Source organism: Saccostrea echinata, unplaced genomic scaffold, assembly GCF_033153115.1.
Source record: "Saccostrea echinata isolate AGI-Se365-2 ecotype Australia unplaced genomic scaffold, CSIRO_AGI_Sech_v1 ptg000001l, whole genome shotgun sequence".
NCBI lineage: Eukaryota > Metazoa > Mollusca > Bivalvia > Ostreida > Ostreidae > Saccostrea > Saccostrea echinata.
Genome location: NW_026889750.1, coordinates 45,756,096 through 45,888,437, shown reverse-complemented (window position 1 = coordinate 45,888,437; position 132,342 = coordinate 45,756,096). Strand labels below are relative to the sequence as shown.

The window sequence follows — 132,342 nt, the reverse complement described above, 5'->3', positions numbered from 1 at the left end:
GGTAGTGTAGATTTAAGTTTGTTCAAATCATGACCCCCGGGGGTAGGGTGGAGCCACAATAGGGATCAAAGTTTTACATAGGAATATATAGGAAAATTCTTTAAAAATCTTCTTCTCAAGAACAACAAAGCCACAATTAGTCATTTTGGTATGGAATCATCCTCAGGTAATGTAGATTCAAGTTTGTTCAAATCCTGACCCCCGGGGGTAGGGTGGAGCCACAATGGGGGATCAAAGTCTTACATAGGAATATATAGGAAAATTCTTTAAAAGTTTTCTTCTCAAGAACAACAAAGCCACAGTTAGTCATATTGATATGGAATCATCCTTAGGTAGTGTAGATTCAAATTTGTGGAAATCAAGACCCCCGGGGGTAGGGTGGGTCTACAATGGGGGATCAAAGTTTTACATAGGAATAAATAGGAAAAATCTTTTAAAATCTTTTCAAGAACAGGAAAGCCGTGATTAGTCATTTTGATATTGAAGCATCCCCAAGTATTGTAGATTCAAGTTTGTTCAAGGCATCCTCCAGTAGTAGGGTGGGGCCATAATCGGGGATCAAAGTTTAACAAAAGAATATATATATAAGAAATATCTTAAAAAATCTTCTTTTCAAGAACAACAAAGCCATAATTAGTCATATTGATATGGAAGCATCCTTAGGTAGTGTAGATTCAAATTTGTTCAAATCTTGACCCCCCCCCCCCTCCCTTCCTACCCCCCAGGGTAGGATGGCATACATCTTTAAAATTCCGTTTCAAGAACAGCAAACATGGCAACTGGAGATAGGTTATGCCTAGAACAGTTGATCAAAACTTTACGTATGAATATATAGAAGAAGAAATCTGCTGACAAAGAACAGCAGGGCCATATTGACTCAGGTGAACGTTGTGGCCCATGGGGCTCTTGTTTTCTTAAGCGGGGGACACAAATTCTCTGAATTGGCTTGTTTACATTAATTGAAAAATGGTTTTAACCCTTTTAGAAAAGAATTTAGGATATTTTTATGCAAGCAGTTTTTAACACAAACATTATAGTTTTGTAAGATTTTACAATTAACTAATGTTTTTGGTGTTAGTCGTAAGTTCTTTTGTAAAACATGCCCTTACTCTTTAATTTAACGTGAGGAATGATTGTATAATGCTCAAAAAAGTCCTATGTTTTGATGTTATTGACGTTTAAAAAGTTTGAGATTTTCAAAAGTTCTTTGAAGGTTTTTTTAGAATCCACATTTGTTTTACACTTCTTCGTCTTCAATATGGTTAGCACAAACCATTTGAAGTCTCTCCTTCACAGCAGTTAATATTTTGGTAAGGAGTAAGATATGGGTTTGGTGTAATATTTACTGTACCTTGCAATATATCTTGTTTGTAAGGATTTTAGGGGGTTTTTGGAATCCAGTATAGATATGCAAATTAAACTAAGTTCCATTGACTGGAATTTTTAATGTATTTAAAACTAAAAAAGGGCTGATTTTGAAGAATACCATGTTTTGAAAGGGAACTGTGAGTATAGGTTGGATTACAGAATGTGGATTTGAAACTAGTTCTTCTAAAATGCAGTGTTGTAATAATGAGCCTTAAAAAACGATTTTGTTACAAGCTTTGTTAGCTGAAATCAAAACATATTTTTCATTTTAATAGTGTACTGGAGCCTCTTGACCCAACCTCTGATAAAGATCCAGAAACTGGTGAAATTGGTTATCTACTGTATGGCCCAATGATCTCTTTTTATTACGGTAATTTCATATTGTTTATATCCAATTATTTTATAATGTTTTTATCCCAGGTTTTTTCCCTTTATAAAAAAAGTATGAAAAACGTCAGTCAGCATTGTTATGTCTATAAAAAATGGTTCATATATAAATCTATACTAAAAAGATTCATTTCCAATGTTTTACTGAGCGGTCATTAAAAAACCGATGTTTGGCCGCAGAGTGAGATATTGGACTTGCCGATGAGATATTGGACGGCTTACGTCACACTGTGGGCGGGATCTGCATTCGTTGGTGTTTGACAGTGACAGAATTGACCGAGTTTTACCAGAGTGCGGGTTAAGGAAAATTACCTCATGGAAGCCAGCTAGCACAAGATACATGAACGTGAAAAAAAAAGGTATAACAAAACATTTATTGACTGCGTTCTAGGGCAAAATGCGTTTTGTCAACCCCTCGAACCAAACTATTTGCCTCAGGCAAACAGTTTGGTTCTTGGGTCAGACAAAACGCTTGTAGCCATCGAACCCAGTCAATAAACGTATATTCTATCTCTCTCTCTCTCTATATATATATATGAATTCAAAATTTACCATTATGATATAACCATTCAAAATAAATAAAAATAATGCTTTGTTTCTGAACCTTGGGGAACTCGCTTTGGGATGACTGTAAAATATACATGTACAAGAACCAGGAAAAGCGAATTGAGAACTCATTTATGAGAGAGATTGACAGGATTGGACATCCGACCGGTAAGTCGACTGTGACAGTGATCGAGCATGATTCTGGATTATCTTCAAGACATCCTTCCGAGTTTGTTGACTTCACATGGTCAGAAACTTGGTGTCGAGAAGAATACGATCATTATTGCTCACCAAAAGTAAGATTGTCAACAGCAGAAGCAGACCTGAGAGAAGAAAGCAAACACATGAAGAGTCTGAATTGTGAATAAGAAGCAGAATGAGGATGATCTTCACATTTCATTGCGAAATTTGGAGGAAAATGAGCACCATATTCACTGGAGATGTAGAAGACAGCATTACGATGAGACAAGTGAGCAAGTGAAAAAGCAGAGACATAATCCAAGTGAACAGAAAGAGCACTTACTAGTATTTTAGTCATCAAACGAGTCACGTGCTAGTGGATCATAGCTAGATTACAACTCTCATTTTGAGGCTTGGTTAGAATTAAAACAAATGGACAAACAGAAAGGCATAATGTACATGTATAGCATTTTAAGGTCATACGCAACGTACATGTACTTTACAATGTACCTTTCCCAATAACAGCATACATAATCATGAGTTTTGAACAGATCAAATGATGAAAATCTTTGTATGTTTTAAAGAACATTGACAAAAAATAGTTTTAGCTGGCATTTCCTCAAAATTTGATTCAGAAAAAGTGTTCAGCATTCTGAGGCATAAAATCGCACAAGGCCCTTCAATTATTGGAACTCTTAAATTATACAGAGAATAAGAAAATAAAGTTCAAAACAATGTTGCATATGTTCTTAAACGGGTATAAAATTGGCGTTTTGTTTGCTCAAAGGTATGCCAATAATTTGGGCGGAATTTTATTTGATGGACACAGAGTCTCATGCAAAGGTTGCATATACATGTAAGTAGCTTGATTTTGAATATCCTAAACAGAAGAGTATGTTAAAACATTGGCAAGAGTGCATCAAAATATGTCAAATCATGAATTCCCGATTGCAGAATTTTTCTTAGCAGTTGTCCAGCTTTAATACAGTGCTCTTGGTAACAACATAGTAATCTGTGTAATATCCCTTCCGTTAGGCACCTTTATGCATGGATACATAAATGGCAATTAAAAATTTAAAAAGCTACTACAAAACCACATAAATGAGCAAAACACAGTTTTACATCGATTTACCAGATTATTCAATAGTAAGCTATAGGAACAAAGCGTAAATAAACTTATAGTTAATACATACATGCTAATTACTGTAGTTATAATACTCACATTTGTTTTCACATGCAAAACTATCCTTGAGGCCAAAAAAAAAAAAAAAAAAACCTTTGTTTCCCCCAACGCGACCGACCCACCTAAATCGTGCCGACTGAAAAGTTTTTTTTACATAAGATTATTCAATTGTTTATCAACTTTGTAAAATACAATTTCATCAGAATCCGTTTTTTATCAGAACGGCGGCTTTTGCTTTACTCTCATTTGGCACCCACATGTGACCACATAGGGTTAGTTCGTGTTATAAAACAACGGCGATGTATCAATCTTACTCTCTCTCTATATATATTTAACTTATTAGAATCCTACACTCTTGAAACATTTCATGAATACTAAATATACTATGCCTAAGTAGTGTTAAGATGGTACTAGTATTTACAAATATCTAAAATTAACGTACGTAGTAAGCATGGCAAAACCTGCCTCACGAGCAGATGAGGGGCCCACATTGTGTATGCATATCAATAAATTTCACTGCATTTCATTCGTTTCGATCTAATAAACACTTCATGTATGATTCTATTTTTCACTATGTAGGACCATAGGATTTGCAAATATGTCTTTGTGTAATTATTTCACCTTGATAAATATAATTCAGATGTTTCTTCCGTCCTTTTATTTATGGGGTAAACTTCGTGACTATAAAATTAGATATACGAAACTTTAATCATTTTAGATATGGTTTGGTTGAATTAAATATTGTTTATACAGGTACACTCTTTTCAAATAGTGTTGAAATTTTTAAAATTGGCTTATGGTACGGCTTTCTGAGAAGTTCAGTGTATTTTTCTTTAGTTAGGATCTTGAAAATAGGTTGTATCTTTGATTTAAAATACCTTTTAAATTGTTGGGTCAACAACATTTGAACACCTGCCTGGTGGAGGGCTCCTAATTTAGACTTTTTCTCGGCACTTATGGCCATTGATTATAAAGCATCAGTAAGAAATTTTTTATCTTGCCAACATCTACATGTATACTGCGACACTGCATGGACCTACTTTTTTACGGTCTCATTTCTCTGTCCAGTCTCCACTTCCCACATTGGGACCTGTGACTTACAATAAGCTCCTGAATTACGTCAAGACTCAAAAAAAAAAAAAAAAAAAAAAAAAAAAACAAACACTAGAATTACTGCGCCACGTGAGGCCCTTGACATTTTGTCTGTGTAAGCACTCGAAGATGATAGTAGGTTTGGAAAAAACACTCGGATGGCCGATGGTTGAGTATTTGCGAATCTTGTCTATTTGTAAAAAATTCGATTTCAATTACGCTGTCCTGAGATATTTCACAAGTTCAAATGAATAATATTTGTGAATTGGGTGAATTAAAAAAAAATGACCACCAAACTGAATTTTTTGGGCAAAATTCAAGTACTTATAACATATTTTTCACTTATATCATCATATTGCAAATGCATTCTAGTTTAAAATTCTGAAGTAGCAATAGAATAGACAATGGGATTAAAAAGTTTCAGAATTTTTATTAGTAAAATTTCTTTTGAAAAAGAAAATATCATTACACCTTAAAAGACTTTCTAAAATACATAATCACAAGAAATTGTAGTTTTTTATGCTTCAAAATGGTAAAAGGGGTATAAATGATTAAACCTAGACCTTGAATGAGTATCTTCTCTTGTACATGTGACAAAAAATTGGCTTTTTGATTGTTATTTTACATTATTTTTTCAATTCTGGTTTGAAAAGTTTTAATATGAAAAAAATATGAAGCAATAAAATTCCCCAAAATTCACTTTTTTGTCCGTTTAAGTCAATTCTTTAAATCTAAGCCAAAAAAGAATTGTTATATACGAGTTCTCTCACAAAAAATACTAGATTTTGAAGTGACCCTATGTTACATTATTGTGTTGCACTCCTGACATCTGATATGTATTTTATTTAACATTGTTTTAAAAATTATAACACACAATAACCCATTCTTACTTTGTAAATCAATTTGTCGTGTTGATATTTTTCATCGTTTACAGCAGGTTTTTCATATTTTGAAGACCTTAAAACATGATTATTTGCAAAGTGTAATATATATAAATTTTATTTAAAATATATGTGAAATGATGAAAACTATTCCCTGAATTGACTATAAAATTTCTGTAATTTGTTGACAGACGTAGTGTTTTGAACATCAAATAGTATCAAGCATTTTTTTTCAACTTATTTTTTCGTAAAGGTAGTTAAAAAACATCGGTAATTATGAAGCAGTTTTGTTGCACTCCTGACTGCAGTAAAGTTTAAAATTAAAACCATTGAACACAAAAATTCATAAAGTGTTGGCAACATCAAGTGGTAATGAAATTGTGCAATACTTATAGTCCGATACTTCATAATTAAAACAGATGAAAGTATTTAAAATTCGCATTTTATCTGGAATTATACCCTATTTTATGCCAAAAAACTAGCTTAAATGTATATTTAGAAGATAAAATATATTTTAAAGCATATTTTCCTTTAGAGGACAAACACAGTAACCGACCAGAAAAATTCTACTCATTTTTTCTTTATTTTTATTCTTAGTGGATGATTTATAATTCTAACATATTTGTTGCACTCCTGACCAAAAGCATTGGGGCCTTTAAAGTAGAATTGTGAAGTGAAAATTACATAAGAACTTGTTCTGTTGTTTCAGTGAAGTTGAGGAGGAATTACTTGAATTTAATGACAATGTTTTAGTGTGTTTATTTTTAACGTTCATTAAAAAAGTCACAAAAAAGATAAAAACACATCTGAATTGATAAAATTGAAAAAGAAAGAATTTTAATAATAAAACTATCAATAATTTAGCATTAAATTATACAAAAAGATCATTATTAATTAATGAATACCTCTAAGCATGAATAGAAGTCTTTTTGACACACAACTTGAATCTTTAAAAAAATGTGTTGCACTCCTGACCATAGAAATATGGATCTGAAGCACAGACAGATCCTGTAATTGATAAATCTATTTGGTAAAAATGTTCTTTGTGTCTTTATTTTCCAAAATAAAAATCAGAAAATCATATAATGATAATAGTTTTTTCATGCTTGGGAGCAAAACATCAAATGTTGCACTCCTGACATTTTTGGGTATGCACCTATACTTGACTCTCATTAATGCTGCTTGTGATTTATATAATATTTTTATGTTTTAAAATGTATATCAGTTATTATTTTACACTTCCAAAATTCTTTTTTGTCTTAATTTTCTATCAGAATTTTACAATTGATGTTTTTTTGGCAACACTACATTTTTTCTGTTGCACTCCTGACATGGTATAACATTTTTTTAAACATCAGCCATGACCACAACTTGATTAAACAAAAGTTATGACAGTCCACATGTAAAGCTCAATACTTTGAATATTATCAGGAAAGTCTTTATTTTCAACATGAAGCATTGTTTTTTATTTCACAGATCTCCAAAAAATATTGAAATTTCAAAATGTCACAAAAAGGTGTTGCACTCCTGACAATTTTAGCATCATTTTTGGGCATAACTTTTTTGTTAATTGAGATATCAACGAGATATTTGGCAGGTATTTAGACACTATCTAAAGACATATGCTGAGACATAGAAATCTATTTTCATTGCCTGTATTTTTAGTGTGGGTTGACAAATATGCGTTTGGTCATTTTTTTTTAATTCACCCAATTAATTTACCATACATGTTGCTTTTAAATTTCATTTGTATGATATTCGGTTTAAAAATCGGTTTCTTTTGTTCTTTCTTATTTATAAAGATATTATTCAATTTTTAAGAATGTATTTTCAAAACTGCCGTCAGAAAAAAAAATAGGGTCGGGTTAGGGGAAACAAATATACTTTTAATGATGACCTGATGGTTGTTACCAATGCTTCATGTTAATTCGTGAAAACATTATATCAAATATGAAGAAAGCAAATAGTAATCAAACTCAAAAGTCCATAAAAAAATATAAATTAGGAGCAGAGCAAACACGGACCTCTAAAAACATCAGAGGTGGGATCGGGTGCCATGAAGAAGCAAGCATCCTCTGCCAACAGGTCACACCCGCCGTGTGCTCCTTGTCATGATCGGGAAAACGGAAAATCCATAGACAATTCAATGTGTAAATAATGGCCTAACAATTAGTATGAAAGTCGTCAGTCAGCATTCGACTTAATGATAGACTGTATTTGCTGACAAGGTCATTGTATCGACCATAGAACTTGCGGAATGATGACTTTAGTTTAAACGAGACTGTAGATATTCTTGTTTCAATTTGTTTGTCAATAGCTTGCCTCGTTTTAAAAATTGATCGTACGTAGAGCATGCTCTTGCGTATCGAATCAACTGGGAGACATAATCCCCATATGCAGGTGAAAAGGGTATAATTTGCTTCTTAAGGGAAGTTGACGATAGAAAAGCTGAAGTCATCACATTTATCATAAAGTTTTAGTGTTAGGTTACCCCATTAACGTCTATTCCTAGTAAAATATCCAAATATGAAAGAGATGTGTCAGACTCTTTGGTATCTCTCTGGGAGATAGCGAGTCGACATATGAATGAAAGTAACTATTGTTAATACATCGTCGATATATCTAAATGTCAATGTTGACGGCCACAGCAAGTGTTCTCTTCTTCTCATGTAGAAGCTTTTGAATAAATTCTGCTTCATATGAATACAAAAATAAGGGGGCGCAACTGGTACCCATGGGAATACCGACAGATTGTTGGAAGACCTGATCTCCAAAAACTATATAGATATTGTCAATCAGAAACGCAATCATCTTTTTAATATCAACTTCAGAGTACTTGTGTGGACAATCAGGATGTTTTCTATGATGTCAGAAAGACTGGACTTTAATTTATCGTGAGGAATGGTTTTATCTAATGTTGAAAAGTCGTACATTTTGATATTACTGATTTTGGTAAAATTTTGTGATTTCAAATTTTCTTGCAGTTTTTTTTTTAAAGTATCTATAACTGATTTACACCACTTCTTGAATATATTTTACAGTACTCCTGAAGTTTTGGAATCCAGTATAAGGTATATGGTAATTCAAATTCATTTTGATTGTTAGGAATATTAAAAATATTTAAAATAAATCTTATTGATAACCATATTTTTTTAATGTTAACTATATTTTCTATGCTATACGATTTGTTAATTATAGTTTAAATGGGTAATCTTACTCCCTTAGATTGTTACACTTTATTTTAATCAGATAATTTATGGTTTACATTTTGCCATTAAACATAGTTAAACACCGTAAAGTTTACAGTTGTACAGTTCAGAGCTGTTGGGGTAGTCCACAATTACACCATATTATTCTTCATATTTATTTCATTTCTTTTTAAATTTTGATTGTTAGAACTAGAACTGTCCAAAAGGGACAAATACCCCCCGCTGGGTTTTTCAGAGAAGGTACCAAATCACTAATGTTTTCTAGATGTGAGAGGTGTTCACAATTTGCTTAAACATTTAGAGTGAAAATTTAATTACTCATATTTTTTTAATGAATGAAACTAAGGTGCAGCCTTATAAAACATCAATACTAATAATTACAGTGTTTTTTATTACATTGAAAAAATAGTTGCAACTGTCATCTTTGTGAGACATATGACACTGCAAATTGATTGTTGACAAAAAAAATTATCATAATTAATTATACAGAATCAAATTGATCTTAATACCTTTATATCAAACTCATTTTAAAAATAAAAGGATGGTTCCAGTAACTATGTATTTTGACAGATATAAATTACAATTAAAAGACAACAGACATCTTTATTTCTTTCTGCCCAATTCCCAGGAGATAAAGATAAGACCTGCTTGATCAGAGATGCCCTAACAGCTTCCCACACTGAACTCATTAATTAGTCTTTAACTGGATGCATGTCCACTCATTACTCCCAAGGGACAAATGGATTTACACAATCTGCTGTGTAATGTAAAAACTGTTTTTAATACTTTGTGATTTTTTTTTTTAGTTCTAATGAGTTGTTTTAAGCTGTAGTTCACATTTTTGTACAGATGTTCTAGATTCTATGTCTCAAACCTTAGACATGAACCCGAAATGACTAAGTCAATAAAAATGAAAAAAAAAAAAAAAAACAACTGAAAAATTATCAAGTAATGTTGAAAATACCAGGTGCTCATCTTCATATAGTAAATAATAAGTGTACAAATTTTCATACAAATCTATGCAATAGTCTCTGGGAACAGATCCGGACAAAACCACATAATAAAAATGAAAAAAAAAAAACACCTGTAAAATGCAAGAAAATTATCCAATCATGATGAAAATACCAGGTGCACACCTTCATATGGCAAATAAGTGTACAAATTTTCAGACAAATGCTTGCAACAGTTTCCAAGAAATGGTCCGGACAAAATCTCGTCTTCAGACAGACGGACAAGCTGATTCCAATATACCCCCCCCCAACTTCATTTGCAAGGGGTATAAAAAAAATTAACTATGTATGTTATGAAAGAAATCTGCCAATATAATTTCAAGCTGATTACATGTATACAATAAATCCTCTGGCTAAACTGCTCTAAACTTTTTTTGCAAGAATACTCCTTAAAAACCTTTCAAAAGGTACCAAACATTAGCTGTTTTTAAGACAAACTGATAAAAAAAAAAAAAAAAACATTAAAAAGAACCACAATAACTTGTGTCCAGTTGTATTTGTCAACTGTATCAAAACGTATCTTTGTGTATTCCTGAATTTTAATTTAGGAATTTTCCCTCAGTGTACTCAGTTATTTCAAATATAACTTGTGCATGTCATTATTATTCATGTACGGTAATTGTTGTTAAGAATTAATTGTCACTAGTAAATACCAGGGCACCTTTATGATACAACTCTTTGGATATGAATCCAATCTGCATTAAAAGATCATTATACATGAATTTTATGTTAATAATGGTTATTGTTAAGCTCTATTTCACAGTAACAGCATTTCCTGTCAGATTGAAACATTCTGTTGTTTGTCAATGATAACAGAACATAACATCAACAGATTTATTGCAAATTATTTTAAAGAAAGCAGTTTAAAATTAACATCACATTAAGAAGTAATTTACAATTTAAGAACAATTATCTATTCAAATTTAAATAGGAGCATTTGGAATATTAAAAAAAAATTTACTCAATATTAAAATGTTCTAAGTAATGTTAAAAAAAAAATACAAAATTACATTATGCATAATGTTACAAACCATGTCATTATTATGCTTAATATATGATTTTCAAAATAACTGCACTGGAGCCTTACTAATACAATCAATTCTTGTTCTAGACGAGAGTTAAATACCTTGCTGGAATTCAATAAAGAAAAATATGTCCTACATGAAAAGAAATGTTATCATTCTCTTAGGTCTTGTCAATTATTGTTATAATGATAACAAATAATACCAGTATCCATCAACTTAGCTATTAGGTGATACCTATCTAAAGAGGTCCACTGCTAACACGGTCCAAAGATTGTGTAGATAAACAAAATGTTTACAGTTAGACAAGTCTATAGCAAAGTGCCAAAGAGGAAGAATTTTGTTACACCCATGTAAATGTATATTGTTATATCCAACAAGTTCATAATAACTACGGGGAAAGTAAATCACTTTGCTGTAGACATGAATTCATTATAAGCGTACTCCCTGTACCTGTGTTTTAGTATCTGAGATAGAGGCTCAACAATTTAAAAGCACTGTCATGTAACATGCGGTACAATCATTCATTTTTATATTAACAATTTCACATCAATCATAAAAAAAATTAAATTGTACAGAAAATAATTAAAATGTACAGAGAATAATTCAATTGTACAGAGAATACAAAATATAATTTGTATGGAATGCTTATGACAGGACGGATATATCGTGAAATTAATAAAAAAAATAAGACAGGAGGTCAAATCTAACAAACAAGACACATCATACACAAACTGATAAAAAGATCAGAAAATATCCTTGTTAACACCAAAGTAAATAAAAAGTTATTCAAAACCAATCAAAATATGAAAGTGTTGACCTACTTTACTAAACTCGGATGTCCTGTATCACTCACACTTCAAAATAAAATTAAAAAGAAAATCCTACAATGATAAGAACTGTGATTACCTAGCCGGCTTACTGTGTGGATGTATAGTACAAAGTTAATTGTTTATGTGACCTATTTGGATGAAAGCTAATATAAAGGGTGTTTAAGAAAGATAACATATTTGAAATGCTGAGTTTCATTGTCTCTTCATTTTTAGCCTGCCTAGAAAGTTAAGAAGAAGAAAGTTAATGTTAATATCACAGTCTGTCAACACCAACTGAGCATGAATAATTAACAATTAAATTAAAGCAAAACACACACACAAAACATTTTTATAATCAAACAATGCCTAAAAACTTTATAATGAGATTTAATCTGGGATAAAATCAAGTTCTGCCTTCACTTTACAGGATGGATAACCTTCAATTCTACATTCACCCTTCAATTTTTTTATTAGAAGTGGTACAGTCTATCAAGCAAAGAACTGAAGTTTGAAATAAACATTAATAAAACAAAAACAGGTATTGGGAAAAATAAAAACAAAACTCAATCAATTAGAAGAAAACTTTTGATGTTGAGGACACATTCACTGCGGTAAGATTTTGATTGTCAGTTCACCAGTCAGAGTTATAGGGTGGTGGATTGGACAAGGATGAAGACGGGTCATGGTGTCCAACTTTGTTTCTGAAAAACAAAATGTTACAAGAAATCAGTAATTAAAAAAAGAATCAAGACTAATACTCATCCTTATAAAAATTTAATCATACAATCATCATTAATCTGTAAATAGTTTGATATTGAGGCAAAATACTTATTTTACTAATGTGGAGTCCAGATAATATTTTCATAAATATCAAAACCAGAGAAACTTTAAAATTTGTATTTCCTTTCTATTCATAAAATAGTACTTACGATCCAAAATATGATTTAGAACCTGCCCTGTAAAAATTAAATTTAAATAATTAGTAATAAACTGATAGTGGAAATAATCATACATAGTCAACACTCAAATAATGAGCAATAATCTAGACTTACAAAATAATTAATCTCATCTAATAATAAAGTCAAGAAAAATCACTAAAGAATTTAATGTGTACATGTATCACAAATCATACTTATAGTCTGAATAACAAGACTTGGGTTCCAAAGATTTTTAAAAATTAAATTTAAAGTAGAAAATTGATCAGTTGAAAGCAATAATTAACAGCTAATAAAGGTGATAGTGTTGAATATAGAACCAAATCATAACTGAAGTTGATGACTCAAGACTTGTTCTTCCTTTTTTAAGCATGACATACATATTGATTCCAGAGACTTGCATCAATATTAAAGTACAGTTATTAGCAGCTGCAAATCATGATATCTTTGTTAAAACAAATGAAACCAGGCAAACTTGCGATAAAAAGCAAAATTATCAAACTCCTTACAGAAATCACTTTATACATACAATGCATGTAAGTTAATTACTATATATACATGTATTTTAATCATTGGTGTACCTAAATCACAATAGATACACTCTTAACAACATGGAAACTCTTAGCAGATTTTAAGCATACTTTAACCACCTGTCAGTTTACTTAAGCTTTCTTATTTATTCCAGCTATGGTATTTTGCTTTTCAAATTATTCCACTTTACACTCAACTGCTTGATGTTTACCAAAATGCTGAGTTTTGCAAAAGGTAGATAGTAAAGAGACATCATGAATAAAGTTAAGTAAAATAGATATTAGCAAACAAAAAAAGATTTACTGACCACATATTATTCTACAACCTAAAGTGAATCAGCATCATTTCATTTATCTACATAAATATTGCTGAAATCAAGAATATTTTATTCATCTTTTATACTCATTTGCCATGGATATTTTTAAAGTGGCTGAAAATTCTCATCAATGTGATCAAGACTTAGACACCTTAAGATGATAAAACAAATCCCACTTAAACGTATATGTGGTATGTGACATCTTTTACCCTAGACAAATGTAAAATGTACAATGCAATGATTCTTTTTTGCTAACAAAGGCAGTATTTGCTATTAAGTTGCATGCAATATAAAACTTTTATGTTACGCTGATTAATCACGCTGACTGATTTTGACATATCCCATTGAACTCCAATTAAAAGACATCACATAGTCCGACATCTGTTTCATATTTGGATATTTTACTAGAGAAAGACACTGATGGCAAACTAACAACATAACATTATAATAAATCTAATGACTTCAACTTTTCTATCGTCAACCATCAACTCCCATTATCTATGTAGCAATATAACATAATGTTTATCACCTGCATATGGGTTTTATGTCTCCCAGTTGATTCAGTAAGAAAGAGCATGTTCTATATATGAACAATTTGTAAAACAGGGCTGACTACTGACAAATAAGTTGATGATACAAGTAATCCTGCTCAGTGATTTAGAAGGCCATGAAAGTCAATGGGACTATGGTGCATCTAATGTTTAAATCAATATCTGATGTTTGTAAATAAATTTTTTACCTTACTGTATTCATTTTTGAATGTTATCTTTAATCCTTAGAAAGTAACACATAACTTTAAAACATCCCCCCTTCCAGCCATTCAATTTCAGCCTGCTAGTCCGCCATGTACATCAATTGCAGCTCAATTTCTACAATGCATTTGGTTTATCTATCTCTTGATCTGAGCGAAATAAATATTCTTAGGCATTTTTAAGTGCCTGTTTTTCAGGCTATTTGTAAATAGACCTGTGTATATACTTTAACAGGTAGATACTGATTAAAACAGAGTACCAGGTAAGTCAAGTATAGTTTACTTCTTGATTGAGGATATAAACTTTAAAAAAAGCTAGTATCAAAATTCTAAACTTAAAAAAAGCTAGTATCAAAATTCAAGCATTTTAATATGTTTATGTACTTGTCATCTGCTTAAGAGCCCAGTCACTTTAAGTATTAATAATGTTTTATAAGGGACCAATAAGCATTTATAAAATCAAGTTGATAAGAAAACCATATTCTGAATTCTAATTTTAAATGCCAAACACCAGATTAACACACAACTCAACATCAATTTTCACAAACTTTTTTTTACCCCTTAGGTTCTGGGTGCACTCTTTTGTGCTGCTTGTGCCCAAAAGACTTCTTTTTCTTTTTCAAGCTATCACTACAAAATTGAGGATTTTCATTCATATCTTTGATACAAGATATAAGCTGTCTCTCTTTAGTCACAAAGACACAAGTACATTCTCTATCCACTATCCTTTATAAAAGTACTTAGAACAAACATGCATTAACTTCACAACATCAAATTTGTGCATTTAATTTACTACTACACAGTACTGACCATTGGAGATTAGAGTCTTCACATATTTAAAGCCAAGGTATTTGAATGATATTTTGTTGCTAGGGGACAGTACTTCACCAAACAACAACCAATGGAAAAGGGGGAGGGGGGGGGCATTTTGCAGAGTGTTTATCAAACCTTGGTCTTCTCTGTTTGGCATGTGTCAAGAATTGCTTTAAATATTGCTGTCTTTTGAGGTATGTAGTTATGGTTCTATAAATAAGAAATGAGTGGGAGAAAAATATCAAACAATAATAAAATAACCTGTCCTCATCCTACATTCTTGATGTTGGCCAATGTAAAATTTAATTGTGCTAAATGAAATTATGTTTTTTTTTCTACCCCACATGAAATATTGAGGGAATAAATGTATCAGGATTATTAGTTTATTTAATGAATATATAAACTATGAATTTATCATAATGAACTACATTCTTCCTCATAAATATTTTTAAGTGATAACAAATTAACAACAAAAACAAACTCATCATAAAGATGTAAACTATAATAATTATTGAAATAAAATCAACAATGAATTTTTAATTTCAAAGATTAATAACCAACCCTATACATACTGGTCTACGGCTGAAAACAGAAAGTCAACTCCTAATGATAAAGATTGAAATAAGGATTTACTGAGTTTATTACATCATTGAGAATCTTGGTCTAAAATATTCTGGTTTGGTGAAGGCTTTGTACTTGTGAAGCTATGTCCTACAGAGGGGATGTAATGGGGTTATGATGATTTGCTTACATGACTAGATACCTATAATAAAGCCAGTTCTTCTAGCTTGAGTTTACGACCAATTATTTTGTTTGGTGAGAGCCAGGGGACCGTAACCATTTTAATTACCACATCCTGTAGGAGCAGCCTTAACCAGATAATTAATCAATATCATCACATATAGGTATAGCCATGTCAACATTACATGCTGTAACAGTTGTGGTCATTCCATAAATACAAAAGGACACAGAAATAACAATGTAAATCATGCATACAATTATATAAACACATTTCAATAAATATAATTTACATTATGTGTCTTAAAAATTTTTATAGAAGAGTCCTATGCTATATTTAGGAGAAATTTGACTAAAGATAAAAATCTGTACACAAAAACCTCCAAAATGCCATACCTGCTAACTTCTGGTAGCTGTAGTCCATTTCTATAACAAAAAAGCAGTAAAGCTTTAGCTAATCTAAAATACATACATAAAATACACAGTATGTGCTACTAGTGCAAGTACACTTAGTATCTACAGTAAGCACAATCAGCATGTACAATAATGTAGTTTTACTACGTAAAGTGAGTATACTCAGTATGTACTATATAATTTGCTATGTAAAGTGAGTATACTCAGTATGTACTATATAATTTGCTATGTAAAGTGAGTATACTCAGTTTGCATTATAAAGTTAAGTACACAGCTATTACTTTAATTTATAGGGTGATTACAATCAGTATGTACTTTGTAGATTGAGTACACTTGGTATGCACTACATTGTGTGTATATGAGTATACTTTGTAATATGTAGTTTAAGAACACTCAATATGTACTATTTGGTATATGAAATCTGTAGTCTGTACTATGTTGAGTGAGCATACTCAATATGCAGGTTGTGTAAGTATACCATAAGAGATTGTTTGGTAAAATCGTGGATCCGTTTTATTGAAATATGTGTGCACTAAGCTGAAAGAGCCATCTCACATATGATCATCACTCTAAGCTGAGACAAAAAGGTTCTCAGTAAGAAAATTTGAAAAAAATAAATCAGATATGAATTAATTTGCAAAATTCAATGAAATATGCTAGAACTGTTTTTTTTTTTTCACTTTCAAAGTGTAATGTGTATATTAGGACTGTTTTAAATTATGTTTATTATGAAAAAAAAGAGTACTTCTTAATTTTTCTAATAAAATGTAGACAAAATAAGGATTTAATAATACTTGTATGCACATAGAATATGGTCGTAAGGCACAACGCCATAATATCAAGGTTTCATCAGAGAATACATGAGTATTAGGCCATTCCAAGTTTTTTTTCTATGTTTAGAGTCTGCGTGTGCCTTGGTTTTTGACACCCCATGTCAGAAAAAAACAAACCAGAAGTCTCTGATGAGACTGTAGCTCTACTGGTACGTAAAGGAAAAGTAGCACTCGGATTTGAAACTTTGCAACATGCAGCAATAAATAGAATTATGTATCTTAATGTAGTCTACTTGTGTGCCAAGTTATATTGAAATCAAACCAAAACTGTAGGAGGAGTAGCGTTTTAAAGAAATTTCACAGTAATTTCTATTTTTAGTAACCATGGCAACACCGTTCATCGAAATCAAAAACTGATGCACTAAATTATGTAAATTAGTGTAGTCTACTTGTGTGCCAAGTTATATTGAAATCAGACCAAAACTGTATGAGGAGTAGCGTTTTGAAAAATTGTTTACAGACAGACGGACAGCTAGACAGATGGACGGACGACGGACACCTTACTATCGCATAAGCTCTTCTGGTCTCTGACCAGTAGAGCTAACAAAATCAGGAGTCATGAAATTGATTATTCAGGTCAAAATCTTTAAATTCTGTCAATTTCTCTAAAAATTTGTCTACAATATGTCATATTAGGTATATTTTAAGCATTTATTACCTTGATTTTGCTAAAGAATAGATCTTTATATGAAAAAAAATAGATTAATGAAATCAAATTCTTTGGATGACGCCATTTTTATGATCATAAAGTCTGTGTTTAATTTTATGGCATGTGTGTTTCATTATGAATAGGTAGGTAGGTTTTTGAAATATGGGTGGATGCTAAACAGAGAAAAAACTTGGAATGGCCTTATTTTGAAATAAAATTATTAAATAGAGAAAGTTAGGGTGAAAATTATCATATTTTAAAGTCTCTATCTATTATGTCATCATTTGGAAAATTTCAAGTTCTTTACTTGAATAGCAAAGTTCCTGAGTATTTGAAATGTGGAAGAGGTAAACATAATTAAATCTCACCAAAAACGGTAACATTTGATGAAGTTTTGGTGCAGGGGAGAGCAGTTCAGTTTCATACAGATTTAGTGATGATGCCATTACAGATTTTCAATAACAAGATAAAAAAATATCACTAGATCTCTAGTATACAAGTGAATGGAGTTTTTTTTATTATTATTATTAAAATGGAAGCTTTCGCATTGAGTCCTTGGGAGAAACAAAAGAAATGGATAAACAGCTACTGGTAGAGCAAAAGACGCTACCAATGCAGACCATCCAATTAAGATTGCCTATGTACTGGAATGTAATGATCGAGAGCACTGGCCAAACTTACACATGCAAATGTTCACAAGGTCTCATGTTTGTGCAAGATTGGTCCCTCGTCTGTTTATGGAGCAACTGAAGGGGAACTCAAGTGTGTGCATCAGTGAAATTCCCAAATTTTAGTGTGCCCTTCTAATTTTTTTTAAGCAAAGATGAAACATGACATTACTTTAGACACTTTGACATTATTTTTCATTCTAAGACGCCTTGTCCACAAATTTACCAGATAACCCTTGTATACTCTGTAGAGTGAGTACACTTAATATATACTAAAGTATGAGTATACTGTTGAGTGAGTACTCAGTGTGTACCATGTAGAGAGTACAGGCAGTATGTGCTATGTAAATATACTGTACTATGTTGAGCGAGTACAGTCATTTTGTATTGTGCAGAGTAAGTACACTTGGTTTATACTTGGTTAGTATAGTGCAAGTTTACTCAATTTATGCTATGCAAAGGAAGTAAACAAGCTACATCTACATGGATATGTATGCACTGTAATATCTTTGATAAGCAATTAAGAGGTAAATTTCTTATGATTTATCTTTTTTCTTTAAAGTAACTTTTTGATTCATCGTTTCAATACTGTAGATTCCTTATTTTTTGCGAGTACTTATTATCGCAAAATGGCTCTTTAACGTCAAATCGCGAGAACAATAATCCGCGAGTGGACAGTTGATCAAGAGATTTTACATGGATTTCAGCACAATAAAAATAAAATCGAGTAATTTTACTTCTTGAGTGGTGCTTCTCGTGAAATTACGCGATAATTAATTCCTAGAAAATATTTAGGAATCTACAGTAATGCAATTTACTAGGCATGTATTCTTCAACCACAAAGCTGCAAGTTAATTAGTCCATTTATATTTCATTTGGGTTATTCTCTTACAGTAACTAATAACCTTGCTAAATCTTGATATAAGTATCATACCTTTCTGTTCACAGAGCAGAGGAGGAATGAACTGAAGGATGGGACAATTTTCACAAGTAAATATTGAAATACAATTTAATTAAGTCTGCAAGCACTACAAATACTAACTCAACATGTCTATATACAAATTAAGTTTAAGATGTTTAACTTACTTATCAAAGTCATCCTCATAATTGCTATCTAGGTGGGTCATGCGTCGGTAATGTTTGGCCAGCTTTGTAGAGAAGATGATGCTAGGTATAAAGAAAAAGATGCACCATCCTAAGGCAAACCAGAAACCATTCTGTAAACAAAAGACAAGTGTACATTAATAAGACAAAAATAATCAGACACAAGCACCTATAAACTAATCTATTTATGAAGTATACTAAAGTGACAGTGGATTAGGTAGTACCCAAGTTTCATAGATTACACATTTAAGTCTGACATATGATACATCTGTTTCATTGGATATTTTACAAGAGTAAGACTATGACAACAAACTTTATGATAAATGTGATGAATTCAACTTTTCTGTTGTCAACTTTCCTTATTTATGTAGCAATATACCATTATCACCTGCGTATAGTGACTGTGTTTACGTCTCCAAGTTGATTTGTTACACAAGAGCATGTTTTATGTAAGAATTTTTTTTAAAACAATTAAGGCAGGCTATTGACAAAATAAGTTGATGACACAAAGATATCAACATTTCGCAAATTCTATGTTTAATACAATGACCTTGTTTGCCAACACAATCTGTTGACAAGTGGAATGTTGACTGAAGTTTTTCAAACAAATTGTAAAGCCATTATTTTCACACTGAATTTTCTATGGATTTTTTTTTTTTTTTGGATTTTCCCAATCATAACAAGGAGCAAACAGTGAGTGTGACCAGTGGACAGGGGATTTTTACTCATCCATGGCACCTGCTCCCATTTCTGATGTATTTAGAGGTCTGTGTTTGCTCTGCTCACAACTTGCTTACTAGTTTAAATGGACTCTTGAGCACGATCACAGTTTGTTATCTTCACATTTCTTTATATCAGTCTTGATCTATAACAATGGTTACGCACCATGTATTAAAACTGCCTAGTTATACCTTACAGTATGGATGTAACCTACATGTATTTAGAAGTATCAAAAATCTTAATTGTATAACTTGTGCCCCATTTTTCAGATCTTATTTGAAAGATCTTTGACTCTCAATTACAAATGCCAAACATATGGCAATAAGGTGAGTCCATGGCTACCACAGACCTAGTGTGATGACCTAACCATGAAGGAATGTGTGACAGTATTGTGTTATTCAGGCCTCACTTTTTGTATTTCTTTTAGAATTTAAATGCACTGTTAATATATTCTAAATATAAATACCATAATTTTTTAACTTACCAGAGTGTCTATGGTATATTTACACAGTGATGTCACAAACAAGGAATTGTAAAGGTTCCATATTGGTGTGCATTTTCCAATGTCATTATTCAGCTAAAAATGATACCAATACAATTGGTTTAAAACAAACACACATAATGAACATAAAGTATGCAGACATAAAATTGAGATGTGCAGACTTTGGGATATATCTTTCTACATAATTCTCCATGCATGATTTACTGAGAAGTGCATGATTTATTGGGGTGTGTATGATTACTCAAGGTGAGCAAAATTTATCAATGTTTCCATGATTTACTTGAGATGTGCATGTTTCATTGAGGTGTGCCTGATTTATCAAGGTGTGCATGATTTATTGATGGGTGCATGGTTTATCATCATGTGCATGATTCATTGAGGTGTGCCTGATTTATCAAGGTGTGTATGATTTATTGATGGGTGTTTATCATCATGTGCATGATTTATTGAGGTCTGCCTGATTTATCAAGGTGTGTATGATTTATTGATGGGTGCATGGTTTATCATCAAGTGCATGATTTATTGAGGTGTGCATGATTTATCAAGGTGTGTGTAATTAAGGCTTTCTTACTGCATCTAGGGCATCATCTACAAATGAAGTCACCACAGAGAGAATCCTGGAGGCAAAATTCTTGGCTTCCTGTACAAAATTAACAAATGATTAAAGCACAGCTTTAATGTCACAGCATGATTCTTTTTCATCAGCACTATCTATAAAACAGCTGGATTTATCAGAAGTCTTCCTTAGCACTGTATCTTTTGAAAAATTAAAACTGCCGTTTGATTTGATAAAATGAAAAACACCAGACTCATGGTGACTAGATACAAATATCTGTTAAACATGTTAAAAAGGACTTTTTTTCTTGCTAGTGCACTGTATAAATAATGCATTATGATATCATGATTCATTAAATCCATCACTCCCATTTCATGAATGTTGGTCAATATTGATATCTCAAGCTGGTTTCTTTTTTTTCTCCAGAATTTCAAATTGAGCTCAACATTTATATGTTCTTTATCATGTTTACGGAGAAAGATTATATATAAGCAATGCCTGCTACCTAATCCACTTACCGTATGATCCCTATTTAACCGCCCCGGGCGCTTAGAAAATTGCGAAAAGGGGGTGGTTATTTTGATATTCTAGTTATAATTTTTTATGTCATATTTTAACTTAAAAAAAATCTTTTGAAAAAAAATAAATTCTGAGAACCACTAAAAGATTGTCTAACTTTCCTTTAAGTTAAGATAATCCATCGAAATTATGCTATATGATTCATTTTTCCACTGAGAAATTAGAGAATACACCAGGAGAACAAATTTTGTAGGTAAATTTCACTTTCAGAAATACATAATGATTTAAGGTCGTTCTAAAAATCTTTCACTTTCAGGAATACTTTACGTACCAGCTACCCAATAACCAATTTTCATTTTCTTCAAATTATGGCAGACTTTCAATACGATTCTAGATGATTTTAATCACTGTATAGGGGGCCCTTATTTCCCAACAATTGAAAAAGACCTAGGGGGGAGCTTATAGGGGCAGGGGCGGTTAATAGGGATTATACGGTATGTTTCATACATAACAAAATACAGCCAGACCTCCTTATCTCGAACTCAATGGGACCAAGAAAAAAACCCCTGAGATATCTGATGGATTCAAAATTTCAAGGTTAATATACATAGAGGAATAGAAGTCGACATATCCTTAGTATTCGAGATATTGGTGTTGAAGATATTGAAATTCAACAGTATGTTCTACATGTAAACATTTTCTTAAGACTATCATACATTTTTTAATTAACCTGTGTGGCATTATGTCTCTATTCTTTGTTGAGTGTACTCAGATACATCAGTTTTCTGTCAAACCCAAGATCATTGTAATCTAAACCTATTCTGCAGTATGCTAACCATCAGAAGAGTTGTTTTAGGTTACAATCACAGCATGAAGCTCTACTTTTTATTTGAAACTGGACATGTGAAAAACAATGGCTAATTTTTGCATAAACCAAACACAGCTCTTTTGCACTTTACTAACAAACTAATTTCACAGGAAACATGGTTCTTGAAAACAGGTAATTTTCTTTAAAACTATAACAGTATTCAAAAATGTTACTTTTGTGTCTCAAAATATGATTTCATAATTTTCAAAAGAAAATGTTCATGAAAAATGACAGGTCTCTTTAGACTTTACACTTACATTTTTAACAACAGCAGATCCATTGGTCTGTATGAATGTTTCCGACTCGTTAAAGTTGTTGATACAATTATCAACATCTGTCTACAAATATATAAAGATATACATGTAAGTATCTACAATGATATACCCTTCCATGAACAACATCTATCTACACAGACACCTAAATAGTCATAGTCATCTGAGGAATCAATATCTGTCTATAAAATCAATAGAACAACTCAAAGTTCGACAAACATGAAAAATACATTGATTGGCGGGTAGCTGAGAGAGAGAAAGAGAGGGAGAGAGAGAGGGGGAGGCTACTTTATAAGCAAAGTAAAACAAAAGTAGTTTCAATAAATTTGAAATATCAAACACAAAATGATGTGGAACTTACCTCAGTGCCATTGACTGTTGTTTCCAAGGAGTTTAAATCAAGCTGAAGCTGGGACTAAAAAGAAAAATCAGAATATTTAGTAATGTTAGTTTACATATACAGTACTATTTCATTTAATCTCAGGGGAGGATTTCTAATTGCTTCTAATATATAATAGAGAATTACCAGGCTGGCTGTCAGATTAGCCAACTCATTGCTCTCTATAGATCTGGTTCTGGTGGCCAAACTCTGGAGTTCTAGCTGTAAAAAAAAAAAAAAAAAAAAAAAAAAAAAAAAAAAACACAAAGGACATTGAGATCCAATCTGTTCATAGATCAGATTAATTAACATAAATGTAGTTTCTACTCATAAATCTAATATGAAGTGCAAAGTATATTCATGTCAACAATGGGCTACCTTTTGGGATTTTTTTAAACATTTTCCTTCATAAATATTCTCATGTAAACCTTTGATCCCACTATTGTGCCCCCATATCACTAATAATGGTCCTGCTGTTTTGAAAAGATTTTAAAATATTTTTCCTTAAGTTTATATTTCCATGTTAATTCTGATCCTCCATATTTACTGTCAACAAAACCCTATCTACCATTGTGTACATACTTTGTTAGCTGCATCACAGGTAGCAGAAGGGCAGGATGCAGCAAATTGCTCTAACTCGTCTGCGAGGGTGGATAAGTTCTGGGACGAAGCTGATTTGCTCAACTGCAACATAAGGGTTATCAGTAATTTAAATAATCAGTTAGATATTTTTGTAAGTAACAGTTACAGAACATTCTGCATTTTCTATTGAACAGTACAGAACATGTTTTATTTTCTACTGAAAAGTACATTAATTCATTTTCATTTCTGTATTTTTTGACCCACTGAGGGTAAGTTTCTTTACCTCCTCCCTGAACTTTGTGAAGTTGACATTGATGGAATTCTTCAGTTCGTTCAGCTGACTGAGAAGACTGGGAGTCAGGATCTGTACAGTGCTTAGATCAATGTTAATCTTGTCCACCTCTGATTCTATATTTAGATTCTGCCAATCAAAGGAAGAATACACAGTGGTAGCTTTACAAGATTGTACATTTAAAACTCAATTTGAAACGAATAAAACTTTTATAAGAATTAATAAATTTATGGCACTTAGAAGTATCAAATTACATGTATAATAAAACTTGGTTACAGCAAAGTCCTAGGGCTTAAATTGCTTTATCCATAACTCGTTATATCCAAATAACGAATTTGTAAAAGTATTATATGTAACAAATCCATGCTATACATGTTTTCCTTCTTATGACTGACCTATTTGCTTATTGAAGTCTTAAATACATAATATTTTTCAATTTTAAATTGAGTTTAAATACTAGAACCTTATAAGTTAATTACCATCACAGTGCAGCAACGTAAAATACTACCAGTACTCAATACAAATAAATACATGTTTTGTAAAATTTTAATAATAAATACGAAATTTAACATCAATTTAGTATCTTTAATTATTGGAACCTTAAAAATTCTGCATAAGATATAACTTCCCTAATTTTTTTTTTTACCCCTGTGTGACAAAAAATCAATTTGCTAAATATTCCTATATTTGCTATATATCAGAGTTTATCATAACCATGAAATCTTTCAGGGATCTTTCAGGGATTTGTTAAAATTAATGACTCAGGGACCTTCAAATAAATTTGTTATGTATCCATGAATTTCCTATATCCGTGTTCGTACAAAAACGGATTTTACTGTATAATCATGATAATGAGTCTTTAAAAATACTTAGGTAATCACAGTGCAGATACATTACCAAGTGAGTTTTACTTCAACTGTTTAGATTCTGGTTACTGTGAACTGCATTCCTATGGTGTGAATTATAAGTGACTGACAACTTACATTTGTGAAGTTAGTTAGAGTGGTCACATCAAACAAATTATTCAGTTTAAGTGCTGTGTATGCTGCTCCACCAGCTTGACAATCTCTGTGGAAAAAATGAACTATCATTTTGTTATTAGCTGTACAAGCTATTATGAAATTGTGACACAAACTGTTATCATAAACAAATAACACTGAGTAAGATATTGACACAAGACACTCAGATTTAATAATGACAATCAGATAGTTGAAGAATCAGGCCAATATCCAACATCCCAACATAATGAGAAGATTTACTATTTATCTGAAAATTTTACTAATTTTTTCAGTGAGAACTCTCCGTTAAAATTTGTCTGAGGTAGACAGGAAGGGGGTGGGGGGTGGGGTGGAGGGGGGTTCAATCTTTTTTCTTCAGGTGGGGTTAAGGACTTAGTTCATTGCTTTAGGAGATGTTTGGTTTCTAATTGTTTTGATTAACTAAATAATACTATAACAACATTTCAAGAAATTTTTTAAAAACTTTTGTTTGGATAGAAATTCATCTTACACATATAATGACATAATATAATTGTCCAAAAACTTATATAAAAACCATTTTTTTCTTAAGACCTCATAAAAGGATTTAAAAATATCTGATATATAATTTTTAGGAGTTGTGGCTAGTAAATTGTTAGGACTTGTTCATCTAATATATTTGTTCACTTAGTTGCGATAATAAAATATGTTTGAAACAAATCAGAGGTTGATGGAGTTATTTTAATGAAGAAACTTAAATCTGTGGTGTTCATCATTCCACTTCTAAAAATAACCTTAACAACAAACTGAATCAGTATTAAATGGGTCATAAAATTAATATTTCGACATCGTTACATGTATTTGTTTACCGTCCATCTACTATCTGATACACTGTTATATGTATTTGTTTAAGGTCTATCTACCCTCTGATAAGAGAGATAACTCATACTGGGATGAAGTTGACATTCCTGAATTTGCTTCACAAAATTTCCTAATAGGTTCCAGCATACTTATTCACCATATGTGACAGAGCTCTGAGAATTAAACATCCAGTAATCTTTTTTAACACTAATAGACATGTAATTATACAGTTACATATAAACAATACTCACTGCAACAGGCCCTTGATTGTCAGGTTAATGGAGGCATTGTTAAATAAAACTTTACCAAGGAAATATCCATCAGATGTTCCATACTGAAACTTGTAGATTTTGTCGTCCACCAGCTGTCAATCATTAAAAATTAAGTTTTTATGAAACTGTAAATGCATAAATTTTCCCAGGGAGTAAGATTATTAAAACATAAGAAATCAATGATTACAGAGCCCACCTCAATGAATGTTATCTACAAGTAAGGCATTCTCACACCAAACAAATGTTCTGGTAATGTTCATCCCTAGATACAACATCTATACAGGTTTGGTCCAGGTAGGATCTACATATACATGTACTTGAAAATGGACCAGTATCAAAAACCTTATCTGTTCAATCACCCTTAAAATGTAGGTCAGATCCAGCTTCCAAAGCATGTCTGGTAGTGTGCACACCTAGAAACATGCTTCATCAATGCAAGTTCATCACCATTGGGTTTATAGTTACTTGGGAATGAACCAGCTCTCAAACATTAACCTGAAAAATTTAGGTCAGATCCAGAATCTGAAGCAAGCCTCTTGTGTGCATCCATAGATGCATCAACCATGCCACTTTCGTCACCAATGGGCTAAAATTTACTTGGAAATTATTTCTTCAATAAATGTAGGTCAGATTCAGCATCCAAAGCAAGTGTGGTTGTGTGCATCCCTAGGTGTATCCTCTATGTAAGTTTGGTCATTGTAAGGTTTACCATTACTTGGATTCATTAAATATTAAGAATACATTCTACTTGTAGTGTGGAATTAAACCTCATGTTACTAGCCTGCATAATTAATAACACATCTATATACATTCATGTTTACAGCATGGTAGATATACATTTTTTTGTGCAAGATTAGTTTACACAATTTACACTGTCACAAATTTTCTGCGGAAATTGTCACAATGTACTTTAAGTTCATTTAGGACATACTAAGGCACAAAAATAAAGAGCTAAATCCACGAAGGGGCTAAATCGGCCCAGTCATCAAAATAAATGAAACTTTCTCATATGAAACTTTAAGATTTGTATGTTGTAAAACAATTTATTTTTTAACAATATCTTTTCTGGATTTCCTTTTACAATCGTTTAAATTTGGTATTGTTTTCCTTATTAATACTATCACGTCATTACGTTGACGTTACATACTTTAACGTCGTGACGTAGACATTTTGTATAAGACAGTAACATATGTACGTTAATAAAATAAAAATGACCAATATAGGCTCTTCTTTAAAATTTTGCAAAATTTTACTATGAATTTTTCAAGAAGTTTTGAAAAATTTTGGTTTATTTTTTTATTAAAACTAGGGATGTCAATTTTATTCGGACAGCATAGTCGAATAGTCGGAGGCTTTAGTCGAACGATAGTCGAATATTCGTTGAAATTTAAATTAATTTTTCATGTCATTTTCACTATTTGTCTTTTATAGACTAGTTGTGCAATATTTAACCTACACTATCACCATTAAACAACGAATTTCTGATTCGTAAACATTTACGTAGTACAATAAATACTATACAACTACATTTATCCAATGCATTTGATTTCAAAATTAATATATTAACATTTACTGCACATTTTATCTAAATGCAGGATATCAAACGCTTGCATTTGTCCTTTTCTTTTCATAACGAGACTACATGTACCCGTTAATTGAAGCCATTTCTACGTGTATTTTCAGTGACCTTTGACTGGTAAACAATTAAAGCGTGCCTCTTATAAGAACAAAGAGAACTTGCGATAAATTTTAATTATGAGATTTTGTGCAAATTATCAATACAATCTTAAAAAGACTGCATGATATTAATATCAGAAAGAAACACCATTTAATTACGCTCATAACTGTCCCCCAGTTTACATGTATTTACAATTTTGTAACAGCTGTTTAATTATTCTTTATGAATAGTTGCATCACGTCAGATCTTATGGTTGAAACTTTATACCGGTAATTGAATCTACACAACCAAACAATTCTTGAACGTCCTCTCCATTTACAACAATCAGTGGTAAACAATCCTTGATAATCATATTTGTGATAGCAACATTTTTATTTCCGGCTCTGCTTTTTTTTTTGGCATTTTGCGGAGAAGTTACTTAAGAAACGTTTCAATTGAAGACTTTGTTTACTACATGTATGTTTGACGGATTCGGCATATGATACATCATATTTGATGTCCCACTGCAGAATACAAGTTCAGTTTCACATAACCTTGATAACGCACTTTTAACTGTTTTTCCATCCTGAAATCTTTTAAAGTATTCCAAAACTAGATTTTGGAGGCATATTTGACGAACATAAATCGACATACAAATAATTCCCTTTTAACAGTTAATATTTACATTTCCAATGTCTTTGTCCGAGATAAAATTTCAAATAGTAAAAATACTTTATTTCTACATAAATCTACTGGTTCATCGATAGGCGTGGTGGGAAAAAAATCAGGTGCGGGGCGGGACAAATAGAGACAGAAGCGAGGCTTGTACATGTAGCACGTGAATTTGTAGAATCAAGACCATGTAAATATAAGGAATAACTGTCAGATTTTTTTGTTTCATGACGATGATCAATCGATTGGCTTGCGTGATAATTTTAGGCATAAACGCCTTCGGCGTTTATGCAAATTATCACGCAAGCCAATCGATTGATCACATCATGAAACCAAAAAATTAGACAGTTATTCCTTAAAAACATACCATGAGTTTTACTTATGAGAACATTGATCTGTATATAAATGAAGTGGGCAAATCTAAGTTTATTACCTTGAATTTAAAATTACGTTTAGATAACACATTTTTAACGAATAACCGACTAAAGAAATTTTAGTCGATAGTCGGTATGATCGAACGATAGTCGAGTACTCGAATATTCGTTGACATCCCTAATTAAAACTATTTGTACTCCAAAGAAATGCCAAATATTTGTTATATACAACGGTTGTCTGGTATAATCGTTGATACATGTAACACGTTTTAAATGATAATAAGAGACACGTTAAGCTGAAAACAAACACAAAGTGTTAATCCATAATATTTGAGTAAAACTGAATTAATGTAGTAAAATATATACCATAGTAGCCATGGACAAGGATTTTTATCATTCATAAATGTGTTATTGTATGGTCATACGGCGTAGAAACAAAAAATATACAGTTTTTTTTTTTCAGAAAATACACGAGTACTCTTTAATAACGAAAACATGAAATTAAAATGAAAAGTTGCATAAAAATGAATACGTTTGAAGTTACCATCTACTTTATTGTCATTTTGAGAATTGCGTTGCACTTCCGAAATTTATGGCATTTCCCGGACATCAGAAATGAAATTGTAGTTCTTACATGTAATACACATAAAATAATGACGTTTGACGGCAATCCTGCGCACCACAGATTGTCAGGAAAGAAGCCACTACAGACTTTTAAACATGAGTCATGCAAAGCATCAAATCGGCCGCAAAAAAAATATTTTCCAACGAAAACACAAGATTTCCAAAGTATTTGGATTTCAAAACGGAACCTGGAGTTATAAAAAAAAAGATAAACGGAAATGGCACATATACCACTTTACTCAATGTAAATTACTTAATAGAAATAAAGTTCACTAATTATGATAAATATGTTATATTCATCAATGAGAAACTTTTCTATATACCCACAATAGATATGAAAAGAGATTTCAGATGATAAAAACGATCGAATGAATTATTGCTAACTAATCGTTTTGTTATCATATTATCATATCTTACACACTTCCATGTTGGGGAGTACCTATTATAAACCCTTTTAATAAAATCTAAAGTAATGATTATCTGGTGAGAAGTGAAAATTACATTGAAACATAACAACATCTAGGACTTTCATATTGTTCAAAACTAGTTTTAACATTTTACTCATAATTTTCATATATTTAAAATAACGTTCCGTTTCTCCATGTGCAATTTCTAACACAACTACAAATAGATATATAGGCGATAATGAGTACAGAAGATGATAAAATAATCATAATATCGTATACATATTGCATATGATATTTTTAACTTGGACGTTCTCGGGATCGTTACTATTTGTAATTAAACAAATATATACGAAAAACAGCTACTGGCAGTAGTAAATGGCTATCATTACATACAGTCGAAAAAAAAAATTATAGACCACATGTCGAACGACATATTACCATACCCCCCCCCCCCCCCCCAAATACCATGTTCAAATGCCCGATCTATGAAGTTATATTCTATATAGACATCCCTTCAAAGAAAACAAATATGATAGACAGGCAAAATTACTGGTAGCAGTTATATCCGTTAATAATAATAATAGTACATTCAGGATACATGGCCGTAGGAACCGGGGAGGGGGGGTGGCCATGCCCCCCCCCCCTAATTTTGCCGATATATAGAATACTATATAAAACAAAGCTATTATATGCTTGTGTCCCGTCAATAAAAACGTCTGATCCCCCCCCTTTTTTTTGCTTGTCAAGGAATTTTGGTAGTTGATAGTGTCCCCAACTGAAAATGTATGGCTGTGCCCCCCCCCCCCCAACTGAAATTGCTACCTACGGGCCTGGGATCTATAATATATTTATGCAATGACTGAGTCACGAAAAATCAAACGTTTTTTAAATAAATTTTTATCAAGGAGATTGAAAAAAAATGAAAACTGCTATTGAATTTATTTTTTATACTACAGTATATATACAAGGACTAATATAATTGGCATTGTTATTTATTCACTTTACTACTTTCTTATTTAAATGGCAGCAGTAATTGGTCAAACTGCCCCACGTATTTAATGGGTGAGGGTGGGAATCCCAAAAAACCCCTCCCCCAATAACCACTGTTTTTTATTCTTTTTTTGTAAATGTAATACATTGTAGTTTTTTTTTTTTTTTTTTTTTTGCTTCTTATGTTATATTAATGCTCAAATCCCCCCTTTATGAATTTACACTACTACATGTATAAACATGCTTGCTAATTTAAGCGGAGTAACTCAAAATAGAAAGAGATAGCAAGTAGCCTCGTAGCCTCCCTTTGACATTTTTTTCATGTGTTGGCTAGGTCACAGCATGCATGCGATACTGAAATTACTTAAAACCTTAAAGAGTTGTCACTGCCTTGGTAGTAAGTTATTCGTTTATACAATATAGGACATTTTTGTAATAGAGGCCTATCACAAAAATTACACGCGATCTGTAAAATCAATCTATTGTTTATTTGATTTGTCAATTCGAATTTTCTAGGTTCAGTACTTCGTAACATAATTTATGTTAAGAGGTCTCGGATCAGTAAAGGTTTTCACTAATAAATATTAATTAATCTTTTGTCTTAAAATGCCACTGGCGATATCTGAAACGCATGTTGGGTATCATGGGTATAGGTTATAATTACAATACATGTAGTTATAATAGACTCTATTGCGTAACATTAACCATTTGTATGCTGTCGATGCAGACTTCACGACATTTATGTTTTGTAAGGTGGCAAAACAATCATTATAAATACGTCTTGGTAGTTGCATCCGATGTAATTTGTTTAATATTCTACGCTATTCCGACACGGCCCGGCCACTCAGGAGAAAATAAAGATGTAGCCTACATGTTTCTCGGGTGATCTCCCTTTGATTACATAGTGACCATGGTGACAAGGAGCCGGGAGTTGGAAAACAAATTCAAAGCATAAATAAATAGGCTGTCCGAGGAAAAGAGAACACATTATTTTTTATAAACATTTCAGCATAATGATGAGTTAAATATAGATCAGCTACTTGAAGGAAAAGTCTTGGGTCAGGACTGAGGCACGTAGTACACGAAATGTCGACATTTTTGCATCTACATGCAGTCACGCTTAGCGAGAGTTTTTCGTACTTTTTTGCACCACAACACAAAATAACTTACAATAAATATAACAATCGCATTTCGAAACTTTTTAATATTTACAAAAACAATATAGAATATTTTTCTTTTCTATTAATGTAGGGTAATATCCGCTATTTTCACTGTTTGAGTCTGTGCTAAGATATTTGAATCGAACGAAAAGTATTAATTTCGATGTGGCCACACCCCTCGAACAAAATAAAAATATACTTTATTTATTCATATTTTAATCCTCTTTTCAATGGTATAAATTTTATTTTGTTCGAAGGGTGTGGCCACAGCAAAAATTTGAACCAAAGACGAAAAAAATGCTTTATTTTGATAAAAACTAGCAAAGTGCACGTGTTTAGACGTTTTCTGTACAAATATGACGTCATCAAATAAAAAAATTGGCATAAACTATTTAAGTACAGTTCTGTGTAAAAATCATGCAAAGGGTGATATATGAGGGTTCGCACAATTTGATGATTTTCCACACATAGTTTTCCTTTGCCCTATGAACTATGTATGCAAAAGGAAAAATGTTTTGATTCATGGTTACCATGGAAACATGGGTAGAGAAATTTCCCTAGCAACCAGCCAATTTTCAGCTTCGATGGACTAAAAAATCTCTTATCTTTCAGGCTCAAATTAAATGTAAATACAAAAAGAATTTCTTTTTCATTGCTGTTATTCTCAAGATAATGATCTTAACAGTTTTCAAAATCAAAAATATAGAAATAAGATTTAAAGATATATCTGTGATAGATGTGGGAATGTATGCATGTTTTTCCTTTTTTGCTGACTCAGCATTTTCCTTGATTTTGGAATTATTCAATGCCTAATTACTCCAGTGATGGACCTTATACAGACATCCTGTGCATATTACCTAAAAGCAGAGGATTTTGTCTTTTAGAATTTGAATTCAGAAGCGTATAATTTTTTAACATTCCTATCCGTTGCCTAGCAACAAAAATGGATGTTTTGATGAATAAAAAGAGAAAAAATGTAAAATGCTAAAGTCATAAATCACATAACTTGTAATCTTTGAATACTGAAAACAAAATTTACAATAAATTGAACTTTTTGAGACCTCTCTGTAAACTATGGAATGTTTTACAATTTGTAATCTCCATGGTAACAGCAATTTCCCCTTAGCAACACATCATAGAATAATAATTTTAACATGTTCACATACCTGTTGTTAAAGATTTTTTCAAAGAATGCTGTAAAATTGTGATTAGGCAAATTTTACAATGCAGTTAGTATCTTATAAAATTCTATTTTTCACTTGATTTTCCCATGGCAACGATTCTGAGCACATAGCAACCAGTGTAACCTATGTAGAGTTAAGAGTCATTATATGTAGGAATTTCAATTGTTTTGATACTCAGAATCAAGATTACAGGGCATTTTTATGCAAAATCATTAGTGGTGCAAAATATACGTAAATATATACATTTGCAATCAAGATTTTAAAATTTTAACTAAGAATGTTACCATGGTAACGGGTATAAACATTTTAGCTCACCTGAGCTGAAGGTTCGAGTAAATTTTTCTGATCGAAATTTAACCGCTGTCTGTCCCCATCGTTGTCGTTGTAAACTTTTCACAATTTCATCGTCTTCTCCAGAACTACTGAACCAATTTCAACCAAACTTGGCACAGAGTATTCTTGGATAAAGGGGATTCAAGTTTGTTCAAATGAAGGGCCACGCTCTCTTCCAAGGGGAGATAATTACAAATTAGTGAAAAATTGATGGCATCTTTTAAAAATCTTCTTCTCAAGAACCACTGGGCCAGGAAAGATGAAACTCAGGTGGAATCATCCTCAGGTAGTGTAGATTCAAATTTGTTAAAATCAGTATGGTGGGGCCACAATTGACGATCAAAGTTTTACATTGTACATAGGAATATATAGGAAAAATCTTTAAACAACTTCTTCTCAAGAACAACAAAGCCATAATTGGTCATATTTATATAGAAGCATCCTCAGTGGTGTAGATTCAAGTTTGTTCAAATCAAGACCCCCGGGGGTAGGGTGGACGATCAAAGTTTTACATAGGAATACATAGGAAAAATTTTTTAAAATCTTCTTAAAAACAACAAAGCCATAATTAGTCATATTTATATGGAAGCATCCTTAGGTGGTGTAGATTCAAGGTTGTTAAAATCATGACCCCCGAAGGTAGGGTGGGGCCACAATGGACGATCAAAGTTTTACTCAGAAATATATATAGGAAAAATCTTCTCAAGAACAGCAAAGCAATGTTTGGTTATCAACTATTAGGAAGTATCCTAAGGTAGTGTAGATTCATATTTGATAAAAATCATGACCCCCTGGTATATATAAATATCCCCGGGGATATGTAGGGTCATAATTGATGATATGCATAGGAATACATAGGACATTTTTTTTTTTTAAAAATCAAGAAGAGCAAAGCTATGATTAGTCAAATTTATATGGAAGCATCCTCAGATACTGTAGATTCAGATTTTGTTCAAATCATGACCCCCGTGGGTAGGGTGGGACCATAATGAAAGTTCAAACTTGAAGTGAAATAAGTCAAAGAAATGTGAAAGTATCTTTAGTTAGTGTAGATTCAATTTTGTTCAAATCATAGCCCCCTCCCCTTTTTAGGGGTAGGTTGGGACCACTTATGCGTTAAAGCTTTTCAATACTGAACTGATTTTTGTTTTTTTCCTAGCCACAGTGCTCAGGTGAGCAATGTGGCCCATGGGCCTCTTGTTGTTTATATCATTTCAGTTTTTTTTTCATTCAGAGCTCATTGATCTTTCTAAATTAAAAAAAATATAAATACAAGCACGGGTTTTCAAGATTTGAAAAAGAAAATATTAATGCACTTCGTTAATTATTATTTCATGAAAGAAATAAATTCATTTTTTTAAATTAAAGTATTTTATAAAATGAATGTTCTTGGCATAGTAAATTTTCTGTTTTGTATGTTTGTATGTTGTTTAACGTCCCTCTCGAGAATTTTTCACTCATATGGAGACGCCACCACTTGCCGGTGGAGAGCCGCAATTAAATTTTGTCCTATACTCGGCACTTGCGGCCATTTAGCAGTGAGGGATCTTTTTCGTGCCAGCACCTACTGCGACACGGGACCTCGGTTTATTCGGTCTCATCCGAAAGACCGGTGTCCACGTCCCACAGTGGGATTCGAACCCGCGACGTAAGGACCAACTCCTTACTTCGCGACTCTAGAGCAGACGCTCTAACCACTGCGCCTAAACTTTCTGTACATTTTTCCTATGCTTGTACCGGAAATTGAATCTGATGCGGGATTTCCGTGGGGGGGGGGGGGAATCCTACTCTAGAGCCATTTTTCCGTGGGGGAAATCCCTACTGTAGAGTCTATTGTCTAGGGGGAAATCCTACTCTTGAGCCAGTTTTCCGGGGAAGGAGGGAGGGGATTGTAGAGGGGAAATCCTACTCTACAAGACCGGTAGATAATGAGCTGATTTTTGGTATTTCTCCTGATATTGTTGACTTACAAATCAGTTTTTGAGTTTCTTTGGTCCATTTTTGCTCAGCAGAGCAGATGGCTCAAGCATCTTTTTATCGTTCAAATCATAACACTTAGGGGTAGTGTGAAGCCACAACAATGATCAAAGTTATACAAAGGAATACAGAAAAACATGCTTATAGATAAGGAGCTTATATATGAAATGACGCTTACAGCTAAGTGATCTGTGGCTTAAGAAAATATTTTGTACTGTACTTTATCAAATGAGTTGAAATGGTGCATATTCCCGAAGTTCTCCGAGTGAATATACGCAATATAAACGACGTGGATAAAGCAAATGCCACGTCACACAATTATAGATATTTTGTTATTGCTCAATTATAGATATTTTAGTTATCTCATAAGATTTTCTTTTTTCACAAAAAATTAAGATAATCCCTGTAAAATGATGTTAATTGATTTCTATCTAAATCGACGATGCGTCAATTGATGATGTCGCACTTTTAACGTTGAAATGCTGTTTTTTGTTTTTTGTAAATCTATGCAAAATATGAAATCTTGGAATGATATTTGATGCATCTTCTAAAACATGTTGAACAATATGCTGAAGATTCATTTTATACAAACTTTTAATTTTGAAGTTGAACACGTTGTAAAGACCGAGGAATCATTAAATGTAATCCTACTCTGAAATCATTCTGTGTATGGTGACAGTGCTAAGCCAGGTATTTGTAGAATCATGGTAAGTTATATAGTATAATGTAAGAAAGTATCGATGAAAGTGGCTAGACTTTCCTGAATGGTAAAATGAATCATGCAACACCATCTTCACTGATAGGCCTAATGTTTCCTGTGAGAACGTGTTGGTGGTGTGGGGAGTGGGGTTAACATTCATATTTACAGTAGTCAGTTTTAAAAAAAATTAAAATTTCGTTGAGGTAAAACGAGAGCTTTCTTGTTTTTAACAAAATGTTTGCTCATTATCATTTATGTTAAAACGCAAGAACTTTAAAAAATAAAAGTTTCAAAAATTTTATGTCTTGAAGCATGGGATTTGGTCAAAACTGGAAGTGCTTTTTATAAAGCATACGCAAGGATAAAACATAACTTTATCTTATGGGTAGTATCCTCCACAAGTATAAGATTAAACGTAATTAGTTTAATCTCACACGTGTGGTGGATACTACACTGTACCTATAAGATTAACATATAATGTATTAAAATTGGCTATCCCTGGTACTTCGGTATAAGCATGTTTTACTATATATAGAAAAGATTAAAAACAGCAAAGTCATGATTAGTCATTTTAATTCAGAAGCATCCTAAGTGCAAATTTTAAGTTTGTCCAAATCAAATGTCCCCGGGCTTAGGGTGAGGACCACGATAGAAGATCAAATGTTGAAAATCTTGTAAAGCTATAATTAGGTAAATAGATATGGAAGCATCTTTAGTTAGTTAGGCCTTTGTTTTGTCAAAAATTTTGGACCACTTTTTTATTTAAAGTTTTCAATACTGAACTGTGTTCTATTTTTTTTAAGCCCAAGTGCTTAAGTGAGTAGTGTAGCCAATGTGCCTCTTGATACAAAAGTTATAGCCATTAGACTTATTTTCTAATTGTCATAGACAAGGCTATAATTATATTTATGTAGATCATATTAAAATATGCTCAAATGAAAAATTTCTAATAATTTACTTTTTTAAATGTTTGGCTGTAGAGCTGATTTTTAGTTTGTCTTATAATATTAATGACTAACAAGTTAATTCAAGTTTACTGCTGACTGTCCCACTATATTTATTTGTCTCTTTATATTTCATTTTCTAGTTCTGCATTGATTTAACCATTTCAATAAGTTCACCTGTACAGAAGTTTCAATGTAAAAGGTGAAGATAACGAACAGTGATCGATCTCATAAAATCTATAAACATTGCAAATATGTAAAGAGGGCATAAAACACGGACCCCTGGAAATTTCAGAGGTTGGACCAGGTGCCTAGGAGGAGTAAGCATCCCCAGTTGACCGGTCACAGTCACCGTGAGCCCTATGTATTTATCAGGATCACGGAATTTTCCGTAGTCAATTCACTAAAAAAGCAAAGGCCTAACAATTGGTATGAAACAATTCATCCATATATGACCCAATGATAGATTATATTTGCTAACAAGGTCATTATAACGACCATAAAATTTACGAAATACCAACTTTAAACGAGGTTGTTGAAATCCCTTTAACATCAACTTATCAGTGAGTAGCATGCCTCGCTTTAAAAATTGGTCGTACCCAGAGCAAGCTCTTGAGTACCAAATAAACACCATAAGCAAGTGATATTGGAACTACAAAAATAAGGAAAGGTGACGAAGTGAGCTTTTCTGATCACCTGTCTTCTGTCTGTCTGTCCGTCTGCCCGTTGTTCATTTCTTATTTTTCAACTTTTTCTACTAAACCCGTCTGTCAAATTCAACCAAAGTGTCGCAAACTAGTGTATTCTAACAAAACATATATCTAAGGGAGAGGAAAATGAAATCGAAAATGATTCCCGATCATCACAACTAAGGTTAAAATGTACATTTTTTTAAAGCAACGTCTAGAGGATTGATAGATTTTTCGATGTTGGTCATATTGTACGAATTCAAGACAGGTTTTATGTTTTAAAGTAAAATTTAACGAATCAAATGGTGCATTACAGGCAGAAGTTATATATGCAAAAATATTAGCACCAGTTTCCTTGGTAACGTTCTTAGTTTTGGTTTTAAGACTTGATTGCAGAATGTATAACATTTATATATATTTTCTACCAGCAATCATTTTAATTGTCAATTTAATTGTCAATGTTCCGTAGTCTTGATTCTGTGTAACAAAACTGTTGAAGTGCTTAAGAGTATGACTCTCAAGTCTTCGTAGATTACATTGGTTGTTATTTTATAGAATCGTTGCCATGGGTTAATCAAGTAAAAAAAACTTTAATAAGATGCTAATTGCATTGTAAAATTTGCCTACTCAAAATTTTACAGCATGCTTTAAAGAATCCTTAATAAAATCTTTCTCCCCAGAAAACTTGCTCTAGAGTAAGATTTCCCTCCGGAAAAATGACTCTAGAGTACGATTTGACCACAGAAATCCCACATCAGATTCAATTTTCTGGTACAAGCATAGGAAAAATGTACGGAAAATTAACTATGCCAAAATGCGAACATTCATTTTATAAAATACTTTAAGGTCAAGATCTAGTAAATGAGTTCAGACTTTCTTCTTGGTGCTAGATTCATTATGATGTCATAATTGATTTAAACTTAATTTTCCCCGTACTTTACGGTTTCAATAGAATTGTGTAGAAAATAAAGCACTTTCATGGAATTCAATTTGAAGTCATGTCAAATGTAACCCCGATACTCTTATTCCGTTTAATATCATTTTAAAGTAGAGATCAAGAAGATATGAAAAACCGTTTTCTGAGAGACTGTAGGCAATACATTTCCTTTGTCTGAGATGGAAGAAACTCCCATATTTATACCAGACTTTCTTCATTTTTCATTGAAAATGGGCAGTTTTTAATATGTTTTTCCGGTGAGTTTACCCCCAAATTATGTCCGGATACACCGTATTTTACCAAGCTATATTCGTAAAGGATCATTAAAAGAATGTGTATCTCAAATTTGAGAAATCTTTGGGCACCTTTCATTCACTAGATCTTGACCTTAATTAAACAAAAATAAATTTATTTCATTCATAAAATAGTGATTAAAGAAGTGCATTAATGTTTTTTTTCAAAACATGAAAACCCATGCTTGTATATATTTTTTTAAATTTAGAAAGCTATGAAGGGAAATGAAGAAATAAAGCTGAAATGATATAAACAATAATGTTTATACCCGTTACCATGGTAACATTCTTAGTTAAAATTTTTAAATCTTGATTACAAATGTATATATTTATGCATATTTTGTACCACCAATGATTTTGCATAACAATGCCCTGTAATCTTGATTCTGAGTATCAAAACAATTGAAATTCCTACATATAATGACTCTTAACTCTACATAGGTTACACTGGTTGCTATGTGCTCAGAATCGTTGCCATGGGAAAATCAAGTGAAAAATAGAATTTTATAAGATACTAACTGCATTGTAAAATTTGCCTAATCACAATTTTACAGCATTCTTTGAAAAAATCCTTAACAACAGGTATGTGAACATGTTAAAATTATTATTCTATGATGTGTTGCTAAGGGGAAATTGCTGTTACCATGGAGATTACAAATTGTAAAACATTCCATAGTTTAAAGAGAGGTCTCAAAAAGTTCAATTTATTGTAAATTTTGTTTTCAGTATTCAAAGATTACAAGTTATGTGATTTATGACTTTAGCATTTTACATTTTTTCTCTTTTTATTCATCAAAACATCCATTTTTGTTGCTAGGCAACGGATAGGAATGTTAAAAAATTATATGCTTCTGAATTCAAATTCTAAAAGACAAAATCCTCTGCTTTTAGGTAATATGCACAGGATGTCTGTATGAGGTCCATCACTGGAGTAATTAGGCATTGAATAATTCCAAAATCAAGGAAAATGCTGAGTCAGCAAAAAAGGAAAAACATGCATATATTCCCACATCTATCACAGATATATCTTTAAATCTTATTTCTATATTTTTGATTTTGAAAACTGTTAAGATCATTATCTTGAGAATAACAGCAATGAAAAAGAAATTCTTTTTGTATTTACATTTAATTTGAGCCTGAAAGATAAGAGATTTTTTAGTCCATCGAAGCTGAAAATTGGCTGGTTGCTAGGGAAATTTCTCTACCCATGTTTCCATGGTAACCATGAATCAAAACATTTTTCCTTTTGCATACATAGTTCATAGGGCAAAGGAAAACTATGTGTGGAAAATCATCAAATTCTGCGAACCCTCATATATCACCTACATGCCTATTTTGCATGATTTTTACAAAGAACGCTACTTAAGTTTGATACCCAAGGATAATATATCCATTGTTAATTTTCTTCTTCCCCTCAGTTTAATTTTCCTGAAAAAATAGGCCGATTTAGCCCCTTCGTGGATTTAGCTCTTTGCTCATTTTCTACCTTTAGATTAAACAGAAATTGTGATTCCGCGGAGTTATGACCCTGCTGAAAAAATTTTCCAATCATTTTAAAAGTATATATATTTTTTGCTTTGATTTATGCTTAGCAGCACAGTAAATTTTTTATTTAACATTTCATACAGAAATTCACTGGTCAAGGGAAAACATAGGTACCTGGTAATCAGAGATTACAGAGCTCACATCAACAAATGTTGTTTTCAGTAAGGCAAATCCCACACTAAACAATAATATACTAGTGTGCATCCCCAGATGTAACATTTATGTACTCTTGGTCTGACAAGGCTTGCAGTTAATTGGGAATGGACATACCTAAAAAATTTAAACTGATCAATCATCCAGACAATGCGAGTCAAATCCAGCATCTGAAGCAAATATGAGAGTGTTCATCCTGTGATGCATCATCAATGCAAGCATGGTTCAGATAGACCTTGTAGTTTCCTGGTAATAGACCTGCTCCAAAAACATTACCCTAGTCATTCAGCTGGAAAATGTGGGTCAGATCCAGCATTCGAAGCAAGTCCTGTAGTGTGCATCCTTAGATGTATCATCTATGTAAGTTTGGTAAACATAGAGCTTATAGTTACTTGGAAGTGAGACCTGCTCCAAAAACTTTAGTATCTTGGAAATGAGATCTGCTTAAAAAAATTTAACCTGCTTCAAAAACTTTAACCTGCTCAAAAAACATTAACCTGGTCACTCCTTAGCTGAAATTGCAGTATCTGAAACCTTGACTGGTACTATGAAACACACTAGATGCATCTTTCATGCATCTCTGATTAATGTAGGGCATAGAAGTACTTAAAAAGAAAACAGCTCCAAAAACTTTAACCTAGGACGCCGACACTGATGGTATCACATAAGCTCCCCCCAACTTCATTGAGGTGAGCTAAATAATGAATATTAAAATCCTTATAGATAAATAAATATACAATGTACATTGAGAAATGTTCAAAGAATAAAACAAAGTATACCGTTTCTAGATCATTCAGAGAGGAGTCTGTGAGAGGTTGACAGACAAATCGTTCTAGCGGGCTCCCAATGATAAATGTCAGGGTTGTCAACAGCATCAACAGCCAGGAAAATATAAACACAAAGCCAACAGACCTGTAATAGAAGGTAACATTATTACTCCAACGTTCAAAGCATCCAGGAATTTATAAACACAAAGCCAACAAATCTGTAAAAGAAGTTAACATTATTACTATCCAATATTCAAAACAGCTAGAAAAACTTTAACAAAAAGCCTATAAACCTGTTACAGGGGTTAACATCATTACTTTCTGGCACTCAAAATAGCTCAGGAAAATGTAAACACAAAGCCCACAGACAAGTAAGAAGGTAAGAAAATGTGAATTCAAAGCCCAAACCTATAAGAGGGTTAACATAATTGTGTATGTAATCACATGTCTAAATGTCTGTTTACTTCTCTTTCTTTCAACACACACTCTGTGTTCTGTGCCTTTCATTCACCATCCAGTCAATTTTCTTGTTAGGTAAGATAATGTGCTAGAGACTACAACCATCTCAATCATAATTCCTCTGAAGTCATGGCATGAAAACCAGTGTTACAGACGGACAGCCTGTATGGATGGCTATGGGTAACTCTAGATGACCCCCCTTTATGGATATGGGGGGACGGGCATAAAAAATTGTTTGCATATACATTGAAAGCTCTGAAAACTAAAACTTACGCCATGAGCATATTTCCAGCAGCAGTGCCAATACATCCTCTATCTGTAGGTAGTCTGTCTGAATTCTGGCTAAATGTTCCAAAACAGAGGCCTAGGAGCTGTAACAGGACTATCAGTAACACAATAGAAGTCAGGCCTACCCCACCATACCACCTGTAAACAGAGAGGTAAGCTGTAAAAGGACTATCAATAACACAATAGAAGTCAGGCCTACCCCACCATACCACCTGTAAACAGAGAGGTAAGTTGTAACAGGACTATCAATAACACAATAGAAGTCAGGCCCACACTACCATACCACCTGTAAACAAAGAGGTAAGTTGTAATAGGACTATCAATAAGACAACAGAAGTCAGGTCTACCCCACCATACCACCTGTAAACAGAGAGGTAAGTTGTAACAGGACTATCAATAACACAAGAGAAGTCAGGCCTACCCCACCATACCACCTGTAAACAAAGAGGTAAGCTGTAACAGGACTATCAATAAGACAACAGAAATCAGGCCTACCCCACCATACCACCTGTAAACAGAGAGGTAAGTTGTAACAGGACTATCAGTAAGACAATATTAGTTATCCAGGTCCAATCAAGGGTGTACGGGGATTTACCTCAGGTTTTATTCCATACAACCTGAGGCCAAAGGCCGAAGGGTGTATTGAATACAACACGGGGTAAATCCCCGTACACCCTTGATTGGACCTGGATAATGAATTTATTTCCTATGTACCCCAAATAAATTCTTTGTAAACTGTGTTTCAAGCTATCAATAAGATTTACTACGTCTTACAATGCATCATGACATCATGTTATTTGCTTTTTATCATAGAGAAACTCTGCATTGTGATATCACATTTTTTACCCCCAGCTCAAGTTGGGTGTACGGAAATTTACATCCGACTTTGTAACCAATCAAAGCTCGTGTTACAAGCTACATAGGAAATAATAGAAATTAGGCCTACACCACCATACCACCTGTAAACAGAGAGGTGAGCTGTATCTACAAGATGATAGAAGTTTGGCCTACACCACCATATCACCTGTAAACAGAATAATGAGGTAAGCTGTAATTGGACTATGAATGAGACAACAGAAGTCGGGCCTACACCACCATACCATCTGTAAACAGAGCAATGAAGTAAAAAGTAAAACAAAATGACATACACATTTTCTCCCTATCCTGTTCCTAAAGTTTGGAAAAGGGGGTGCATTTAAAGCAAGGTACTATAGTTTCATTTTCATCTGTCAGTTTTGAATGTCATCAAAAGAATTTAAAAACTTCATATACTCAGTATTATGTACCACTGACTTCATCAATGTCATTATACACTAGAACCCTACCCCTGAGACAAACCCTGGTACAAAGACACTGAAAGGGTGTGTGCAAGGACAGTTATTCAAATGACATTGTGAATCAAAGTAATTCAAGCTTAAAGGACTTATCGCATGATTTTTCAAAAATTGTAATTTTATGAAAAATATTATCTACAACCTTGTTTATTAAAATACTGTATACAATAAACGTTGTTGAAAGCATATTTTAAGAGTTATTGGGAGTTGAAATTCAAATACAGCAATATGCATATTTCAGTCGGATTTTGGCGAAATACTGCTCTGACGTTATAGGCGACAATTCAGTGATAGAGAGATGAGAATATACACACTATTTACGGAGTTATCAACAACAATTGCAGCTTAATTACGAAAAATGCTGAAAAAATAAATTCTTGATGTGTTTTCAATTACTGTAGAAACACTAACTAGTTCTAAGGTATAAGGCTTATGAGATATTTTCGTTTTTTATTCCAAACATTTAGAATCTGTAGCTCTGATTACGGCAATATTTTGTGATCCGGAAATTATTTTTCAAGATCGCCATCCTTTAAAATACATATGAAGACTTGCATAAATTAATATTATGTTAACATCGAAGAACAACAAAGTTATATAATGTTAAATTTTTGAATCAAATATGTAAATACATGTGATAAGATGACAAATCAAATCGTATTTTGATGGCGAGTTTCTTCCTCTTCGCCGCTTCTCCCTCGCTATCGTCGCTGCAATTTTTACAATGTAAACAGATTTTTCAGATTTTTTTCTTGCTGGCAGTTCTAACATATAAGGTTGGATATTCAATTTCATATTGATAAAATAAGCGATTTGATCGTCCACAACACATAAAATTCAGGTTGTATCGCGTATATTTTCGTAAGATTAACGTGAAGAGCTGATCAGCCATTGTCGCCTTTGACGTCACAAGGTCACGTGACCGCTATCTAATTAACTTAGATTTTTAAATCAGGGGTTTTCATTTGAGTCAATTATTGATTAATTACCGCGGTTTATCCACAGTAAAAACACAAAATTTATAAACTGTGGTCATAGTGAATGTTTTACGCTTTTAATCTTAAATAATTTAGAAACATGCAATAAGTCCTTTAAAACATGCTCTCAAGTTGTTTTTTTAGAGTAGAAAATAGCATTTTGTAACTTAAGTGCAGGTGAGCTAAAAAGTAATAAGGTTTATATAATTGTACAATGTGTATATGTTACCTGTACTTGTCATAGGAAGATGCTGTGTTGACACCATCAGTCACCTGTTTTTTAATGTCTGCTAGAGTACCATTGGTCTGAAAAGATGTAAGCAGTCATACACATGTATAAGGTTTCTTAGTAGTCATATCCAAACCTACTTGAATATAAAATCATATCATTTATTTAATGAAGATTTTGTATTAATTCAACATCAGTCTAATATCACTGTTTAGTCATTTTTGCAACTTTTAAATCAAAATTTGAAAGATTACCGCTGTATCTGGGAATTAAGGAGTTCTCACAGAGAATGAGTCCTGTATAATCTCTGGATTATATACATATACATGTGAACTGTATGAGATTCAGTGTTGTATGTCCTTTGACTTGTGATTGTACTCATAGAGAGATCAAATCTGACTAATATACCTGTGAACTGTGTGAGATTCAGTAATGTATGCCCTCTGACTGATTTATAATTCTACTCACTGAGATAGCGTCCTGCATGCTCTCAACTTTCTCTATCAGAGGGTCTACCTCACTGGAAAAGTTAGACACCATATCCTTTATATCTGTTGAAAGAAAATTATCTTTAACATCTCTAATTTAACAGAATCTGTCTGGGACAATATCTGGTCTTAAGTGTTGATATTAAAGTGGATTTCTGCTTTTCAGAGGTATGTGAAGAAATGAAACCAAGAAAAAAGCAAGCTGAAAGAAATTGACATATTTGTCAAAGTGCAAGAGATCACAAGGGAAGACAGACATACATGTATCTTCAATATATACAGGAGATCTTTTGCAATTTTTCTGTATATATGTGTAGCAGAGACATTTATGTGCTTTTGCTGGGGATTGAACCCGGGTGCTCTGGCATGCCAGTCCAGTGCTTTACCAATTGAGCTCAAGGCTGACCTACTAGCCCAAGCAAGTAGGATGCCATGTACCTTACACAACCACATATGTGTAGAGTAAAACTTGGTTACATTAACACTTTAAATGAGTTCAGCTTACAGCAAAGTGATTTTCATTCCCTGTAGTTTTAAAACATACATGTATTACATTGTATGAATTTACAAGATGTAATGAATTACGCTTATAACAAATCAAAATTGTTTGTCCCTGACATGTTTTACTGTTAGCTTTGTCAGTCCATTTGAATGCTCTATCATAAAACAAACAAGGTATTTCTCATCTTTATGTAAAATGATTTTCATTAATTAAATCACAATTCCATTAATTATTGTACCATCTACAAATGACAAAAACTGTGACATTTTTTTGACAGAGACAGTTGGTATGATACTGTTACATAACATTTCTAATTATCTGATGGTTTCAAAAGTATTATGTAAACTTGAAATTATTAAGCAACCACAAAATATGTTTTATCTTGAAAATTTAATACATATACACTTAAATCTTTTAAAAATTAAGCCTTGTCTTTGGAATGGGGACTACACTTAACCCTCTAAAACACTGAAAGTGCACAATTCGTTTCAATTATTAGCCCTCCCCTCCCCCCCCCCCCTTCAGTCTGGGACTACCTTGTATCTCAGAGCACTATCTTGCACCAGTCAAGGGGCCTTGGATCACCAGCTTTTATCCTAAGCTTATTTTCCACCATTAATGCTTAACTTATCCCCACAAGCTTAAATTCTTAGAATAATTGTTAATTATTACTAAATGTCCTGCTACTGGTTTGAAAACCATTCAATCACAGCTTGATAGCACTAGAAAATTAAAACTGCTAAATCATGTATTGCTTATCAAAAATGTACAAAGTTTAATAAACTAAAGCATACCAGACACTGTGTTCTTGGTCTCATTAGTGACTCTTTCTGGGATGTTGTCAATTTCTGACTGGGCCTGCAAGAATAGATAATTTCATCTTTCAACTGAAGTGATTTAGTACTTACTTAAAATGTCAAAGCATAATCTTTCACATTTCTCAAAGGAATAATTGCTTCATACATTTATTGTCAGCTGAATCAAAATCAGAAAACGTAATACTGCTAGGATACTGTCATCTCTTCTTTAAATGGAACAGCTGTTCAGAGAATAATTAAATGATAGACTGAATTGAAACACAATAAGGCGAAGGAATATTCCTGCATGTTTGCAATCTTATGACTTTTAAATGATAATTCTTGTATTAGGACAAACATTTACCATGATTGCTGACGTATTTAGGACTTCATCTGTATGATTTCTAAGAGCTTAATCTTTATATCTGCAGTGTTGGACTTTATGTGTTTGATTACTGATGTGCTAGGACTTTACCTGTATAAATACTCAAGTGCTAGGACTCGACTTGTATAAATACTGATGTGTTATAACTTTACCCGTTTGATTTCTTACATGTTAGTACTTAAATACCTACATGATAACTGATGTGTTAGAGCTTATACTGTATGATTATGACAGTATTGTTGACTGTTTATTATATCAATGCTAGGACTGTACCTAAATTATCATAATAGAGCTACCACTTTATCTGTTTGATTAGAACAGGACTAGTATTTTGCCTGTATTATTATAACAACTCCAGCATTTTACCTGTATGATTATAACAGCTCTAGTGTTTTACCTGTATGATTATTATAGCTCTAGTGTTTTACCTATATGATTATAACAGCTCTAGCGGTTTACCTATATGATTATAACAGCTCTAGTGTTTTAACTGTAAGATTATAACAGCTCTAGTGTTTTACCTATATGATTATAACAACTCTAGTGTTTTACCTGTATGATTATTATAGCTTTAGTGTTTTACCTGTATGATTATAACAGCTCTAGTGTTTTACCTGTATGATTATTATAGCTCTAGTGTTTTACCTGTATGATTATAACAGCTCTAGCAGTTTACCTATATGATTATAACAGCTCTAGTGTTTTAACTGTATGATTATAACAGCTCTAGTGTTTTACCTATATGATTATAACAACTCTAGTGTTTTACCTGTATGATTATTATAGCTCTAGTGTTTTATCTACATGATTATAACAGCTCTAGTGTTTCACCTGTATGGTTATTATAGCTTTAGTGTTTTACCTGTATGATTATAACAGCTCTAGTGTTTTACCTATATGATTATAACAACTCTAGTGTTTTTCCTGTATGATTATTACAGCTTTAGTGTTTTACCTATATGATTATAACAGCTCTAGTGTTTTAACTGTACGATTATTACAACTCTAGTGTATTACCTGTATAATCATTATAACTACAGTGTTTTACCTATATGATTATAACAGCTCTAGTGTTTTTTACTGTATGATTATTACAACTCTAGTGTTTTTTCTGTATAATTATTATAGCTTTAGTGTTTTACCTACATTATTATTATAGCTACAGTGTTTTTCCTGTATGATTATTACAGCTCTAGTGTTTTACCTGTATGATTATAACAGCTCTAGTGTTTTACCTGTATGATTATTGCTGACAAGTTTTGACTTTCCACTGATGATATAGATGACATTGGGCCACTGATGTCTGGGAACTGTAAACACAAATCAAAATATTCTGTATGTAAAGCAGTGATGAAAATCATAATTTGAAAGAGAAACGATTCTATTGATCAATCTGCTGTAACAATTAACTAGCGGTTATATAGTTATGAAGTTTTGTATTGAAGGAAAATATAAACTTATCATGTATGCAAAAATATAAAACCTTTACTCCAAAATCGATGCAATTTCAAAATGAATGAACATGATAATGTTTTGTATTTCATAATAGATGTACTTAAACCTTTTTGAAGTTTTCCAACAAATTAATTAATTCTGTGAAAAAAGGTCTTAGACCAGGGTTTAATATCCATTGCACCCAGCTCCAGTAAAAAAAACCCTGTCCCACTTCAGAATTGACCCTTTTTTCCAAAATTTAGGTAAAAAAATTCCCAAACGACAAGCAAATTGAAATTTTCAGTGCTTTTTATATAAAAATAAATTTTAATTTTAGATTATAATGATTCATAATGATGTAAATAGGGAAAAGTCTACAATCTAACTCTTCAATCTGAAGTTAACATAATACCGTAAATCTGGAAATTTTTACTGTAGATAAATTTTTAGCAAATTTGCGTGTGTACTGCATTCGCAAAAATATTTTTCTTAAAAATAAATCAACAACAAAAATTGTAAACAAAAATTTTGCTGACAGTTGGTGTCTTTTTTTTAACCCGGTGAACAGGTGTTCGTAAGCAGTGGTCATTTTAAGAAATATGTTTATTCTACAAGCTAATTACCCGTGATAATAGAGAGGTTGAGATTTCATACGTGTACGTGTACGGGTACGTCTAGTAGGGGAATTCCCTAAATTTCTTGCGTATTACGTCATCAGTTTTGGTGTTGATAAGTTTTCTACACGTTCCTACGACTTGTAAAAAGGCATCTACACCTAGGCGTAAACTTGTAGCTTTTTTTTAATAAAAACTAGTCAATTTATGTGTGAAACTGTTATTGTTGTTCATTATTTAGGATGTTTAAGTTTCATGAACACTTACTTTAACCATGTTTTGTTCTCTAACTAAAGTCGAACTAATGTCACAAAACTACTAAATAGTTGAAACAGAGACACCGATTACAGTCTACACCTTCATGTTACACGTCATTAAATCTCAACAGACAAATTACAAAAAACGTGTACGTGTACGTCAAAGTTTGTGCACACGTACACGTACGCGTACAAGTTTAAAATCTCAACCTCTCTAATCTGTGCCTTAAAAACATTCAATATCATCCGATGGTTTGACATGCAGAAATTCTCTTTAAAATTATTTCTCCAAGAAAGAAAGGCCAGTTGTTTTATCTAACAATGAATCCTTAGCACGACAGATTGTTAATAAAGAACTTACTCTCGTGTATAATGAAACCCCGACGAAAGAAAGGAGATTGCATGAATATGCGTAATTCATTTAATACAAACGTAACTTATAAACTGTTATGAAACGTCTAGGCCCTTTTTTTTTTTAGCGCCAATGATTATTCGCAAAATTTTAAAACGTAAAAATTAATCAACACCTATTTGACCCAGATTCGCAAAAATAAATCGACGTAAATATTTCCAGATTTACGGTACAAGTCATCAATATTTATCTGATTTTTGATTTAAAATTACAAACTGAAAGGGCACAGGATCCTGTACCAAAATGGGTCATTAAGCTCTGTAGACTTAGTGGATAGAGATTGATATCATATGATAAATATGTGTACATTTATGTACATGTAACAGACCTATATATTTATCCAATACAGAACAAGTTAATAGGGATATCAACGTTATCCAAAAAGTCAATTAATGGTTCGGTTTTGTTTTTCAGGATTTCAGTTTGGTTTTGTTTACACTTTACTATATCCCATTTTGTTTGTACACACACTATAATTAGTTCTATATTTCAATAATTTTGTAACTGAAGAATTTCCACATAACAGTGGTATCTGGAAACTCAGTATTAAGGTAAAAAAAATGTTGATGCCATTGATCAGCTATCATCAATATCTATAAGCATATAAGGTTTGACAAAAATTATCTGGAACAGTTTCTTTGAGTCTAAGCTGAACACAATACAGATAGCCTTTAAGTTATTAGTCTAACATTGACATCCCTACATATAAGGATATCCTTATGTAGACTAACATTGACATCCCTACATATAAGGATATCCTTATGTAGACTAACATTGACATCCCTACATATTAGGATAGCCTTATGTAGTCTAACATTGACATCCCTACACATTAGGATAGCCTTATGTAGACTAACATTGACAACCCTACATATTAGGATAGCCTTATGTAGTGTAACATTGACAACCCTACATATTAGGATAGCCTTATGTAGTTTAACATTGACATCCCTACACATTAGGATAGCCTTATGTAGTCTAACATTGACATCCCTACACATTAGGAAAGCCTTATGTAGTCTAACATTAACATCCCTACACATTAGGATAGTTTTATGTAGTGTAACATTGACATCCCTACACATTAGGATAGCTTTATGTAGTCTAACATTGACAACCCTACATATTAGGATAGCATTATGTAGTCTAACATTGACAACCCTACATATTAGGATAGCCTTATGTAGTCTAACATTGACATCCCTACATATAAGGATAGCCTTATGTAGTCTAACATTGATATCCCTACACATTAGGATAGCCTTATGTAGTCTAACATTGACATCCCTACACATTAGGATAGCCTTATGTAGTCTAACATTGACATCCCTACATATAAGGATAGCTTTATGTAGTCTAACACTAACAACGCTACATATTAGGATAGCCTTATGTAGTCTAACATTGACATCCCTACACATTAGGATAGCCTTATGAAGACTAACATTGACATCCCTACATATAAGGATAGCCTTATGTAGTCTAACATTGACATCCCTACATATTAGGATAGCCTTATGTAGTCTAACACTGACATCCCTAAACATTAGGATAGCTTTATGTAGTCTAAACATTGACATCCCTACATATAAGGATAGCCTTATGTAGTCTAACATTGACATCCCTACATATTAGGATAGCCTTATGTAGTGTAACATTGACATCCCTACACATTAGGATAGCCTTATGTAGACTAACATTGACAACCCTACATATTAGGATAGCCTTATGTAGTCTAACATTGACAACCCTACATACAAGGATAGCCTTATGTAGTCTAACATTGACATCCACTACATATTAGGATAGCTTTATGTAGTCTAACATTGACATCCCTACACATTAGGATAGCTTTATGTAGTCTAAACATTGACATCCCTACATATAAGGATAGCCTTATGTAGTCTAACATTGACAACCCTACATATTAGGATAGCTTTATGTAGTGTAACACTGACAACCCTACATATTAGAATAGCTTTATGTAGTCTAACACTGACAACCCTACATATTAGAATAGCTTTATGTAGTCTAACACTGTCAACCCTACATATTAGGATAGCCTTATGTAGTCTAAACATTGACATTTCTACATATTAGGATAGCCTTATGTAGTCTAACATTGACATCCCTACATATTAGGATAGTCTTATGAAGTCTAACATTGACAACCCTACATATTAGGATAGCTTTATGTAGTCTAAACATTGACATCCCTACATATAAGGATAGCCTTATGTAGTCTAACACTGACAACCCTACACATTAGGATAGCTTTATGTAGTCTAACATTGACAACCCTACATATTAGGATAGCCTTATGAAGTCTAAACATTGACATCCCTACATATTAGGATAGCCTTATGTAGTCTAACACTGACAACCCTACATATTAGGATAGCCTTATGTAGTCTAACATTGACATCCCTACATATTAGGATAGCCTTATGTAGTCTAACATTGACATCCCTACATATTAGGATAGCCTTATGTAGTCTAACACTGACAACCCTACATATTAGGATAGCCTTATGTAGTCTAACATTGACATCCCTACATATTAGGATAGCCTTATGTAGTCTAACATTGACATCCCTACATATTAGGATAGCCTTATGTAGTCTAACATTGACAACCCTACACATTAGATATAGGCAAGCATTCTTTGCCCTCAGCCTTCATGTATCAGGTGCTCTCCCCTTGCAAGCAAAGTTTTGGGATAACAATATATATGTAGAAATCAACTTGTCTAGCTGTTTTTCTGTTCATATGTGCCATAACTTTGTACAAGAGAAACAATAGAAGTTCATTCTTGGTACAAAGATTATTCATGACCAATGTGATGAAAAGCATGACAACAACAGAAATATGAAGCTTTATGGTCCTGTCACATGATCGTCTAGAACTAAGCAGACAGCATATTATATAGAATAATTATAATGAGGCATAGTATTTAAGCAAAGTTATAACAAAGATAATTATATACTAAAGCTTACATTATTTGGATCAAAGCCCATGGCGACATTGGTAGTGTCAGGGCATCCTGTTCGGGGACATCCTGAATTTGTTATAGCAGCATCTATGTCAGTCTTCAGAGTAGAAAGGTTAGAGCTCAGGATATTGGCCTTCACCTTCACATCTCCCAAGGTCGTGTTTAATGTTGTCAAGGCAGATGCTATTTGAGTCACTCCTGTCATGAAGAAGATGTTCTTACAGAATTACCCTAAGGCATATTTCTGTTTCTTCCCATTAAAAACGACGGCCTTTCACATCTGGACGGAGTTGATTTAATCTGACTGTTAACTTGCATTAACTTATAAATATATATCTTCTATATTAGCAGCGTTCATTATTATTTTTCTTTTTTTATATTTATCACTTACAATGGGACAAATTGCAAATTAATTGTAAAAAACAAAAGTTATTACTACTGGTATATAAATTGGGATTAAAGTTTGTAAATCAATTTGTAAGCAATAATATTGACATTCAGCATGTTCAGTAGTCATTAAACACAAAACTCAGTTTAGATAATTGTGTGAAATTGTCTAATATGAGAAGAAAGTTCTCAATATTTAAAATAAAATGAATCCCTCTAAATTGACCATTTCCAAATTGATTCATGTAAGTTGCTGAAGTAAATTTACAGGAAATACATTACAAATACATTCATAATCCTCTGAATTCTTTACTTTAATAATTATTAATTCAGATACATAATTTCCCAAACAACAAATAATGACATACTTGTGACCAATGCATTGGCAGAAGATATGGCCGTGTCCAGCTTGGCTTCTGTTTTCAGTGCTGTTCGGATTGGAATACCCAGTACATATCCTATATCTAGGTTAAAATAATACAGAATGTATGTTAATTTATGGTGATTTTTTAATTCTAATTAAGACTTTCCCAATTTTAGACTAAATATCAAAGTTTAGATGTGGGAACACTGAGAATAAGATGAATGCTAGGTATCTGGACAGAATTATGAATGTCCTGTCAATAGAAAAGGAAATCATTACAACTGTACATTGTACAAGGATTGCAAAAAGTACAGGAAAATTCTCAAAAGCCAAAAAAAGAGGAGGAAATCTATTCTCAAAAGGGCATTGAATTGAAAATCAACTTCAAATAAGAATAGTTTCCTTGACAAATTCTACACCTACTTATATATTGACAATAGTATACATACTGTCAAGGTCTCTGGATATCACTGATGAGGTGAAATTAAAATTAGATCTCATTACATACTTTGTTTCCTGAAAAAATGAAATAGTGTTAATTAATTTTTTTTAATATTAAAAAAAATATTTGCACTTTAATATTAATATTATAATTATCACCATTTTGTTAACATAATTCAGATCCATGTAAAAACTGAGACAATATACATTGTGCATGTACATTTTTTTCAATTGATAGTAAACATGTTAAAGAGTACTGTGAGTGTGACATTATGATAAAATTTATTTTGTTTTATTATTTTATTTTTTAAAGATGTCTGTCAAACTTTTGTCTGATAATCTGTGTTAATGTGCTGTTTACCTTGACTGTGTTAGAGACATAGGTGGTAACATCATCCACATTAGACACAACGACATCATCAAACTTATTCAGGGCTGTAGACATCTGATCATTGGACAAGTAAACACAAATCATACCGGCACTGAAAGGGAAAAAGTGATTAGGCACAATGACATCATCAAACTTATTCATGGCTGTGGACATCTGATCATTGGACTAATACAAGTACACACAAATCATTCCGGTGCTGAAACAAAAAAAAATTAAATTCTCCTATCCAAGTGCTAATGAAATATCACAAATAAATGCTTATATTTCAAGAATATCCCTTTTTATTTCATCACAGAAAGGTAAAAAGATTTCACTACTGTGTGCCTTACAATACAATCTTCATTTATAATATAATGTTCAATCAAGACTATGAAATTTCAACAACTTATTAAAATAAACTTCCAGAGTGTTACTAAATCTTCATTACATAGAAAGGATCCAATCTGTTCTTCCTTGGCAGATGCAGCCATTTGTCCAGTCCTGTGCTATTATCTACAAATTTAGGATATTAACGGAAAGATCTACGAATTGAAGGTCAGTGTTTTTAGTTTCTACATCCTGATTGTTTTCATGGCAGATTTAAATTTTTGGTAGCAGAAATAGTCAACCCAGATTCAATTCTGATAAAAAAGTAACTAAATCAAACTAGGTTTTTAGTGTCTTCATGCAATAAATTATGTACAAAAACACCCCAAAAGCAGTATTTTATACATATATAGCATGTATAGATAATTCCAGAAATTGCCACCAAGAAAAACTATGCTCTTAAAATATACCTTTCTTTTAAAAGATAATAATATTAAATTATGAGTATAACAAAGGTTTATAAATGAAGATTTTCATATACCCGGTATCTTTTTTTTTTTTTTTAATTTCAGAAGCACAGGACAATTTCGTTATCATATGTCACAAGAGTTCAAGATTTCCTCCTTCTGGAGCCTTTCCTCAAGGTTAAATAAATACTTTTAAAAATTAGAAAACTTTAACATCAATAAATCATTCTGTTTCCTTTTTGTCTTCAACAACATTTTATCCACAAAGTTTGCTATATACATGTATTATCAATTACTTATTTTTTTATCTAAAATTTCTGGTGGAACAACATGTCATTATTATAGATTTGTTCTAATCTAGGAAGGAAGGGACCATTCTCCTGTAACCAACAGTAACAAGCAAAAACTTAAGGAGACCGATTGAAATTGTGTTGGTGCACATTCAGCCATTCACATCTGCCATGGGCTTAGATAAAAAAAGCTGAACAAATCCTTAGCTTTCAAAGTGAGAATGTAAAAAACCCTCTTCCTTTTTACATAAATTTATGTGATAACATCATCTATAGATGAACCAGCAGGAAATACTTCACTTAGTGCACATATTTGTATGATAAGGTATTGTACATAGTAAAACTAACCCTCTTCCTTTTACACATAGCGGTTAGTTTCTTGCCATATATATAAAAATTCTATAATACATGAAATAAAACTACAATTTATTAATTACTGGACTTGTATCAACATACAACATGTACAATGTACAATCTACGAATGAATTATCTTGCCCACTTTTTTTATCACCCATGTAATATGCAATCATGTCTTGAACCACCTCATGAAATTCATAAATATAATATGCATTTTTGTGGATGTGGTAGGATTACCACTGAGGTCGAGAAGTTTTGGTTTGAATTGAAATAAAAAAAGCCGAAGCAAAAACCATACAATAAAGTTATGGCAGCTTAAACGAAGATCATTCCCCTCTTTGAAACAGAAACATTCACACTTCATGACTGAAAAGATTCTTTTTTTCTTTTACTAGTTAAGAAAAAAAAAAAAAATCAAAGTATGCATTTTTGTGGATTTTGTGATTGAAAAGGTTCTTTTTTCTTTCACATTAATTGAAGTAACAAAAAAGAAAAGAAAATAATAAACTCAGACATCAGTTTGGTTGAAGTATAATAGAGTGTCAGGTGTACTCAGACTCTAGAGAATTTCTACTGTACAGAAAAACATATATCTGATAACATCAGAAAAATGACATCAGCCTGACTTCCTGTTACGAAAAACCTGACTGGGTAATTACATTACCATTTCTTTATAGACAATCAATGAAGTCCTATTGATTTTGTCATCATAGTTTGGTGAACAGAAAGGAACTGATTTATTTTCACACCTCAATCAGCTCCTCTTCCTTTCGTCTTTTCCAACCACATCAAATATTTAAACGATCATTTCCATGCTTCTCATTTCATAAAACATTGAGAACAACAGCTCACAATACAAAAAATAGGAATCGTTTGTGAAACACTGTTTCTCTGATAGTGGAAACACTTCACCTGACAATTGACCTTAATGCACTCACCTTGACCTCTCTCAAAGCCTGACCTTTTGTTAGACAAATACAAGGTCTCTCTGATATTGAATATATACCAGGTACAAATATATACCACATACAGTAGAGAAAGGGTTATAAAATGTATTACCTCAGTTTAAATTTGAAAAACAGTATGTTTCCCAATAAAAACCAACAAAACATTTTTACATTTTAATAACTTAACACCTTTTCAATTTTAACATTTCATTTGAACTTTAAATATTAATAGCGATTCTCTGTAACTACTTAAACCACGCATGGTCACCGATTTTGATGAAACTTTGCACATTATTACAACTTGACACCAGAAACATATATCAAATAAAATTTCGTTGCTATGTGTCTTGGTTGCCATGGTAACAGCCAGAAAAGTTGGAAAAATTGAGATTTTCAGCTACTTTGAATCTTTATTAAGCCTTAATAAAGACTAAGAATAACAAACAAACAATTCTCACAAAAACCTGACACCTTGTTGCCACTAATGCTATAAAGAAACTATTTAGAATTTATCTCTAAGTAAGTGGTAACCATGGGTACATTTGGAATACATTTTAGATGCTGAAAAATGCAGAAAAACGCTTAATATTCACTAATGATAGGTGTTAAATGATCAAACTCAATCAACAACCTAAGAAAAAACAATAAAAATATTTGACCTTAAGTAATTAGGTATTGGCAATATTATTCTAAAAATGACTTTTATGGTTGCCATGGTAACACAGTGTTACCATGCTAAATGTGTTGCTAAGATTGGGTAAATGCTACTATCTTCAGGAAAAACAATAAATTTCATGACTGGCACATATACATCCTTAGGACCTTGCAACACCGACAACATAAGAAAAAATGGGATTAATTGTTACTTTGCAGTGTAACCATGGAAACAATGTACCAGTTGTTTAAAGTGATATTTTTTTGCTGCATTAGGAATTTACTTACCTTTTATTCAAGAAACGTATTATTTGACTCACCTTGAATAGTACTTATCTGGTAGAACTAAAGTTGAATATCATATATTGATAACGTTTGTTGAAAAATACAACACTGTTGCTATGGTAACCAGGAAGGGAAAATGTTCGATTTTGTTAATTTTATATCAATATTAAACCTTATGTGCCAGGTTTTTGCATCCAGTTAGAGATTAGGTGGCAGTCAAAATTGAAAGTCAGGTTAGTTGTTCATAATTATCAATCATAATAGTTTTGGGAATCTACATACAAGGGTACGTATCCAAGGAAACAGAATATTTTTCAGATTTTTATGCATATTTTTTTGGCTTATTTCCATAGCAACGCTCTATTTAAAGAATTGAATTTGAGTTTTTTGAAATGTGAAAATTAGGGTCACATGAACGTCTTTAAAAATTGATCATTAGTTATATAAAAATATGCTTTTTAAAAAGATAGGATTATATTTAAACACTAAAAGAGTAAATTTAAAATCCCTTCTTGGTATTAAAACCATGGCAACCATTGCCAACTTATAAGAAATATCATATTTCTTCCTTGGTATATGTTACAAGGATCTTTTGTCTATTATTTGCTTGCATTTCAACCTATAATTTTTTTTTTATTCTTAAGTGTTTGATTTTATAAAATTAAATGAGCAAAATTATTACTTTTGAATACTTTGTTTCCATAGTAACGTATGTAATAGTTGATTTACCAAACATGTTTATCATGCATTTAAGACATCAGGCCTACAACTTTCAGAAACAATCATTGCCACTTGTTTGCTTTGCTGCAAACGTTAACTGTGGGACTCTGAACATGTTGAAAATGCCATTTTTCAAACTTTAGGACATGTTGCCATGGTAACCATGACACGTAGCAACCAATTTCTGCCTGATTTCAGTTTATGGTATCAAAGATCTTTATCATAGAGAGTTTGGAGAAATTCTGAGACTATGCGTGCCACAGCTCCTATATAAAAGTTCAAGTCGTTACAGAGAATGGCTCTTAAAATGCAATTAATGAACGTAAAATCCTTAAAAATAAGCAGTTAGTATAATTGTTTTCCCCAGAACCTATTTATCATAACTTCAATTTGTGTTAGTTTACCATGTTTACCAAGACAAACTTAAGCATCTTTAAAAATGATTCTCTCTTCTCAATAAGCAACCTTACAAACTCAATGTACGTACATAAGGCTTTGAAATCCTGTAAAATATAACTGGAATCTGCATTGCAAAATGTTTATTAACATTCAATTTGAAAAGTTATTTATAAAATTCAAAAACACCAATATCCAAACTATTAACACTAAAATCTATGTACCTCATAAATTATCAATACATGTACACTAAACTATTCCACTGTTAAGACATGGAGCCATGAGATATGGAATAATCACTAAACCATGGACAAATTAAAGTTATGAAGCTCTGTAATTATGGAATTACAATCCAATCAATACCCTGTTTACGTTCACTGCAGGATCGAGTAAGATACTAAACCTAAAAAGTCACGTGATGGATGCAGAAGACATTACAACCTCAGTGATTCATTTTGAAAATGGTTATCATGGGTCCAAAGGACCCCTCTTAATGACAACAATGAGTCCCCTGCCAAAATCAATGCGTCCAAATCCAAGGGGACCGTATATTAGATGTTACAGAGGAAATTCTGGTGAAATAAAAAAAAAAGTGTATTGCACGAAAGTGCAAATGTTTTATTGTAGCTGTGAGTGATTTATACTTTTACTATCAATTGTCCAAGTAAGAGTACATGATTTTGTGTCATAAAAATAATATATTGTCCACTGTGCACTTTGGTTCTATTTTTAGATCGTACATACGATCTCACACATTGTATCAGTCAAAAAATGCACAGAAGCAGAAAGAGGTAAAAAAAAAAAATTAAGAAGAAATGACAAATAGTCAGAAATAAAAATTATTAAATCTTATACTTCTTAGCTTGTAAGGAAAAAAGGAAAAGAAAAAAAAAACAATGATACAGGTTACAGCTTAAATACGAAGGTACAAATGTATAGTATTCGCTTCAGAAACGTTCCACTGTATAGACATAATCAGTGATAATCGAACTATGCTATCTAACTTTCAAATATTTTCTGACAATTGCTTTTAACTTGAGTTGTGAAATCTGACCAGTTGTTGGCAACCTTGTAGACCTACCTGTTAAAATCGTTCATGCATATCGTTTAGCACGTGGATATGATGCAATCGGTCAAGTTTTGAATCAGATTATACCGAAATAATTTAAAATAGTAGATGTCCTTCTACAAATATATTGCGTCCATTGGGATGCACATTTATTGAAATAATGCGTCCTGGGCAAAATTTGTCCGTAATTTACGCAGGACGCACATCAAAATGAATAACTGCAACCTCTGAACCATATTATCACTGACAACTTTACATTGTCATGATTGTAGATTTCTTTCACATCTAAGAGGGTGTTTTTTTTTAAGTATTAGTCACCAAAATTTGAAAAAGATACAGTTGCTGTATGAAGGAAAATTGCAGTTATCTACTAGATTTGCTTAAATTATGAATACCTCACCTTATCATTGCTATTAGAATGAAACGGGTGGTGTTAATTACCAACATTACTGTATACCTCAAAAATTAAGATGATGAAAATTACAATCAACTTACCTTGAAGAAACTAGAAGGACTAAGAGAAGTATGTAATTTACAATCATCCTATCTCAGACATACTGTAAGGATGAAGATGATGTAATTACAATCATCCTATCTCAGACATACTGTAAGGATGAAGATGATGTAATTTACAATCATCCTATCTCAGACATACTGTAAGGATGAAGATGATGTAATTACAATCATCCTATCTCAGACATACTGTAAGGATGAAGATGATGTAATTTACAATCATCCTACCTCAGACATACTGTAAGGATGAAGATGATGTAATTACAATCATCCTATCTCAGACATACTGTAAGGATGAAGATGATGTAATTACAATCATCCTATCTCAGACATACTGTAAGGATGAAGATGATGTAATTTACAATCATCCTATCTCAGACATACTGTAAGGATGAAGATGATGTAATTACAATCATCCTATCTCAGACATACTGTAAGGATGAAGATGATGTAATTTACAATCATCCTATCTCAGACATACTGTAAGGATGAAGATGATGTAATTACAATCATCCTATCTCAGACATACTGTAAGGATGAAGATGATGTAATTTACAATCATCCTATCTCAGACATACTGTAAGGATGAAGATGATGTAATTACAATCATCCTATCTCAGACATACTGTAAGGATGAAGATGATGTAATTTACAATCATCCTATCTCAGACATACTGTAAGGATGAAGATGATGTAATTACAATCATCCTATCTCAGACATACTGTAAGGATGAAGATGATGTAATTACAATCATCCTATCTCAGACATACTGTAAGGATGAAGATGATGTAATTACAATCATCCTATCTCAGACATACTGTAAGGATGAAGATGATGTAATTACAATCATCCTATCTCAGACATACTGTAAGGATGAAGATGATGTAATTTACAATCATCCTATCTCAGACATACTGTAAGGATGAAGATGATGTAATTTACAATCATCCTATCTCAGACATACTGTAAGGATGAAGATGATGTAATTACAATCATCCTATCTCAGACATACTGTAAGGATGAAGATGATGTAATTACAATCATCCTATCTCAGACATACTGTAAGGATGAAGATGATGTAATTTACAATCATCCTATCTCAGACATACTGTAAGGATGAAGATGATGTAATTTACAATCATCCTATCTCAGACATACTGTAAGGATGAAGATGATGTAATTTACAATCATCCTATCTCAGACATACTGTAAGGATGAAGATGATGTAATTACAATCATCCTACCTCAGAAATACTGTAAGGATGATGATAATGAAAATTACAATCAACTTGCTTTGGAAGCACTACTACAAGGCTGTAGAAGATGATGCAAATTACACTGGCCTTCTTAACTTGAACACATTAAGGATGAAGATAAGGATGTCAATTGTAATCAACTGATGAAGATGATATTAGTAAATAAAATCATCTTTCCTTTTAAACACTTTAAGGAGGAATAGGCTGCTGTAAATTACAATCACTTTACACTGTAAACTAGATAGATGTAAACTAAAATCACCTTGTGAACGCTATAAGGATGAAGAGGATGATAGCATACGTCCTCCTTTTACAATCAGCCTTAGCATCTTCTTGATTCTGCATCATTTTACCCCCACAGGTTTTACAACAACAACGACAGCAGCAGAAACAGAGTCCAATCAGAGGAAAAATAAAGATGAAGAGAAATCCGATCACTACACAGGCTCCATAGCCCGCAAACTGCCTCAGATACTGTAAAAAAATAAAAATAAAAATAACAATGACATGTTATAATGTAACATTTTACAGGTTCTATTTCCAGTAAACTGTTTAAGATAGGCCTAATGCAAAAAAAAAAAAAAATATTAAAAAAATAAATAAATAAAAAAATAAGAGACAGTGATCGAGTCATTCTTAGGTGTCACTGTACTGGCTCTATAACCAGCAAACTGTTTACAATACAATTCTGTTTATTAGAATATACTTTATAGTTTTAAATAGTGATACTGACATTGTAGTACATCATTAACTAGTGCTAATTGTAACAGGAACCATTACAGATGTTCCCCAAACAGCTCCCCAATCCCTTATGATGCCCCATTCCCTACAAGCTTCATTAAATTACACAATACTTTTGTAATATAGATGGACACTTCATTTTTGAGGGTATTTTATTGGAAAACTACTCCAATATAGCCATATGGGTATTAGCCAATCAAATTTCAGCGCATGTGCTTGCACATGTTTTCTACATTTTTCACATTAATTTTCTTACAGTGTCTCACAATATATACATTTGTATTAAATATCAAAGAATTTCATTGAAAAATAAGAGAGATGTAACCCTTTAAGTATTAGCCAATCAGAATTCAGCATAAGCACATGCATGGCCTTGCATTCAATTTTGATAGTATCATAATGTAGGAGCCCTATGTACCTATCCATGTCATAAATTTCATCCTGTTTTGTTGAAAACCAACAGAGTTATAGACATTCAAAGTTTCAGTCAATCAGATTGCAGCACACCTGCATGCACATGTTTTTAAGGAATTTCCTATATAACATGTTGAAGCACCTTATAATACATACTTATATTCTAAATTTCAAAGTATTTTGTCCAAAAACAAGGAAATTGTTGAGATTTTTGTATCAGCCAATCAGAGAAGAACGCACATGCATGCGCATGAGTTCACGCTAATTTGACCATGTTATCTTGTTTAGACAACTAGTGTATCTTTATATTTTGAGTTTGAAAGCAATTCATCAAGAAATATAAAGGTTACGGCTTCATCAAGAAATATAAAGGTTACGGCTTCATCAAGTATATCAGTCATTTCACTTGTTGCGTTGCACGCGCCCGCACGTGCCTGCAAAATGACCTTCATTCCGAGCACCTACACAACATGCCTATTAACCCTAAAAAGGTTTCATGTCAATCGGATGAGTGGTTCTATGAGAACACTCCCCGACAAAAAAGAACCGGAGAAGAAAGTAGAAAAAAAGAATAATATTAATAATAGTAAGAAACAGAGTAAAAACAATATGTTCCCAAACTTCGTTTGGGGAACATAACTAGGCACCAAAGTCTACAGGCTGCTTTAGGTAAAGCAATCTGAAGTAGTAATGTCATTGTACATTTGTATTGTATAACAAAATAAGTTCTTTCTTCAAGCATGCTACACTGTCTTTCAGCCTTAGGTACTTTAAGTAATAAAGCTGATTTGTAATCTAAATAATTTCTTTTTGCATGTGTAAAAATGTATAGATAATCAATGCAAAAAATTACTTTGCTAGACTCCTTCTTAAAACAAAAAAATTATGAAGGAAATATTGCAGCTGAGCACCTTAATTTTCATAATTTTGTTGAAAATGACATTACAATTATCTCAACCAAAGCACCTCAGATTTATTTGTGCAGGATCTGAAGTACTGACTGATAGTATGCATCAGATCCACCATCCACAAAAGTTTGGTCCAGGTAGAGATACTTGAGGAATAAACCAGCCACAAAAACCTGGCTACTAATCCAGAAAATGTACATCCAGAGCTTTATCAATACTAGTACTCATCACCTGTTCATATTTCCAGGCAGGGCTCATAACTACTTGGAAAATAAGATCACCTATAACAAAGATTACCACTGATCATTTTCCAGTCATCAAGGTCAAAGGTCATATACCAGGTCAAGTCTAATGAAAGATATGAAAAATGTTGTTCTTATTTACTTGTTTCAATAAAAAGATGATAATCAGGAATGGTCATCCACAACAGAAATGTTTAATTTATATATCATTAGGTAAAATTTCAAGTCTCCTATTAACTCCGGTGGTAGTACAATATTTTGGATTATTCTCAATAAATACATGCATAAACATTTTACACCAATTTCAAAGTCAAGGTTCAAGGCCAAGTCAACTCTTATTTTTATTTTAAACATTTAATTTTATTTTACCTGTGTGTGAATTGATGAGTTAATGATCAGAAAGAGTCATCCAAACCTCATTATATTTAATAGATTTTAAACCAACTTCAGGGCCCTTGATTGTCTATAAATGAGGCTATTCAAAGTCCCATTTCCCAATTCAAATAAGAGACCCATAAGCCACAACACTCACCTGAGTCAATATGGCCCTGTTCTTCTTCATCATCAGATTTTTTTCTTATGTATTCTTTGTAAAACTTTGATCCCCTATTGTGGCTCAATCCTATACACCTGGGGTCATAATTTGAACAAACTTGAATCTACACTGCCTTAGGATGCTTCCATATCAATATGACTAATCATGGCTTTTCTGTTCTTGAGAAGAATATTAAAAAAACAAAATTTCTATATATTACTATGTAAAACTATGATCTCCCACTGTGGCCCCACCCTACCGCCTGGGCTCATGATTTGAACAAACTTGAATCTTAAGGATGCAACGATACACTAACCTCATGATACGATACGTATCACAGTATTCAGTTCACGATACGATATGTATCACGATACATGACAAGGTTAAAAAGTCTATCAAGTTTGTCATCATATTTTTTAAAACTTGACAGGGTTATATAAGATGTTCATATTTTTTAATAATAATTAAAATAAAATTTTGTTAACTTGAATTGGATTGATAGGTAGATATGAGTTTTGACAATATTCTAAACCAATGATGAACATTTACAGGGAACTACGGGGACCTTTCCTAATAATCTTCCTTTTAAAATGGAATGAAAAAGGAAGACATTCATTCTTTTATTCCTTTTATTTATGTAGAAAACCAGTTGTCATATTTCTCATGTTAACACATTTTAGTCAACAAGACAGTGAATTTTCATCGAAATACACATGTGATGAAATATTGTGTATTACCATGATTACGTAAGAATACGTTTAGATATAAAGGGTTTATCATTTGTCTTAACATCATTAACTTATTATCACATTAAGTCCTTCTCCGTGTTAAATTTGAGGTCTGTAAGATGCTGGAGATGAGTTTAACTTACGTTAATGCGTTATCGGCGACCTCACGTTTTGCGGGGAAGGCATTTTGAAATTGTAAAAAAGGATTCGGATAATTCTGGACCGATTGAACCGAACCGCGACATCAGTTTAGCGTATCGTGAATTGAACCGTGGAAAAATATACCGCAATATACCGTCAAACTGTTTATCGTTGCACCCTTATTGAATCTACACTACCTTAGGATAGTTCCATATCAACATGACTAATCATGGCTTTGCTGTTCTTGAGAAGAAGATTTTTAAAGATTTTTTTCCTGCATATTTCTATGAAAAACTTTGATCCCCTATTGTGGCCTCAACCTATCCCCAAGGGGTCTTGATTTGTACAAACTTGAATCTACACTGCCTGAGGATACTTCCATATCAATGTGACTAATCATGGCTTTGCTGTTCTTGAGAAGAATATTAAAAAACCAAAATTTCTATATATTACTATTGTCACAGGTACGTGAGAGTCAGTCAATATATCGGGTCTCAGTGGCGCAGTGGTTAGAGTGCTGGCACGGTACGCCAGAGAGGCCCTGGGTTCTATTCGAGTCCTGGTTGAGACTTGATTTTTCACCATCTGAGACATTTGGTGCCCAACATACAAATACCCACTATTCCCTTGGAACATGCCTTACAGCATTTCCTTAACTCTTAGAATTTGAGGATGAATTTCTACAAAGAGGAAGAATATGTCACTGGGTTCACAGGTATGTGAGAGTCTGTCAATATATTGGGTCTCGGTAGGTCAGTGGTTAGAGTGCTTGCACGGTACGCCAGAGGCCCTGAGTTCGAGTCCCGGTTGAGACTTGATTTTTCACAACCTGTGACACTATGTAAAACTATGATCTCTCATTGTGGCCCCACCCTACCTCCTGGGCTCATGATTTGTACAAATTGAATCTAGTCACTACCTTAGAATGCTTCCATAACAATATGACTAATTGTGGCTTTGCTATTCTTGATAAAAAAGATTTTTAAAAAAATTTTTCCTATATATTCCTATGAAAAACTTTGATCCCCCATTGTGGCCTCACCTTATCCCCAAGGGGTCTTGATTTGTACAAACTTACAAATCTACACTACCTGAGGATACTTGCATATCAATATGACTAATCACAGCTTTGCTGTTCTTGAGAAGAAGATTTTTAAAGATTTTTCCCAATAAATTTCTGTGTAAAACTTTGATCCCCCATTTTGGCTCCATCATACCCCCGGGTGTCATGATTTGAAGAAATTTGAATCTACAGTATGTAATAAAAATTTCACATAAGTTTCAAATTCTTTTGGCTCAATGATTCTTGAGAAGAAGATCTTTAAAATTTAATTTCCACTAATTCTTAATTATCTCCCTTGAATGAGGGCCTGGCCCTTCATTTGAATAAATTTGAATACCCTTCACCAAAGGATCCTTTGTTTGGCTGAAATTGGCCAAGTGGTTCTGGTGAAGAAGTCGAAAAAGGCCATAAGTTTACAGACGAATAGACGGACAGATGGACGACAGACAAAATGTGATCAGAAAAGCTCACTTGAGCTTTCAGCTCATGTAATCTAAAAAGGTACTTTGTCCCCAATTGAATGTATTTATTTTCTCAATAGACATTTAACCCAAAATTAAAGTCTTAAGAACATATATCCTGATCTTTGTACATGTTGTATTATGATAACTAGACTTGCTATTCATATTCTTCTGTACTGCAAATCAGAAATTTAGTTGAAAACACACACCAGAAACCCAATATCCAACAATGACTTTAATACATAATAATTATCCAAAACTTCCCTGAGAGGTCGCTAATTTTCCTAATGTTTATGGCCCTAGCCCCAGTCCAAAAAAGTGGGGTGAGAGCCCTGAACTTCCAAGGTCAAACTCAAATCCCAAGGTGGTACTGGAAACATTTCTTGGATTTTCCTACGAAGATACTTGATGATCAAAATGGGTCATTTTTATTAGCATGATTAGAGATTTTTTTTTTTTTTTTTTAATAAATTATCACTTTCAAGGTCGAAGCCCCTAGAGCATTTTTAGAATTTATGTTAAATTGTTTAACCCTCAAAACTTCTGACATGTGTCACTCCTTTATTTTTTTTAGGGGGGAGGGGAGTGTTTTATGTAATCTTGTATCTATGTGTAATGTAATACAAGAAGTTTTTTCCCAATTTTGTAATGTGTATTTTAGCAGGAATATCTTTATACACATAAATTAATTTCTAAGCAATATCTGTGGAACATGATGAAAAGAAATTCATACACGATAAATAACCATATGCATCATGCATGATATACAAAATTACACCTCACATTAGAAAATACAAAGCTCTGATTTGCAAAAAATGGGAGTCACATGAAATATTTGTTAAATGATTTAGAGTAGGTTTTATGAGTTTGTCTGACAGATATTTATGGTACTCACTGACATATAGTTTGTAGTTACGTCATTTATAAGTGTCCCATTTATTGCTTTCTCCATCAAATCTGCAATGGAATAACAAATATTTTTGACAACTATTAGAAATACCAACTAGCTAGGTGCCTTATTACTTTAACTTACTTTTATCAGAACATCATTTCAATACAAGTTTATAACATAGTCAACAACATTACTACAAAACTAATACAAATTATGTAAATTTATGGTCAAATTTCTGAATTGGTATTGCAGTTCTTTTGTTTTTGTTTTTTTTTAATATATATAAACAAATAAACATACCCCATGGAATTCCATAAGGAAAAACTGCCCCATTTATAAAAGCCTTAGCAAAATTGTAAAGAGGTGTAAGTCCAGATGCATCATATGTAATGCTCCCTGCTGTGTATGAATCATAGCTGGGTAAAGGACCCCAAGTAATGGTGCTATTGGCATTGGCTGAATTTCCCCCTGAATCTGTCACTGTCTCAGGTGTTAAAACTGGATCTGCACAAAATCCTCCTCTAAAACATGTCAGGAAGATCACTATCCCCACACAACACTTCATCTTGCTCCTCAGTGTAATTCCCTGTATAAAGGTAGACCGTGTCCCTGTCACATTGTGTCTTGCAGCCCTCCTCCCTGGGTGATTACTTACTGGAATGAACAACAGTGTTCTGCTTCACCTTAAAATAACAAAAAATCAATACACAGGTAATAGCAACATCTTCCTTGCAGTCTGCTTGTTACCTTACGAGGAACCAGATATGACGTAACTGTTAATTTAAAATCAATCACACTTCTACCATATGCACAGGTAAATAAAAAAATACGTTAAAAATACCCAATTATCAACAGAAACTGGATACAATGTGTATCATGGGATTAAGTAGAAAATGACATACAACTAAAATAGCCATCTAATTTTGTATGTACATGACAAATTTACTCCATTTAATCCAAGTCATAGTTTGTTCTGTACAAATATATCAACATTATACACAGTAAATCTGTGGATGTGATTTTTAATCCTATTTTTTTTTTGGGGGGGGGGGGGGGAGGGGCTATCAATATTGAATACAGTTAACATAGGTAATCAAAGATTACAAAGTTGACAAATGTTATCTTTAAGTAAGGCATATCTCACAGCATTTTTTTTCTAGTTACAAATGTAATTGTGCATCCCAAGATCAATATCCATGCAAGTTTGGTTTAGATAGGACTTATAGTTACTTGGGAATGGACCAGCTCTAAAAACTTAAACCTGGTTACTCATCTTGAAAATGTAGGTCAGATCCAGCATCCGAAGCAATTCTGGTAGTGTCCATCAATAGATGCATCAGCCATGCTAGTTTGGTTCAGGTAGGGCTAATATTCACTCATCTGGAAAATAGGGCTGGGTATTGGCTGGGAATTTCGTATTGCAATATATTTAACTGTTTTGCGATATGTATTGCAATATGTTCAATGACAGTTAAAATGCTTTTCTTCTTATTTTATTAACCTCCATCTATAACCAGAGTGTGTAAAACTATTATAAATACATTGTTACAAAAAAGTTCTTGTTGATTTCCCTATAGTTTTGGAACAAAATGCAATCATACAACAGCAACCTTACCATTTGGTACTGTTTGGCACAATTGAAAACGTTTCTAACATATTAAATTTCATGTTTTACGCAAGAAATCTAAAACCCAAGCAGTCTGCAGGTATATCGGTACTGGAAAAAGGTATCACAATACAATATTTTTTGCCCTTTAACACTTGCAAACAATTTTGCTTTTGCTTTAAATTCACCCAGACAATATTTTGCTTAAGAGATTATGCTGTCTTTTTTTTTTTTTTTTTAAATTTGCCCCATTTTAAATACGCCCACTAGCAATGAGGGTGAAAGGGGCCAAAATAAAACGGGGGTGAAAAATTTCCCTGTATACAGTGTTCTCTCATCTGGAAAATGTAGGAGAACCAACATCAAAAGCAAGTCTGGTAGTGATGATCCTAGATGTATCATCCGTGCTAGTTTGGTTCAGGTAGGGGTAATATTCACTCATCTTGAAAATGTAGGTAAGATCCATCATCTGAAGTAAGTTTGGTAGTGTACATCTCTAGATGCATCACTCCTTCAAGTTTGGTATAAGTAAGGATTATAGCTAATTGGGAATGGACCTGCTCCAAAAACTTATTACTGTTCACTAATCCACTTGAGAATGAACTTGTTCCTAAAACTTAAGTCTGGATGTCAATGCTAGTGGTATTGCATATGCTCATCATTCGTCAAGGTGTCAGAGCTAAAAAGAACCTTTTTATACATGTGAATATGGGTTTCTAGGTTCACACTCTCTAAACTAAACTAGGTCTGTTTTCTGTTACAGTGACATAACAATAAATGGGAGTGGGAAGAATTTAATTTTAATTATATTGGTGTGTGTTTGTGACTGGGATATGGAGAAAAATTCAACAGCATAATAGTATTACTGATAATAAAAATATTCTTCCTAGCATAAACACTGTAATATCAAACAAAACTTTTACCGTTAGTGATAAATCCACACCATATAGCTTACTATCTAACTGAATGGTATGCTATTTTGCCTTATATATGTTTGATCAACACTTACCTATGACAAATGAATTTGTTAACAATATAAGAAAGCAGAAATGCAAATTTATCAAGGCATCTACATGTTGTACACATGAATGATTCACTAAGGTGACCTTTAAAAAGATCTGCTTTAAGGACATACATGTAGATTACTCAAAAAAAAAAAAAAAAGTCATAGAAATTCGTAAAAATGTTTGCATACATGTAGGTTTTATTATCACTAAAACACATATTTATCACAAAATTTTCCTGTCAACCAAGCCATATTATTTTCATTCTCCTCAGATCTATATATATATTTTTTTATTTATACTGAAATTTAATGTCAAAATATGGAAAAAGGAAATCCTGAAAAAAGTGACTCTTGTCTTAACATGTAACAAATTAATTTGAATCTAAAAATGATGAAATATAAGAAGCTATGAAAACAAGAAGTCTGTGAGCCAATGCTTGCTAATAATACCCCCGCTCTGATGTGAATATACAAGTTCAGTTATGGACAGACACAGTGATAATCAGGAAGTGGACATTGGATCTTTACAAAAATGAATCCCAACATATGGCATCCTTAAACAAAGGGTGTGCTAAAATTTCAAGCATCTGTGATGAGTCGTTGCCGAAAAAACTGCGACCAAAATTTGTTATGTATGGTACGGACAGACGCACGATAAACTGGAAGTTGACATCGGATTCGTACAAAAATGAAGCCCACCATATGGCATGCCTAAACAAAGAGTGTGCTAAAATTTCAAGCATCTGCAATGAGTAGTTGCTGAGAAAACTGTGGCCAAAATTTGTTACGGACAGACACACAAACAGATGGACAGACAGACAAACAGACAAGGGTAAAACAGTATACCCCCCTCTCCTTCGGAGCGGGAGTATAAAAACCAAAACTGTACAATTTATGTTACTATTTCTGAACTGATTTTGTGTAATCTTTTTAAAAAAACTGTAAGCAGAGACATAAATATCACAGATACGCAACTGTTTGAAATGATTCAACTCTCACAATTTCTTGCAGACCCTATTGTTGATTTTTTTTTCAAATCTTGCAGCAAATAAGAAAGTAACATTTTTTTATTCAAATCAAATTATTCAGAATGTTTTATTTTCAATTTTAGTTTATTTAATACAACAACAAAGAAGGAATCTAAAATAAGTAACAAGTGACCTTGGTAAGCCAGCCAGATTTGACCTCCTTAATTTGCAGTTTGCTATTATTGTATAGTTTTAAAACTTTAAATATCATACACCTATGCATTAGAGAAAAATAAAATAAATATTAACTTTAGATCGAAATATAAATTCATTAAGTGTAATTTGCCAGGTCAGGGTTGTGGATAACCACTCGCCACTTGCAAATGCAAGTAAAATTTGCTGTGGGCCATTAGATATTAAAAATCTGGTCGCCCATAAAGCGAACAATTTTTTTCCGGAACATCACATTTCAGTTTTATATTCTATGTACTTTCAGTTTTTAGGAAAACGCTCTACTAACCTAGATTATTTGTGTTGCGTACAAGCAAATTATTCAAACGTACATGACTGAGATCAAACATGGCGATTTACTGAAGCAGTTAAATCTCAGTTAAATCTGATGATACCAGAACAAATGTATGAGATTGTTCTAATGGAAATATTGTAACAATTGGCTATGGCTGTCACACACTCCATCCGGACTAGTTATTCACAGATAGAATTTGAATTACCATGTCAAATGCACACAATAAAAGATCTGAATCAAACTTCATCACAGGTTCACCATTGTATGTGATCTATTATTTATTATGCCCCCTTGTTAAACCATAGATGCTTCAGTTGTATAAGGTTAAACACTTCAAAATGTAACAAACATATTATTGGATAAAAGTTTTTAGAAAAGAGAAAAGTGACAAAAATTCATATACTGCGAACATATCGATACTTTGAATAAAAAAAATAAATTAGAAAAATTTAGGATTTTTGTTGTTGTTATTTTTAATTTAGTACACATAATGTGGGCCAGTGGATCAGATTGTGGACCCGTAAAATTTCAAAAAAAAAGTTGAAAATTCTTTTTTGGCCCCTAAGGTTTCAAAAGTGAACCACAACCCTGCAGGTCAATAACATATTATTGCAAATAAACTTGAAAATGATGGAGTTGAGAATTTCTTTTATTTATAAAAGTCTCTGATGTATATGTTGGGAGTTCGATCTCATAATCCTCAGATACATGTACATTTGAACTTCGGTATCTAGGTTAAAACACTGATATCTTGAGTACTATGGATATGTGATGTCAAAGTGATTTGAAGTCCCCACCACTGATTCTTTAAGAATTTAACCACTGATATCTTGAATCCTCGGATACATTAAAGTTTTTCCTGGATCCTATCAACAGTCTAGACGAACTCCAAAAACAGTGTGAACTCCGAAAACGAAGTCTTTGGCTCCATCATGCATTGCGGCAAAATGGCGTCCGATGTAAACAAACGATGGATTGTCATTCACTTTCTCTAAATATACGGCTGCATAATGGCTGTATTAAGTGCATTGTTACTTCAATTTATTTTTTGTTGAATGGATAATTGCATTTATTAAATTATTTTGTGGATATTGACTTATTTATTGCTTCAAACTATTGCATAATAGTGAATTGGATATACGACATCGAATTCAATACTGCCGGTAAGAAATATTTTATTTAATTTATTGTCCCCTTGATTTAAATTTTATGTCGTTCCTACAATAAAAGGTGCTTTTATTTGTTTTTGAAGACACCCAGCCTGTATTTATTTTAATTAGAAAATGCGCGTTTATCACCACGGAGCAGAGATATTAACAGGTTCATTTTTAGAAGACATGTTGTGCCCTTAATATCTAGAAGAGTGGTTTTTAAAGTTTTCATATTAATAGAAAATAGTTTTTAAAATGTTTTCATAATAATATCTGTTCGTATGTGATAAAAAATTGGTAAATAACAATGGTAAGACTTATACGCGTTCAATTTCGATGTCGTACACAAATAAAAAACGGGAATGCTAATTTATGTGTAAAATTCATTGTTTTTAATAGTTACAATATATATGTCCCATTTTGCATACATATCCCTTTTATTATGCATATTTACTTCTCAAAACATATCATTTTCTCTGTAATTGATCTGACTTGTAACGTTAACTTTGAAAGTAAATATCTCCTTTTTTGCAAATAAAATAAAAAATCTGACAAATACGATCTCTTCCGAAGTCTTTTGTTTAGCATTTCTGAGTACTGGCATAAGTGCCATACTTTTCAAAACTTTGCACGGACAGTTTTTGTAGACCCATCATTTTTGCCGAAAAATCACCATTTTTTGTGTGTGTGCGCATGCGGGGACTCTTTTTTTGGAATCTTTTTCAGTCTCAATTTCTTACTTCCAGAAACACTGTTTTTGGAGTTCGTCTAGACTGATCAAGGTCGAGATAAAGAGGTTTGACTGTATATTATCCCCCAGTTATTGTAGATGGTACAAATTAAGCTATAAAAGTAAGAGTACCATGATGTTTCCAGTGATTGGGAAGGCCAAGAAGGCCAATGGGACTATGGCTCAACTGTCAAAATTTTTAATGGGCCATTTTGAAAATGAATGGGCCATCTTTAAATTCTGAAGGGCCATTTCAAGTAATAACAAAAACAACAAACAGATATGAAATGCGAAAGAAAACACATTTTTTATTAACCCGTTACCGAATCTTATTTTTCCACATATGCAGTGCAGCAAATTTAAAGGAACCCACACAGAATATAATTTGCCCATATATCTGGTTAAATAACGCCAACATTTCGATTCAGCACCACCCTACCCTAGAAATGAGTGGGGGTAATGCACGTAATTTTAGTGCTTCATATAACCAGAAGCAGTTTTTGACGGGGTTTAACCAATGAGATTTTAAAATCGACTTCATTTAAAACGAAAGTAAAACAAGTAAGAAAGTCCTACGCAAAATATTTCCAACTAACATCGCTAAAAATTGAATGCGCACCTTGGCGCCACCATTGATTGATTTAATGCGCCATTTTTCACATAATGCGACTATGGCGCGTGGCGCAAGCCCTTCCCAATCACTGTGTTTCATTCAAATTAGTTAACATAATGGGAGAAACAGATGGCAATGGTGAAATTTCTCCTTCGATACATTTTGATACATCAGATTAGAATATTTCACTTGCTTATGTTATGCTGAACCACCATTATCAGACTTACAAACATGTATATGTGTTTACTGTATAGGTTCCTGATAATTCTTGCCATGTTAGAATATATTGATCCAGTAATTTCTTTTTAAACATAATTTGTACCAATCAAATTAAACATAAAATATCATAATAGATGTATGTATTGATAATACGCCAAACAGACGACATTCGCACGATTGTATATTGTAGATTAAAAACAATTCATTCAACGATATTACCTTATATTAAATACACTCCTTGCTTATAATTTAGTAATAATTTAACTGGTTCAATTTGCAAATCTCTCCTAGGAATACGTAATAGTAAAATTGAACTACCTATTCTCAGTTCATTTTCTCCCGCGTCTACTCAACACACGGGAAATCAAACTCGCTTGATAAAAGAGAAAGTCGTTTGGGGGGGCATGAATTCCCGGTTTTAAATAGATGATACATGTATATCAAAATGAGGAAATATTGACCTGTACCAATGAGTATTTCTTAACAATGATGAAGATAAAATATTCTTGAAGTGCATAGGAAACAATTTTGACCGTACAAATATTTTTTTTTTTTTACTTAGGCCAGCAGGTTTTAAAAATCCGTCGCAGAGTAGTGTATAAAGGCCGAATAAGATTTAATTTGCTAAAAATCTTGCCAATTTTAGGAGTGTTTGTATTGTACTTATTATGTTTGTGGCCATGGTCGCAAAGTAAATTGATACTCTAGATTTGTAACTTTGTTTTGACGCAAAAAGAGACTGACGTGTATCTGTTTCCAGTCCTTGTTAACCACCACAGTTTATCCTTGTCGCCACAGTAAAGCTTTTCATCAGTGTTCTCAATAAGCTATATTTTTAAATATTCCTTTACTATTGTCCTACAAATACATACAATTATTAATATTTTTCAAGCTCAGATACACCATATATAGCTTTAATATAATTATTTTTTTCCGTCCCCCAATAGATTTTTATAAAGTTTGGACATTTTACTGTTGTGTGAGTGTTTGAGTTGGGTTTTCTTTCAAACAGTTTTTGACACTTGGGTGGGGGGCACTTTAAAGAACAATTCAACGTGTCTGTCCATATTAGATATTACATGCAGATAACTTGTATATAAATGATATAAATGTTGTTTACAATTTTTTGAACAGCATGCCTGTAAACCGTATGGTTTTGGGCAAATAAACTAAAATAAGCTTTAAAAATTGATGCCATGCACTGAACGTATCATACTTCCTGGTCAAATTATGTGAACCAGAAACACTATTATTTATTACTTCTGTCAAACAGAAGCACTTAAACAAAATTCTCTACTTCACGGGTCACTGGTTCAGTAACAAAGGGAGAGTAATCAAGTCACGGAGAGTTACTTAATGCAGGATAATATTGGAAAGCACACTCCTTCATGCCACCGCATGTCCTAAACTAATTATTTAAATGTATGTAATTTTATACGGAATTCTAAAGGTGGAAAATACACAAACAAAAACAAACAAAAAAACATAAGCAATCTTAACTTGAAATAAATAGAAAATTAAATGATGAATGATGTCAAGAAAAAATAAAGTTCGGGCTTCTGCTACTAACTTAATAAATTGTACACAATTCATATTTTGCCGAGCCACAGTAACTCAAACCTCTAGCTTTTGTTTTATAACGTTTTGATGCAATGTTTGGTTTACTGTATGGAGCAGAGTGGACCAAAATTCCTATGTTAGCGAAGCTTAGAAAATTACCATAATATACTTTTTAAAACCTCACCTTCTCACAAAATGATCAACACAATCTCCGATGATCAGACACAATAAAAAATCCTGGATGGAAGATTTAAAAATATTCAGCTTTAGTTGGTCACAATTAACAGGTATGCCAATACATGTTTCGGATTTAAATGGAGATGCTATCGACAACAATGTGGTCGTCAACAGGTTGATACCCGACACAAACCCTGGCTAATTAATAGTTCAATCCTAATAAACAGCAACATTAATTATAAATTAGTACTCTTAGAAACCGGAAACTACCGGACGGAATACCAGTTTCTTTGCGATAAAAATTCTTTTTATTGTATTGTATGTAGCAAAGGTTCGGTGTGTTGCTTTAATTTTGAATGAAAAACTGAGGTTAAGGAAATTTTTTTCCTCGAAATCATTATTTGTTGAGTCAGTCAGACTTCCCTATTATTTAAAGTCCCAACCAACACCCGGATTTGAACTCCCACAAAGATAATTGGCATGCCGTGGATAAAAATCAAAAGATTTAATGGGACCGGCTGTTTTAATATTGGCAACATTCCCACACATTGATGCTCCGATTATTGTCATCAACTGGATTTGTATCACTACACACACACATGTTGAAAATATTTAATCAAGACCAGCATAAACAAAATGTCCTTTATTGCCCTCAGCCTAGAACACCTATTTTGATATCCAATGAAATTGAATTAAATATTAATGATCCTTAGAAAATGCTATCCTAAGAAATGAAAAAGCTTCCCTCCTTTTCATATTTTATACCCTAAAAAGTGGACAACTGAGTAAGATTTTACTCTCTCTGTCTGTCTGTCTCTCTCTCTCTCTCCCTCTCTCTGTTTTCCTTATTTAAAAAATTCTATAATATTGTAACAACTTTAAGATACCTTTCTTTGAATGAATGAATTCCCACACAATAAAGAACTCTATATGCTATGATGACGATTCAAACTGCAATATTGGTGGTTACCGGGATATGTCACAATCCCGGAAGTCGCGCATCCGGAGGACGCAATGTCAGCTGATCCTTAAGAGGTCATATATATAAATGAATATAGAATGGAGTGGCTATATATTTATATAAACGCTGTACTCGAGGGTTCTCTTAGATATAAAATTTTATGACACGAGAGTTAAACGATTTGTGCACGCTTGGGTTAATCTTTCCCTAGAATATGATTGCATGACAAAATACACTTGTATGGTCACTTTGAGCCTCCGCAAGGAAAATGCATACAGTCAGATGATTCCACTTTTTTCCCTTCAAATTATCAATAATTTGATGGGCATATCAATCTTTGCGCACTCTCTCTCTCTTTCTCTCTCTCTCTCAGGGAGGGCGGGAGGAGGGGGTGGTTAATACATCAATAGAGCTCTGGTTTGAGAACAACTATAAAAATATCGGTTTCTGAACTGATTCAATGTGATAAAATGATAGCATTTTGATTTATGAACAATATATTAATAGATTTTTAAGTTTTTTGAATACATGTATTTATCATTTTTTTTATAAACAAGAGACAAAAATAAGTGGAAGTGGGGGTCACACACTGCAGCTGGTATCAAAATCCAGGAATTGACCTGATTAATTAGTTACCTAAGTTACAATAAAGAAGTGTAACTGAAAGAAGGAGCCGTTAAAAATATTAGTAGTTCCTTTTGCTTATACTGTTAATGAAGCAATGTCATTTGATACATGTATATTGTTACTTATTAAAATTGTGTGTGCATCATTACAGCAAAGAATGCCAGACTCGTTCATAAATAAAAAAAAAAAAATTTCTAACTAGATATAGATTTTCCCAAATATTTCTGTGATGAGCAAACACCCTTAATGTATGGAACTAACATCCAGCCAATTATCCTCCATCTAGAGCAGATCCGCACGTTTACATATTACCTGGATTTCATGACAGGGAACCGTGACAAATTAATAGGTCGCCATGACAGTGAGGATAACAGTGTATGTATCTCCTCATATAATTATTGATTCTGTCCTCTCACACGAAAGAGAGTCAATCTCCTATGTTTCAAGTTTTAAGACAAAAAGAGAATGAATCAGTCATCGAAAAAAAGCTACAGTATCGATCATCTAAATTATACTCTTTAGTTGTATATTAGCTACCTGTATATAATGTAAGACACTCATTTTTACCTTCAGGGGTGGGGGTGTGTGGGGAGAGGATATGTAGAGTGTATGTTTAGTGATGATAGCTATAACTTGTTGCTGTTTTTTCACTTTATTACAATCAGTATACTTCCTCTGAAAAAAGAAATGCTCTCTTAATTTCAAGAACATGTTAACCTATTCTGCATAACACACTTTTTCCATGGCTTAAAATTGTAAAGTTTAGCAAAAGCAATTTTTTTATAGATATGAATAAATTGAACTTCAAATTAAAGAACAAAATTATACTGTCAGATATATTGAACGAACTAAAGCTGTCACTTGATAGAGGCCCGTGGCCCTAAGAGCTTGCCGGTATACCGAGTATCATGTATATAGTCTTGTTTATGTTATTATCTTGTGTAGAACATGCATAAATGCAAAATGACTCTTAATTCGAACTATCACATTTTGTAGAATTGTATAATTCTGACTGAATTAAATCTACCGTGTATATTGCACAGTGAATGCCAGAATTCCATATATATATATATATATATATATATATATATATATATATATATATATATATATATATATATATATATATATATATATATATATATATATATATTACATTTACAACAGTGAAATACTGTGATTTATTTATTGAATAAAAGTGATATTCTCTCACAGTGTGAAAGGATACCAAAATGATATTCTCTCACAGTGTGAAAGGATATCAAAGTAAGTAAAAATAATTTCTGGCCTGTCATAAGGTAGAGATAGTAACTAAGCATCTTGATAGAGCTACAACTGCAAATTTCTTCCCAGATATGTTGCTAAAATCCATGCTATGTAATGTTTTCAATCACACAACTGCTAAGCTACGATCGACGTCTCAACCGCTCAACTATGACGTCAAGCCTCCGACACTGTGTTAAGAAAAGACAGAGGCAAAGGGAAAATCAAAGAAAATGTAATAAACAGAAAATTCAATGTTTTGTAGATGAATATGGAATTTATTTCACTCGTGAGACAGGATTTTTTTGATATTTTCACTCGTGCTTCGCACTCGTGAAAATATAAAAAAAATCCTGTCCCACTCGTGAAATAAATTCCATATTCATCTACAAAACATTGAATATCCTCTATATATATGATGACCGTCAAGCGAAAACCACCCTTATGTGCATTGTGACGTTATCGAGAAAACGAGCGCTAAAGTTGACGTCATAAATGTTTGCCGTATATTTTGCAAATAAATTTTATGCAGTGTGAAGACGCATCATTAATTAAAATATTTCTTTATAGAATAAATGCCTAGACTAGACAAAATAATGAGTAGTCTTAAGTGTAATTATAAAGCCTACTGTTTAGTATTAAAAAATACATTTTTTTTTACGATTTTTAGCAAACTTAAGGTGAAAATCTTTCGAAGTAGCGAATGCACGATCTTCGCCCTTGTTTTCATTTTCAAGGAGCATTTACTTTTTACTTCTAAAACACAAATATAGGGAGAAATCGCATATTATTTTGAGGCTTGGGCAGTAACAAAAAGAACATAGATCTACTTTTATTCAACATGATATTTTGTCACTATTAATTAATATTTCTATATTTATAATAAAAAGCATAGAAAACCTAATCAAAGTGTAAAGCCAAGGTGTTGGATTTTATACAAAGGTATGGAAGTTTATTTGCATACTAAAAAGCATTACATGTATGTACCAAAAATCAAAAACAAGCTTGAAGGAACTGGAAGGGGGCAATCACAGGAATCTTATTTATCAGTATATAATTAGTCCCCTACCGGTGAAACCGGAGGGGACTATAGGTTTCCTCTGAGTCTGTCCGTCCGTCTGTCTGTCTGTCTGTCCGTCTGTCTGTCCCTCTGTCTGTCTGTCAGTCTGTCCCACTTGGTTTTCCGCACTTTTTTCCTAAATGCTTGCAGATATTGAGCTGATTTTTGGTATGTGAATGTATCTTGATGAGTTACAGATCAAGTTTGCATTTCGTTCCGCTTCATTGATTTTTGACGGAATTACGGCCTTTTCAATTTTAAAGGGTTTTCCACAATTTGCTTCTATACGCTTGTAGATATTGAGCAGATTTTTGGTATGTAGCTTTACCTTGATTAGTTATAGATCAAGTTTGCATTTCGTCCCGCTTCATTAATTTTTGACGGAATTATGGCATTTTCAATTCTTAACGGGAACCAGATTACACTTGCCGGTAGGGGACTAGTATTGCTAATGCAATACTCTCAGAATGCTTGTTTAATTTGGAAAACAAAGCTATAAATTTACAGTTGTGCACCCTCAGTACAATTTGGCCAGTTTATACTATAACAAATGAAAAAGTTCGTTTTGCTTTGTTATTGCCTGTCAAGAATCCCCGTTTTGTACTGTTTTGCTTGCCAAGAATCCCCCCCCCCCCTAAAAAAAAGAAATAAAAAATGAAATTGCTTCCTACGTGCCTGAAATAATCTACATGGATCTTAACATGTACAAGTACCGCTATTGAAGGGAAGTAACCTGCATTATAATTATTTATTGTTACATGTACCTGGCAACAGGAAGCGTTCAGTATTCACCACTTCCTCCAAAGATTTTTCGGTATCTGTGTGTATTTTATTTGCATGTTTATCGATATTTAGAGGGGAAAGTATAAACTGTTAATTATTCATTCTATAAAATAGTTGCTAAAAAGAGTTTAAAACAAATTGGTATTTTAAAATTTTTTTAATCTGTTCATACTCTGAAAGGATTAATACTGCAACATTATGAATCCTTCGATCAGTTAATCAATGACAAACACAACCTACATGTCTTGGGAAAAGGTGAGAAATTATCATGAAAATGAAATCATTTAGACTTTAAATTGTGTTGTATACTAAATTTATGGAAATAATACTAGTAATACATGGTTTAGGGTGGGTATAAGCAACTTTTACTTTGATGAGTTCATAGAAATAAAATTAATTAAATTGATTCAAATAAAACTTGAAACTGATGTAATATTTAGTATGTGGCGAATAACTCTATGTAAGCTATTTTAATGTGTCATTTAATCGACCAATCAAACCACAATTGTACAACTGTATTAGAAACTTCTAGGAGTTAGCGTGCTTTCGGGTTATTTTCCTCCTTCAGCCGTGAAACCACACCAAAATGAAGTTTATTAAAGTATGGTCTCGCTCAGCCAGCAGGAAGTAGACATGCAGAGGGATTATATATAATACTATTCAAGGCTCTTTGTACAACCCGCTGCACCCCTCTCAACATATTTACGACAGGTGCATTATGCACTGGACTATTCTGAAGCGCTTTCAATTCCGCACCACGTACATGTACACGTATGCCAAATTGACCTACTGTGTTTCGGAGTACATATTTGGTCATGCATGGTACTTAATTAGTGCATATAACGCTCGCTCTCTCTCTCTCTCTCTCTCTCTCTCAAAAAAGGAATTGTTTTAATGCTGCATTTTTGCACAAATCGTCTCATGCCACTCTCGATCTGCATAAAATCTGTCCAGAATTAATGTGCGAGGATCGTATACCGGTATTTTGGTCATTGTTTCCGATGGTGTATTTCAGGGAAAACTTCTTAGATTCTAAAGGCGAAATCAGGTGTTATTTAAAAGTGTACTTGTGACAATGCTTCAGATCTCATTTCTTTTTAATATAAAAATGTATGTCACGCCAGTAGGAGGGGTGCACGAAACGTTTGCTTAAAAGAGAAAGCAGCAGTACCCCTCCCTCATGACTGGTCTCTAAATTTTACGTTTTAGAAACTTTATTCTGTGCGGAAATCTTCATCCTGATAATTATTTTTTCATCAAAAAAAATATGGACCCCAGCCACACGGCAAATTACGAATTCACTTCTGGTAATGCGTTTTTATCTGCATAGCTGAAACAAATACGCATGTAGGTTAGGTATTATAATTGTCTTAATTTTAGCAAAATTGTCGTCTACAATCAAGCAGGAAAAACACATTCAATTTGTCAATTATTTTCAAATAATTAATTCTTTTCCTAAAACAGACATTTATTTATCATGAAGACTTGCTATCAGTTAAAAACTTTACTTTCTATGCAAGTCCTGTACTTTGATAAGAGATGGTGGATGTTGGACTTCCTTAATAAGTAAGCTATATAGACGGAGAGAAGTTAATTGATTTGAGAGCTTGCTTTCCACCACGAGGCGCGAGAAGTGCACATTTTCAGCAGATAAGAAGGGGGAGGGGACTTCCTTCCGTTTACTGGAAAACGAAGTTCAGTGCCAAAAGCCAAAAATTATATTACAGCGATATGTATTATATGCATCTTTAATGCAGTGTCTCTTCAGCAAATTTTGTTCCTCTATTTCCGGTAAAATGTGTAGTGGCGGCTAGAGAGGATGATTTCTTTATAAAGCTCTGGGCCATTTGTGCGAGATTAATAGAAAGATGCGATCAAATCTGCTCCTCAAACTGCTCCAAAAAAGAATAAATTCCGGAACAAAATCATCATTTGAAAAAAAAAAACCCACCAGGACAGAAAGTATTTTCGACGAACGGCTTGATTTAATTTATACGTGAAATAATATATTGATTTCTCTCTCTCTCTGGAAAATGATGGGATCGTTTGTTATCAGAATGCCCCTTATTAGCAGACATAATTTTTTGTAATCATATGAAGCCGAATTTATTCAAAATCGTATATACACATGAGAAACAGAAAACACTTTCTTTGAAAATACACATTTAGATATATCGACAACGTATTATCAATTAGCAACATTTACTTTCATTCATATGTCGACTCGACATATCCTGATCATGAAATTGTTCAATTTTCGATCATAAAATGGCGAATAAAACTTCTGAAACAAAAAAGCATACAAACCATCAATCTGATCTGAACTGTGTAAGTTTTTTTTTGGGAGGGGGGGGGGTTGCATAAAAGTCTCTAGCAGAGACCATATAAAGGGCATAAAGGCCAAAAAGAAAAATAAACTGAAAAATGATTTTAAAAAAAAGAAACAAAATCTCTCGTGTCTCTTTTGTATAAAGGGGGGGGGGGGGTAATAGAAACCTGATTTTTCTTCTAAAATGCTAAAATCATAAAAAGAGAGAATAACAAAGTTATTAAATAAAAATCACATATGTAATGTCATTTGTAGTCCGGGGGGGTTTTTCTTGTGCTGTTTTTACACACAACCATGGAAATGTGAGAACAAAATAAATGACGTTTTCCGATAAAACACAGCGTCATGACAAAGAGTATGTATTTTTGTATTTTAAATTGTCACTTATTTCTAGTTTATAAACAATGTCATGTTATATATCATTTGAAAGAGGAGAAAATTGTATATCAGGATCACTAAACAACTCAAAATGTCAAATTTTTGACTTAAGGTGGTTTTGCTTGACGGTCATCATATTTGTATTGTATGTATTGAACTTAGTATAGCTAGTAAAGAGGACTGGTAGGTCATGGCCATTTTTAGACTATTTAAACCTCCAGGGAAAAAAGAGCTCTGAATAAAAATACAGCAAAGTGCATTAAATATTATAACTTGAACATTTGGGTTTTTCTACATGTAACTCAATAATAGTTTATGGTTAGAAAAATCATATTTCATATTTTTAGGTGGATCTCTTCGGTAAGTTGACCTTAACACAAGACATGAACTGTTTCAGTTTACATACCTTTGTTATTGGCTTTAACAGTAAATATGATAAAAGTTGTGGAATATTCCTGACTTACCTATTTAATCAAGAGTCATTAAAGAACAGAGACAAATCTGAATGCACAAGAGAACTGGAAGATCACATGATTATAACATTTACTGATCACAACAAATGTTTTTTAAGATAAAGAATGGTAATAATTCGCTTTATTCTTCCGTTAACAATTCATGTATACACTCGTGACAAATTAATTGTGTATTTAACATCCTCTTTTTAGCTTTGATAATAAAAACATTGAATTCAGGCTACAATTGAAACAGGAAAATATAGTTGCATTTTCCGTGTAAGACTTGACATACAACGAATTCTTACCTACATGTAGATATAAAACATGATTTATTTAGTTTCTAATGCACACATTTAGACTGCACTTTCTTTTAGGCCTATGAAATGAAAAATTAACTTCTTGAATGATAATAAAACTTAATATATACCAGTGTGTAATGTTTATTGATATTGTACATCTGAGAACAGGAAGAGCACTATACTTTTTAATAGAAAATAGACTGTATTATCATGATGTATGAACTGACTTCTAACAAAAATACCACAATAAACTTTTGTTTATTGTAGATTACTCAGTACTCATTTTTGAGACACCTTATTTTTGCGAGATCTTTGTTTGGTATTTTTAAAAGAGCAAACAAAATTTTCACGAGATTCAGTTCTCTATATAAACTTAACTAAATAATAGAATTATACGCGAGAATGAAATTTTCGCGACTAGACGGTCTCATGAAAATAAAGTTCTCGCGGATAAGAAATGATTTACAGTACTCAGATAAACTTGACAGTATACTATGGTAATCCATATATGTTTACTGTAATAAATAAATGTCCCATTTTTCCAAGAGTTAAAGTTTTATTATGTAAATGAAAAAAAGGTAATAGCGAATAATGATCAATCTTATAAATCTTTTAAACAAAGCGATCCGAATCAGTTGGGAGGCATAAACACCATGCATATGCAGGTGACTACATAAATAGGGGAAGGGCATAAGGTTTATTGTTAGTTAGCCATTAAGTCAGTAAAAATCCAAGTATCAAACAGTATGGTAGACTCTGTAATGTCTTTTATTTCGAGTCCATATTTGGAGACATATGAGTGAGTATAACTTGTTAAGAAAAAAAAAACATCATTGATATATTTAACTATCAAATTGAAGGCCACAACGAAAGTTTTCGTCCTCTTTAGAAGAGTTCTTTTTTTAAATTTAAATTCATTTTCTTATTCGACTAAAAAAGTAGCACAATCAGTGCTCATTAGAAGAGATTGTTGGAAGACCTAGACCTCCAAAGTCTACAGAGATATATAGAATATCACACTGCTGTTTTGATCTCGGCCCTGGTATCAGCCCGAGCGGTTGGTATCGGCCCAATGTACGAGGGTTGTCCCAGAAAAACGCGAACTTTTTGAATATTTCAAAAACAATTCGACCAAAATAAATAATTTTTTGCACCTTGTTGGGAAATGGAATTTTTGCTATTTTGACAAAATATTGTAAAGTCTTGAAGTCATATACATGTAAAAATAGCTTTTAAAGGGTGTCAAATATCGGTGCTTGGCGCACGGCAATTTTTCGAGTTTTAGAAATAGCATTAATTGTCAGAAAAGTTTTCTTTATTACCAAACGGAAATATAATGTGAAAAAAATTACCTCCATAAAATCTCTATGATCTGAAGTACTCATGTGTAAAAATTCATTAATTTAGCGTCACAAATGACAAAAAAGTATGACGTTAGATGCAGAAACACCTTTACTTAGATATTGTCAAAAATAGTGACGGCGGGCGAGAATGCAGAGCACCAAATTATCAAGCAGTACTGTTGAGCGGGATATGACTCCTGTCCATAAGGAAAAAGATATGTAAACGATGGAACGACACAAACATATATCTCGGACACAGATTTATACCTAGTTAAAGAGGTTCGAGGATGACTTGACTGGTTATTCGATGGAAGAAGCGTTTGGTAGACCAACAAACTGAAAAGTCAGAAGCTGGACGTCATACGTGGAGACTGCCGTATTAATGAGAGATCAGTTAGGTAAACTTTTGACCTGGGTTGGGAAATTGTTAGAGTTTATTATAAGAATTCATTCTGGGATCTTTTGGAAACGCAAATTAATATCTGAGATGGATAACTTGATAAGTAAAGAAATTAAATACAATGTTGAATTTATGTTTCAAACGAATTTAATCAGACGCACGATTCCATAATGAATTTAAAAAAAACGCCACGAGTTACGTTTTGACGTCGTCAGTGTTGCGCCGACAGCTATTTTGTAAGATTCGTTTACCTGAGAGAAAAATGTTATTTATAGAGATATATTATTGATTTTTTTATGCATTATTAAAAAAATGTTGGTTATGGTGTTTGCCAATTTTTAACTTTATAGTATTGGTGAAACTAAAGATAATGAAAATGTTCTCATTTTTCTGGAACAACCCTCGTACATGTACGTTTAGTCGATATTTCCACTAAACTCGAAATAAGCGACACCACAGGATCTGGCTCATGTTTCATATTTATTCATCGATATTTTACGAGAAACCTGACTTTGATGGTAAATTTACAAATAAACTTTATGATAAACGAGGTGACTTTAACTTTTCTCTCGACAGCTTTCCTTATTTTTGCAGCAATACACTATTAACATCTGCACATAGTGTTTATGTCTTCTAGTTGATTCGATATACAAAGGCATGTCCTACCTGTCAAGTTTTAAACCAAAGTAGGATACTGACAAAGAAGTTGATGTTACAAGGGATAAAATCAATCTCGTTTAAAGTCAACATATTGCAAATTATATAGTCGTCAAATTGACATTGTTTGCAAATCTGTCGTTGGATCGAACATTGTCGTTTTTTATACAAATTATTATTAGGCCATAGTTTAATACTGATTTGTTTACTGATTACTCCGTTTACTTGATCAAGGCAATGGGCTCACGGAGGGCGTGACCAGTCGACAGGGGCTTATTTTTCCGTGGTACCTGACCCCACCTCTGGTGTTTCTAGGGAGTGGAGTCCATGTTTGTCCTGCTTTTAATTTATACTTTATTTTATTGGATTTGGAGCAGGATCACTTTTTTTCTTTTCCTTAATGAAATATGGAGATAACGAACAGTATTCAAACTCAAAAGTTCATCCAAACAATACATATCAGGAGCAGAGCAGACATGGACCTCTAAAACATCAGAGATGGGATCAGGTTCCATGGAGGAGTGAACATCACCTGCCGACCGGTTACACCCGCCGTTTGCTCCTTGTTATGATCGGTAAAAACGGGGAAAAATCCGTAGACAATGCAGTGTGTAAATAATATTTCATTTTCTTACAAGTGGCAATAAATGTCAAGAGGATGACGATAATCCTCTTGAAAACGTGGGTTTTCTCCTACACTTCCGAGTTTTTGACTTACTTACGTCATAGTCAACAATAGATATAACTTTAACTTACGCAATTTCTTCGTTAAGTATAGTAAAATAAAATTGGATTTTCGTCTATTTATCTTTATCAAATATATTTTTATTACCACTGATACTAAAAGAGCAAATGAGAATATAATAAATTAACACAATGCAGGGAATAGACAACTTATCCTCTCAATGACACAGTCCCTAGGATGGACAAATTATCCTCACATTGATACAGCCCAAGGAATATATTAATTATCCACTCATTGATACAGCCCATTGAATAGATAAATTATCCTCTCATTGATATAGCCCTGGGAATAGTATAGATAAATTATCCTTTCATTGATACAGCCCAGTAAATAGATAAATTATCCACTCACTGATACAGCCCAGGGAATATAGATAAATTATCCACTCATTGATACAACCCATGGAATATAGATAAATTATCCACTCATTGATACAGCCCAGAAAATAGATAGATTATCCACTCACTGAAACAGCCCAGTAAATAGATAAATTATCCACTCATTGATACAGCCCAGGGAACATAGATAAATTATCCACTCATTGATACAGCCCAGTAAATAGATAAATTATCCACTCACTGATACAGCCCAGTGAATATAGATAAATTATCCACTCACTGATACAACCCAAGGAATATAGATAAATTATCCACTCACTGATACAGCCCAGGGAATAGATGAATTATCCTCTCATTGATACAGCCCAGGAAATAGATAAATTATCATCCTGATGGTTCAAACCTTGGAATGGACGAAATCATAGAATCCTCTCAGCGACACAGTAAATATTTTTATTTAAAAAAAAAACCCCATAAACATCTCTTTAACAAAGCTACTTGAATGGACAAATAGTTCTATTACATAGTAATTACTGGTGTAATTTGGACAATTTTAATGTTTTTCTTCTTCAGTGTAAGATTGGTATAAATCATATTTTAATAGAACAAAAGCATGTATAGAGTTAATATATTAAAAGCTGGGATTCGGAAAGAAGTTTAATGAACTTGAATTTATGTCTATGTTATCACAGTAATGACTGTTTGAGAAAAGATTAATTAAATATAAAACACTTCCTAAACGTTAAAAATGTTTGATGACTTTTTTGTGTATAAAGTACCATGAATCGCAAAGATTTTCATTCAATTTATTGTACCTTTTTGAGTAGCTTGACTTCAGTTCTCATCTTTGTGATTTTTACACCAGGTTGCGCAAATACTAAAAAGAACAAGGTATGGTTTCAATACAAATCTTGCCCTTTGTTTTTCCTTAAAATGAAAGTGATGTAAAAAATTGAAACTCATGCTTTCTGAAACATTGAAATTCCATACAGAAAGATCATACGAATCATTTTTCTCACATGACCTTCTAAATGCTAATTGTGACGTCATAAACTTGTCCATTTTCCCGTATTTTCTTAAAAACTTGCAGAAGACACCAATTTTCAATGGAATTTTCTTTCAGATATAACTTTCCACAGGCATCGCCCACAAAGATTTTGAGATATGTGATTTTTCAAAGAATTTCATACAACATATCCGAGAATTAAAGTGGGCGACGGCTGTGGACACTATTTTCTTAAGGAAAATAACCATTGAAATGGGTCATTTTGAGGCTTTTTCTGTTTAAAATAGAGAAAGCATCAAATTAATGACGTCATATTTCCAGAATGGTACTCCTTCATGTCATATTATCTCCTGATTTATCACAGTCATATACTCAACTAATATATAAGCCAGTTTCAAAACTTTTTTGAAAACATTAAATTTATATGGCACAATAAAGCTAAAACCGTACCTTCTTCTTCAATGCTTTAAAAAAATACAAATATCGTGCTGTCAAGTGTCAACTAAAAGAATTCACTGCAAGATGAGAATAGTATTCATCTCTAGTCTTTTTTGATACTTAAAAATGAAAGTGATCCTTTCCTTATGGCGTAAATAAGATAGCTTGAATTAGATATGCTACAAAATGGTGTATTCAAAGTTCCCTTTTCTAACTGTAAATATAACAAATATTTATTATGTTTGTTTCTTTAACGTCACTTCGAGAACTTTTCACTCATATTGGAGGGCTGACAATTTAGACCTGTATTCGGCACCTAAGGCCTCTGAGCATTGAGGGATCTTTTTCGTGCCAGCACCTACCGCGACACGGGACTTCGATTTATACGGTCTCATCCGAAGATTCGGTCTCCACGTTCCGCAGAGCGACAAATATTAGTCATGTTCAAAAGTTTAATTAGACATCGCAAATTGAGAGCAGAGAAAAAACTGACCCTGAAACAATACAGATGGGATGAGGTGCCAGGGAGAAGTAAGCATCCCCGGCGACCGGTCACACTTGCCGTGAGTCCTTTGCCTTGATCTGGTAAACGGAGTAATCAATAGACAAATGAGGATGAAAAAATAAAATGGCTTAAAATTAGTATAAATGTAAACGAATATTCGAACAAGTAGTATATACAACCCAGGTCCATATATCGACCATGTAATTTGCCAAAGGTTGACATTAAACGAGAATGTTGATACTCTTGTAACATTAACGCATTTATCGGTAGCCTGCATCGGTTTAGAAATAGATGCTCTTGGGTATTGAATTAAGTGGGAGAGGTATGGATGATATGAACATTTCTAGTTGATAAACAGCTGTGCTGTAGAAGCACAGATTTTCGTGGGAAAAAATTTCGTTGATTTGGCATCTTAAATAGTTTCATCGGCATTAAATTTCGTGGGAATAAAATTTCGTTGATTTGTCATCTTAAATGGTTTCATGGGCATTAAATTTCGGTGTCACAAAAGTAATCCTATTAAATATATAGTCATGTAAAAAAAAATCGTGTGGGATTTAATTTCGTTGAAAGTTGTTAACAAAGAACTAAACGAAATTTTATCCCCAACGAAAAATTGTGCTACAGGGCGTCCCAAAATATATGATACTATTTGAAATACCTGTCACAAACACATCCCTTGGCCAATTTCTTTGATATATGACTCTAAAAATATTTGAATAAGTACAATAAGCAATAAAATATTCCAAAAAAAAACCTCACACTTATGAAATTGCAAGTTACAAATTTACATCAAACTTTTGCAAAAAATTGCAATTTTAATCAAATTGGATTATAAAAAGAGCTAGCTACCCTCATTTTGAAACTGCAATTATCAATCCTAGTCTTCGGTTACTGATGCTAAACCCAAACCAGAATCCTTAACATATATGAAAGGTTTGCCTCTGATGAAAATCTAGAAGTTACTACCGAGACAGGCACTGTTTTCTCAAATTAAGAAATTTTGTGCAATGTCTAGACATTATCATCACACAGATAGAACGTCATTTAGAGGGCATCATTCAAAAACCATGGCATTTTTCAAAGTGAACCGATTTTGTTGTTTTCTTTTTAATGACTGTCAAATTATGTGAATAAAATTGGATAGTATATGCAATGTTTATAATGCATTTGTTGTAATTCAATATTCATTTCATTAGGTTTTACAGAATCTTGAAGTGGTATCATATATTCTGGGACACCCTGTATAACAGTATTTCAGCAGAATATATCGAATAAACGTATGGATGAAATGAACATTTTTACTTGAGAGTTGAGAATAATTCTTCGATATACCGGTATCTAAATGTCGAATTGAAGGTCAACACAAGCAACTTCTTTCTTGTCCTGTAAATGATGGTTTGCACTACCTCATTAGATGGACCGTATTTGATTACCGTTTCATTAAATGAATATAAGTTTATATTAAATGATAATATGAAAATCTCTCTTTCAAAGATCCTATTCGTGTGCATTTTTTCTTTATTGTAAAACGGTTAAATTTTGAAATATTTGATAATAAGCTCCCTTTTCCATGCACCTAATGTCAGATTTAGTATTTACTAGTGAGCTATCAGACAGAAATGATGATACAATGTCAAATTCATAATTAGCCCAAAAGCAAAATTCACAAGTAAATATACAATAATCGCATCATTGCCATAAAACCTTAACTTAAAAATTCATAACGTATAAAGTTTTATGCAATTTCAAAACCCCATGTGATTGTTATAGTGTAACCGATAGATTTTACTTCAAACGATGTACTTTAGTGTACATTAAATATTTAGAAGGACATGCAAAATGTACCTGCGACACCTTTAATACTCGGATATTGATTATTGTGAAATATGTTTATTGCTGTTCTAGGGTACATGTCCTTTATAACTATAATGCAATGTAATCAGAACTTGAGAATATTACTTAACTATGTGAATTGCATGCCTTTGGCCATATTATCTCAAGTTACCCGATTGCTTAAAAATAATGTGAAGGCAACTGCATTTTTATATATACATGAATAAACAAAAGGGAGAACGTTTTTAATATTCCGCACTACACAAAAGAAAGTCAATTCTCAAAGAACATTAGTGTCTGAATAAAGATTAAGATAAGTGCATTGTTCGCAAAATAAATTATACTAAAATATTACTTTTACGTCACTGAAAAAGAAGCATATAAAACAAGTCCTTAGTGATGAGTAGGAAAGTTTAACAGTCTCCACAAAACAGTTTTAAAACCATAAGGAATAAATTTACTCTAAACTGATTCATTCAGGAAATGGTCTCTGATATAAAAAAAAATTGGAATGATACGAGTCTATGTACAAAAACCCGTTTAGAATAAGGGTACTAAAAAAATCAGAACAGTCAAAGAATAAAAATATCCAAAGTAACTGCACCTAATGTAGTCACCCAGATTCACAAGGTAAAAGAACATAGAAGATGAACGTCTAGTTCCTATGATGCAATGTATATTAAACATTAATTTTGAATTGCTTCTTCCAACTTTTGCATTTATTTTGTATCTTAAGTATCAAAAATGGCAAATCTAACAGATTGTTGGAAGACGGGTCTCCAAAGACTAAATAAATATTGTAATATTGAGGAATCTGCAGCATCTTTTAATTATCAACTTCAGAGTACTTGTGTGTAGAATCTTCAGAGTACTTGTGTGTAGAATCTTCAGAGTACTTGTGTGTAGAATCTTCAGAGTACTTGTGTGTAGAATCTTCAGAGTACTTGTGTGTAGAATCTTCAGAGTACTTGTGTGTAGAATCTTCAGAGTACTTGTGTGTAGAATCTTCAGAGTACTTGTGTGTAGAATCTCCTGAGTACTTGTGTGTAGAATCTCCTGAGTACTTGTGTGTAGAATCTCCTGAGTACTTGTGTGTAGAATCTTCAGAGTACTTGTGTGTAGAATCTTCAGAGTACTTGTGTGTAGAATCAGAATGAATTATAACAAAATAAGGTTGTCGATGACCAATCACAGGATATGAAAAAATTCCGTGTTCTAATTTTATTTAAGAAACATTGCCCATGATGTCAAAAAGACTGGTATTTAATCTGTAGCGAGGAATGGTTGTATAAAGTCTGAAAAGGCATATACCTTATGCATTTGATATTGGCAAAAAATGCGAATTTTTAAGTTTCTGAATAGCTCTTTCGAGTTTTTTGAGAGTTCATATTTGGCAACATGAATATGTTGTGGTACAAATTACGGAACTGCGAGTACAAGTTTTTGCTAGCGCTCTCGAGCGCTAGCAACTACGTTAGTCTAAATTTCTGGAATACGCATGCTCGACTTCACGGTCGGGCATTCTAGGAAAACTACTGAAGATAGACTGTACGATGATAATTTCGTTTTATCATAAAAAATAAATATGATCCGAATTCTGAATTTCTTAATTAATTGTCTAACCTACGATTAAAAGTACAAGAAAAATTTGGGTCATATAATGCCAAGATTGTAGAGATCAACTGGTAAAACCTAGCTTTCCATGCAGCTAACCATGTATACTACATGTACCTTCCTAGATAATTCCGGCAAGCTCAGAAACAAACCCAGGAAATCTTTCAGAGTATGTCGGAAAGACACGAGAAGCGATTGATACAATGCAGTAGCACTGATATAATTGTAATTGAAAGGATGTGATTGCTACAAAACAGTAAAAACAGTACCACACTGGAATATTTTTAAACTAGGTGTTCATTGGTTCTACTTATCTCTTATTTTTCACTTCAAAATTGAAATTACAGTAAACTACAGAATGCTTAAAGCACAGTTAATGATGCATGCCATTGCCAATGTGAAAACCCACTCTAGATTCATCATTCTGAATTAAGACACATCCCCCAACACCACCTCCAGTGTACCACTGTGTCTTCCTATTAATAATTAGGGACGACCATTTGATTCTGAAAGGGGGGGGGGGGCTGGCAGATTTTGGAAATATATAATCTGTGCTCAAAAAAGTTGAAAATAAATAATTGTCTTTCCACGACCGGCAAGGAAATAAATAATCTGTTTTTGACTATTACTATCCCCCCTTCCGTCCCCGTTTGAACTTTTTTTTTTGTCAAACTTTTTTCAGTGAAGAAGAAAATAAATAACCTGTCCTTGACTGGCATGAAAATAAATAATCTGACTCGAAAATTTTGGCCAGACCCCCCCCCCCCCCCGAATCAAATGGTCGTCCCCTTAATCGATTCAGCAAATTAATCCAGTAATTCAGATATCTAATTCTGTGGTTTATGATAGCTACAGCACTAGCTCACCTATCTTTTTTAAAAGATAAGCTTGTATTCCTATATGTGGAATTCAAACCAAGGTCTTCTAAAATACAGTTGTCATAATGAGCCGTACAAATAAAGACTATGTCGTTACAAGCTTTGTCAGCTGGAACCGTTACATATATTGTTCTAGTAGTTAATTGGATTCTTCCATCACTTCGCATTTCGCATTTTAACAGTATATTTATATTAATTGTACTTTAACAAAATGCACTTGTACAAGGTGTGTATTTTAGTTGGAATGGGAGCTATTATCTTTTCAAGAGACAAATGACAGCTACATAATGGCCAGTGTATGATTTATTCAAATTAAGAAATAAGCTATGATTTTAGTCCACTGATTAACAAGAACGAAATCAAGTATTTATCACGTTCTTACAAAACAAAAAATTCCAGACCTTGGAAGTAAACCCATTAGCTTCACAGTTTTATATTAAACTAGATGAAATCCCGCGCAAGCGCGGGGAATTGAATTTATACCACAACGGACAGAAAAAAAATCTAATAATATATATATTGTAGTTTTTACTGACAGCCTACAGGCTTATAGTAGGAAGAAATACTTCGCTCAAAATCCCGCATGAAGTAGAAGTACGTCTCCACCCCCCCCCCCCCCTTCCCTCGTAAAACTTAAATAACAATATCATTAATTTACGTTTATTGTGAAACCTGTTATGTACTATGTTATGGATACTGTATATACTATGTAATGAATATTGTACTTCAGATGCTCTTATTTCATTTCCGTCAAGAATAAAAACAGTGAATATGCACATTTTACTGAGAAATAGATTTTTTTTGTTTGGTAAAAATTCACAGGTACTCAAGGGTCTTGGTTTATAAATACGTATGTACCTTATTGATATGTAAAAACTGCACCTTTCCTCTTTTTGTTTACATATCAATAAGGTACATACATATTTATAATCCAAGACCCAAGAACCTGTGTAAAAATTAGCTTTTATATAACGCCCTATGAATACACTGGCGGATTTAGAGGGGGCCCATCCCCCGTCCCGTTTTGTGTCCAAAATATACATAAAATTTAATAAATCAATTTTTTGGTGTGTCCGTGGGCACCTACCCCAACCCCAAACTGCCCCCCCCCTCTCAAGATTCCTGGATCCGCCACTGGAATAGGCCGAGTATTTGCTACAAAAGACTGTATTAAAAAAAAAGAAATGTATTGATTAAAGCACAAAATTTTACAGCATAATTGTATTTGAATAATGCCTTATTCATTAATATTCTCTTTTCATGTAGGCAAGTTTATTACGTAGTACAAATTGTACTTCGGGTTCGTTGCCACGATGCTCTCAGTGAGGAATATATACAAATTTTATCGATAAATTTATTAGGAAAACCTACTACATATATGTAATAGTCTTTTGATATATAAATATATTCACAACTTAGAGTGTTATCAATGATTTAGAACTATTTCAATGACCATTCACACAAAAGCTTTTTTTATGTTAAAGCAGGTATAATCGCCTCGTTTTTCTTTTTAACATCGGGCTCGATGCTATATGGTGTTCTAGAAGTTTCCGTCAATATTACGATCGGTGAATGACGAAAATAATTTGCACATTTTCCTTTTTAATCGGTTATCACAACTTATTTCTTTTATATCATTTAAATCAAGTTTTGATTGAATAATTCAGTAATGACGTTTAATGAAATAAAAAAACGATTGCTTGTTGTCAGTTTCATTAAAAATTGCCAGTAACTTAGATCCGCCAACCGGAAACGCCACCGTACTCACGTTTTTGCTATTTCATGGCTGTTTATAGAAAATAAAAGTAGACTTTTGATTTAATGTACGATACTTACAATGCAAGTGAAATCTAAATATAGTTTACGGACATCATCTTGTTTCGTATGTATTCTTAGAGGAGTAAGTAAGAACTCTGGTTCACCCGTTTCGGAGTTTATTTGCAAAATTTATTAATTTATAAGTATAGATGTTTTAAGTTATCTATTTCTCTTCGTCCCTGTCCTATGCCTGACACCAGTAAAAAAAAACTACACGAGAACACTAAATAGCTGTGACTCAAAAGTACCACTAGTATAAGTACTACAATCTTATGCTTATAAATCTCGTTTTTTAAAATGCTGACAATATCTTAGCGTTAAGTGAGGATATCAGTAAAACTGCTAATTGAACGATAAGAAAGAAATCAAATTTGCCTATCAAGATTTTATTGCCTTCGAAATACTTCTGGAAAGAGCACCAATAAGTGCTAAGGCATTGTTTGAACCAAAAACTGAAATGAAGTAGACAACGAAGGCATCATCATCGATAGTTGTAACACAAAAGTACTGCCTGCAAAGGTGATTCAAGTCCGCTTAATTTGTTTCTACGTAGGAGACAGCCAACTTTGACAACATTAGCCCACATTTGCCTTATCATTCAAACGGCAAGCTCTCTTATTTCTAGGTTTGAAGGAGGCAGTGGCTCTGACTTTTGAGGAACTTGGACACGTCTGTAGCTAGTCTTATCCCTCTAATGAGAACACGTTTAGCTCCTGTTGAAAACATTGCCTGGTAAATATTGATCTTGTCAATATTGTTAAAATGCATATTCAGTAATGGTTGCATATTCGATTGCCTCTCGGTGGCATTTTCAAACTTCTTGCATCTCCCTTTCAATATACCTCTGATCCTTCCCATACATATATAAGAAGAGGCCCATGGGCCACATCGCTCACCTGAGCACATTGGCTTGGCAAAAGCACAAATCAGTTCAGTATTGAAAAGATTACCGGGGGAGGGGGGGGGGAGAGCTTGAATTTTAAACTACCTGATGATGCTTCCATGTCAATATAACAAATGGCTTTGTTGTACTTGAAAAGATTTTTAAAAAAATTTCCCATATATTATTTTATAAAAATTTGATCCCCCATTGTGGCTCCTCCCTACCCCAGGGGTCATGATTTGAACAAACTTTAATCTACACTACCTGAGGATGCTTCCATATCAATATGACTTAATATAGCTTTTCTGTTCTTGAGAAGAAATATTTTTTCTATATGTTCTTATGTAGAACTTTCTACCCCCCATTGGGCTCCACCCTACCCCCAGGGGACATTATTTGAACAAAACTGAATTTACACTACCTGAGGATGCTATCTTATCAAAATAACTAAACACAATTTTCAGTTCTTGAGAAGAAGAAATTTTCCTATATGTTCCTATGTAAAATTTTCGATCCCCCATTGTGGCCCAGGGTCATCATTTTAACAAACTTGAATCTACACTACCTGAGGACGCTTCCATATCAAAATGACTAATAATGGCTTTGCAGTTCTTCAGAAGTAGATATTTTCCTATATATTTCTATTTATTGCAGTTCTTCAGAAGTAGATATTTTCCTATATATATTTCTATGTAAACCTTAGATCCTCCAATGTGGCCCCGCCCTACCCCCGGGGGTCATGATTTGAATAAATTTGAATCTACACTACCTGAGGATGCTTCCATATAAGTATGACCAATGAGGGCTTTGCTGTTCCTGAGAAGATTTTTAAAGATTTTTCCTATATACTTCAATGTAAAACTTTGATAGTCCATTGTGGCCCCGCCCTACCCCCAGGGTCAGGATTTGAACAAACTTGAATCTACACTACCTGAGGATGCTTCCATATCAAAATGACTAATAATGGCTTTGCAGTTCTTGAGATGAAGATTTTCAAAGGTTTTTCCTATATATTTCTATGTGAAACTTTGATCCTCCATTGTGGCCCCGCCCTACCCTCGGGGGTCATGATTTGAACAAACTTGAATCTACACTACCGGAGGATGCTTCCATGTAAGTATGACCAATCAGGGCTTTGCTGTTCCTGAGAAGATTTTTAAAGATTTTTCCTATATACTTCAATGTAAAACTTTGATAGTCCATTGTGGCCCCGCCCTACCCCCAGGGTCAGGATTTGAACAAACTTGAATCTACACTACCTGAGGATGCTTCCATATAAATATGACTCATCATGGCTTTGCTTTTCTTGAGATGAAGATTTTCAAAGGTTTTTCCTATATATTTCTATGTGAAACTTTGATCCTCCATTGTGGCCCCGCCCTACCCCCGGGGGTCATGATTTGAACAAACTTGAATCTACACTACCGGAGGATGCTTCTATATAAATATGACTCATCATGGCTTCGCTGTTCTTGAGAAAAAGATTTTTATAGGTTTTTCTTATATATTTCTATGTAAAATTTGATCCTCCATTGTGGCCCCGCCCTACCCCCGGGGGTCATGATTTGAACAAATTTGAATCTACACTACCTGAGGATGCTTCCACATGAGTTTCATCTTTCCTGGCCCTGTGGTACTTGAGAAGAAGATTTTTAAAAGATGTTATTAATTTTTCACTAATTCTTTATTATCTCCCCTTGAAAGAGGGTGTGGCCCTTCATTTGAACAAACTTGAATCCCCTTACCCCAAGGATACTCTGTGCCAAGTTTGGTTGAAATTGGCCCAGTAGTTCTGGAGAAGAAGATGAAAATGTGAAAAGTTTACGACAACGACGACAACAACAACAACGCCAACGACGACAGACAACGGACAAATTTCGATCAAAAAAGCTCACTTGAGCCTTCGTCTCAGGTGAGCTAAAAATTACAAAGCTCACCTCGACGAATGTTATCATGACAAGGCAAAGTCTCATACCAAACAAATGTTTCAGTAGTGTGCATCCCTAGATACAACATCTTTACACTTTTGGTCCAGGTAGGATCTATAGATTCTTGAAAATGGACATGATCCAAAATTATACTGTTTAATCACCCTGAAAATGTAGGTCAGGCCTGGGGGCCATAAAACGTAGACGAGCTCACTTTTGATCATTCATTATGTACATTCTTATAAATAGACATACATAATTCAATCTTCAGTCTGGAATATACGAAGGCCAGTTTCGACCACGTCCGACTCGGCAGGACTTGAGTCCGGAGGCCACTTCGGCCAATCCGACTCGATCACATTTTAAAATATGTCTGTTTGTTGATTCATGTTAACTGTTGCCATCGTTGAGACTCATCTAATAAATATGGAATCTTTCAACATTTATTTTATCTCTGATGTTGCATATTGGCATATTGGTGGACCTTCGGAAATACGGCACAACTATACTTCGTTTTTACCTTACGGCCACACAGCGCCTCTACCTTATACCTACCCCTTACGCCAACGTTCCCTCACCCCGATCGTTCTGCAAACAACGGATGCAATTCTACACGAATTCTTAAGTGCTGTCCAAATCTAAACGGTCATAGAGCATGCTCTTGCGTATCAAATCAACTGAGAGATATACACCCCATAGGAGACAAGGGTATATTGCTGCATAAGCAAGGGAAGTTGAATATTGAAAAGTTTAAGTCATCACGTTTATCATAAAGCTTTGTTGTTAGATTACCATTAACGTCTTTCTCTAGTAAAATATCCAAATAGGATACAGATATGTTAGACTCTGTGGTATCTTCTATTTCAAGCTCACCGGGATATATCGTGTCGACATAAGAATGGAAATTACTATTGTTAATTGATAATACGTCATCGATATATCTAAATGTCGAGTTGAAGGCCACAGCAAGAGATTTCTTTTTTTTTTGGTCATATATAAGATTTTGAATAAATTCTACTTCATATGAATACGTACCTCCAAACGGAATCAGAGTGTGCGTCCGTCAGCATTACAGAGACATTACACAACCCAGTGACATTCTGTATTGAAGATATTATAAACATGCTACATGCTTTTTTAATGAATCATGTTAAGTCAACGTTATTAATTCAGTTTTGCCTGTTGTGAATCGCTCAAATCAAAAGACAAGAGGCCTAAGGATCATATTGCTAACCTCAGTCACCTTTCAGAAAATTGCTGTATTTTTTTAATATTCTTTATATTCTTTCTTTAAATTACCACGACAAATTTTGACTCCATATTATAGCTCAATCCTCCTAAGATAGAGGAAATTAAAATCCAGTCTGCATGGGGGTTCTGATATATCAATACGACTAGTAAAATGTCCTATACTTTTTAAAAAAAGAAAAATCTTATACACATGTATCATGTAAAAATTTGTAGGCTACAATTTTTTAGTCCCACCCAATTTTACTTAATTCATGAGAGATTATGTTTCAATCACCAAATATGTATAGTTCGATATATTTCCTGTTAATTTTCGCAATATTCACGCTTCCGATAAATTAAATTAGCAGTGAATGAAATATATTTACATGTATATATAATGTACCAGTTTATGCGCATTATTTATCTTCTATCATTATTTAATTTAATTAAACTAATTAAAAGACAAATAATTATAGTAATAAGTGCCAATAAATGAAATATGTTTCCACAAATTGTAATTCTAAATTCCATTATATGACAATAACTTACCTTTAGATAGTTCAAATATATACAAATGTGACACAGTTCACAACAAATACAGTTATATGAGGAAGATCGTTTTATATTGTAAATGAGCAGATGAGTAGGAAGAACTTTTTATATAGCACATGAGAACGTCAACAATTCTGGCAATACACTTATATCTAAGCAAAGGGGAAAAAGCCTGCATACTTGTCTCAAATAGTTCTTAAGGAAAGGAGAAGATATGCTTGAATATATAGGAGTTTATTTTACTCTCTATATTATACACACAGCGTTTCATGAATTTATGTTTGTTTTACTGTTAAATATAAGCTAAGAATACTAGAACATAAAGATCTTGAATCTACTCTGATTTCCTCGACAATCTTCTACATTGTATAATGTTCCTCGTGACAAACCCCACCATCAGCATGTAACGCCATAAATTTCAATATAAAAGTTACTGTTCTAGAAAAATATCGACTGCTATGTCACACTGTATGTAGATAGCATCAGATATGTATGCACTTTCTAAATACCAAGTTACTAAAAATCTCTATTGCGTGTGAAGACAAAAATATCTGCTTCTTTCTTACTACGAAAAACACATTTTTCATAATATGCAAACTGACGAAAGCATTTAATTCACTTACATAATGTTAACTGAACTATAAGCCTGTTTTTACTAGATTTACGAATTCAATAATTTTCTATTATTTAACATTGCTTTGACGTCAATCTCTTGTTTTCGAAAATAAAATAATAAAGAGCAAGAAAATAAAAGAAGTACAAAATCAACTGAAGGAGTCCGATAACTAAAGGTACTGTGAGCAAGCTCACAAAATAATAATCCCGATGTGATTTATTTTTAAATGCCCATTTGCAATTTTGTAAATGTGGCGTTGAACTTGCCAAAATAATCTTGTTAAAAAATGATACATCGACTGGACTTAAGGGAGCCGACTGGGATTTTATTGTGTGAAAACTACTATAGAGAAACTCTTTGATTTTATACCATATGTACCTTACATTGACTTCAGTATACAGGCGCGTAGCCAGAACTGAAATGATGTGTACGCAGAAAACGACAGGGGTTGGGTGGGGTGGGTGGGGGGTCTTGACCCCCCCCCCCCCCAGTGTTTAAGGGCTCTGGTCAGGCACGCAATATAGTTTTTGCCAGCCAGGAAAAAATTACAACTTTAAAAATTTTGACAAGCAAGGACGAAAAAGGAAGATTGTTTAAATTCGAAGTCATATTTCTTGTGTGTGTGCGTGTGTGTGTTTGTTGAAGGGGGGGGGGGGGTGTCCAACCAAATTTTTATTAATACATTACCAAATTACCATGAATTAACACTGGTAAAACAAAAAGTTGGGGTCCACCCTTTCAATGTACATTTTCAAAAGTAACAGGTTAGGTTTTGGGAATAAGTTGGGGGCTCCCCTGATACTACGTGCATGCTGGTGAGGGCCCAGAAGCTCCAGAGTTTTACCAAATATTTCATTCATTTTCTTGAAATATAAAAATTATGCCATTTAGTTTTTGTATAGGAAATAAAAGACATAGTAATATTTATTGTTTAAACGAAAATTAATATTACATGGAAACTTATTGTACATATAATTGAGGCTAAAAAAATTAACCGATATATTAATTGGTATCATATAATCTTTCTTAACGTTTAAAAAAACGTATACAAAATTTTAATTATGAACAAAAATAAAATATCGTATTTTAAATCATACTAGTAGATCATAGCATTCAACGATGTGGCTGAAATTTAATTTTTCAAAGATCTTTTAAAAAAAAAAGTATCAATGTATGATAGAACAATGACAAAATAATGAATGATTTATTTGGATTTTGCAGTTATCAAATAAAAAATTTCAAATTTTATCATACAGCCATGATAATATGAAATTTAAATCGACACAATATGACACAGAATAATTTGAAACAAGAATATTTGTTGGATGGTACTGAGATTTTTTTCTCCGAATAATTTTTTTTTCTTTCCTTTTTTTTCTGAAAATGATGTGTACGCACTTGCGTATTTGCGTATAGGCAGCTACGCGCCTGGTATACATGCCAAGTTTAGTGAAAATCTACCGTCTGGTTATTTTTTAGGGACCATCTCAAAATACAGGTACATTTACTATAGGATTATATAGGAAAATACCATTTTTTCGCACTTCGGACCAAATTATACAAATGCTACTATAGACTTTTTGCTCAAATTATATTATTTGATGGGTAATACTATATTGTACATTTTGTGCAAGAAACATAAAATTCCACCGTCTGGTTTTCAGAGGGGGCATCTCAAAATGTCAAAATTCCTGATATTTTCCTGTTTTTATGGAGTACAACAAAACATGACAGATACCACAGATTTACATAAAAAATAATAAAATTATTGTTAGATTCTCAGATTCCTTTGTTTAAAATTTCAAGAGCATGTATTTTATACTTTTTATTTTATGGCATAATTAATGACCCCACTTAAAGAACTTCGGCAATTCATAACGTCAAAAACACACTATTACGACGTCTATCCACACATCATTTGAAAAATCGTTTTATAAAATCGGTTATTTAAAAAGTAATTAGATTTTTTAACCTGAAATTTCATAAATTTGTTAATTTTTATAAATTATGTAAAAATAGTTGCTTTAAAAGAGTAAATACGCTTTATTTTACTATGCTGCGCGAAGTATTGCGCAATGAAAACCCCAGTCGGTCCCCTTAAATAATCTTTGAGTGAAACATGGACATCCAATGTTTCTCCATTAGAAAATTATGGACTTGATATGAATATGACATCTTTTCTGCCAGTGACCTTGAACTTGCCAAAATGGTCTCGGGTTAGATATTGAGGCACTTCCAATAAACCTTCATTTGAGAGTTTTAGACAGAACTCAAGTAAAACAATTTTTGCCTGTGACCTTGAACTTGCTGGAATGATCTTGTGTCATGGTCAGTATATTTCCCATAAGTGACCTTAGACTTGAAAAGTGACCCTGCCTCAAGGCCGAGACACCTTCAGGTCATAAGCAATCTTTATATGAAGTATGAACTTCCAATGTTTCTCCATATTGAAATTTACACTGGACAAAAATGTTATACGTTTTCTGCCAGTGACACTGAACTTACTGGAATGCCCAGGTTATAGACAATCTTTGTACCAGGTATCAACTTCCAATTAGCATCCATTTGAGACTTATAGGGAAGACACAAATAATACACTTTTTTGCTAGTGACCTTGAACTTGCTCAAATGACCTTGGGTCATAGTCAATACGTACTCTCAGATCATATGCAATATTTTTGATAAGGATATGCCTCTTATGTTCTCATTACAAGATATGGTCATTAAACTTTTTTCCATAAGTTTCCGTTGAAGTTGATCAAATGACTTTAAGTTAAGTCTAGGTCAGGACACAACTTTGATTCATGAGCAATCTTCGTATAAAGTATGAACTTACAATATTTTTTGAAGTACATGTAGTTTAGACCCGGACAAAATTTTTACTATTTTGCCAGTGACCTTGAACTTGCCGGAATGACCTTGGATCAAGGTCATGACACTCCCTCAGGTCATAAACAATCTTTTACCAAGCAAGTGCTTTCAATGATTCTCCATTAAGAAGATATAGCCCGAACAAAATTGCAAAAACAGACGGACGTGGTCATTCCTTTATATTTTGGCCAAAATTTGCGGGATAATAATTATACAAAGCAGTATGATAATATGTTAACTGCAAAGATTTTTGGGTCACCTGAGCTGAGGGTGGGGCCACAATAGGAAATCAAGATTTAACAAGGGATTGTATCGGGAAAAAATCTTTAAAAGTCTTCTTTTCAAGAAAAACAAGGTCATGATAAGTCATATTGATATGTAAGTATCATCTTATAGAGCAAATTGAAGATGTTCAAGTCATGGCCTCAGGGGGTAGGGTGGGACCACAATATTTTACATGAGAGTACATGTATATGGGAAAGCAATTTTTGAAATCCTTCAAAAAAGTTCTTGAAAAAAAGTTTTTCCCACCTTTCCCCAGAGGCCATGGTTTAAACATACACGTATTTCACTCTCCACTACCAGAGAATACAAATATGACTAATCTTGTTGAACGAGGTGTAAACAATCAATAAAGGCATGGTTTTCTAAACTATCAGTTCAATTGAAAGAAAAAAGGAATATTTATAACTATGGTATGACCTACGAAATGAAACAGTATTTAAAATTTATTTACAAAACAGACACGATCAAATAAGGGTAACGACTCATGGACCTCCAAAGATACTTCATGCATAGGCCTACAATTCTATATGAAAAATTATCAGAATATTTTGTTTTTTTTTTTTTTGGGGGGGGGGGGGGTGGTTGTGGCCATAACAGGCCTTGAACAGTCTGATAATTCTTCATGTAGAATAATATTCGGCATTTATTCATTACTGATCGTCAAAAGAAACAGGAACGTCAAATTTGATAGGAATTTAAAGGTTCAGCTTGAGTATAGACATGTATATAACTAATCAATGGTTTACACAATCCATCCAGTTCTGCCTCTCATAGTGCTTTCTTCAAAACCAGTGCACCTTGAAATTAGATGTATTACAATCAACCAGTATCGTCACTGCGTAATTTAAACAATTCACAGAAATATCTACTGGAATCAAATTACTTAAATCTTTCGAACCGTGTTGAAATCAATTGTATGTTAAATCATAAAATCGGTGCAGTAGATTATGTTAATCTATATTTTAAATTAATGGTTTATTAATACATAATAGTTTTTTTCTGTGGTTACTCTAGGAATGTCTAGAACACCAAAGAAATATTTGTAACGTCAGACTGTACATATGAATATGACAACGCAGTTCTCGACATGTCGGTTGTATATGTTACATTAAATGAGTTTAAATGAAATAACAAAATACAATGAATTTGAATCGCATGAATACAACTGATTCTTATTTATACAATGTTTATTATATTTTCCTTTTTAAAAAAATGCCTTGCCTTTCATTTTCAGAAATTTACGAACTTTGATGATTCAAATAGGCACATTTCATGAACCTATGTATCCAGTTTTCATGAATTGAATATAATCCTAGTTTCATGGCCGTAGGAACCGGGGGCAGCGGAAGGGGTGCAACCCCCTCCAATAATTTTGCTAATATACAATATCTGTACACTATAGAAAAAAACCTACTTTTAGTGTGTGCTACCTCAATAACTACATCTGATGTTCCTTTTTGTCTTTTGCTTGTCAAGGAATAATTGCTTGGTAGTGGCCACCCAAACTGAAACTGCCCCCCCCCCCCATGAAATTGCTTCCTACAGGCTCTCATTTAAAGGCCAAAAAGACCTAAAATCAAAGACCATTTAGTATGACTTTCCCAGAATACATCTTTTCTTGAATATAATTATAAACTGCTAAGTTAAAAACAATAAGATAGGAGATGCAAAATACCACTATGTAAGATAGGAGATGCATTTTGCCACCGTAAGATAGGAGATGCACAATGCAACTGTAAGATAGATGTACAATACCACAATGTAAGATAGGAGATGTACAATACCACTGTGTAAGATAGGAGATGTACAATACCACTGTGTAAGCTAGGAGATGCACAATACCACTATATAAGATAGATGTACAATACCACTATATAAGATAGGAGATGCACAATACCACTGTGTAAGATAGGAGATGTACAATACCACTGTGTAAGATAGGAGATGTATAATACCACAATGTAAGATAGATGTACAATACCACTATATAAGATAGGAGATGCACAATACCACTATGTAAGATAGATGTACAATTCCACTATGTAAGATAGGAGATGTACAATACCACAATGTAAGGTATATGTACAATTCCACTATGTAAGATAGGATATGTACAATACGACTATGTAAGGTAGATGTACAATTCCACTATGTAAGATAGATGTACAATACCACTATGTAAGATAGGAGATGCACAATACCACTATGTAAGATAGATGTACAATACCACTATTTAAGAGAGGAGAATACAATACCACTAAGTAAGATAGGAGATGTACAATACCACTATGTAAGATAGATGTACAATACCACTATGTAAGATAGGAGATGTACAATACCACTATGTAAGATAGATGTACAATACCACTATGTAAGATAGATGTACAATACCACTATGTAAGATAGGAGATTACAATACCACTATTTAAGATAGGAGATGTACAATACCACTATGTAAGATAGATGTACAATACCACTATGTAAGATAGATGTACAATACCACTATATAAGATAGATGTACAATACCACTATGTAAGATAGGAGATTACAATACCACTATATAAGATAGGAGATGTACAATACCACTATGTAAGATAGATGTACAATACCACTTTGTAAGATAGATGTACAATACCACTATGTAAGATAGGAGATGCACAATACCACTATGTAAGATAGATGTACAATACCACTATGTAAGATAGGAGATGTAAAATACCACTATGTAAGATAGATGTACAATACCACTATATAAGATACATGTACAATACCACTTTGTAAGATAGATGTACAATACCACTATGTAAGATAGGACAGTACAATACCACTATGTAAGATAGGAGATGCACAATACCACTATGTAAGATAGATGTACAATACCACTATATAAGATAGATGTACAATACCACTATGTAAGACAGATGCACATTACCACTATGTAAGATAGATGCACAATGCCACTATGTAAACAGATTTCATGAAAGTTTCATTTAATGGCATTCAATGGTGTGTGTGGAGTTGATAAAGAATAGCTACCGGAGTTACAGACTCATGAGAGGTACACCCCATCACTATATATATATATACCCCCTACTTTTCAGGCGGGGGTATCATAAAAATCTGGTATAGGTAATGTATTGGAATGGAAGGGAAGAATATTAATTCTAAACACCTGCTATTTAATGGCAATTAATTTGTGCAGTCTTACCAAATAAAGGAAAAAATCCTATACTGCATATTACATTCAACCATATAACAAATATTACACTCTGATAAACTTGTTTAATGAACTCCACTTCCTGTATAATTAATGTCAGTAAAATATTTTAGACATCTCCATTTCCTGCCACAGATATTACCATAGTTAACTTAATCAAAGCTGTGGCTAATATACAAAGTAAAATGACACGTAAGAAAATAAACTTATCACATTTATTTATCTGAATTGAGCTTGAAGATGATATATAAATTACATATAGAAGAATAATATATATAGAGTTTGAACACCATTCAAAATACTGTATAGGGGGAAAATAACTCGCGGTGTTAATATTCGCTATATTCACGGTGTTTATAAATCCGTGAATTCAAGAAACAGTGAATAAGTTTTAAATATTAAACCTCGATGTTTTATTTGGAAATTTGAGAATAGACTACGATAGGTATATATACGTACAATACATGGTCATTCAGTAATTACGAGTATAGTACTTGTCATCCAATTATCTTAATTATCACGCTTTACTTTAATTCAAATAAGCAGCTAATTACCTGTATTTATTGTTCAAAAGTTGTTTTAATAGATACATGTTTCATCGGTCAAAACGCATGGGTCATTGGTTTTGATTACCCGTGCGTAACGGTACCACATGTATTTGTTACCTGCATTAGCATTATGCGTATTAGTTTTTATGGAAATTTTGGTTTAAAAAATATTCGAATAACTATCGAACTTGCTGAAGATATGGAAGGATATCATTACGTCTACCTACATTAATACACTGATTAGCGACCAGTGTCTTTTTTTCGCTGCGATTGGGTTATACCTTCGGAAAGATGAACGTACACATGCACTTATAGGAAAGTCATTTGTTTTGATTAATCATCTATTAACTACTAAATCTAATCATTTTATAAAAACCTACCCTGTTCGTGAAGTGAATACATAACGCTGATGAATGTCGTTCTAGCTATACTATGGATTACACGTATAAAGACAAAGGAGGTAACTTTTATCATATACCGATTCCGCGAATTCAACAAACCGCGATAGTGTCCGAGGAGAGAAAAACGTGAAAATTACAACCCGTGAAATTAATCCCCTATACAGTATATCGATTGGATGAAGCCTAGTCAATGTAGGACATGCTTGTTTAAGGTCATACAACATTCACCTCTACACATTCTCGAGTGTAGATACATTTATTTTTCATTTTTCGTTTTTGTGTATGTAAATATTCAATACATCAACATGGTATATGTTTTCAAGTAGCTTTAGATGATACAATGTATTGTATTTCAGAATGCAATGTGTTTCCACATGCAGTTTTTAGTTTCTGCACTTTTACTGAAACACTGTAAAAGGCTGAATATTTGACTTCACAAAGATAAATACACACACACACTCTCACACAAACACACATTGACTCTCATCAACATACATAACTCCAAGATCTCAGCTCTCCATCATTCAACACCACCAACCCAAATACATATGTACACTCTGTATCCACACCTTCCTGAACCAGATTTCTTTTTTGGGGATGGTATTTTTCAGATTTCAACATTTCCAGAAGGTGAGCAAATGCTTGTAACACTTTCTTCTGTAGTTTTAAAAACTGGAAATAACTGTATGTTTCACTGTAGAACCTTGGAATCCTTTGTTGTTTTTTTTTATGTAGGTTCTATGAACTCTCTACTAGATTTGCTTCTTTACATGAAGATTGCATCTGTTATCCTGCTTCTTAAAGAACTAGTCCTTCATTAAAAATATGGTAGCAATCCTTTACTATGTTTAGTAATCGGCACTACTGTGAGCCAGGTAGTCACGGCGACCAATGTTCTGGGCTTGTTTAGTCTGGATAGCCTCCAGTTTAGGACAGTCTGCAATACGATGTCCCAATCCACCACAGTATAAACAACCAACCTCTCCTGAAATTACATAAAATCACTGCAAGTTGTCTGGGGCATCATGGATACATATGTTATTCTATTAAATTCTAAGAAGAAATATGCTGTAAAATACATGTAAGAGGTCTTAAGGAAAGACGATATGTTCCTCAATAATATATAATTTTTCCCATGATTTTGTCACTGAAGCATTGCTGCTTTAACATGTTTACTCACAAAAAATTGAGGTACTTTAACAGGCATTTGTGCAACATACCAGAGGGTAGCTTTTCTTATATAATCCTTTTGGAAAAAAATTTAATTTACCAATATCAATTTTTTTAGTGTTTGGACTTTTTAAAGACATTTAGAAACTGGTTTAGAAATCAAAAGGTAATTAAAATTTTGAATATTTTTCATACATTATCAAGATATACAAAACAGATATTTGAGGAACGTATCGTCTGACCTTAAATAAGTTCAGTTTATTGTAAATCCTAATTAACTGACCTCCAATGTCCAGGTACTTTTCATTTTCTGACTGCATGTTGGCCAGAAAGGGGGGTATCTTTTGCTTTGCTTCTCTTAGCAAATGTTTTAAATCCAGTAAGATGGACTCCTCTGAAATAATAATTCATGCACGTTTCATAAAATCAGTTCCACAGACACCAAACTTATGAGGGTTTTTTAGTCCACTAATTCCTCCAGCATAAATTCTGACAATTCTCAGACAGATTCTTTTGCTTAAAATAAAGAACATGTATGATATACTTCTTCACTGGTTTTTAAATAAGCTATGACATACCAACTCCTTTGTTGATGAATGTTGTAGCTGTTCCCCTGTTTCCACAGCGACCAGTTCTACCAATTCTATGGACTAAAACAAGTAGGAAAAAGACAATATTCACTCTGAAATGGTGATTCTTATTTAAAGTCAATACATATATTTCAATTTTTGTAAAACACTCAAAATGAGAACTCAAATTCCTTACTTATTAATCATATATAATTTTTTTTACTATTGTGTGGATATACAGTAGATGTGTACCTACAGTTATGTCATCATAAGTAATAAAGTTTTTGATGATAAGACATTTGATACTAGACAAGGTGTATCAATACATGTATATTTTAAAAAATTTTAAGAATCTCTAAAGTATCAAAGTATCAGCCTAGCCTCGCATCTTACACCTTAACACATGGCTGCTCTTTTAATTTCTATAAAACTGTTGAGCAAACAATGAATGTTTTTATCACCCATACCATAATTCTCAATGTCCTCTGGCATGTCATAATTAATGACATGCTGGATATCTGGGAAATCTAGTCCTTTAGAGGCTACATCAGTCGCCACCAGCACATCCTTCTCACGACTCCTAAACTGGTTCACTGATCTGGTTCTGTCCTCCTGATCTATAAGAATTTCATTCAGTGAGCTGTGAACTGGAACTCTTCAAATTAGAGGAGTGTTTGGTCGTCTGACTGGGATAACCATGACATAACAGAGAATGCAAAACATGCTGATCTCAATCCCATTTTGAATGTAAAAAGTATCTGTCATTCCCATTAGAGAATAGAATAGACATATGTGAGAGTGCAAAAGCCCTGAATTTATCATCCATTGATGTAAATTACGACATTTCCAAGGCATGTATACATTGTAATTGGAGATGGATTATCAACACTTGTCAACAACTTCTTGTAATAGATATGAATTGATATCGTATGTCTACTTCTGATGCATGTAAAGTCCACAACAATACAGTGTCTCATTTGCATGTTTGTTAGGCAGTTTTTTTTTCATCGATATTCAATATATTGTTTACATGTCGTTACGATTGTCCCAGAAATCCTGCGAGATTTTTACATTTTCTTACTTTTTCACAAAAGAGCAGACTAAGAACTATAACTCTTCCATAGTGGAAATAGAAAGCATTACAACCTATGCTTAAAGAAGCAAACAGGTCTGTCTCATATTTATATGGGTAAATGAGGTCTGAAATTTTCCCGACTTAGATTAAAATCTGACAGGTAGACTTTAGCACATGTATATGAACCCTTACATGGTTAACTAAGACAATGAATAACCCTAGCTCAGTCAATACTTACCTTTTCCACCGTGGATGGCCACAGCCTCTACACCTTTCAGTAGCAGGTATTCATGTATAGCATCAACGTCTTGTTTCTTCTCAGCAAATATTAACACCTGTATCAGCAAAAATATCCTTTTTTCATACTAATTCATTCATTATCAATGAAAATTTGGCAGGGACCAGACATACATTCTACCAAAGATAAGTTTAAGAAAATGCTTGCTAAACACTTTTCCCCCCAAAAGAGAAAGAATACTGTAAACCAACTTTTATTCGTGTGCGAGAAATACCCATGAGTTTAGCGATCTACGTTAACTCGCGAATAATAATCGCAGCGAACCATTTATTTTGCTTTGTATTTGTAGAGAATGTTTCCTCAGTCGTGAAACTTAATCATTGCAGATTGATTTCAAACTGACAATTAGCGAATAAAAGATGACGTGAATAATAGTTGGTTTACAGTATCACGAACTGAATTTCATCACTGTTGCCTTTTTATGATGAAAAACTGTACTTAGAAGGATGGCTACCATTATATGACAATTTAAAGTAAATTGTACTTACTGGAGGAGGAGTCTTCTGCAGACATTCCAGAATGTACACCATCTTAGCTTCCTGTTTGACGTATTCTACTTCCTGTGTGATGTCCAGGCTGGCAGCTCCCGCTCTTCCCACATTAATGGTCACAGGTTTCACCAAGGCACTGCGGGCAAAGTTCTGGATCTTCTTTGGCATTGTAGCTGAGAATAACAGAGTTTGTCTTTGCCCCTGGAAAATGATGAAAATGTACCATCAGTAACTATATGTATGCCTATTCAACTACATCTTTAAGTACACTGTATTAGTAGATGAAAATTCCTCCTTTTACATCTCATATTTTTTCATGTATCAAATGGCCACACTCTTTTCGTGATTACCTATATTTAATATTACACTATAGTTGATTTTTCAATGATATGTTGTAAATATATAAAAACTAAAATGATAATCCTTTTATATATATGTAGTAGGGGTGTAACGATATACCGGTTATCGTGATACATTTCTCATGAACTTGGTAATCGGTGCAGCTATCTGGAATAACCTTTTTTTCAATATGGTTTGAAAATTAGATTTCACATCTTTTAATTGCTTTACAAAATGTGTTTTGAGAAATAGAATTTCGTATAATTAAAATTTAACTAAGGTTGTGCTAGTAAATTGAAATTAACATTTATTCCCAACAATATTACAATGATACATTTTGAGAAATAATTTTTTATAACTTTTTACAGAATAAAAATGAAAGGCGATACGTATCAATAAATATTATGAGACGCAAGTAAAAAATATTGAAATATTACAATATGTTTTTTTTTTGTGTATCAACACTCATCCCTAAATGTGGGTGACCTTGACACACAGAACTGACCTTGAAATAAGAGAAGATGGTTCTGATGTCTTCCTCAAATCCCATGTCAATCATCCTGTCAGCTTCATCCATTGCTAGGTAACGACAGATATCCAAGGTAACCATTTTTTTATCCAGCATGTCCATCAAGCGCCCAGGAGTAGCCACCATGATGTGAACACCCCTGTTCAATACCAGATATACATGTACAGTGTATAACAAACAAGTTTCTGTGGTAACAGGCAATATGTAATGCATCTTCAACAATGACTCTGACTTCATATAACTTGATATGCATTTACATGTACATATTTTTTTATCAGTTGAGTCTGCATGCTAGATACAAGTACATTCGTCTTAGGAATTTTAAAGACTGGTAAGATGAAAAGATCTTAACCTATGAACATGTCCTAAGGTCATGCTTAAGTTTTCTTTGTTATATAAATGTACCTTTAAATATTGTTAGGTCTTTTGAACATCTCAGGTAGTCCAAAATATCTGACATTTTCCAGGATTTTTTCATGATTTTGATATTTTACGTGTCACGAAAATGTCAGAACCAGCACCATTACAAAAACTGGAAATTCGCCGTCTCAAACCTCAGTTGATTTTAGATACTTGTGAACCGAATTAAATGCCGAACTCACAACTTATCAAAAGCACAATGCTTTTAGTACTCACCAATAGTGAAAAAAAGAAAACATCACTCCACATTTCGTTACAGGATTCGCAAGATTTTAAAATGCACGAAATGAAAACAAATCTCGACAGACTGATAAAATGTTTTCATCAGATTGTATATTTTATAAATGAACCATAAAAACGATGTTGGTGAGTACCAAAATTATTGTTCAATTGATAATTTGTAAGATTGAAATTTAATTCAGTTCGCAAGTATCGAAAATCAACCTGAGAATGCCGCCTCCAGTTGGAGGCGGCGAATTCCCAGTTTTCGTAATGGCATCGGTTCTGATGTTTTCCTGGCAGGTAAAATATCAAAACCGTGAAAAAAGCCTGGAAAACATCAGATATTTTGTACTACATCTCAGGGTGTGTATGACAGACAATCAAATACATGTATAATGTTCAAATACAAATATCATGAAAATATTCTCTGATCACATCTGATTTTTCAGATTATACTTGGATGTATAAAGTACGTAACAGGTGTTTTTTTAACCGATGGCATTAGTGCAATTAAAATTTCGCTGACCTTTTGATGGCTTCCATCTGGTCTTTAACAGACATTCCTCCAATACACAAAACACTTCTCAGCTGAGGGAAGCCATCATCAGCCAGACATTTGAAGTAGTACTCTATAATCTCATTGGTCTGTCTCGCCAACTCACGCTATAACATACATGTAACACAGTTATGTTAATGTATGGAACAATCAACAATTGATACATTCATTTGTAATGAACAAGTTAATCTAATAAACAGAATATTTAAGTTAAATTTGACACTTCTGCTTTTATTCCCTCACTGTGATATTTACCAGTCAAACTGAGAGCAGCTGCTAATCTGTTGTGGAATATCAGTTGTCCCATTTCAGAAACAAAATTTGATAAAAAGGAAGTAAATATTTTATGACAAGTCAGTATTGACCATTGCCCCTTGTCTTACCGACGGGCAGATGCACAGCCCATATGGTCCCTCATTTTTGATAAAGGGTAATTTTTTCTCCTGCTCCAAAGCAAACATTACAATAGGTAATGTGAACACCAGAGTTTTACCAGAACCAGTGAAAGCAATTCCAATCATGTCACGACCCAGTAATCTACAAAAATAGAGCACACGTATACTATACATTATCCATGATTATGTGAAAAGAATAAATAAGAGCACACCATGAATCTGTTCTAATGGCAGATTCATTTACTCAATGTCCAAGCAATTAAACAACCATTAATGGCTATCCCTGGGACATTAAAACACATTTCATTTGACACACTATCAGAGTCTATAGTACATGTACCGATAATCACAATATTCTTTTAACTTACACGGTGGGGAGACCCTGTATCTGGATAGGAGTGGGGGTAATGATCCCCTTCTTCTTCAGTCCTGAGAGGATTGCTTTGGGGAACTTCATCTCTTTAAAGGTTTTGATGGGAGGGGGGAGGTCCTCTCCCTCAACCAGGATGTGACGTTTCTTCCTCACCTTCTCATGGTATGACTCTGGGAGCTTCAGTATACATCTGGGTGGTCGCCACCTTAACCAAACAAGAGTGGACAATAACGGACATTACATTTCATTAATAATTCATTAATCATACATTTAAGAATTGTTTTTGAAGGGGGAGGAAGGAAAGCATAAACTTGATTCAAGAGTGCTAATCAATTCAAATTACTGATTGTCCTGTCAAATTACTGTTTCTGATTGACCTGAATTAAAGATCTGAACTTAACAGAACAAAGTGGGTGTATGAAAAATCTTAAATTGATATAATTAACACAGAATGAACAATGTCTTTTGATATGCAGGTTATGTGTCTAGGAACGTGACTTACCCAGTCTTAATCGGATGATAATACTGAATTCCCTTGGCTAACTCCGCCACACCCATTAAAGCTATTAAAAAAATCAGAAAAACAGCCATACAGCAGAACATATGGATACATTTTTAAAAAAAAATCTAAAATCTGTTGATAACATGTAGATGATTAACTTTTACACCACGAAAACATCATCATTTACAGACAATGGTACAGACTCTATACACTGATACACTGTGATGATGTATTATGATCAATCACTATACCTTTCTTTTCTGCCACACTCTCCAAAATCCTTTCCTCTTCTTTCAACATTTTTTCCTTGGCTGTTTCTTTCTTAGCTGCAAATCAAAGATAATAAAATACAAAAAACCCCACCTTCCTTTGGTCTTTGAAAAAGTGTTCATAATTTTCATTCCCTTGATTTAAGGAAAACTGACTACAAGGGATCCTTGCTTATTATCAAACACACCACTCAGCATAAAATAATGTTCCACCTAATAATCATGAAGTCTCATGTCATCTGCACTTTATGTTTTTCATCTAGACTTTGCCGAGTTTACAGAAATAGATTTTAAAATAATAGTGAGCACAGCGAGCTCAATAGACTAACGTGTAAGAACAGAGGAAATTCAGAATAAAATCTGGACATTCGTCAGGCAAATTTTCTTGTGCAACATTCCCCAAATTCCTTCGTTACCAGGATTCCATGCGAAATTATTTCAAAACATACAAAAGACCAAGGATAATTGTTCCTAACCAAGAGATATGTTTACTTTTCTTTCTTTGCAGAGAGCTAAAAAGAAACAAAAAATAATTGCATCTACTCTACAACATATTTCATTAAACATTACACAAGACCTGTAGTCTCATTCAACCAGATGCTCGGCTGTCCCCGTAGATTCCGACATCATGTGACGTCACAGTCTAGACTGTGTCTCGTGCAGTTTGACTTTTGAAGAGGCTGATCAATGTTACAGGTGTAAGCTGTGTATAGGTTTTTGATGGTACAGCTGTGCTCCCCCCAGCGGTCAATCCATAAAACATATTTTTTTATGATTATGAGATAAATACCCTCAGCCTTTTTCTTGAGTTCGCTATGCTGATCCAGTAAGCTGACTTTTGAGAGGATCCCTGGATCTTGTTCCCCATCATTCCTTTCTCCTTCCTCTTCCAGCTGACCTTCGGATTCTTCATTAGTGCTATCCTTCTGGCTCTCTTCTTTTAGTGTTTTGACACGACCCAACCTTTTCTCTGCATCAGTTATCTGACATTGAGAATATCACTTTGTTTTAACAAACTTCAATGGGTCTGCATATGCAGTTTTAAGTGAAACATTATGGTTAAAAGAAGTAAAAGATTTGTAAAAAGTGCATCACAGATGCAAAATTAAGGGAATTGAACTTGTATTCAATTGCTCTTATTATCTAGGTAGATCAGAAATCACATCATATTAAAGATATTTAGCAGTTGTAAAATTATGAAAAAAATTGTGGATGGATTAAAATCAACCCTAGAGAACCATACACAATTTAAACCAATTATTCTATAGCAACCTTCTCTTTCTTCCTTTGCTTTAGAGGAACATAGGGTACGTAGTCATCCTCTTCATCTGACGATTCTTCCTTTTTCTCCCTCTCCAAAATTCTCTGCCATATTCATAAACAAATCAATACCCATATCTTTACAATTCATATTATACTTGAGACAAATTAAACTACGACAGTACGATAATCATGATTTATTTCTGGCGATTTTGAGACCAACTAAGCTTTACCATAATATTTTTATTTATTCAATTTGACAAAAACCACATGTGGCGCAAGTCATACATACAGTAAACAAATATATAGTCACACAGATTTTCTTATATTAAATGCATCACGTATGAAGTTACAAATATTTCTTGTTGATTTAACATCTGCTGGATTAAGAATTTCATAAGATATACATGTATTGTTAAAAAGTGTACAAAATTCACTTCTTAGTTGTTCATAAATTGAACATACAAATAAAAAACGATGTTCATCTTCAACAACAGTTTGACAATTAATACAATATCTTTCATCTCTTGGTATAATTGGGTTACAATATCTGCCAACCTCTATCTGTAATTTGTGGGCACTTATTCTTAATCGAGTCAAAAAAGAGCGAAGATTCTTGGAAATGGAATAATTTAAATATGGTTGAATTTCAAGCTTGTTTAGATTTCCTTGACTTATTAACTGGCTGTAGAATGATAATTTGCAATAATTTTCGAGGCAAGTTTCATAACATTTTTACCTTTCTATAAGAAGACATCTGTAATTGCCGTTCTTCAGTAATTAATTTCAGATTAACATCCTCAACACTCTTAGATCATATTTTCTTGTTGTTTACTTCACTTCTGAATGTCGTAAAATAGACGATTTAAAGCGCTTTCAAGACGAAGATGAGAATCACACTAAAACCCGCGAAACCAAGGAATTACAATGATTTTTCTGTAAAATTGGTAAACAAGCGCCCCTACTGTTTTCTTAATTTAAAAAAAAATCAAACATATGTAGTATAATCGGAATTGTTCATGTAAATGTAACAGATTTGTGTTGTGTGGTGATGGTAAAATTAACAACAAGGCTGTTGGTTCTTGTTTGAACAAGAAGGACCTCTTTATTATGGATCGGTTAATAGTGATGGAAAAATAAAGTAAAGAAACCCTGTAATGAAATAACAAATTATAAGTATTCAGAATAAAACTATAGAATTATTGATCAATATCATGCAAGTGGAAATACAAGTCTCAATGTCAAAAGGTCTTCAAGTATGGTACACTTATGAAAAACTGAGTCACCAAGACATGACCCGGCATAACTTTCCACTGCTAAATCAGAATTAACCAAAAACACAAAGAAAACTTGGAGGGGAAAACAAAACCCAATCCAAAAGCATAAGACAAACTAAAAAAAAACAATGAAATTAAAAGATACAAAATGACCTTGGCCAGAATATAATTACAGCCCTGAGGCTAACTCTGGACCTCTCTGGAAAAGAACAATTTAAAAGTCAACACACTTTACTACAGATTAAATGAATACTTATTTGATTCAGCTGTAGAAGTGTGCTGCAAATAAAAATATATACATAATTAATTTAATGAATAAATGCACATGCAATATCCATTGCTATGCACATGTGCATAATATATAAAAAACATGAGTCTGTCACATAAAATTCTTAGAAGGATTCTTGTCTGCATGGCTTCTGACGAATTAAAATATTGAAGTATATTTAAAATACAATACAATACAGTATTTATTGGCGCAAACACAATTACATATATCCCATTTATATTGTATAAGATCATGCATGTATTTTTCTTTCCTCCGTACAACTGTACGTGATAAAAAAAAAGATACACGTGCAGTTTTTAATCCAGCAAGAACTATATATATGGCGGAACAGCAGCGTAGAAAAATATCACAAGGTTAATTAAGGCCGCCTTTTTTTTGGCCATGTGAAAATTCAAACCTTGCTCAGTTTTAGGTGAAAATATATTAAATTTCACTTGGGATGCATATCTATTAAAAATGAAGAATGTTCTTACTAGTCCCTGTATTATGAGATCATGAATTGCGTCATTATCCTCAAGTCCTGAAAATTTCTTCAAAAACTGCTGTTTTTCAATATTTTGCATAGACCCCAAACTCTGATCCAAAATGTTCATTAATATAATGATAGAACTGTTTCAGAAGATTATAATCCATGCTTTATTTTTTGGATCGAGAGGTGGGGGCATATTTTAATTCTTTACAGACGGTATTCAAAAACACCAATTTTCTTCAAATTCAAGAACATTGCAATTTTACAAAGCCTGTTTATCAATACCTGGACTCTCAGGGGAAACTTTTTTTATAGGAATTGAAAACACTAAGTCTCTATTTTATATTGATGTTTAAAATGGGACATTGGGACTTGGTCAGTTGATTGGTATATGGACAGGACCATTTAATGGATAAAGTGAACCTAGCTCTTATAAACTGTAAAATAATGCAACTTGTAATCATGGTAATGACCTAAGTTCACAATTTTAATCAAAAAAGTCTTCAAAAATTTTCTGAATAAAATTTATAATTTGATATCCAAGTTTTAGAAAGTTTGAATTTATAAATAAGATTTTGCAAATAAACTACTCTTGTTAGTTGTTAGTTGTTGTTGTTGTCGAGGAAAAAGCTGATGACCTTGACCTGACCTTGCTACTAAAATATTGACCTGACCTTGCTACTAAAATAAGACGGTGAATATGAGAAGAATCCTTGCTTAAACTTAATATATTAAAGAAGTAATTATTTGATTTTACACAAAATAGAATCAGGCGCGGATCCAGGAATTGCAGTTGGGGGGCGCAAAAACTAGGCAGGGGGTCTGGGGCCCCCGGAAGCTCCTGGATTCTAGAGATTTTGTAGGGTAAAACTGAGGTCTACCGAGTAGACATTTTTACATTTTCTCGACGAAACTATGATGTACGCTAACTTTGACAATTTTAGGGGAGGGGGGGGGGGGCAGGTGTGCCCCCCTTAAATCCGCCACTGTCAATGGTTATTTTCAAGATAATTCATACACATGTATGTATTGATCCCAATTTCAAATAAAAACCACGGAATGTCTATCCAATAAATCAAAAAGTAATCTTATTGTTATCTTTTCTTTCCAGCAAATTTGCAGATACTTGCATAGTGGTGTTTTTCACTTGTGGAATATTCATGTAGACCTGCTTTGGAAGTTTTATTGATTACAGACGTAAATTATAACCATGTGATACAACATAAGCTCGGACTTTCATTCGTCAACTCTCCCTATTTATTTACGTAGCAGTCTCGAGTGTATGTCTCGCAAATGATTCGGGACGCCGCAATAGCATGATAACGAGCAATTTTTAAACCGAGGTTTGCTACTGACAATTTAGTTGATATTACAGGGATTCCTACAATTTCGTATATTTTGGAAATTTTATGTCCGTTTTACAATTTTTAACCTTGTTTGCATATATAAGCTATCGTACGGTCGTATTTTGACTGAGCTTTTTCATACCAATTGTTAGGTCATTGATCATACTAATTTTGACATCGGATTACTCCGTTTATATGATCAACACAGAGGGCTCACGGGGTGTGACCGGTCGACAGAGGATGCCTATTCCTCCTTGGCACCTGATTTCACTTCTGTTTCCTAAGGTCCTGTTCACGATTCGTGTTGCTTACAGTTTTTAATGTAATGTATATTTTCAGAGCACGGATCATATCTATTATTAAGGCTTTGTGTAAATTTGACTTGTGTATGTGTCAGGGTTAGAGTTTGACATAAAAACAATCAATATTTGAAAGTCACAAATAAATAGTTGAGACCGAACTCCAGTCACTAGAAACGCCTGCGTTGCACAGTGCATAGAACATTTTGTTCTAGAAGTTGAGGAATAAGGAGTTGATCCTTACCTCGCCGGTTGGAATCTCATCTCAAGTCATTGAAATAGTTTCTTTGGATGAGACCATGCAAACCGTGGCCCGGTGTCGCAGTAAGTGCTCTACAAAAAGGTCCCTCACTGCCTTATACTTTGCAGCTTTATACCGACATTTGTTGACGTCCCAACATGAGTGAAAATGATTCTGTGGTGGTCATGATCAATTTGCCTTGGAAGAACTAAACTGTCCACGGAGTGAACATTTAAGTATCTCTAGAGGAGGAAAGGAGGCGAAAAGTTATACAGCTTACTTCCTGGAAGTTTGATTTCATAGAGGATGAGGTAGAGGGGGATCAGTACATCTTTTCCCTCGCAATCTGCAGTTTCTGTAAAACAGATGCGCGTCCAGCAGATGTATTAGGCTATTTAGAACTGCTACTGAATTCGATATCAGAGCTTGCCCAAGCTAGATCTTTAATGTAACAGAGAGAGAGAGAGAGAGAGAGAGAGAGAGAGAGAGAGAGAGGAGTGCTTGGGTGATTTGAAACTTGAATGAAATATGGAGATAACGAACACTTATCAAGCTCCTAAGTCCATTGAAACATTACAAATCGGGAGCAGAGCAAACAATAACCTCTGAAAACATCAGAGGTGGGATCAGATGCCATGGAGGAATAAGCATTACCTGTCGACCGGTCACACCCGCCGGGTGCTCCTTGTCATAATCGGACAAACGGTAAATCCGCAGACAATTCAGTGTATAAAAACTGGTAATGGCTTAACAAGTAGTATGAAACACGTCAGTCAGCATTTGACTTAATGATAGATTGTATTTGCTGACAAAGTCATCGTATCGACCATAGTACTTGCGAAATGTTGACTTTAAACGGGACTGTTGATATCCTTTTTTCATGAATTTGTTTTTCGTTTTTAGGAATTGTTCGTACGCAGAGCATGCTCTTGCGTATCGAATGAACTGGGAGGCATAAACTCCATATGCAGGTGATAATGGTATATATTTCTACTGTAACATAAATGAGGGAATTTCACGATAGAAAAGTTGAAGTCATCACGTTTATCATAAGGTTTTGAATTATTGTTTTTTTTAGTAAAATATCCAAATATGAAACAGATGGGTCAGACTCTGTGGTATCTTTTATTTCAAGTTCTCTGCGATATATCGAGTCAACATATGAATGGAAATAACTATTGTTAATTGATAATACGTCGTCGATATATCTAAATATCGAGTTGAAGGCCGCAGCAAGTAGTGTTTTCTTCTTTCATGTAAAAGTTTTTTAAAATAAATTCTGCTTCATATGAATACAAAAAGGTCTGCTAATAAGGGGGAAGGGCATTTGGTACCCATGGAAATTCCAACAGATTGTTGGTAAGATTATATCTCCAAAGACTACATAGATATTGTTAATCAGAAGCTTAAGCATCTTTTAAAATCAACTTCGGAGTACCTGTGTGTACAATCAAAATTTTTGTTGAAAAAGCAGCTGCCTATGATGTCTAAAAGCCTAGACTTAAGTTTACCATGGGGAATGGTTGTATAAAGTTTTTGAAAAGTCGTACGTTTTGGTGTTATTGATTTTGGTAAAATTTTGTGATTTCTAATTTTCGAAATGATCCTTGAAGTTTTTTAAGTATCAACATCTGATTTACACCACTTCTCGAATATATTGTTGCACAGCACTTCTGAAGTTTCTCCTTCACTGGTGTTAATATTTTAGGGAGGAGTAAAGAAAGAGGCTTGGTAAAACATTTACTGAAACCCGCTATGTATCTTTATTTGCAAGGATTTTTTATGTAGTTTAGGAATCTAGTTTAAGTATGAGTATACAATTTGATTGTTGGGAATATTAAAAATATTTAAAACTGATATATGATTTTGAAGAATTTCCTCCAAGAACAAAGGGGAACCCCAGAAGAAAAATATGCTCATGTACCAGACAGCTAGACACTTCATTTAAATGAGAGTCAGATTACAAACCAGATCACCTTTTAGCAATATTGCCATACTAAAGGACTCAGTAATTACGCCACCCTGACACATAAACTACAAACCATTGTAGAGGAGGAGGTAAAAAATGATAGATTTAGTAGGTTGATTGATTTATTGATTGAATATTGTTGAGCGCCGAGTCGGTAGTATTTTAGCCATATTTCGGCGGGAAATATTAGGATTTAGTAGGATATTACAGAAGATCCATCCAAGATTTTAGCAAAGCAAGTAACGTATGCCAACTTCACGGAAACAAGAAGTGAGAAACTGAGAAAAAAGAAATAGACAATAGGAGATAAACAGGAAAGATTCTAGCAAAGTAAGTAACGTATGCCAATTTCACGAAGAGCCTTTACATATGTAAAACTTGAAAACATCGTCTAAAATTCGGACCGATTCTGGAATAAACCGACAGCCATTCTCCATTTGAGCCTCACACATACATCCGAGTAGGTCTTGAAGCAGTTTTATATCAACAATAGTTTCTTGCTATGAAATGGGCCATAAGTGAAAAAATTCTAGGTCAGGATTTCAACGTACTGATAGATAAACACCAGATGACAAATACTGTATGTGCCTACAACAGCAAAACTATAGATGTCACTAGATATCGATTGTTTGCCCCATAAATAGCATTTGATTTGAACATTGTTGTGACTTCAAATTTTCTATTGACAACTTTCCTTATATGTAGCAATAAATCTTTATCACCTGTTATGTCTCCCATTTGTTGATTCGATGCAGAAGAGCACGTTCTGCGTACGCGCAACATCTAAACCGAGACAGACCACTGACAAAAAGATGATGTTACCAGGGTATCAACAGTCAAAATTGTGCAATGACAACCTGTCATTTGGTCGAATGTTGACTGACATATTAAATACAAGACTTCTCTACGGATTTCGTTGTCTATCCCATCAAGACAAAAGGTCAAAATCAACAAATATTGTAGAGATTGAAGGAGATAATAGATTGTTGAAAAGGACAGAAAGTTAGACCCAGGGTTATACAAGAGATTTTGCTTTGTAAATGTTAGGCAAAAAAAAAAAAAAAAAAAAAAAAAAAAACAGTTGCGGAAATTGCACCGTCACTTACATCATACAATATCATCATATTAAATTGTAGAATATTTTACACAGTTATGCTATGTTTAATGAGGAAAGAAAGCAACAGGTGATTAAACCATAAAATCATAAAAAATACTGTATTAAAAGCTATGCACAATATGGGGCATCAAGGTAAAGATTAAGTGTTGATTCAGATTATCATTCATATAGAATAAGACCTATACTAAGTAGTATTATCCCCTAAAAATACTGTATCTAAGTTGTCTTTCTTTTTCCATATGCTTAGTAGCTGGAATATTTTAAGCGTCATTAATCAACATAAAAGTGAACTGCTCTCCGGTGCGCCTTAACGTCATCAAACGTCGCCTGTTATATATATATATATATATATATATATATATATATATATATATATATATATATATATATATATATATATATATATATATATATATATATATATATATATATATATATATATATATATATATATAAAACATGAGCATCCTAATGGATGCATGTAGTTTTTTCTCTGTATCATTAAAACATATTTATTATTTATTGAAATATGATTTCAGCGTTTAATGACTTATGTAAGTTCTTAGTTACTTTATTAGAATTTTTGATTTATTTTCAAAGGAAAGGTAATGATAACCTTGTTGCGGCAAATGAAACACTTTTGATAAATTAAAAAATAATAATAATAATAAAAAGATAATTAATAAAATTACTATTCGGTTATCTGATCAGTGCATTTGTAACCTAGAAATTAATTTGCTATCTTTGTTTAAATTTTATGTAAGCCATGTTAATGACACTCAAAAAAAACTATTATTTTTGTGAAATCGCAACATATTTCCACTTTATATGATTCCGATTGAGATCAACTAGTTTTATTCCTATCTGGATACATATCTAAATTAACACATTAAATTGGTACTTTTTCCTCAAATTTTAGAAATTGATTTCAATTCTAAACAATTGTCTAAACAATCGTCTAATATAACTGTTCTTTGAATCACATATTTCCTGAAGATTTTATTCCTAGAGTTAAAAAATATATAAAGAAAAAAAATATGTAAATAATTAAGATCTTAAATTGGTCTTTCAATGTTGAAATCTTATTTAAATGGATAAGTTTTAGAGATTAAGTAAATCAAATTTCGGTGTGGTATGCCTCCTAAACTGGAGGTATTTCAAAATTGGATCGATGCCACTGAATCCAGGTACATCATTCAGTAAATTGCAATAGAACCTCCTCGTAACTTTTGTGACTTATTGTATTGATATTATTGAATTGCATTCTTTCATATCCAATTCTAACAAGGAAAATATAAACTTAATCTCTAAAATACATAATTTTCATATATGAATAGAGAAATGAAGGCTGAAAATATCTATAATTGTTTGTTTTTGTTTATAAGTGTGTCTTATAAAGAAAAAAAAACACATTATGCATAATTATATTTAATGTAATAGCCCTCTGCTCAAAATTTCACAATAATTTTTCAATCTTTCCAACACTGATTTTCATCAAGAACTATAGCAGTAGATTCAAATGGAAAATAATATGGAGTACGAAGCAGTTCTTACTTTTTCAGAAATGAATTTTATATCTGAGCAGGATATGAAGTAAATCTGACACAGAGAATAGGAAGAGCAATAATTTATTATCACAACATAAAATCAAAAATACGAGGTACATGTATATACAATTCAGAATGAAAATAAAATTTGGTGTCTTACATATAAGATTAGAAACAGTATCTGAAAACATAATGAAACATTGCATTTTAAGTTGGAATATCAATGTATTACACATGCATCAATGTGCATCCATCAGCAAGAGTTATCTTCCTTTAAGATATAAAAATTCTTTATATAACACAGTGCATGATAAATTACAGTACAGTATAATTAGCAAAAGAAACTAGAAGTCAACGTTTCATCTTATATTGGTTTTGATGGAACTATTTAAAGGTTTCCATTACTTAACTCTGGCAAGACAAAGTATTGAACATTTTAGGATTACAATGTACATGTATCTACTTAGAAAGATCTCTCTTTCATATCAGAGCCTCGATCCCCCTTTATAAGATTTTACTATTATGACGTTACAGTATCATTTCTTACAATTATTAGTAAAGAAATGATGCAAAGAGTTAAAAGGTTTAAAATTAAAAGAGATTAGGAATGTTTCCTTATTTGGTGAAATACGTTGAATTTGGTATGGACAGGCTTTTCTTCCCTTACTTTGGTAAAATCTAGAAAAATAAATGCCATTTACGCAATGATTTTTCACCTTTCATATTTTTGTTTCTTTAATTAAGTATTTTACGAGAGAGAGAGAGAGAGAGAGAGAGAGAGAGAGAGAGAGAGAGAGTATAGAGTCAACATAATGACCTGGGTAGCCTAAAATAACATAGACTTCTAAAGCGCTCTCCAATATCATTTTTCCTATTGCTATCTTTTTTCCGTCCGTCGTTGTCCGCCCCAAGGTGTTCGAAAATTTACTAAGCATCTCAGACATGGCTAAACTAATTTAAACCAAAAACGATATATAACATTTGTGGGTAAAAGGATACAAAACTGTTAAATTCCATGGCACCTGACTTTCAGAGACATGAAGGGCACTGAGAAGTACTGGATCAAACCACGAGAAACAATTTAAGTTAAACAGTAAAGAAAAACAAACTTCTTTGCTCGTAAACACTGAACAGGCAGCCTAAATGAAAAGATTTTTTAAAAAAAACCCAAAAAACCTTTGATTCTCTATTGTGACTTTATCAGGTGGTACCGGAGAACAAGTAGAAAATGTGAAAAGTATACAGAAAACAAACAAGACTCAAGGTTGGTGATATATATTTTTATGTACATGTTACAGTAAATATGTGAAATCAGGAATTTCATGTATTTCCTATTCCGTTCAGGAAATGCACGTATTTACTGGCTGTTTTAGGAAATACATGTAATTACTAAATAGACTAGGAAATTCATGTATTTACTAAAAGCTTTAGCTAATTTTACAAGTTTTTACTGATCTATGCAGGATGACTATACACATGTTTTAAAATATTCAATGACTGTACAAATACTAGTATGCATACTTTTAAAACAACATTCATAAGATTTTTTCAAAAAAGCTTACATTTGTCATTATGATGATTTATTTCCGATACTGGACAAGACTCAGCACACTGCCTTTCTAAAATTCCATTCAAGGAGGAATGCTTTAAGCTAAGGTTTCATCATTGAAATACTGACATTGGCTCCATTACACTACATGCATTTTATAAGAATTTTTTTGCATTTTTCCAGAGATAGTATAAGTATTGTTTTATTTGCAAATAAGATGTTTCAGGGTTTTATATTTACTGTTGAATAATGCATAATAGCATAGTATGAGTATCTAATAAAACATGTTTCACATATTTAAAACTTGCATGTCAGTAGGAGGCATTCATGTCACCTTGACGCATCTAGTTCTTGGTGATTTTATCCGTAGGTATAAAAAATATACACACAAATAACAAATAAATTTAAAAAAATGTTTTTATGACTCTTCTTGACATGTTTTATATGAAAATCATATTATGCATTTATATACAGTGTAAATTTCTAAAGATTTGAATTGATTAGCCCCCCCCCCCCAAAAAAAAAAAAAAACCAAACAAACAATACAAAAAACAAAAACAAACAAACAAACAAAAACCAAAACAAAAAAAAACCTTTTTTTTTTTTTTTTTTTTTTTTTTTTTTTACATTTTCTTTGAAAAAAATGCAAAATAAAAAAAAATTCATAAAATAATTTAGAACTAATATCAGTCATTCAAAACTGAAACCATGAAATAAAAATTTGGTGTAGCATTCCTCCTTAATATCTCTTTTTGCAATCAAAGTTTGACAGAAATATTTTGTTACCAAGTAAAGAGCTTCTCGGAGAAAAGCCTCTTCTTATCTTCAACCATTTTAAATAGAAAGTAAATCAAAGACCAATGTATGTACAACAAGATTTTGAACTCTATAGCTACTCATTGGGTATAAGATGGTAAGGTAAATATTGAATTTACCAATTGCGCCGCGTTATTAGCATACCTATTTTTGTATTTATGTGAAGCAAAATTTATTCAAAAACGTCTACATAAGATCTAGAAGAAGAAAACACTTGCTGTGACCTTCAACTTGACATTTCGATATATCGACGACGTATTATCAATTAACAATAGATACTTCCATTCATATGTCAACTCGATATATCCCAGTGAGCTTAAAATAAAAGATACCACAGAGTCTGACACATCTGTTTCATATTTGGATATTTTACTGAGAAAGACGTTAATGGTAACCTAACAACAAAGCTTTATGATAAACGTCATGACTTCAACTTTTCAATCAACTTCCCTTTCTTACTGAGTATGTAGCAATATACCCTTATCATCCGATATGGGGTTTATGTCTCCCAGTTGATTCGATACGCAAGAGCATGCTCTACGTATGAACAATTTCTAAAACGAGGCAAGCTATTGACAAACAAGTTGATGAAACAAGGATATCGACAGTTTCATTTGAAATCATCATTGTGCAAGTTCTATGGTCGATACAATGACCTTGTCAGCACATACAACCTATCATTGAATCAAATGCTGACTGAAGTTTATCATGCTAATTGTTATACCATTATGATAGACAGGGGATACTCACTCCTCCATGGCACCTGATCCCACCTAAAAATTTTGAGGTCCTTGTTTGCTCTCCTCCAAAATTTTATCATTTCATTGGACTTTCGAAATTGAATACTGATCGTTATCTTTATATTTCATTTGCATCTTTTCATGTTTTATGACTTATACTTTAAATTGTCTCACGAAAAACACTGTCAGTATATACGTGTAAAAAATATTGAAAAAGTCAGTAAATACATGTATTTCCTAACTGAAACCAGTAAATACACGTATTTCCTAGGCAGAATAGGAATTTCACGTATTTCTTAAAATTCAGGAAATACATGAAATTCCTGATTACACATATTTAATCTAACATATACATGTACTTAGAATAATAACCACTTAGAAATATACCCAAGCCAAGTGTAAATAAAATTAGTGGACAACTTGTGTTTTGTATTAATTACCATGTCTGCTATCAATAAGAAACTCTGACTAAGAAATAGCAACAATATTACATGCTTTCACTTCATATCTAGTTTGTTTAGTACCAAAGGATCTGACAATGTATGACCCAAGACGATTTGGCCAGGACCAAATTCGTTAGAAGGAAAAGCGTGAATTTTATCCTGAAGTTATAGTAAGAGAAAAACTTAGAAACTTGATTACAAAAGAATGCTCATGAGAAGAATGTATGGACAATAGAAGATTAAGCTTGGGATAGGGATAGAAATATGTAGAAGCAACAAGAGGAATTTGCGTATGACCTTTGGGCTTAAAACAGATGATACAAACAAAAGAATGGATGCCTGGATTGGTAAATATTTTTGGACCTATTTTGGTTGTAAATGATGCAAATAATGTTTTTCTAATATATTAAGAAATTGTAAACCTTCTACGATGTTCAAAATTCTACCTTACTGCAACCATCCTTATTAATCTATACAGTTTTTTTTTTATTAATCTATAGAGATTTTTCTCACTTCAAATCCTGTTATTGTGAAACTTTGAAAAAATTTAAACTTTGCAGCTAAAATTATCCATTTGACTTATATAAACATGACTTAAGTTGTTATTTTCCAGATTTTTGATAAAAGTTTGTTTGTATCATCTGTCCTTAAGTTATGTCTCAAAGACTTGTGATACTCAGGAGATCGCCCAAGGCCCAAAAATCAAAACTTTAAAACAGTTTTTAGTGGCCACAGCATGCTTTTTCATTGAACTCTTTATATGTGATCTGGAGAGAATTTTCTCACTTAATTCGAAGAATAGTTTAGCTAGAATTTTACAAAGTGGAGAAAACTTAGACGTCTTCCCAGTGCGACAAATTATCCAACTCATCTTTTATGTAATATAAATTTTTTACCAATTCATTTCATTAATCATTTCATAACATGCGATCTATGATCAATGCGACCTTTGATCTAAATGAAAATTGGACAAAAAATGAAGAAAGAGACAGAAAAAAAGGATAGAAACCGTACAAGCATCAAACGGAATTGATTGGATGAATTAGAAATCAACAACCTTTTTAAATAAAAACTTCATTTCAAATAGTCTTTCCATAGCAGGTTAAGATCTTTTTTAACGACAGACTGCAGAAAATGTAATTTTTTTTGTAGTTTGTCAGATATAGTATGTGTTTATGATTAGTGAGACGATAGTCCTACTGAAAGCAGCCAGCCTGGGCCCTGTTATACTAAAGAACTTAAGACTAAGTAACATTTTCACTCAATTCTAATTTTTTTTTTATCAATACAAATATCATATTACAAAACACATGTTATAAATTCTAAACATAAATATTCCAAGTCACAGAAAATTTTCTAGGTCAGTATACAAGGTATCATTATTACATCTATTAATATTTTTTGCAAATTTAAGAACATCATTTTGTATAATCTAATATCATACTTGATTTTCTGCATTAAGTTCCTATATAAACTCCTCATCAAATCTATATTTCATTTTTTTGAATGAAAATCCAGAGTTACATTTCCCATGTTATTCTAATACGCAGAAAATTTCCTACTTTTTGCCACATTTTTAAAAATAAGCCCACACTCAAATAACAAATGCTGTGTGTCTTCAATAAACTACAGAAACGTAAGCCTAAAATCTGACCAGCTTCTTAATTCTGTAAGATTTAACTGATTTAACTGGTACTTTACTGAATTCCTCTTATTCACATTAAAATCAAAATAAAATCAAGATAAAATTGCACAGGTGAGACCGGAGAACAAGTTGAAAATGTGAAAAGAAAACAAACAAGACTCATGGTATTCCAGCAAGGTTGGTGAAACATTTTTAATTATGCATCTACTTAAAATGTTTCATATACTTAGAATAATAACCATTAGAAATATACACAATACACGTGTAGATAAAATTAGTGTACAACTTGTGTTTTGTATAAGTCACCATGTCTGTTATCAATAAGAAACTTTGAATAAGAAATAGAAACAATATAAGGCCATCTTTAAAAAAAATGTTTGGTTGCCCTCTCCGACCGACTGGCTAAAAATGGCCCTACTCAAAACTTTTTTTTAACCTCCTGGAAGCAATTATTTTTTATGCATTCCGGAAAACAGATTTTGCAAATTCAGCATTAATGTTGAAATTTTCTGCTAAAAAAAATTTCTCACCTACCATCCTAAGTCGGGAGAGGGCAAACAGACGTTATTTTGAAGTCGGCTTTAATATATGCTTACACTTTATACAGCTTGCTTAGGACCAAAGGATCTAAAAATGAATGTTCCAGTGCCATTCAGACAGAACCAAATTTATAAGAAGGAAAAGTATGAAATTTATCATTAAGTTATAGTAAGAGAAAAACCTAGAAGTTCGATTACGAAAGAATGCTCATGAGAAGAATGTGTGGTCAAAAGAAGATTAAACTCCCTTATATTTTCGTTGGGATAAAAATATGTAGCAACAAGAGGAATTTGCGTATGACCTTCGGGCTTAAGTTATGTATTAAAGACTTATGGTACTCAAGTGATGGTCAAAGGTCCACGGTACTCTTTGTTTAAAAAAAACTGTGAAACAGTTAAGTGGCTACAGCATGCCTTTTCACAGAACTCTTTATATGAGATTTAGAGAGAATTTTCTCACTTCGAAGAATAGTCTAGATATTTTAAAAAGTGTGAAAAAATAGACTCTCTACCTTGCGACAAATTATCCAACTCATCTTTTATGTAATTAAATATTTTCCCCATTTTATTTCAATAACCATTTTATAATATGCAATCTATGCTCAATGTGCCGTTTAATCCAAATGAAAATTGGACAAAAAATGAAGAAAGAGACAGAAAAACGGATAGAAATCGTTTATGCATCAAACAGAATGGACTGGATGAATTGGAAATCAACAACTTTTTAAAATGAAAACTTCATTTCAAATAGTCTTTCCATAGCAGATTGAGATCTTTTTTAACGACAGAGTGCAGAAATGATATATTTCTTTTTCCTTCAAGTTTGTTAATATACCAGGAAAAAGTACAAAGTGTTTCGCCGAGTAAACCTCTGAACTGTAGTGCAGTGAACATTTTGGTTTTGCAGATACTACAAATACAGAGCTATTTGTTGATAGCACACAACTTCGTTAGAAAATCCGCAAAAGAGTAAAGCTTGTAGT

General features: G+C 32.9%; 2 protein-coding genes across 9 annotated transcripts; both read right to left on the bottom strand.

The window, feature by feature from the left end:
- Positions 1-10,736: 10,736 nt before the first annotated feature.
- Positions 10,737-68,468, bottom strand: LOC133192845 (prominin-1-like). Of its 8 annotated transcripts, XM_061328853.1 has the most exons (28): positions 68,086-68,468; positions 67,789-67,850; positions 61,923-62,134; positions 54,370-54,490; positions 54,017-54,083; positions 53,572-53,667; positions 52,821-53,014; positions 48,343-48,417; positions 46,720-46,783; positions 45,404-45,486; positions 44,936-45,012; positions 42,381-42,533; positions 41,661-41,793; positions 26,222-26,334; positions 25,116-25,200; positions 24,124-24,261; positions 23,841-23,942; positions 23,406-23,480; positions 23,241-23,294; positions 22,865-22,945; positions 21,236-21,304; positions 20,647-20,739; positions 19,425-19,555; positions 16,171-16,200; positions 15,598-15,618; positions 14,782-14,853; positions 12,620-12,646; positions 10,737-12,391 (listed from the first exon to the last, which is right to left on the bottom strand). In XM_061328853.1, exons 1-28 carry the CDS (start codon positions 68,348-68,350, stop codon positions 12,322-12,324), a joined length of 2,763 nt encoding a protein of 920 aa, XP_061184837.1. In that variant the 5' UTR covers positions 68,351-68,468; the 3' UTR covers positions 10,737-12,321. The 8 variants fall into 8 exon arrangements, with proteins under 8 accessions (XP_061184837.1, XP_061184841.1, XP_061184848.1 ...); XM_061328857.1 differs by lacking the exon at positions 15,598-15,618; XM_061328864.1 differs by lacking the exon at positions 14,782-14,853 and having other exon boundaries at positions 10,738-12,391.
- A 40,831-nt stretch (positions 68,469-109,299) lies between these two features.
- On the bottom strand, positions 109,300-117,917 carry LOC133192834 (probable ATP-dependent RNA helicase DDX41). The gene is made up of 15 exons (XM_061328844.1): positions 117,813-117,917; positions 117,086-117,178; positions 116,604-116,796; positions 115,796-115,870; positions 115,545-115,605; positions 115,038-115,247; positions 114,658-114,811; positions 114,245-114,381; positions 113,053-113,215; positions 112,206-112,409; positions 111,658-111,754; positions 110,812-110,961; positions 110,354-110,425; positions 110,059-110,169; positions 109,300-109,590 (listed from the first exon to the last, which is right to left on the bottom strand). Exons 1-15 carry the CDS (start codon positions 117,828-117,830, stop codon positions 109,454-109,456), a joined length of 1,875 nt encoding a protein of 624 aa, XP_061184828.1. The 5' UTR covers positions 117,831-117,917; the 3' UTR covers positions 109,300-109,453.
- Positions 117,918-132,342: the final 14,425 nt, after the last annotated feature.

What these genes read in the sequence shown, in the direction of transcription:
- LOC133192834 (XM_061328844.1), bottom strand. An exon ending in TATCATCCGATTAAGACTGG is followed by an intron (nt 115,248 to 115,544) that starts GTAAGTCACGTT and finishes TGTTTGGTTAAG; the next exon opens with GTGGCGACCACCCAGATGTA. An exon ending in GGCCATCCACGGTGGAAAAG is followed by an intron (nt 110,962 to 111,657) that starts GTAAGTATTGAC and finishes AAATTCTTATAG; the next exon opens with ATCAGGAGGACAGAACCAGA.
- LOC133192845 (XM_061328853.1), bottom strand. Translation starts at nt 68,350, where the DNA reads ATGAAGTGTTGTGTGGGGATAGTGATCTTCCTGACATGTTTTAGAGGA. An exon ending in TCTTCCTATGACAAGTACAG is followed by an intron (nt 42,534 to 44,935) that starts GTAACATATACA and finishes CTCTGTTTACAG; the next exon opens with GTGGTATGGTGGGGTAGGCC. An exon ending in CCTGTGATGCAGCTAACAAA is followed by an intron (nt 23,481 to 23,840) that starts GTATGTACACAA and finishes TTTTTTTTACAG; the next exon opens with CTAGAACTCCAGAGTTTGGC.